Genomic DNA, 144,179 nt, shown 5'->3' on the forward strand with positions numbered 1-144,179 from the left:
AGGAAACTGAGACTAAAAAAGGTTCAGTGATGTGCCGTATGTCACTAGTTAGCAAGCAAGTAGCAGAGTAGGGGCTGGAAGCCAGGCAGCTTGACTCTGAGTTCTGTTATGGAGCAGCTGAGGAAATGCATGGAGACAGTCATTTCTCTATGGAGTAGAGAATAGTTGGAAAGAAGTGCCATCCAGTCTGGGATCCTCAGAAACAGGAATTATTTATTTCAGAAAAATGGCATCAGAGGGGATACAAGTTGACTCATCATTCGGTCCCAGCTGGAGCCTCAGAGCCAAGGAATGCATCAACCCCAGGGGAAAGTGGGCAGGGGTGTGGAGCACTCTCCCACTGGTACCCCAGGGAGGGGTGAGCTCCAAGCTCGGGATACAACCATGGCAGAGAACTCAGAGTACATGGAGGGCTGAAGGACTTTTGGGGAAGCTGGGAATGACAGCCAGAACCCCAAAGGCGGGAACTTGGTAAGATTCCCTGAGGCCTGAGGTTTCCCCGCATTTGCCGGTTCTTTCCCCTCCCGCCTCCCTGAGCTGACCCTGTGAAACCTTGGCACGGAAAGGACACGTGCACTTATGTGAGTGATGCGCAGACTGGGTAAAACAAGCCAACCTGTGTCTCCAGCCTTGGAGTGGAGAAGTGAAGCCAGAGATAGAATGGGTAGCGTTGCCTTGAAAGAGGGAAGGGCCCTCAGCAGCCCGAGGCCTGTAGTAGAGAAAAAGGAGAACCAAGGAGACCTACCTCAGCCTCAGCCACAGGCATGGCCCCTGGGGCTTAACCACTGAACACTCAGTGCTCCCTGCACAGACAGGTGGAGGGAAAGTGAGGGGAGCCGACTTAAAAGTGAAGAGCAGCTGGTACCATGCAACTTACCAGTGCATGACCTCCTTGTTTTACTCCCCAACCCCCCATATTATGATGGCCATGTTTGCTGACAGTCGGTGGCCTTTTCTGGTACTATGTATGTAGGTGTGCCTTACAGGGATTTTAAAATAAATCTAGTCTCAAGTGATTCATTATTCTATTACATTAGTTAGCTGTTGGCAGATCTGTCACACCGTATACAAAAGCTGAGCTATTTTGGTGCTTGTACTTATGAGTCATCTCGCCAACTTTCTGTATATATTTTCTACCACTGTTCTATAATCACATTTTTTCATTCTGGGAATACAGGTGTTAATTATGTTTTTACTTTCTCCTACATTCTTTTTATTCTGAGACCAAAATAGCAACAACAAACAAAAATATCTTTATTTCTTTAATATCCCATGGAGATTTCTAAAACTGACTTTGACACCCGTGCTGCAACTTAGATCTGAAGTTACAAATAAGCTACTGTAAATGTTCTTCTGAGATTTGCAATCAGCAGAAGTGTATATCAAGATAGCCTTGCATTTGTAGAGCCTGTCATAGCGTGTGCTCATCTTACCAAATGACTAAGTCTTCAAAAATTCTTTTTTGTGTTCACTAGATCTGCCTTGTCCATCATTGCTATTGAACTTTAAAAAGTTCATCTTAAACCCTCAATATGTGTTTACACCAAGAGGGCTGAAGGAGAGAGGGAAAAATATACAGTGACTCAAGAAAAGATGGATTTGGGGGCGCCTGGGTGGCTCAGTCGGTTGGGCGTCCGACTTCGGCTCAGGTCATGATCTCACTGTCCATGAGTTCGAGCCCCGCGTCGGGCTCTGTGCTGACAGCTTGGAGCCTGGAGCCTGCTTCGGATTCTGTGTCTCCCTCTCTCTCTGACCCTCCCCCGTTCATGCTCTGTCTCTCTCTGTCTCAAAAATAAATAAATGTTAAAAAAAAAATTAAAAAAAAAAAGAAAAGATGGATTTGTATGGCAGAGAAGACTACAAAACATGTGTTTCATTTACTACACTATTTCTGGAAGGTCTCCCTTTGGCAACTTTAAAAACATTTTTTTTTCATGTTTATTTTTGAGAGAGAGAGAGAGAGAGAGAGAGAGGCTGTGCATGTGCACGTGTGCAGGGGAGGGGCACAGAGAGAGAAATAAAGAGAATCCCAAGCAGGCTCCCTACTGTCAGCACAAAGCCCAACGTGGGACTCAATCCCACCAACTGCAAGATCACGACCTGAGCCGAAATCAAGAGTCAGTCACTTAACCAACTGAGCCACCAAGGCGCCCCACCTTGGCAACTTTTAAGTGTTGTTATATCATCATTTCTTGGAGGCTTCTCTAGCTGTTCAAATGTGGTGAAAAGATGAGAGAATTGTAATATGAAGGTAAGGGAGGGTCTGGCTTCTCCGATTGAAAAACGTTTTTCCATTTTCCCCTTTTATGTCACCTCAAAACCCTGTCGAGTTGACTCAGTCACACTGGCTGGAGCTGAGTTGCATATACTTGAAGGGACACACACTTCCCCATTCGTATGACCACACTGGGAAGTTAGAAGCATAATTTTGACTCAACAGGAATTTTTCTGTCCACATACTTTCCATATCCAAGCTGTCGGGCCTCAGATGAAGGTCTTTAAATTGTGCCAAAGTTTATTCTCATGGGCATCAAACCCAATTGCTCAACAGATAGCTTGTTGTTGCTGCTGCTGTTGTTATTGTTATTTGTTGTTTTTTAAGTAAACTCTACACTCAACATGAGGCTTGAACTCCCCACCCTGAGATCAAGAGTCACATGCTCTACCAACTGAGCCAGCCAAGCACCTCTCAACAGATAGTTTTGAGAGAAACTTGGACCTCAGAGAGCTTCCCATAGTCATTTGTCCAGACCGATGCCCTAAAATTACTGATGTCCACAAGTCAACTTGTGGACTTAAGGGATGACACTTAAGGAATGACACTCCTCAACAGCTGAAAATATGAGATGTTCTTGATTTTTTAAAATATTTCATAGATGCTGCAGGTGATAATTTTGTTCTGCAACCATAACAACAGGGGCCTGGACCACTCTTTTTGTGGTAACTATTGTCAATATATTTTCGGCTCAGTTTCACCTTATTTTGAAGTGAAAATACACATATTCTAGAGAACCGAAGGTAGTGCAGGGTGGCTGGATCATTGTTGGTATTAATTAATAACAATCAGTCTTTTTGTTGAAATCAACAGAAAATCCAATTCACACTGATTTAACAAAAGAAATTCATTGTCTCACCTAAAAGGCAAGAGGTTGTTCAGGCCAGAGATGATTCAGGCCATAGAGATAAGTCTTGATGGTGTCAAGGGCCTCATTTCTTTTCCTCTCTCTGTTCTGGCTTCTACTATGGAAGCTGTACCCCCAGGCAGACTTCCTTCATGGCTGCAAGATGAATGTCAATAGTTCTGAGGCCATATGATTCCTTGTTCATGTCAGAAGGACAGAGAACATCTTTTTCTTCAATTATCAAATAAACTCCTGGGTTTCATTCCAGGAATGAGACCATTTACTGGATCCAGGAATATGGGGTAGCATGCTGGGCAAAAGTAAGCTCATCCCTGGAGCAGAGGGAGAATTAATCACATGTAAACTGTTTTGCTGAGAATGGGGTAGAAATGGTTATGCAAAAGAAAATGGGGGCAATGTTTTACCAAAAGAGGAGTATATGGATACAAGGAGGGAAAAATAACCAATATCCTGTATGGAGTGTTGGGAGGAAAATTGCAAACTATCCAGAAAAGTAGTCATAGTGAAGGGGTTTGTTAAGGAGTCTGAACTCGACATCCTTTGAAGGGTTAGATTCAGCAATTATCACCCAACATCTACAGAAAGCTCTCCAGAGCCATTTAATAAGGCTTTTTTTGTGTGGTTGTAAGAGTTTGATGTCTGGTTAGTGAGTAGATGGATGCCTTTTCGTCTTTGTACTCTTTTGTTATGTTTAGAATATTTTACAATTAAAAAGTGAAAGTAATGTAAAGTCATAGTATACATTATATCATTTTTTCTCCTTGCCACATACCCAAGAAACTATATTTCCTTGTTTACCTTGTGCTGTCCTATAGGCTGTAGGCAGCCTATATGATATCTGTCCCTTCTGGGCTGAGGTAGAGAAAGGTCCCGTGTAAACTTTTAGTTCTGCCTTCTCCTTTAGGATGATAATGATGGCCAGATGTTGAGATGATGGAGGCACAAGAGCAAAGCAGCTTCCTTGGAAAGTAAGTAGTCACATACTCTTGTTATCAATTTCTGTGTGTCAAATAACTCTAAAACTTACTGGCTTAAAGCAATAATTTTGTATTACCTCCCATAGTTCTGTGTGTGCTGAGTGGGCTCGGCTTGACCATTCTCCCTAGGGGTCTCTCATACTGTTGCAGAAAGTTGTTGGCTAAATCTGCAGTCTTTTGACCACTCACCTGAGTTGGTAGTCCAAAATGGTTAGAATCGATGCTATCAACTGGGTGCTCTGGAGCTATCAACCACAGCACCTGTATGTCTTGGGCTTCTTACTGCATGGGTCCTAGGTTCTGAGAGGAAGCAGCCCAAGAGTGTGTGTCCCAAGAGACCCAGGAGGAATTAAAAGTTTTCTTATGACCTATCCTCAGATGTCACACACCATCATTGCTGCCATATTCTATTGATCAAGGCAAGTCACCAAAACCAATCCAGATTCAAAGCAAGGGAAATTGGACTCCTACATTTGATATAGGGAGTAGCATATGGTACAGGAAGGGTAAATATTGATAGTGGCCATCTTTTATTATCTGCTATATCTGACCTACAGTGGACTTGGGATGAGCAAAAAATAAATTTTATGTGTGAAGCCATAGAAATTTGGGGGGTTGTCTGTTACCTTAGCATAAGACTCACTTAAGCTATCAAACAGAATGGGAATGATAGAAAATATGAAAAAGTCCAAAGAAAAAGAATGACCATGATTAACCTTTCATATTTCCTTCTTACCTTTTATGCATATTTTAATATAGTGATCATGCCATGTGGATAAGTTTATAGTGTTTTTTTCCCCACTTAGAATTTTAATATAAATATAGCCCTTTCTTATACAGAAGTCTTAGTAAAGACTTTAAATTATTATTATTTTTTGAAGATTTTATTTTTAAGTAATCTCTACATTCAACATGGGGTTCGAACTTACAACCCCAAGATCAAGAGTCACATGCTGTACAGACTGATGCAGCCAGGTGCCTCAAAGACTTTAAATTATTGAATAATATTTCACTGATAAAGCACTCAACTGCTTCGAAATACACATTTAGTGTTTTCCCCCTTTACTTAATGTCATAAATAATGCTGCCATAAATATCTTTGTGCATAAAGCATTATTTCTTTTTGATAAATTATATTCATTCATCTTTAGATCCTTGATTTTATAAGGTTTTATCCTAATAAATTTCTTGACATCATCCCTAACTGTATTTCCTGTGGACGGTGCCCCAGTTTATAGTTCTAGTCCTGATCTCTCCACTTACTCTAGACTTGACATCACTAGTTGTGATCACTAATAGGCATTTCAAACCAAATATGTCAAATTATTCTTGATTCTCCTTCCATTTCTCAAACCAGTTCCTTTCCTAGGCATCCTTATCCCAGTTGATGAGGCCATGATCTGCTCAACTGCTTACACCTAAACCTGGCAGTTACTCTGCATTCCTCCCATTCCCTTGCCTTCTTGCAGTCAGTTAGCAAGTCCTACCTGTTTTATCTCCAAGGTATACCTCATTTGTCCATTTCTCCTTCCAAAGCTGCCCACAAGGCCATGCTATCATCATCTTCCCCTGAGCTACTGTGATGTTTTGCTGAGAGGTCTTCCTGTTTCCATTTTTGTTTTCAATTCTGAGTTAAATCTGTTAAAACTGTAAATCAAATAGCGTCACTCTCCTGCTTATAGCCAGGCCCCTCTGGTTCAGCCCAGAACGCTTCTGGCTTCTACCTACCTCACTTAGCTCTTAACACCAGCTCCTCCTCTGCCACACTGATCTCTCTACTCTGAGTTCACTATAAACTCTTTCTGCCTCAGGGCCTTTGCATTCCTTCCTGTCCTTGAACACTTTTCTCTACCTCTTCCTGGAGTTGCCTCTTTCTCATCTTTCAATTCGATTGTCTAGTGGTCTTCTCAGAGAAGCTGTATGGACTATTCTATTTAAAATAGCCAGTCACTTTCCATTAAGTACTCTGTGATGGCTCCAGAACTTTTATTGAAGAATAGTTTAGGGACAATAAATAATCTGGTTGAGAATGTGGGATAGTGGGAAGGGCTATGACACGTGTCTTGAAGATTCATTTACATAGCAATTTACATTAGACTGAGAGACTATCAGTAGTCTTCTCAAAGACCAGTAATAGTGGTGGTAGGGTTGATGAATATTATGGGGATAAAACACCTCCCACCCTAAACACTCCTGGGTGATGTCATTGTACTTACCGTGTCTGTTTCCTTTACTGCACCTATCACTGTCTGTAATTATCTTATTTTCTGTGCTTTCTCCCCTTGCTAGAATCTAGGCTCCTTAAAAACATAGTTCTTGTCTGATTTCCCTCCATACCCCATGCTACCCCCAACTCTAAGAACAATATCTAACTCATAGCAGTCAATAGATATTTTTATAAGTTAATGAATTGCTTTATAAATAGGACTAATTTACTCTATTTTATATTTCCACCCCAACCTTATCACCAAGTAGATGTCCATGGATTATTTTGGTTTTCAAATCCACGATGTGCATATTTGTGTTTCTATACATATACATGACACTCCATTTCTGGGAAAGTAGAATGTGTGTCAAGATTCCTCACACAGGAAGGCGGAAGCTAGGAGAAAATAAGGTAAAGATATGCTGGAGATGATATGGAAAAAAAAAAAGACAGTAAAAGGGTTCAGTACTTGGAGAATATGGAAAGAAGGTGCTGTATGGCAGAAGAGACCATTCATACCTTTGCATTATCATTAAAAAGCTATTCAGTGTTTTCCAGATCAAAATGTTCTTTCTAACCTTTAGGAGTTTTGACCCCAGCTTTAGAAATAGTACTCTGCACCACGTCCTATGGTCTCTGGCTGTAAGCCTGTCTCTTGACTGTGTTCCCTGTTTCTTGGCTGGTTTCCTGCCTTGCCACTCAGTTTCATTTCCAAATTCGGGTTTCCTTATGTGTGAGTCATAGTTCAATAAACAGTGATTGTATGTGCTGAGGCTCAAATGAGGCAGAGCAGGGCTACTACTCTGCAAAGACTTTGGACATTTTCTCCAGAGTACTCTTGGTCCAGGCACCTCACCCCTCTTCTAGAACCAGGGGCCCTGTTGTATTTGGCCATGCCTGCCTGTTCTGGCACCCACCGGGCCTGGTGGCTGAACTTGGGCTAAGAAGTGAAGAAACATATTGGTGGGTTTGGATAGAAGTCAGGGACTGAGATGGGTGCTGGGGGCTGCTCCATACAGAGCCAGAGGGAGACTAGGTAAGGAGTGCAGTTGGGTGGTTACAACTGAATGATGGCTTGTTTTCATAGGATTTGTTCTGCTTGTGAACATTCTTCATTTGTTGTCAATCTAGAGTGTATGAAGAGTCACTAAAGAGGCACAGATATGAAGGAAGGACCTTTGCAAGAACTGGCCAGAGATCTATAAATCAGGCATGTCAAGGTTTAATATACTATTTCCTGCCTTGTCACATAAGTGATAAAATTTATATTTTATTAATAATTTCAACAGCAACAACATTTAGTACTATAACATTACCACCACATCCACTGTTTATTTAAGACCCTCTATTTTCCAGGCATCTACTATTTGCTATGTGCTTTGCTTATATTAGCCCCAATCTTTATAATCCTAGGGCATAGGGGATTATTTTCCCATTTTTACTAACAAGAAAATTGAACAGAACAGTTAAGCCATTTACACAAGGTTATAAGCTAATAAGTTGTAGAATCAGAATTTGAACCCAGGTCTATCTGGCTTCAAACTATGAAAGTTTTTATTTTTATATGAAAATGAATTTTTAATGAAATCATGCTTAAATGTCTTCCCTTTCCATAAAAGTATGAACGACCTATTTATACTACTACTCCAGAAAAGTATATTGCTTTTTAAAATAGATTCTTTCAATAATATTTGGATTTAAAGTTTCTGTTGAATTTTATTTAATCTGGCACCAACTTTTAAAAACATAATACAGTATTCTCATTTTGCAGTTTCCATACTTATTTTAAGCTAGTTTATAGAAAGTAAACTTTTTCAATAACTGCTTGTGGAGGTCAACGTTTTGTCATTTACAAGAGTTAATGTTGAGAAATAAGGCATTTGTTGTATAATTCCACTCAACTGGCAGGGAAGGTAATGTGCAAATAATTTAGGAATTTTCTACAGAAGAAAGCAGACATTGTGCCTTTTTGTGTATAGAGTACTTGAATATGATTTTTACTTCATTGAAAAACTTACCCATGATTATGCCTTGTGTTTTTCTTTAATAAAACAATACATACTTATTATAGAATATTGGTAAAACACATAAGAAAAAGAATCATGTATAATTCTACCAAAGATAAAAAAAATTAATGTAGTTGTATATTTTACATGTCCCTTTTATACAAAAGTTTCCATATTTTACATGTAATTTACTATCCTACCTGGAATTTATTTCAGGATGGGGTGTTGAGCCTTATGTTTCTAGAAAAACAGAGATGAGCATGGAACTAGTTCCTTAGTTTCCAATATGACGTGATGTCCCTGTTGGAAATATATAAACTCAATTTGAAGTGAGACAAATCCCTGATCAATTTATATCCACTATTGGAAAAATTCACAGGATTCTTGATGTATACTAGATGCATATGTTAAAACTCCCAAGATCAAGATTAAAAAATTTTTTTAAGTTTATTTATTTATTTTGAGAGAGAGAGAGAGAAAGCACACGCAGAGGAGGGGCAGAGAGAGAGGGAAACAGAGAATCCCAAGCAGGTTCCATGCAGGGCAGAGTCCAACGTGGGGCTCAATCCCAGAACCCTGGAATCAGGAGCTGAGCTGAAATCAAGAGTCAGATGCTCAACTGACTGAGCCATCCAGGTGTCCCAACATCAAATTTCTGCCAAGAAAATTTATTTTTTTTATATTAATAAGGTTCTGTGTTCAAATTTAAATGTCATTTTTGAAGGGCATCTTGGTGGCTCACAGTTGATTTTGGCTCAGGTCATGATCCCAGAGTTATAGGATCAAGCTCTGTGTTGGGCTCTGCCCTGAGTGTGGAGCCTGCTGAAGAGTCTCTCTCTCTCTCCCTCTGCCCCTCTCTCCTGCTCACGCTCTCTCTCTAAAATAAAAAATAATAATAATAAAAATGTCATTTTTTGATTCTGAGGTAAGATAGCTTGACGGATTGTTAAAAGCGCAGTAGTTGAGAAATACAATTTACAATAAATCTTTCAAGAAATGAATTAAAATTCCTTCCAAAAAGCTTCTCAACTCCCCAGCCTTAAATTCTAACCTTTCCAAGAGACATATGCAATATTTTTTTCCCTTTGCATGGATTTTATTTTTTAGAGCAGTTTTAGGTTCACAGCAAAATTGGGTGGAAAGTACAGAGTTCCATAAATCTCCTGCCCTTACACAAGCAAGCCTCCACCAGAGTGGTGCATTTGTTACAGTCAATGCACCTACACTGACGTGTCCTTATCACGCAAAGTCCATAGTTTATATTAAGTTCCCTCCTGCTATAAATTTCGACAAATTATATGGTGACATGTATCCACCATTACAGTATCATATAGAAGTTTCACTGCCCTAAAAATCCTATGTATCCCTCCCTTCTCCCTAATGTCTGGCAACCACTGATCGTTTTACTGTCTTGCAATATTTTTGAGAGAATTTTCTTTGTCATTTAATCGGAAAACATTTCTAAATGATCTTCTAGGACATGACTATAAGGCTCTAATAAAATAGCATAGAACTACATTTCCACGAATCACGAGGCCTTCTTACTTTAAAGCAAAAAGTAGACAATGATGCAATTGGAGGATGTGGTTATAACTTGGATTATTCTCTTCACATAATGAAGTTTTATAAGGATATAGTATCTGTTCCTACTTCCTGCAGCCCAGGATGTGATTGTGCCAAACTAGTTTGTACGACATAGTGGCGAGCAAAGCCACAAACATCCCATATTTAAATGTTTAGAAAGACCCACTGTGTATGATAGATTATAGCCAGGGAGCATCTTGTCTTCTGCAAGAAGAAAAAATTCACTTTTTGTTCACTGAGGAATTAGAAAACATAAAGTACACTGTTTTTTAATCATGTTGCTGTCAGTCTGGACCTATTTTGAGACTGGATATTTAAGACAGCTATCCTAGTTTGTTTTGAATTATTTAGTATTGTTTCTTTAGTGCTTTATTATATATATATTTTTAAATGGGTTTTTTTTGTTTTTTTGGGTTTTTTTTTGGGGGGGGATAATTTCAAACTCACAGTTTGCACAAACAGAAATTATAGCAAGAATATCCATAAACTCTTTACCCAGATTCATCTACTAACATTTTACTCCATTTGCTTTATCAGTTATGTAAGTGACTTCTTTCTTTTAGAAGTAATATTTACATTATATGTTATGTATGAAATATTTTCTGAATCATTTGAGGGTATATTATATACCTCATGGTCTTTTACCCCTAAATAGTGTGTATATCCTAAAATAGGGACTTTCTTTTATATGACCAAGACAGTACATTTAATATAATACCTTTGTCTACTTTTCTGTTCATATTCTGAGTTTTTCAATTGGCCCAGTAATGTCCTTTGTAGCGTTCTCCCCTTCCGCTAGAGGACCTAGTCTAGGGTCAGGTATTATATTTAGTTGCCATGTCTTTTCACCTCTTTTATTTATTTATTTTTTAAGTTTGTTTATTTATTTATTCTGAGAGAGACAGAGACAGCACAAGCAGAGGGAGGGGTAGAGAGAAAGGGAGAGGGAGAATCCCAAGCAGGCTCCATACGTCAGCACAGAGCCCAAAGTGGGGCTCAAACCCACAAGCTGTGAGATCATGACCTGAGCCAAAACCAAGAGTTGGACGCTTAACAGACTGAGCCACCCAGGAGTCCCTCACCTGTTTTAATCTGGAACATTTCCACTGCCCTTTTTAAGAATACAGCCCCGCCACCCCTTTCAAAAACAGAATATTATGTTTTCAGGTTTGTCTGATATTTTCCCAGAAGTCTATGGAAACAGCCCCCTCTGATCTGAGCTGCCTGTTTGAAGCTGTACTGGAGAATAATGGTTTCTCCTTTTCTTCTGCTTTTCAAATTTCACACATGTGTCTCCATTGGTGGGATTTAACCTGGAAACATTTAAGGAAAAGTCTTCTGGAAAATGGAATTATAAGCTTTCTCCCACAGCGCACAGAGGGGTGGCAATAGTGCTAAGTTGACCATGGAGAAGCTGGGGATAGAACAAAGAAGACCATGAACTCCCTGTCCTCATGGAGTGTACTGTCTCCAAGGAGATCTATAAGTGCCATGAGGGAAACACAGGGCTGTAACCCAGAATAACAGGGGCACTCTCTCGGGGCACAGAGAACTGAAAGATGACAAGGAACCACAGCTATGTGAAGGGTGGGGTGCGATGGGCTTGACTTTCTAGGTAGAGAAGTGGCCAGGACAGCGGGTCCCCTAGCAGAAAAGAGCTTGGTATATTTTTAAAACAACAGGAGATCAATATGACTGGAATTTGGTGGAGCTTGGCATTATTTTATGGTGGAGAGGATGGCAGAGGTTGTATTGTGCTGGGGTTTATAGGACCTAGTGATCAACTGGCATTTTGTTCAAAGTGAAATAGAAATGTTCCTACCCCATGTGGCACCTTTGGGCAAATTAGAAAAGAGCATCCACTTCTCAAAGCATTTCCATCTTGTTGGGAAACTGTTGTAAAATACTTTTAGTAGAACAAGGCACTTCACTGAAATCTGCCAGAGAATACTTGTAATAAATACAAAATTTGGGGGCGCCTGGGTGGCTCAGTCAGTTGAGCGTCCGACTGTGGCTCAAGTCATGATCTCGCGGTTCGTGAGTTCGAGCCCCACATTGGGCTCTGTGCTGACAGCTCAGAGCCTGGAGCCTGTTTCAGATTCTGTGTCTCCTTCTCTCTCTGACCCTCCCCCATTCATGCTCTGTCTCTCTCTGTCTCAAAAATAAATAAACGTTAAAAAAATTTTTTTAAAAATACAAAATTTACAGTGTTCCAATGTGAAAGGCAGTCTTCCAAAGGGTGGGTTGTTCTACTACAACCTGTACAACTGCATATTGCAGCCTCCATGGGGAGTCATAGAAGGCTTTCTGTGGGGAAGCTGAACAATCCTGTGTTGTCCCTGTGCAGAGGGGACACAAGGAGAGGAGAGGATTTCAGATGAAGTGTTTTGCAGGCAGATCCTACAATATTTTAGAAGCAAAGAGACTGGATGAAGGAGATAGGAAAGAGGATGAGATGGTGATGACTCATCAGGTTTGAGGGTAGCAGTGCCATTTTGCTGAGATGGGCACAACTGGGAGAAGACTGGGGCCTATGGATGGGGAGAACAAAGAAATCAAGGAGTAATTAAAATCCAGGTGTTTGCCATCTCCCCTTGAATGCTCTTTACAACTAAAAGTTTACCAAATTCTTAACTTTTTAAAAAATAAATATCCTTGAAAAACTTATCCATTAGAATCAATGACAATAATAAACCTTTCAGGTTTATCAAATTGGGTAAAACTCAAATTTTACCAATATTTTCAAGTTCCTCTATGTTTTAAGTATTCTGCCAGAGACTTTACATACCTTATCTCATTTCCTCTGCTCAGCAGTCCATGAGGTAGTTCCCATTTTTATTTCCATTTTATAGAGGAGATGTGAGGCTCAGAGAAAGATCTTATCACTGGATTTGAACAAGGTGCCATGGTTACAGGTCCTAGTCACAAGTTGATCCTACTGCCTTAGTCCCTTGTTTCTTTCAGCTTTATCAGTGCTATCCAAGAGTACATTCTGCAACGATGGAAATATTTTATATCTGCACTGTCCAGTAGTCATGTGGCTATTAAGTACTTGAAATGTGGTCAGTGTGACTGAGGAACTGAATTTTTAATAACTACATGTGGTTAGTGGCTACCATATTTGTCAGTATAGCTCTAAATCAGTGAGGTCCAAAGAGGGTTGTGCTACAACCCAGGGAAGGTACAGAACACGCAGAGTGCAGAAAGAAAACACAAACAATGTTTTACATAATTACTTCTGATTTTTTTGTGTGTATGTTTTATAATGTACCTAATATAGGTATACTAGGTATATAATAATAGATGTATATCTGCATACCATATATTATATACATTATTACATATGCAATTCATATACATCCTATACAATAATTTTTATCTAGCACTTACATAGCACTTACCATGTACCAGGCACTATGCTTTACAAACATTAACTCATTTAATCTTCATAATGAGACTATGACGTAGATACTTTCATTACAGTTCTTTTAGTTTCTAACTCCATGCATTGTAGGTTAAGCTAAATAAGTACGCTGGGAATGGAGAGAGGGCAAATATGTTCACTGATGGCTGAGTGACCAAAAATGTTTGGTGACTAGACATAGCAATTCCTAATCTCAAAATTTAAAGAGATTTTGGAGATGATCAAGCCCATCTGTTTCCCCACTGAAATGTGCTTTGCACGTAGAGGGATGAGGCTGAATGAAGGTGGGATAGGGTGATGGTTGAGACAAGTGTCCTGGAGACATTTGTACTTGTCTACAGAGACAACCACAGCTAACATGTGAAGATTTGTGTAATGATCCTAAAAGTTTCCCCATTAAAAAAAGTTCATCCTTGGGGCGGGCACCTGGGTGGCTCAGTAGGTTGAGCTCCAACTTTGGCTCAGGTCATGATCTAGTGATTTGTGAGTTCGAACCCCAGATTGGGGCTCTGCGCTGACAGCTCAGAGGCTGGAGACTGCTTCAGATTCTGTGCCCTCCTCTCTCTCTGCCCCTCCCCACTAGCTGTCTCTCTCTCTCTCTCAAAAATAAAAAATAAAAACATTAAAAATTTTTTAAAGTTCACCCTTGCTAGTTTTGTTCTAGCTACTAATTAAAAAAAAAATTTTTTTTTTTTTTTGTTTCTGAGATGTTGAAATAGAAGAGGATAGGAGCCGAAGACCTAAAGATGATAGAAACCCACATCAAAAGAAAGCGGATCAGGATCAAGGCCTGCTCACGTTCCCTTGGTGGGTGCTCAGTTATGTGCAGCTCGGATGCTGGCGGCTCTAATTCAAGAACTGTCAAACAAAGGTTAAATATTCTTAAATAATACCCAAATCTAATTTACACCTACACACTTTTTGTGTTGAGTATGCCGCAGTCCCCTTCCCCCATTCCTTGTCCATTCTCAGACATCTTTGATATCTCTCCACGTACCCATCAGCGCGCTTAGCAAACAGTTGCTGCGGTATGAGGAAGGGCGGGTTAACCTTATCACTGTTTCCAAGCCTGTTGAAGTAGGTAGATGAGGTTTTGCAGCGTCAGAGAAAAGTTCTGGGAAGACGAGAGTTCTAAGGCAGGCAATAAAGGCATGCCCTTAAAGTGCTGTGCAAAGTACATGGGGTAGGTGTTGTAACCGCAGTTCTTTCGGTTTCAAGAGGTATGGGCTTTAGGGAGAGCAAATGAAACATGTGATGGGCAGGAACGCCGTGCTAAGCGGAACTAGCAAACAGACGTACGCCCGGACGCCTTTGCGCATCTACATTTACAAAGCCTTTCTTTCCCGCCTGCAGAAAGTTCTTAAGTTCCCTGGGGAGGCCCGTTCGTGGTAGGGGAAAGGGAACCCAGCCTTCCTTCCCTTCTTCCCAAGAACCTCGTAAAGAGATGAACAATCCTTTCCAAAGGAGTGCCAGAGCCACGCAAACCAGGTAAGCCTTCCCACGTGCACCCGAGGGCTCCGGAGAGCCTTGACCGTACACAGAGCGGAGGAACGAACCCTCCGCCTCGGACTGCCTAGGTGGGTGTGTCCACTGCAGAGGCCCCGCCCCCTCGAGCACGTCGCGCGGGCCGCACGGGCGGGGCGAGGGAACAAGCAAGAAAGGGCGGGGGAGTGAGTGGTGTGGGTGTGCTCGTGCCCGAGCGCTCGCGCCTGGCGTGTGGGCGGCGGCGCGCCCGTGTACGCGCAGGGGAGAGGCCAGCCCCGGCGGCGGTTGTGGGGTTCGACTGGAGGGGCGGGGGAGTCACCTGCGAGCGGCTGTGCCGGTCGTCCGCCCGCCCGCCGCGTCCGGATCGCGCCGACTGCGCGGGGCCGCTGGCTGCACACACCCTGGGAAACTGGGGTGGAGGAACGGGCAGAGTCCGCGCCCGGCGCCCGGGACGACGAGGAGTCGGACCTTCGCTGCCGTCGCCGCCGCCCGCGCCCGGCCGGGTAGGTGAAGCCCGAGGTTGGTTGTGCGCCCGTCCCTGGCGGGCCGGGAGAGGAGAAGCGAAACTTTCCGGCGCTTGCCTCCGCGGTCTCCGGGCCGTCTGCGGCGCGGGGAGGTGTCGTCGTCGCGGGCGGCGGCCGACGCCATGTTGGGGTCTGTGAGAAACGGGGCGCTCCCGGGCCGCTCCCCGGCCGCTCCCCGCGCGCTGGCGTTGGCCCGCGGGCGCCGGCAGCGAGCCTCGCCCGCCCGTAGAACACCGCCGCCTGCGCCCGCGGGCTCGGGGGCCGTCCGGAGGGTCCGCGCTGGTGCCTGCCGGGGCCGCGGGGCCGCGGGACCGCGGGCGGGGGGCGGGCCGAGGCGCCAGCGGGGCCCCGAGGTCCGGCGAGAAGAGAAGTTGCGGGGCGTGAGGACTGGGGTCCGGTTCGCGGCCGGTGGCGTCCTGGGGCCCCAACGTTTTTCTTTCCGAAAAGTTTGCAGTGTCTGGGCATCAGGGACGTTGTAAGTTGAACAGCATATTTTTATGTGACTTGGCAAAATACGGCACCGCAGGATTTGCTCGGATAGAAGCGTTGGCTCCAACGCATTGTTTATTTCGAGTCTTTTAAAGTTGTATGGTCTTCTGCCGAATTTATTTTTTCTTTTTAAAATGTTACGGAGGCCCAACAGCTTGCTGCTCATGTTGCTTGAATTCCCTTGTGTGTTCTTTCATCATAGCAATCACTTGTGAGTGTGCGATGGCAATGGTAGTATTAAGGTTACAGATAACTAAGCCCTTTTGTAAGACTCACAAAGTATGTAAGTTGTTAAATAGCTTCTTTGTTGTGTTTTATAGTTACGTTACAGAGGAGACTAAAGAAAGACTTACGAACTTTGAGAGACTTACAGGCATGTGTCGTAAGGTGAAGTGATCTTGCCTTTACGAAGTTTTTTTTCTCCTTTTCATTTTTTAAAGGTGCATGCCTGCCATGTTTTGAGCATTTACCTTTTTTTCTGTATTCTCGTGGCTCACGGGGTCCTCAGGTTAATTCAGTATTAACGAAGGCTTCTATTTTTAATCTATTTGGGTCCTGACGGCGCTGGAGGTGAATGGTATTAAGTTTCTGTCCTTAATTGGAAAGCACATGCTATCGCCTCAAAAAATAAAACTGGTGTACTCACTAGGGCATCAGAGATTCAGCTTGAATTACCCCAGTAAATGAATGTAAATTGATATTTTTAAACAGAGGCATCTTAGCTTTAAAATTCTGTTAAATGAACTGAGGGGACTCTTAACCACAAGTAAGATAAACCCTAAATCATGTCTTGGAGAATTTCTTTTCTTAATCTAGAGGTAAAGATAGTTTCTGCTCAGATTTGGTTGCTAATTTCCTTAGTTCTTAAAAAAAAAAATCCTTTTTGTTTTGCTTCACTGTCAAGTAAACACCATTATACACATTTGTTTTTCTGGATGAAGAATTAACCTAGAAATGAGGTGACTTAACTAACGTCACAGGTCTAGCAACCAAACTGGTATTTAACTGAGGTCTTTAGGATTCTGAAGCCTTCTTGTTTTTCCTATAGCATAACTTTGTAGAATACATAACTCACAGTTGTGGAGCAATCTCTGTCCACCTTGTCTCCTCTGTCTTTGCTGCTCTTCTTGATTTTAGGTCTTCAGTATACTTATTTCCTAGAGAGCTGACTGACAGGGGTTCTTGTGGTGAAATTTTCACTTGAGCCTATCTTTTTGAAACCTTTCCTATGCTGTTCTCTTTACCACACCCCCCCTTTTCTCCCCAAGAATAAATCACTTATCGCATTGCATTCCAATAAATATTACATTGATTTGTCTTGGCACCTCCTTGACCACAGACACCGCACGGAATCTGATTTACGTCTTCATCCCCAGTGTGCCGAGAACACAGCAGATGCTCACTCAGTAAAGGTTTGAATGGATGAAGACACATATGTCCCATATAAATGTACTTCATGAATTTCTTATTAAATTGCCCTTTCCATGGGCATAGAAGTTAAATCTTCTCTAATGCCTCTTTCTTTCTTTTTTTCTTTCTTTCGGAATTTGTTAACTCAAATTTTGGCCTAGGGATACAGAACTTGAATGTTTATGAAATTTCCATGTAGATAATGGGCTGAAGTATAATCAACAAAGAAGAAGCAGTGTGTCAGCAAAAGAATAATCATTTTAAAGTGTAAAATAGAGATAATGCCTGATAAATTTGAAGGTCATGTTTATACATTGAAGCTCTTTGGTAGAGCAACTCTCATTTCTCTGTCAATTTTTCAGAATTGTCTTAAAATTTTGGTTTAGAATGCCTTACTCAATGCAAAGCATTTAAAAATTGCTTTTCTATTGATAAGCTTATCTTTGAGAACTGGCTTTGTATGCCAGCTGCATGCTTAATAGCAATGTTCTTGTTGGCTTAACTGAATAAAGTATATATGTAGATACACTTTCAGAGTGCTGTTTCAAGTTGCAGATTTCTCTAGGTGAAGGTGTTTAGTAATTCTATAATGAAATTACTGTAGAATTTGGGGTCAGTTTTCTGCCCCCATCCAAAGTAACTTTCTCTCCAATTGATCCATAAACCACAAACTGGTATGCTCAATTTGGGAGGCATTCAAGTAGTTGCTGTGAGTGCTAGAGAAAGCAGGTTGCTTATATGATAGACTTGAACAAATAACCAACAAATTTGAATTCTAGCTCTTCTCCTTACTAGCTTGTGACTCCTGAACAAGTTGCTTCATTTCTCTAAACTACACTGGACTCATTTTTGAAATGGACACAAATATTGCCTCAAAGAGTTGTGAGGATCTACTAAAATATGTTTGTGAAAGTGCCTGGTGCATGATAGTAAGTTATATTAGCAAATGAACAAAGTGGCTGTCATTTACATAGAATCATAGAATTTTAAAAGGAAGCAACCTTTAGAAATAGGCAGTTTAGTTCTCAGCCTTGCCGGCACATTAGGATTCCCTGAGGAGCTTCTTAAAAATACTGATGCCTGAACTCCACCCTAGAACAAATCAGAATTACTGGGTTTGGGGTCAGGCATAGGTAGTTTTGTCTGTTTTTGTTTGTTTGTTTTGTTTTTTTTAAACCACCTGTGATTTTAATGTTCAGAGTTTGAGAATCATTGATTTAATTCATTATCCCATCTCCTTATTCTCTTCATTTTGTGGTTGAATAAAATGCAGAGAGAAGTTAAGTGCCATCCAGATTCCTATCTCTCAGGCTGAAAAGGATGTATCTGAGTCAAAGGAAAGTAAAGGATTACAGAGGTTAAAGTAACAGTTATAGTCATTTCAGACCATAAAGGTGGGCCACATTTGTAACTACAGTTCACTAACTCCAGTGACCTTCACCTCTACTCTACATCAGTAACCTACATGGATGACTGAGTTACTTAACCTTGTCATCATCCTTAACTACCTCAAGTCTTAAAATCACCAGAGGTGATGATGATTCAAGAGCCCGTGTTTCTGTTTTCCATCATACCTGATGAACCAGCTTTGTGTCCTCATTGTCACCTCCCAGGCTGTTATTTTTCTTCCTTCTTTCCAGTGCTGAACCTTGTAGTTCATATTCTGTGAACTCACTAGCACCTCATATTCTTCTCCTTGACCTTTGCTGTGTATAACTGGTCAATTTTCAACCTGTAAATACCACCATTTCCTTTTTCTGCCTAGCACTCCTGATAAAAGTCACAGCTTTGGTAACTGTTAAATATTTCTTTTCCAGCTGCCTGTGTACTAGTTGCTTTCTAATCCTTTTCTCATCCCAAAGTTGACTCATTTTCTCTGTTGTGTTTTTATTTTAACTCAGGTTGCTAACCCCAATCTTGAAATTGTTGACTCTTAGAGATGAACATGCTTCCTTCTAATATGATTAAGATTTTGTGATGTGAATTTTCTATTTTCCTCTTTGTATCAACTTTTTCATCTTTTTTCTTTACATTTTTTGTAAGTGGAGCTATCCTTTTTTTTTTTTAATTTTTTAAAAAAATATTTTTATCTATTTTTGAGACAGAGACAGAACCTGAGCAGGGGAGGGGCAGAGAGAGAGGGAGACACAGAATCCGAAGCAAGCTCCAGGCTCTGAGCTGTCAGCACAGAGCCCAACGTGGGGCTCAAACTCACAGACTGTGAGATCGTGACCTGAGCCGAAGTCGGACGCTTAACCGACTGAGCCACCCAGGTGCCCCTATCCTTAATTCTTTATACTTGTCTAATTTAACAGTAGTTTAATTTAACAGTTTATCAGTTGTACCTATAACTTTGCATTTTTTTTTACACCTGATTTTTTCTACATGTTCTTTGCGTTTTGTTACTTAAGAAGGTTTATTCTTTTTTTTTTTTTAAATCAGAGAATATGTGTTCATTATAAAAATAATTAGGCAGTACAGGAGTGCCTGGGGGATCTCAGTGGATTAAGCGTCCGACTTTGGCTCAGGTCATGATATCACGGTTCATGAGTTTGAGCCCCCCGCATTGGGCTCCACACTGACAGCTCTGAGCCTGGAGCCTGCTTTGGACTCTCTCCCTCTCTCTCTGCCCCTCCCTCACTCGCACTTTGTCTCTCTCTCAAAATAAATAAAAACATTAAAAAAATAACAATTGGGCAATATAAGCATATTTTACCCTAGTGCTCAGAGACAACCTATACAAAATTTTTGATGTGTATTTTCTAGACTTAAAAAGAAAAAAAGTTTATATGTGCTGTTTAGAAACCTTTATTTAATCAACTGTCTTATTTAACAACTTTCCACATTAAATATTAATCTCTGTTGTGTCAAAAAAATCCGTTATATAGATAATGCCGTTATTTACTTAACCAGTCTCCTATTGTTGAATGTTTAGGTTATTTCTGACTTCTCAACATTACTAAGACAAAGCCACAGTACGTGAATAACTTTGTACAATGATTTAAATTTTTTTGCATATATACTTGGAAATAGATTTTTTGTGTAAACTTTCTAAAGTGCTTCTGTTGCCAAAAATGGCATTCAGAAAAGTTGTTCCAGTGTGTTTTGTCAAGAATATGAGTGCCCATTTTCCCCATATCATGGAGAGGTGAATAATACATCATTTCCCTTTTTATTTCTTTGATTAGCACTGAGAACCAACATTTTTCTATTTACTGGTCATTTTTATTTGTTTTGGAAATTGCCATTTGTATCTTACCCATTTTTCTTTGGGGATATTTTACTTTTTTCTTATTGATTTAATTACATGGGCCCTTTGTATCTTAAAAATGTTGACCCTTTGTCATAGGTTACAGATATTTTTCTTAACATTAATGCTTTTTCCTTTCAATGTTGAAGTTTTAAAATTTTATGTGGTAAATGTTTTCTTTTAAGATATTTGGCTTTTCATGTTACATTTAACCATTCCTGTCTATGGCTAGGAATTTAGATTCCATTTTCACTATTAGAGTTAATGCCAGAGGGAAAATTTTTTATGCACAGATGTGTGCCCCTCCCCCTGCCCTCCTCAAGAGTTTCTTTCTCAGGATAAATTTCTGTGATTAAAAATTCCAGTGTCAAAGGGCATTGCTTTCTGAAGTATTTTATTATTATGCATTACCATTAGTCCTCGATTTGTCCACATGTTTCACTGCTTATTGTGGCCTTTTGGCACAATAAGGTTGTTTAGTCTGTGAGGCTTGTGAGACATGTGCAATTATGTTGAAAAGGTGCTTTGTGCTCTCTTTTCTCCCCTTCTCTTGCTTCTCTCTAGGTGTTCCTGAGAGGTCAGTCCTTTGCACTCTTCTTTCTTCCGGAGTATCAGTCAATATCTCTACATGAATGACTACTCCATCTTTTTAGTCCTGGAGCTCCCTGCTCATCCTAGCATTTCTGTTTGTCTGACAGATGTCTGTCTTGTGGATGTGCTGAAGGTACTTCAAGATAAATATGTCCCAAACTGATTTCTTGCCCCTCCTAAAGCAAAACCAGCACCTGCCAGTGGCTTATGCTTAGACCTTTGAAGTCATCTTTCACTCACTTTTCATCCACATATTCAGTTGGTCTCTAAATCCTGTCCTCTATACCTCACTAATTCTCTCTTCCCCTTCTGCTGTTAATTATTGTGACTCAGGCTTTTGTTACTTTTCTGGGTTTTTGGGTTTTTTTGTTTGCCTTCAGCCTAGTTTCAGGAGTCTCTCCAGTCCATCCTGTGTACTGCTTTTGTATATGGATTGATATTTTCCTATTTGAAGGCCTTAATCTTCCTGTTGCCTGTATAATAAAGTCTAAACTGTTCAATTTGATACTTCCTTTTCTTTGCTGTTTGCTTTTCCCTATCTTACCAGATTTCTATTCAACCACTGTACTTTCTCCTGGCCCTACCCCCTCTATTATGGACTCAACTGTTTCTTCTCTGGGGAAAATGTTTGTACATCATCGTCCCCCTTGTCTTCCTCTCTCCCTCTCCCCCAAATAGTTTGACCTACTATTGCTTTAAGGCCCAGCTTGAATTTCTAGTCATTAGCTTGAATTTCTAGTCATTTCTAGAGTTGTTTCTAGATGTTCCCCCTGTCTACAGTTATCTCCCAACTAAACTTTTTGGCCCTGGGCTTCATCACTCTTAATTTTTTAAAAATATTTTTAGTTTGTTCTCCTCTGCTCCTTTATTATTTTTTTTTTTTATAATGTTTAGTATTTATTTTTGAGAGAGAGAGAGACAGCATGAGCGGGGAAGGGCCACAGAGAGGGGGAGACACAGAATCTGAAGCAGACTCCCAGGCTCTGAACTGTCAGCACAGAGCCCAATGCAGGGCTTATACTCACAAGCCGTGAGATCATGACCTGAGCCAAAGCCAGACATTTAACCGACCGAGCCACCCAGGCGCCCCTAGTTTTGAGTGCTTCTTTTATCACTACTTTGTACAAAGTAAGGGTCAATAAATGTTTGATACTACTTCATGTTTATTGAAAGTTAATACTAGTTTTACCAGCTTCCTCGCTGCTTAGACCAAAAATCTGTGGAGTTAGTTTCAGCTTTATTCTTCCATATGTAGTCAGTCATAGCAATCCTGGACCTGATCTCTATTCTTTCTTTTTCTGTTGCAAACTTCACTCTTATCAATTCTTATCAGACCACTCCTTCCAAAAGCTTCAGAAAAAACTGTCAGGAACAAAAACTCATCGTAGTGTTATTTTTTTCTCTCCCCATTTTTCTACTAAATGTCTCTGTCTAGCCTCTGCTGCAGATGTACATGTGAATTTCTGTCTTATTTTATTTATAATGTTTATTTTTAAGAGAGAGACAGAGTGGAGCGGGGGAAGGGCAGAAAGAGGGGAAGATACAGAATCTGAAGCAGGCTCCAGGCTCCAAGCTGTCCACACAGAGCCCAAAGTGGGGCTCATACTCATGAACCGTGAGATCATGACCTGAGCTGAAGACAGACGCTCAACAAACTGAGCCACTCAGGCACCGCACATGTGACTTTTTTTTTGAAACAGATATTCTCCTGTAGAGCTTTGTGCCTTTACCATTGTTTTACCTTCTGAGGTTCCACATACTGTTCACACCTATTTCAAGTGTTCAAATGCTACATTCTTTAAGCCATATCTTCACTCTTCCTTTTTTGCTTCCTTACCACTTCATTATTTTTATCACAGTATTTATCTTATTGTGCTTTTCATTAAAATTTTGTGGTAACGTGTCTTGATTCCCAGCATCTCATTCATTCTTTCCCTCTGACACAAAGCATAAAGCCTTGAATGTGGTGAGCAGATTATAACTGCTTTGAAAAATACTAAAGAAAATTTTATTAGGGATGTGATGGAATAATCAACTCCACAGTAGTATTTTAGTTGAGCTTTACTAGCTTTGTTTTTCAATATTATACGGTGGGTTTTTTGTTGTTGTTGTTGTTTTCAGCAGTCAGCACTGTACAGCTGCCCCTGTACAAATACTTTTTGAAATGATGCACTTTTTTATCTGGATTTTGTTGATGGTAAAAATATGCACACATCATCATTTTTTGTTTGCTAACTAAACAGCTGTGCTTCTTGGCAAGAGAAGAAATAATTTTTATATATTATCATGAGATTGAGATTTTTTTAAAACAGGATCTGCCATGCTCAATACTTAGAATTTATAATTAGATGCTAGCTGAATGGACCTGAACATTTGCTTGTAAATTTAAAATCTGTGGGTCTAGTGAAGCAGTTGATGTATAGGGTGTGGTTCCTGTTTTCTGTGAATATTAGTACAGATGTCAAAAATGAAGTCTTTGATTTTCGTCAAACTCTAGGTTGAGAAGCTTCTGCCACTTTTAACTGCTGGTTATACTCACCTCAGTACAGATTGATGGCATATATATGCAAGCATTTTTGTAAGTGTTTTGGGGAATACAAAATTGTAAGAAATAATATTCTTGCTTCTAGGAACCTCCAAATATTTTAGGGAAAAGTAGGTATATAAATCTTTATGAAACCTGATAGAACATAAAGTGCCATGAAGTGGTACAGATAAAATGATAGGAGAATTTAAAGATGAAACAGTATCTCTGGGTGTGAAGCTACCGAGCTGACTACATCTTGAAGAATTGGTAAGATTTCAGAATGGCAGGGGAGAGGGGCACATATTGGGCTCAGAGGTAGGTGAGGAAGCCAGAGTATATTCTGGGAACAGGTGGTAATCTGGTTTGATTATAATAGAACATATAGAAAGAGGTAAAACTAGAAAAATAGACTGGGGACAAGCTTAGGCATGACTGATGGGCTTTGAATGCCAGGTTAAAGATTTTAGATTTGATTTGGTTGGCCAGGGAACCTTTGGTTTTTGAATAAGGAGTTAACCTGATTATAGTATAGTTAAAGAATATTAATCTTGCCTTGGGTTATATGGCTTAAATGCTAAAGTCTGGAGGTCTTGTTTAAAACTTGAGGTCCATATTCTTCCCTCTATCTCCAACTTTTCTAAAGATCTTTTGTAACTCCCAGTGTCTTTATTCTGTTTTTCCAATTTTTAAAAAATTCTCAACTATGACTTAGTTCTTACACACCATGGTGAATTTCTCTACCAAGCCTAACCTGTTTGAAATTGCCTTTACTGACACCCTAAAGTAGTCACAGCTTTTACTTTTTACTCCCTTATAGTATTTGAATGATTACTTTTAGCATTTTAATACTTATTACCATATTTCGGTTCTTTTCCTCAGGTGCTTTCCCCAAATACATAATAAGGTTCACATAAATTAAATATTTCTATAATGTTTATTTCTGAAGGTAACAATGTATATTAGAAAAAAATTGCATTTTTATAAAAACTAGCTGTGAGACCATGGGAAAATTGTTTATACATGACTCTATTTTTTTGTAAAACGTATATAATTACCACTTAACAAAATTTAGATCATTAAAACAGTAAAATGTGGAAATGCCTAACACATGTGTTGAGTACATGTTAACTTTTCTTTTTTCCTTTTCTGGCTAAGCCTGTAGAATAATGCATTTGAGTCTGCTCTTCAGTAATGGGCAGATTTGGTGCCTAGAGGAGACTTCTTAAAAAATTACTGTGGCTTCTCTCTATATGTGGTTTAAAATTTTGGTTTCAGTTCCTTTCAACTCAGCTTTTTATGAGTTTAAAATTAAAATACAAAAGCTTGTCCCTCTTTTTCTTATCTAAGAAATGTACTTTTAAAAAAATCATTACTAATTTCTGTAATATGTTGTGGAAGAGTTTTCAAGATGCTGCTATAGGAACTCCCTCCTCCAATGGACACATCAAATCTACAGCTACCTATGGAACAGTTTCCTCTAAATAAAACTTGAAAACTAGCCAAACAACTCCTTCGCAACAAACTGTTAAAAGGACCACACTGAGACAGGTAGAAAAGACAGAGATACAATCTTGCCAAAAACTCCACCCTCATTGCGGGAACCCTCAGTTGGGATGGATCTCACAAATGGAGCTTCTCCCTGAGGAGCCAGGGGGGTTCTGCCCTGATAAAGTAATGGTCATAAAGATGCTCACTGAACTTGGGAGAAGAATGAACCCAGTGAAGACTTCAGATCTAAAGAAGAAAGTACTAAACAAGTCACAGAACTGAAGAATACAATAAGTGGACTGAAAAAATACTCTAGAGCTGTTCAGCAGCAGACTAGATGAAGCAGAAGAAGAGATCAGTAGTCTAGAAGTCAGGGGAGTGTATAACTCACCCCCACACAGCAGCAAAAAGAAAAAAGAATTCTAAAAAATGAAGATAGTTTAAAGGACCTATTGGATAATATCAGGCAGAATAGCATTTGCATTATCAGGGTCCCAAGAAGGAGAAGAAAAGAGAGAAAACTTATTTGAAGACCTAATGGCTGAAAACTTTCCTAACCTGGGAATGAAACAGACATTCAGATCAGGCAAGCCCAGAGAGTTCCAAATGAGATGAACCCCAAAAGATCCACACCAAGACATATTGTAATTAAAATGTTCGGGGTACCTGGGTGGCTCAGTTAAACATCTGACTTCAGCTCAGGTCATGATCTCACTGTTCATTAGTTCAAGCCCCACATCAGGCTCTCTGCTGTCAGCGTAGAGCCTGCCTCAAATCCTCTTCCCCTTTCTCTCTCTGCCCTTACCCCACTCAAGTGCACTGTCTCTCTCTCTCTCAAAAATAAGTATAAATTAATAAATAAGTAAAATGTAAAAAATTAGAGCACCTTAAAAGCAGCAAGAGAAAAAACAACTGGTAACAAAAGAAGGCACTGTCAGCGTATTTTTCAGTAGAAGCTTTGCACACCAGAGGGGAGTGTGTGTGGCACAGTGTATTCCAAATGCCGAAAGGTAGTGGTAACTTTCAACGAAGAATGCTCTACTGGCAAGGTTATCATTCAGAATTGAAGGAGAGAGTTTTTCCAGATAAGCAAAAGCCTGGAACCTGCTTCAGATTCTGTATCTCCCTCTCTCTCTCTGACCCTCCCCCATTAGTAGTCTCTCTCAAAAATAAATAAAAACATTAAAAAAAAATTTTTAATGAAAAGAACATCCTATCAAAGAATGAATGGGTTAACGAGGAAATTAAAAAGTACATGGAAGCCAATGAAAATGATAACATGACAGCCCAAAACTTGTGGGATGCAGCAAAAGCAGTCATAAGGGGGAAATATATGGCAATCCAGCCCTTCCTAAAGAAGAAAAAAGGTCTCAGATATACAGTCTAACCTTACACCTCAAAGAGTTGGAAAAATAACAGCAAATAATACTCCAAACCAGCAGAAGACAGGAAATAATAAAGATTAGAGCAGAAATCAATGCTATCAAAATTTTTAAAAACCAGTGGAACAGATCGGTGAAACCAGAAGCTGGTTCTTTGAAACAATTCACAAAATTGATAAACCACTGGCCAGTTTGGTCGAAAAGAAAAAGGAAAGGACCCAAATAAAATCAAGAACGAAAGAGGAGAGATCACAACCAACACTGCAGAAATACAATAATAAGAGAATATTGTGAGCAAGTATATGCCAATAAAATGGGCAATCTGGAAGAAATGGACAAATTCCTAGAAACATACAAACTACCAAAACTGAAACAGAAAGAAATAGAAAATTTGAACAGACCCATAACCAGTAAAGAAATTGAATCCATAATCAAAAATCTCCCAACAAACAAGAATCCAGGACTGGTTGGCTTCCCAGGGAAATTCAAACATTTAAGGAAGAGTTAACACCTATTCTCTTGAAGGTGTTCCAAAAGATAGAAATGGAAGGAAAACTTCCAAACTTGTTCTTTGAGGCCAACATTACCTTGATTCCAAAACCAGATAAAAACTCCACTAAAAAGGAGAACTATAGACCAATTTCCCTGATGAACATGGATGCAGAAATTCTCAACAAGATACTAGCCAACCAGATCCAATAATACTTTAAAAGAATTATTCACGATGATCAAGTGGGACTTACACTTGGGATTTAGGGCTGGTTCAGTATCCACAAATCAATCAATATGATACATCACATTAATAAAAGAAAGGACAAGAACCACATGATCCTCTCAATAGAACAGAGAAAACATTTGACAAAATACAGCATCCTTTCATAATAAAAACCATCAAGAAAGTAGGGATAGAAGATCATACCTCAAGGGGGCACCTGGGTGGCTCAGTTGGTTGAGCGTCCAACTTCGGCTCAGGTCATGATCTCGCAGTTTGTGAGTTTGAGCCCCACGTCGGGCTCTGTGCTGACAGCTCAGAGCCTGGAGCCTGCTTCAGATTCTGTGTCTCCCTCTCTCTCTGCCCCTTCCCTGCTCACACTCTGTCTCTCCTTCAAAAATAAATAAACATTCAAAAAAAAATTTAAGATCATACCTCAAGATCATAAAAGCCATATGTGAAAGATCCATCACTAATATCATTCTCAGTGGGGAAAAACAGCTTCCCCCCTAAGGTCAGGAACACGACAGGATGTCCACTCTCAACACTGTTATTCAACATAATATTGGAAGTCCTAGCCTCAGTAGTCAGACAACACAAAGAAATAAAAGGCATCCCAGTTGGCAAGGAGGAAGTCAAACTTTCACTGTTCACAGACAACATGATACTCTATATGGAAAATCCAAAAGATTCCACCGAAAAACTGCTAGAACTGATCCATGAATTCAGCAAAGTCGCAGGATATAAAATCAATGCACAAACATCGGTTACATTTCTATACACCAATAATGAAGCAGCAGAAAGAGAAATCAAAGAATTGATCCCATTTACATTTGCACCAAAACCCATAAAATAACTAGGAATAAACCTAGCCAAAGAGATGAAAAAGCTACACATTGAAAACTATAGCAAGCTAGTTGAAAGAAGTTGAAGAAGACACCAAAAAATGAAAAAAACATTCCATGCTCATGGATTAGAAGAGAAAATATTGTTAAAATGTTAATACTCCTCAAAGCAATCTACATATTCAATGCAGTTTCTATCAAAATAACACCGGAATTCTTCACAGAGTTAGAACAAACAGTCCTAAAATTTGTATGGAACTAGAAAAGACCCCAAATACCCAAAGCGATCCTGAAAACGAAAGCTGGAAGCATCACAATTCTGGACTTCAAGTTGTATTACAAAGCTGTAATCATCAAGGCAGAATGGTACTGGCACAAAAACAGACACTTAGATCAGTGAAACAAAATAGATAACCCAGAAATTGACCCACAAACATATGGCCAACTAATCTTTGACAAAACAGGAAAGAATATCCAGTGGCATAAAGACAGTTTCTTCAGCAAATTGTGTTGGGAAAACTGGACAGCAACATCAGAAGGATGAACCTGGACCACTTTCTTATACCATACGCAAAAATAAACTCAAAATGGAGGAAAGACCTAAATGTAAGACAGGAAGCCATCAGAATCCTAGAGGAGAAATTAGGCAAAAACCTCTTTAACCTTGGCCACAGCAACTTCTTACTCAGAATGTCTCTGGAGGCAAGGGAAACAAAAGCAAAAATGAACTATTGGGACCTCATCAAGATAAAAAGCTTCTGTACGGTGAAGGAAACAATCAGCAAAAGTAAAAGGGATCCGACAGAATGGGAGAAGTTATTTGCAAATGACATATCGGACAAAGGGTTAGTATCCAAAAACTAAAGAACTTATCAAAGTCAACGCCTAAAAAACAATAATCCAGTGAAGAAATGGGCAAAAGACATGAATAGACACTTTTCCAAAGAAAACATCCAGATGACAGACAACATGAAAAATGCTCAACATCATTCATCATCAGGGAAATACAAATCAAAACCAAAATGAGGGGGTGCCTGGGTGGCTCAGTCAGTTAAGCGTCTCACTTAGGCTCAGGTCGTGATCTCATGGTTCATGGGTTCAAGCCCTGCATTGGGCTCTGCTGACAGCTCAAAGCCTGGAGCCTGCTTTGGATTTGGTGTCTCCCCCTCTCTCTGCCCCTCCCCTGCTCATGCTCTGTCTCTCTCTCAAACATAAATAAACATTAAAAGAATAATAAAAAACCACAATGAGATACCACATCACACCAGTCAGAATGACTAAAATCAACAAACTCAGGCAATGACGGATATTGACAAGGATGCAGAGAAAGAGGAACCTTTTTGCACCATTGGTGGAAATGCAAACTGGTACAGCCACTCTGGAAAACCATATGGAGGTTCCTCAAAAAATTAAAAATAGAACTACCTTACAAACCAGCAATCGCATTACTAGGTATTTGTCCAAAAGATACAGGTGTGCTGTTTCAAAGGGGCATATGCATCCCAATGTTTATAGCGCCACTATTGGCAATAGCCCAAGTATGGAAAGATCCTAAATGTCCATCGACAGATGAATGGATAGAGAAGATGTGGTGTGTGTGTGTGTGTGTGTGTGTGTGTATTTATTTATATATATATACACACATACAATGGAGTATTATTCGGCAATCAAAAAGAATGAAATCTTGCCATTTGCAACAACGTGGATGGAACTAGAGTGTATTACGCTAAGCGAAATAAGTCAGAAAGACAAATATATGACTTCACTCACATGTGGAATTTAAACAGATGTGGAATTAAACATGTGGATACAAAAATGAATATATGGAAGGAAAGCAAAAATAATATAAAAACAGGGAGGAGGACTAAACATAAGAGACTTAAATATAGAGAACAAACTGAGGATTGCTGGAGGGGTTGTGGTGGGGATGGGCTAAATGGGCAAGGGGCATTAGGAAAGACACTTGCTGGGATGAGCACTGGGTGTTATACATAGGGGATGAATCACTGGATTCTATTCCTGAAATCATTATTGCACTATCTGCTAACTTGGATATAAATTTAAAATGTGTGTGTGTGTAAAATGGTGTATGCCCCCACCCTAAGCAGTTAGGTAATTTTTATGAAATCTCTCATTTTAGTGCCTGAGCTGAGATTAGAATCCAGGTCTTTTGGTTCATAGTTTATTAGTTTTTCCAACTATAATGCACAGTTGAATATTGAAGTTCACTGGTATCAGATGTCATGGGTATGTGTAGGAAATTAATTAGATGACTTTTTGTTTTAAACTTAACTGCAAAGATGAGATAATAAGTTTTGATTTTCATTGAGAACTGGGCCATAGTATTGTGACTGTTGGGCTCTGTTCTCCATTGTAAGTAGTGTTCTCTTTTTTTTAGAAGAAATTTTGCCTCTTCTAGTGTTACATTTTTAACAGGTGGTAGACCTCCACTGAAGAGCATATTCAGAAACAAGATGTAACCAAAGACTAAGGTGGAGTTTGAACAATTGAAATGTAGTTCTTGTCTGCAGTTGTGAAGGAGATAACTTGAAGCTTTGGATTGTTTAATTTTTTTAATTGGTATGTAAATCTGGCTTTATGAAAGTTAAAAGGTTTTTTTTTTTGTTTTTATAATTTTTTCGTGTTTTTTGTTTTTTATTCTTTTGCCTTAGTTCTTTCCTTTGTAACTATGAAATAGCGCTGCCAGACGCTGTTTGCTAAAAAAGAAGACAAAGGGGAAGTCATTTGGAAAACTGGGAATTTATAAATTTCTGTGAAATGGCTGGGCATTGGGGAGAAAAAGAGAAATATCAGTGGTTTTCTTATCAATAGTAATAATAACAAATTAGAAAATACAATGGGGAAAAGATTAGATTCAAAATAGCAACAAAAAGCATGAAATACCTGGGAACCTACTAAAGAAATGTCTCTTGTTTGAAGAAACCTACAAAATTATTGGGCTACCAAGGAAGATTTGAAACCTTAGGAAAAGAGATTATCAACCTGGCTAGGAACAATAAAAATTTAGGATGTTGGGGTGTCTGGCTGGCTTGCTCAGTGGAACATGTGACTCTTGATTTTGGGGTTGTGAATTTGAGCCCCATGTTGGGTGTAGAGATTGCTTAAAAATAAAATCTTAAAAAAGAAAAAGGAAGATGGGAACTTACTCTAAATTAACATATGGTTGTAGCATGAAGTCCATAAAAATTTTAGTGGATTTTGTTCTTTAGTTTTTGTAATTGAAAAATGGTCCTAAACCTTGGCTGCACATTAGAATTACCTGCGGGAGGGGCGCCTGGGTGGCTCAGTTGATTAAGCAGTCTGACTTCTGACGTCTGACTTCAGCTCAGGTCGTGATCTCACGGTTGGTGGTTTGAGCCCCGCATCCCCAGGCTGTGTGCTGACAGCTCAGAGCCTGAAGCCTGCTTTAGATTCTGTGATTCCCTCTCTCTCTCTGCCCCTCTACCACTTGTGTTCTCTCTCTCAAAAACAAATAAGCAGTAAAAAAAATTTTTTTAATAAAAATAAAAAATAAAGAGTTACCCAGGGAGCTTTTTAAAGTATTCCAGTGTCCAGCCATACCTTTCATACCCCAGACCAATAAAATTAGAATATTTTATTTTGGGGGAGGGACCTAGGAATCAGTATTTCTGTAACCCTTTGTATTTATCATTAGTCCATTGGCTTCCATTTTGGTTTTGGAATTTCTATTTTAAGCAGTTCAATTATCATAGTAATTGATGTTTTGTAACCTTTATTTTTTAGAGATCTGCAAAACAAAAAAGAAAATTACTTAATAAAAAAGTAGAATAAGGGGTGCCTGGGTGGCTCAATTGTTGAGCATCTGACTCTTGATTTCATCTCAGGGCATGGTCCCAGGATCCTGGTTCAAGCCCCATGATGGGCTCCACATGCAGCCTGAAGCCTGCTTGTGATTCTTTTTCTCTATACGGGATCTTAATGATCTTGCTTTTCTGCATTTTGAAGCATTTAACTATTTTGGTGTCCTGTCATACCTTTCAGTTTTATAATGGCCTTGCCGAAAGTACTGCATCATCTTTCAAAAAGATACAAAAACAGTGTGCAGATATTCATCCTTCTTATTCTTTTGTTTGTTTTAAGCCTACATTTAACATACTTGAGAATTTAGATTTTTTAATTTTTAATTTTCCATCTTTAACTGCAAAGAAAAAAATCAGAAGAGGTAGGCGTTTCAGAACTAGTCAGAAGATGAGTGTAAAGAAACAGCAATACTTAAACTAATAATATTGGCAAATCATTATAGTGAAATCTCTTGAGTGTTCAGATGATTTTCTAGATGAGGTTTTTCCAACTCAGAATTAATAAATAAATAAATAAATGAATATATTACAGGGGCACCTGGGTGGCTCAGTCAGTTAAGCCAACAACCTTGGGTCAGGTCATGATCTCAAGGTTCCTGGATTTGAGCCCTGCCTCAAGCTCTGTGCTGATAGCTCAGAGCCTAGAGCCTGCTTTGGATTCTGTCTCCCTCTCTCTCTGACCCTTTCCAGCTCACACTCTGTCGCTCTGTTTCTTTCTCTCTCTCTCTCTCTCCCTCCCTCCCTCCCTCCCTCCCTCCCTCCCCCCTCTTCCCCCTCCCCCTCTCCTTCTCCCTCTCCCAAAAATAGTTTTTTTAATTTTTTACAAAAGAAATGAATATATTATTGACTCAGGTGTTGTAACTTATGAGCAATTAGTTGCTTTTTTGGGTATATATACCTTCAATAACAAATGTGGGATAAGAAATTTGCTGTTTAAAGTCTTATAAAGATTGTTCTTAAAATCTTTTTTTTTTATTCCTTTATTCTTATTTCTATAACTTAGGCATAAAATGGCTTAAAATATAATAAGAGGGGTATTTTGAACTTAGTAGATTGAGATGGTTGGTTTTTTCCAGTATATTGAAAGTCAATGCTTTCCTGTGGTTCCAGTGTGCAGCTAAGGTTGGGAAGTACTCTCCTAGTAGATTTCACCTGGACAGATAAACAGAGGAGATTAGGTAAGACGTTTTTAAAAGGTTAAGTAATGAGGATAGCCTAGACTAGTCCTACCAGATGCATGGTAATCACATAAGACTTAGAAAACAGGATAATGGATTAGACCAAACAGCCCAGAAGCAGATGTTAGAATATATAAAAGTTCACTATAAAGAGGGTGTTGTAAATCAGTAGCTTAGATTAATACCATTAATAATTGTTGCCACTTTTTGACTACTTGCTGAACATTTTATATGCATTATCATTTAATCCTCTTCCTGACAAAGCTGTTGCTACTATTATTCCCATTTACAAGTGAGGAAGCCTGAGGTCACTTAGTATTTGGCCATTCTAAAGCAGTTGGCTAGCTCTTTTAGAATGCAAATGTTCAAAAAGAAAAAAGGAACTTTTACCTATGTCAGAATAAATTTCAGATGGATAACAGAATTAAATGTAAAGTTCATATCATAAACATAGATAATAAATACAGGTATCCCCCACTTTTTGAACTTTATGAAAGACCTACATTAGTACTTCTGTTCACTGGCTGAAAGAAACCCAAGGTGGATTTTTATTTTTACAAAAAAAGGTGAAACAAGTGAAAATAGTGTTTGTTTTGTGGCACCTGGCTGGCTCAGTCAGTAGAGCATGCATCTCTCTCTCTCTCTCTCTCTCTCTCTCTCTCTCTCTTTTTAACTAGGCTCCATACCCAATGTGAGGCTTAAATTCATGAACCCAGGATCAAGAGTTGCATGCTCTACCGACTGAGCCAGCCAGGCACCCCAAGCATGCAACCGTTGATCTCCAGGTTGTGAGGTTGAGCCCCACATTGGGTGTAAAGATACCTTAAAAATTAAAATAAATAAATAAATAAATAAATAAATAAATAAATAAATAAATAAATAAATAAAGGCACCTGGGTGGCTGAGTTGGTTAAGTGGCTTAGGCCGTGATCTCACGGTTTGTGGGTTCAAGCCCTGCATTGGGCTCTCTGCTGTCATTGCAGAGCCCACTTTGTATCCTCTGTCCCCCTTTTTCTCTATACCTCCCCCGTCTCAAAAATAAACATTTAAAATAGAGAAAGAGAAGAGAAAATAAATGAGAAAAGAAAGAAAATAGTATTTGTTTTGCAGTGAGCCATCGTAGAGTTAGTACATACCCCGAGCAGTGACAGTGGCACCACCAAGCTCCTCTCCTGGAGTTCAGCATCTCTGCATCAAGCCACCATAGTTTTGAACTGTGTCTTAGGTAATGCATCTGTGTTTTATCTTGATTTATTTTTGTGTATCCATTAGCAAGATTTGTCCTAAGGTATCAGAAAAGCCTAAAAGTGGGGGATTTTTTTTTGGTCTGGGAACACCCAAAAATGTTTCCATATAAATTAATGGGAATTGCTTTTTTGCTTTTAGCCTTTTCAGTTTACAAAAGGTTTCCTGGGAAGGCTCTACTTTCTAATAGCAGATGAAACCTGTAGGTGCACCTGATATCTGGATAAGGAGAGCTTAGGAGTAATGTAATTTCACAAAGGGAAATGTCTAAGTTTAAGAAATAAAACTGCCTCTGTGTCAACCACCATAAAATACAGTTTAATATACTAGGAAAAGCAAAGAAATAAATGGGTTAATAGTCTTTATGTGTGAAACACACTCATACAAATGAATAATTCCTAAATATACAAGCTTAGAAATATGGGTGGTTAATAAACACTTTAGAAAGTGGTTGGCTTCACTAGGTAGCTCTGAAATAAAACACTGAATTAAATTAAAAGTAAAAGTAAAAGATGGGATTTGAGGAGGGCATTTGTTGGGATGAGCACTGGGTGTTGTATGTAAGCGATAAATCACGGGAATCTACCCCCAAAATCAAGAGCACACTGTATACACTGTATGTTAGGCAACTTGACAGTAAATTATACTAAAAAAAAAAGTAGTATATTATTTTTTGTCTCAAGACCTTTGCCCGTAGTATTAAGTCCTTTGCATGGCTGACCTCCCTATCCTTTAAGACTCAGTGTGTTGCACCATCTCAGTGAACCCTTTTTGAATTACTTAGTAAATGAGTTTTTCCCTGTATCTTGACACCCTGCTGATTTCCTTCATTGCACTTCACCTTTCAGAATCGTTTACTGCCTTTCTCCTTCAGTAGACTCTGCTCTGAGAGGAGAATAAGAATGCCATCTAAAAAGTGTTCAATAAATGTTAAATAAAAAAAGTAAATGAAAGTAATAGAGTGACATGCCATTTTTGGTATCTAGTTTGCTGACATTTTTGAGGAAAAATATGTGAGACAAGATTAGGTATGTACAGTCATTGTGCTGCTTGGTAAATCAGTGTTACCTCTCAGAATGGAAATTTTGTAAAAGGTAACAGCCTTAAATATTCATGCCTTTTGACCAAGTAATTTTATTTCTTGGAAACTGTTCTAAAGAAATCATCTCTGCCAGAGGATGGGGAAGCTTTCTTCCTAACTCTTCCTATAGTCAGTGGTATTCCTTCCTAAGAAAAGTAGATAAAAATTTAATTAGGCCACGTCTTAGAGTTGTCTTCTTTTTCTGTGCCCCTCATTGAGTAAGTTATGCAAAGGACTCTTTCCTTGGCTGGCTGAGTAATCTTACATTCTATATTCTCACAAAAGTCTTTAAGAGTTCTTACTGCTTGAGGCACCTCATTGTGCTCTTGGTAAATTTGAATTTGGCCTTTGGGGGAGGCAGAGGCCCTGTTTAGGCCCTGAGTGAAAGGGTAGTACCCTAATCCAGTTTACCAAAGAACCTTGCTTTGGGGTACCTAGCAGTAATCCAGCTAAAAGTGGTACTTTGATTTTGCTTTTGGTGACTTCCCCCTATTCTCCCATCCCTCTATGTGCTGTCCCTGCTGGATACCCAACTACTTCTGTATTGTGTGTGTGCTTGTGCACACAGGGCATTTGTGTATTCCTGGGTTTTTTAGCTTAGTGCTTCCCTTCTTCATGTCCTTCTTCATGTCCATACAGAAATATTTTAGGACCAACAGGGATAATGGAGAGGTCTTTATGTTCATTGTTGTTCAGATATAGGTCACAATCCATTAGTGAACTCAATCAAGTGGGCCTGCAACTATCATTAAAATAAATGAAGATAACAGAATACATTATTTATAGTTGGAAGAATTATGAGTATGTATTTGTAATCCTGCAGTATGAAATGTATTTTTTATGTGGGTCACTGTCAAACTTTGAAAGCTATTTGTTCTAGCCAAATATCAATTAATGATGCCCAAACATCTCTTTTGTTTCTTCATTCTTAAATGGGGCAAGATTTATGAACAGAGATTCAGGCTTAAAATTGTAAAATTTGAAGAATGATCCATTCAGGAGACTGGCTAAATAAAGTATGATGACTTGTCCTTTCAGGTTATTTTTTCTCCAGTTGGTATTCTTTTCTTTCTTTTTTTTAGGGTTTGCAGTGAAGGTCCAAAGGTTAGCAATAGCTTTCTTAATTCTTGTAGAATCAATGGAGCCTTAAGGAATAATTAGTGTACCATAATATACTGGTAACAGCACAGAGGAAACATAATGGAGCCCCAGTTCTGTGACAGCCTTGGACAGCGTTCTTAACTCCTTTATATCTGTTTACCCATCTATAAAATGGAGCTAATAGTGCATTTCTATTGTAAGGTTGCCCTGAGTAGGATATACAGTAATGCATGCAATGCTCAGCTGGGTGCTTGGACTCCCAATGAGTAGAATAACTTCCAGGCTGTTTTGCCTTGGACATTATTGAATGTCTGTCTTTGTGCCTTAGTTTCTCCTTCAGCTCACATTTCAGCAAATATTATTAGATGCTTCTTTGGAAGATGTAAAAACTTGTTTAATTACTTCACAGGAATTTGAGACCATTAAAGTGAGAAAATAATGAATGTAAAAAGTATTGCACAAATTTGGATGGTATTAATTCCAGTAGTAGCAATAATAGGAAACCTGTTTGCACTGCATTTGAGCTGATTAATATCTGTATGTCCAAAGAAGTAAAATCTGCAGTTGATTTAGATGGGAATAAATAGATACTTTCAGTTCTCTAAAAGCACCAATCTCTTCTGCCTTAGGACCTTCAGTTACTTCTTTTGCTTGAAATATACTTCTCTATCTCCACGCCTCATGTCTGTGTATCTAGTTCCTCCTTATCAGCTGAAAGAATCCCACTTTAGAAAGGCCTTCCCTGACCATCTAGTCTGAGTAGCTTCTTAGTTGTTTTTTCAAAAATCACTTTAAGGGGTTCCTGGGTGGCTCAGCCGGTTAAGCATCCGACTTCAGCTCAGGTCATGATCTCATGGTTGGTGAGTTCAAGCCCTGCGTTGGGCTGTCTGCTGACAGCACGGAGACTGGAGCCTACTTTGTCTCCCTCTCTCTTTTACCCTTCCCTGCTCACGCCGTCTTTGTCTTTCTCAAAAATAAACATTTTTTTAAAAATCACTTTAAAAAATCAGTACATTAATTTACAACTTGGTTCTCGATTTTGTTTTCTGTTTCCCTTCTCACCAGCTAGGATGTAAGCCTTGAGCAAGGACATTGCATGTGTTGTGTATTATTTTTTCTCCTGCACCTAGATCAGTGATTAACAAAATAAATACTTGTTGAATGTTTGAAGATAGTGTAAAGAATGAAAATTATCTATAATTGTACTTCTTAGAGATAAGTAACCATTGTTGACACTATATAGTTTTCTAGTTTTATTTTCTATGTGTGTGCTTACATATTTATAAGTGCCTATGATTATATGTTAAACCATATTTCACTGTGTGTAAAGATGAACATGTTTTACTGATGTCTCAATTTGGGGTGTCATATAATCAGGGCTATGCCATGATGTAATTGTCAGCATTTTCATTTTCAGTGGCACATAAAATGAGGATGTGTCTTATAGTATCTTAGATTTGATGAAACACAGTATATATTTGAAACAAATGAGATTATGACATTCAACTCTTTCCCCACCTAAATATCTTGAGCATTTTCCCATATCACTATGTTTAGACCTATCTCATTATTAACATATACTTAGCATATTATTATGGGTGTATCATAAATTGTTCAGCCAGTTTCTCTTGTGGACATTTGGAGCTTCTCCAACTTTTTTGTGTGTGTTACAAACAGTGCTATGTTGGATATACTTGCACATATGTTTATGCACTCGACTGGAATTTCTTTTGATAAAATACTTAGATCAGTGAGTATACATATTTTCTGTAGTGTACAAGAATGCCTGTTTCCCTGTATCCTCAGTAGTACTTCATCTTAGGAAATTTAAAAAATTTGTGTTAATCAGATTAGTAAAAAATATCCTAATGTTGTATATCATTGAATTATGAATGAGATTGAGACTCTTTTAGTGTTAATGAGGTGTTTTTATTTTCTCTCCTGTGACGCACTGTGCATAGAACAGTAGACCTTTAATTGGTTGGCACATTTGCTGCAATTAGAAAAAGAAGTCATCACAGTTTGGAGCCATGCATTATCATATAAATTCTTTGGAACAACTTTAAGGGCAGAGCCTACCCTTGTGGAGGGCAAGAGAGCTTTATAAGGACTGAAAATTGGAGGAGAGACAAATTCAGGAATAATCAGAATCTTTGTAATGGAGACCAAAAAGGGGTACAGTATCATCAATTTATGAACTGAATACTGGAATTTAGACTGTGTTCTTAATCTTTAAACTTTAAATGCTCCTCTTTAATATGACTTTGGTATGGTAGTATTAGGTTAGTAAGTTTGAAATAGGGCACAACTCAAGGACTTGAATGAAGTCAGTATTGGATCTAGAGATTAAATCTATGGTCATTTAAGATTAGATTAATATGAAATACCAAAATGTTCTTGTCAACATTTTTGAGCACCTTTGCTGTGCTGGAGGGTGTCATTTTCGGAGATAAAGATCAGATAGCCTCTGTCTTTTAGGTTCCATTGCAGCCTTTGAAGGAGACAGATTTCATCCTTTGGTAAGAATGAAACCAAAAGGTACATGGAATGTAAAGAGCATAGAGGAATGTATTTAGTCTAATAGAGTTTAAGGGAGACTTCTGAATTAGATATAACCTAAACTGAGTCTTGAAGGATCAGTAAGAGTTAGTTAGCTGTGAGCAGTAAGTCTTAAAGGATATACGACAGCATAAGAGAAGGTACATGTGATGAAATGGACTGTAAATAGTAGGATATTCTTAGAACAAGTTTGAGGTGAAGAGTGACTTCTGATGAGTCTAAGAGGGTAAGCAAGAACAAGATAATGAACAGCCTTATATGCTATGCTAAAAATTCTGCATTTTGTAGATCAAAGGGAGTTCTTTTGAATAATGACATGGTGAGATTTGCATTTGAGAAATCACTGCCTGAAGATTGATTTATGGGGCAAGACCAAAGGCAAGGAGACACATCAGGAGACAGTCTGGTAATCCAGATGAGAGGAATAAGGCCTTAGCTCAATGGTAATAGCTTAATTAATTTCTCTTAGTTTTTACAGAATTTGGTCCTCTTCTTCAGAACCCCTCTGAGATTAAATTTCATGGGACTGGATTATTATTTTGCAGAGAGGACTTCTATTTATCATCCAGTTGCTTATTCCTTTATGTCTGTAAGAAGTTTATGCTTTTTATAAGTACCTAAGTCAGTAGTATTGTGCTATATTGAGATGGTTAACCTTTTTTGTATGCTTTGTGATTTTCTTAGAGGGAAACAATTTTGTTGGAGTATTTTGCCTATAAGTAAAAGTATGGATTTGTTAAATTTAGGTTATATAATCTTTAACTTACATGAATTTCCAATTTCTGTGTGCTCATTTCTTCTTCTTTTTTTTCTTTTCCCCCCAAAGGCTACTAGCAGAAGATGGTGGATCGCTTGGCAAACAGTGAAGCAAATACTAGACGTATAAATATAGTAGAAAACTGTTTTGGAGCAGCTGGTCAACCCTTAACTATACCAGGAAGGGTTCTTATTGGAGAAGGAGTATTGACTAAGTTGTGCAGAAAAAAGCCCAAAGCAAGGCAATTTTTCTTATTTAATGATATTCTTGTATATGGCAATATTGTCATCCAGAAGAAAAAATATAACAAACAACATATTATTCCCCTGGAAAATGTCACTATTGATTCCATCAAAGATGAGGGAGACTTAAGGAATGGATGGCTTATCAAGACACCAACTAAATCATTTGCAGTTTATGCTGCCACTGCCACTGAGAAATCAGAATGGATGAATCACATAAATAAATGTGTTACTGACTTACTCTCCAAAAGTGGGAAGACACCCAGTAATGAACATGCTGCTGTCTGGGTTCCTGACTCTGAGGCAACTGTATGTATGCGTTGTCAGAAAGCAAAATTCACACCTGTTAATCGTCGTCACCATTGCCGCAAATGTGGTTTTGTTGTCTGTGGGCCCTGCTCTGAAAAGAGATTTCTTCTTCCAAGCCAGTCCTCTAAGCCTGTGCGGATTTGTGACTTCTGCTATGACCTGCTTTCCACCGGGGACATGGCCACGTGCCAGCCTACTAGATCAGACTCTTACAGTCAATCATTGAAGTCTCCTTTAAATGATGTATCTGATGATGATGATGATGATGATAGCAGTGACTAAGGACCTATTTTGAAATATTTAATTGGGTGTGACTACCTGAGAAATCAGCTCTGGGAGAACATAGAATTCTGAGCTTTCTCTCAGTTTTGCTCTAGCCGTGAATTTGCCTGAGAATCTTTTAACCTATGTGCCTCGATATATTCTATAGAAAATAGGTCCTGTCATTTTGTCCCCCCACCCCCACCCTCACCCAACTCCCCGCTCTTCTACAGGGATAGACTTTTGCAAATCTACCAGATAAATTTTTGGTTTCTTATTCTTGTTTAATTTTAGATTATTTTGTTGGAAGGTTGAGAAAAGATTTTTTTTTAACAGATCATGTATTACATTGATGTTTACTATATGTTCTGTTATATGGAAATACTAAAAGCAAAAAATGATGGAAAAAGTTGTATAACGCAGTTAGCTAATATTATTAGCTTTTTTCCTAACCATTCTATGTAATGGTTAAGACACCAGTAACAAAAAAACATGATTTGAAAATACTTTGTTCGGCTTTTTCGTATACCAAGTGGTGCCTTATCATAATAGCACTGTTAAATGAAATAAGCCCCTACCTTCTCACTTTTAGTTTGTTTTGAAAATACACTGGTGCTCTTTGAGGTGATAAAATGAGCATTTATGAATGGGTATAATTAGAAAATACTTCTCATCTGCAAGCTACAAATAACTAAATTTAGAGCTTCTTCATTCTATATGAATATTTTTCCATAAAATAGTTGTGATTATATTTTTATGTTTTATAGGTACCAAATTGTCAAATATATATTTTAAATTAATAGGTTGTCATTCTTAGGGATTTGATTTGAAATTTATCAAATACAGAATTGTCACACTGCATTAGTTTCTACTTTTAGTAAAGCGTATTTGTAGGTATAAATTCATCTGCTTTAACATTATTTCTAGAATGAAAAATCTTACAGAACTTTTGAAATTAAACAATCTCTTTAAAAAAAAATCCCACGATAGAGCATAGATCTACTTGGGTTGAAGACTTGGAAGAAATAATGTGTAAGAATGATGAAGACGGACCAGTTAAGTTTGACTAGACTTATATTGGTGGAAGTATTGTCTATTTCAGTGTGAAACTATCTTGAATTTGCAAATATAGTGTTATATTTTATAAAGTTTTGTAAAGTCCCAAATGATACTTCTATTTTTGTAAAACAATTATATGTTAATCTGTTTCTGAAATCATTTTGCAGTCTATAGAAATAGAGTAGCAGTTGATCTTTCTAAATTGTAAACTTCATTGAGTCAGCCTAGATTGCTTTTGAGAATTAGTAATTTTTCACTTTTTGCTTTTGAGGCAGCCATTTAGGTTGAAAGTATATTTATCATATAAAACTTGATGCATTTTGCACTATTCTCTCCATTTGTATGCTGCAAATAACTACAGTCTTTCAAATATGAAGAAATCAGCCTAAAGTTTATTTTAAATTCCAAACTTCTGTGTTTTTAAATATTTAAATCTGGATATATTGCAGATGTCATGACTGTTTGATTCAGTAATGTGATGGAGAATTTTTGGGTTTGGTTAAGGCACTAACTTTACTGTTAGATTGTGAAAGCATCTGAGATACATAGATTTCCCTGTAGGAAATGTGAAACAAAGCCACAACAGTTTTTTTTGTTTGTTTTAATATCATATGGACATTTGTTTCCAAGCAATATATACAGTATAATTGCAGTATAATTAATCAACATATCTCAAAAAGACCATGAAGCCTGAGAAGTGCTAATGGAGACTTTCTGGTACATAGGAACCCAGCAAATTCAAGAACCAAGGGGAAATCTGGGATGACATTTGCATTGTCAACCTTTGTTGACTCTGTTTTTACAATAAAAAATATTTTACAACTTAACTCTCTGTTTCTTGCATACTGTGACTTGAAGATTTTTCTCCCTTTCTAAGGTAATGATATTCTGCATATTTTACCTCTTTCAGTAGCTGTGGGGTACCTTTTATGTGCCAGGCATTGTTCTAAGCACTAGGGACAGAGCAGTAAACAGAATTTCCTCCTTTTAATAGAGTTTACATGCAAAATGGAATCCAAGATGTATTTCCTTCCAGAATTTGTTCTGTAATGTTTAAAGCTTCTGTAAATCTTTGGTGCCTATTTCTCATGCCATTCCTCTTGAATAAAATTTACTTGGACTGTACCTGCAGTACATTAACCAAATTGGTAACTTTTGATGTAAAGGAAGCAAGATTCCATAGATGCCAACCAAAAATATTAAATTGAATACACCTTATTACAGTACATAAAATGTCCATAGTTAAAGTCATTTTGTTTCTATATCTTTATTAGCTTCATGCTGAAATTCTTATATTGAATTGTAATATTCAATTATAAGTATTCAATTGTATACCTAATGATTCTTGAAAGGTTCTAGTACTTTAGCCACACTCTTTTCTCTCAGATAGGCTAATTTTGTTCTCAAATACTTGTTGTATCTTTAAAGCGTATAATAGCAATGATTTGCACATCCACACGTATTAGATTGCTATACATTTTACAAGATAAATAAAACTTAAGAGTGAAGTCTAGGATTAAAATGCATGAAATTTATTGATGGTAATTTTAAGGCTTTATTTATTTTTTTTTTTAATTCTTATTTTTAGATTGTGTGCCAGCAGGGGAGAGGAGCAGAGGAAGAGCGGGAGTGAGAGAATCTCAGGCAGGCCCCACACTCAGCCCGACAAAGTGCTCGAACCCTGGAACCATGAGATCATAACCTGGGCCAAAAATCAAGGGCCACTCGGGTACCCCTAAAATAACTTAGTTTTGAAAGAAAGCCTTGGGGCACCTGGGTGGCCCAGTTGGTTGAGCGTCTGACTCTGATTTGGGCCCAGATCATGATCTCACACACAATTTATAGGATTCTGTGTGGCTGCAGGCTGACAGGGTGGAGCCTGCTTGGGATTCTCTCTCTCCCACTCTCTGCCTTTCCCTCGCTTGTACGTGTGCTTGCTCTCTCAAATAAAAAATATAACTTTATTTTAGATCATTTATTAATTATCTGTTCTGTCAGGCTCCATAGATTTAATGTTGGGTATTCTAAACTTTAAAGGTACATTTTTGTAAAGGTTATTATCAGTGGCATTCTCTTAACTATCAAGTCAAATTTCTTAAAAATTACGTTATACTTGGCATCTGCACTAATTGAAAATTTTTACAACAGTATACTCATATATACAATTGGTTGGCATGATAACCCTGTCATTTTAATTTATCAAGAATTGAAGACTAGAGGAAGTTGGTTGAAAATATTGCTAACATTTGATTTGAAATTTATCAAATACAGAATTGTCACACTGCATTAGTTTCTACTTTTAGTAAAGCATATTTGTAGGTATAAATACAGCATCCAAACTGTTATTGTTACATTATTTATACTAGTTAAAATGATTGCAGTATTCTCTAGTAGTTTTTTCAAGAACAAAGTAGCAGTAAGTACCACTTTAATGAGACTTTGTATACTCCTGTTATCTTAGTGTTTAAAGAAAATACATACTTTACTATTCTTTATTTTTAGCAGCTTTGAGATATAATTCACATACCACACAATTAACTGATTTAAAGTATAAATGTCAGTGGCTTTTGGTATATTCTCTAAAACCATGCCACTATTTCCAGAACATTTTCATCACCATAAAAAAGAAATGCTGCACCGTTAGCAGTCTCTCCTTGTTCCTTCCCCAATCCCCTGGCCCTAAGCAGCCACTAATCCACTTTCTATCTCTGTAGATGTGCCTTATCTAGACATTTCACAAATGAAATCATACATTATTTGGTCTTTGGTGACTGGTTTCTTTCACATTTTATGTTTTTAAGTTTCCTTCATGTATCAAGCATGAGTACTTCTTCCTTTGTATTGCCGGATAATATTCTATGATGTGGATGTCCTGTATTTATTCATCAGTTGACATTTGGGTTGTTTCCACTTTGGGGCTATTATGAATAATGTTGCTGTGAACATTTTGTGTTCAGGTTTTTATGTTGACCTGTGTTCCTTTCTCTTGAGTATATACCTCAAAATGGAACTGCTGGGTTATATGTTACCTCTATGTTTAACTTTTTGAGGCATCGCCAAACTTTTCCAAAGTGGTTGCACCATTTTACTTTCCCATTAGCAGTACAGGAGGGTTCCTCTTTCCCAACACCTGCTGTCTCTGATTACAGCATGTGAAGTCTCTCTGGTTTTCATTTACATTTTCCTAAGGGTTAATGACGGTGTGGATCTTTTCATGTGCTTATTGGCTATTTGCATGTCTTCTTAGAAGTGTCTATTACATCCTTTGTTCTAGGTTGTTATCAGTGAGTTGTAGGAGTTATTTATGTAATCTGAATACGATACTCTCATCAAAAGCACCATTTACAAATGTTTTCTCCCATTCTGTAAGTTGTCTTTTCACTTTCTTGATGGTATTGTTTGAAGCACAAGAGTTTAATGAAGTCCAGTTTATCAATTTTTTTCTTTTATTGATTGTGCTTCTGGTGTCATTGCCTAACATAAGATCATGAAGATTTACTCCAGTGTTTTAACTCTGAGTCTGATTAGGACTCTTGGTTATTGATACCCAGAACATATCCTTAATATTACCTCCAAAATTAGAGTTGGAAATGATTTCCTAGTAAATTAAATCATTCATTAGCAAATTTCCAGGCAAGTGAAACAGCAGTGCGTTTCTATCAGCCTTCTGTTTCAAGCCAGTAGGGTAAAGCCTTTTGGATGTATTGCGGGCAGACTCAGAAAAATATTCCATATGCTGATGACATGGTTTATTGTTATTTGGAGCTGCCTTAAAATATATTTGGCTTTGTACTCCAATTACTATCAGAATGTCTCAAGATAAACTAAGTTTTTTTGTTTTTTGTTTTTTTGGCTTTTGTGTGTGTGTGTGTGTGTGTGTGTGTGTGTGTGTGTGTGTGTGTGTGTGGTTTTTTTAAGAGCGAGAGAGCATGAGCCAGCAGGGCAGAGACAGGAAAAGAGAATCCCTAGCAGGCTCTTCCCTGCCAGCACAGAGCCTGACTGGGGGCTTGAACTCATGAACTGTGAGATTGTGACCTGAGCCAAAACCAAGAGCTGGAGGCTTAACCAACTGAGCCACCCAAGCACCCCAAGATAAACTATTATGACTTAAGATAAACTATTGTGAAAGTAATAGGGTAAAACTGTTAAGTTTAAATTTTTTATATATTTTATAGGAATATTTTGATGACTTGAAGAAACCAAAATTCCAGAGCTACTTAAGGCAAACTTTGTACCTCATAAACATTTATTGAGCACTTTTAATGTGTCTACTATGGAAAAGAATGAGTTGTTTAAACTCACGATTCTCATGATTTTCATGACCTTGATATTTCTAAAGATGATGCACCAGTGATCTTTAGGATGACCCTCAGTGGAAGTTTGTCTGATAATTCCTTATTATTAAATTCAGTTACGCATCTGTGTAGCAGGAGTATCACAGAAGCTGTGTTTCCTCATCATGTCAGGTGTGCTCAATTTCAATTTGTCCCATTACTTATGTCCACTTTGATCACTTCATTGGGTGGTATATGCTAGACTTTTTCATTATAAAGTCACTTTTTCTGATAAGTATTTTGTGAAGTTATACTTTGGAGACTGTAGAAATTATATTCCTCATCAAACTTTCATTTTGTTCATTTCTTAGTTCATGGTTTCTTAGTTCAGTGGTTCTCAAACTTGAGTGTATGAGAATGCCTTGGAGGGCTTGTGAAAACATAGACTGCTAGACTCTCATCTCCAGAGTTCCTAATTTTGTAGGTCAGAGTAGGACCTGAAAATTTGCATTTTAGACCAGTTTCCAGGTGCTGCTGTTGCTGCTGGCCTAGGAACCATACTTCATTACCCTTTATTATCAGAATTTATTTTGATGCTCCTATTGTCCCTAAATTTGGTCAGTGGCAAGTTGGCTCCTGTGGTCTACTGACAAATCATTATTTGAGTCCTTTACATTTTTGCTACAATAGTATGTTCTAGACTCATCTTGAATTTTCCCTGCCCCAACCCAGGAATTGGCCATTTCTCCAAAGAGCTGTTGTGTCTTTTAGTGGAGAGTGCTTTAAAGCCAAGGTCTGGGCAGTAGGTGTGCCTGTTGCTTTGGGAAGAGTACCACCCCCAGGCCCGTTTAGGAGACAAACCTAGGGAACGTGTGTGTGTGCGTAGATCGAAATCTAGATGTGTGTGTGTGTGTGTGTGTGTGTGTAGGTAGAAATCTAGATTTCTACCTGTCTCTATTGAAATTATGACTTCATACTGATACTCCAAATATAACAACACTATAGGGTTTCTCTCTTCTCTGAGAGTAAAAGACTGGTTCTCATTAGCTTTAGTATATTTAAATTATTTGATCAGTCTCCCTGTATGTAACCTATCTCTCATCACCACTGCTACCTCTCATATGGATACCTCTAACCCCATTCAGGTTCTGATGCTTCATACCAGGCTTTTCCTATCATGGATGCCCCCCTTATCCCACTTAGGCTCTAATACCCCATGCTGGGCCTCCCCCATTTCCACCCTTCTGTGGATGTCTTCATCCTGATTGTTCTCTAACACCTCATTCTAGGCTGCCCTCACATAAGGATACCCTCCACACTTGGGTTCCAGTCCTCATTAGTGGACCCCTTTTCTGTGGGGATACTCTCATCACCCTGCCTATCTCTGACATCCCACTCTGAGCCATCCGCACACAAGGACACTTCACCCTGTGAGGTCTCTGACTTCCTCATACCTGAGCACCCTCCTCACCCTGCTTGAGCTTTGACACCAGGCCCCCAGCCTTCCTCCTGTGTGAATGACCTTTTCACCATGCTTGGGATAGAGAACTATGCTGCTCCCATGGAAGGATACCCTCTCATTCTGCTCAGGTTCCAACCACCAGGCCAAGCTGCTCCCCCCATGTGGACACATTGCTGTCTTTGGGCTCTGACTCCTTGCACCAGGCTATCTGCCCTCCCCCACCCATCACACCCCCTCCACACACCCTCCTCTAGTCTCTGACACCCCACACCAGCTGCTCCTTTGCACAGACCCCTGCTTTGTTCTGGCCCACCTAACGTCTGTAGGACTGAATTGTGCTGATGGAGAAGGGAAGGACTGCACATTATGTAACTCCTAACAAAGAAAGGGAGGTGGAGGAGAGAAAAAAGAGCAAGCAGGCAAAATGAACTCACTGGTAGCGTATACAAATAAGATGAGAGGTCCGGAGGCAGGGTTGGAAACCAGGAACCAGGCCCGCCCCTCACTCATCCTAACTTCACCCTAAGACCCCAGGGGATTTGGAAACCATTGTCAGTTGACATTTGTCAGAACACCCAAGTGTTAGGTTTCCCAAGATAACTTGGTTCCCACTTGTTCTTATTTAATGATGATTAAAAAGTAAAGGCATAAAGTTATTTTCAGAGCTTTAGTTTAACTTACAAGTAAATCTGGGGCGCCTGGGTGGCTCAGTCGGTTGAGCTTCCGACTTTGGCTCAGGGCATGATCTCACACTATGAGTTCAAGCCCCACGTCGGGCTCTGCGCTGACAGCGCAGAGCCTGGAGCCTGCTTCAGATTCTGTGTTTCCCTCTGTCTCTGCCCCTCCCCTGCTCATGTTTTGTCTCTCTCTGTCTCAAAAATAAATAAAACATTAAAAAAATAATAACTTACAAGTAAATCGCAAATCAACTTGCTTTAACAGTGGTAGGACCCTGACATAGAGTAAACTTGAGATAGGAGACTTAGACCTCAGTCTGGATGAGGACTTCATGAATGAAATTTATTAAATTGTGAGAGAGTTTTAGTGAAAGGGCTTGAAGTGGATTTGAAGCACTCAGTTCTCTAGAAATTACTTTAAAATGTATTTCTGTGTTAGGAAAAATAAGTGGCCACTGTTACCTACAATCCTACGTTTGCGCATTTGAGCCAATATGATACACGATGGTGTGTTTCAGAAAAATAAAATATGTAAATAGAAACTTTGGTATTCGCATGTACAAACGGAATGTTGCGAAATAAATGAACGTAATTATACAGAGCAGTGTGTCAAGAAATAGAAGAAGGAGAGCAAACTGCTATAGCAAGGGCAGTGAGGTTAAAAGATTATATTTTTGAGTAGCTGGCTTTTCTTGAAACCAGTTTATTTTTAACTTGGTATAATAAAGCATATTTTGGAGTGTAATGACTCTCAATTTTATAGGCTTCTATCTTTTAAAAGCAGTTCTCAGGGCTATTTTATCTAAATCTGCCAGTAGAGAAACTAAAAGCTGTGCTAATAAAAGTCAGGTTTTTCCTTGTTGCTTTGCATGAATAAAGGAGTGAAAAAGCATATCTGATGTATAAACAAATGACTTATAAAATTGTTAATGATTTCCTAAGATTTAGATTCCATTATAGAGAAGCATCAGTGTAACATCAAGTTTACAGTGATAGTTTGACGTTTTACATCTAATGGTTTAGAAATACCTCTTGTGACTTAGAATATTTTGTAGTAGCTTTTAAGGTATTAAAACCAGAAAGAATCGATGGCAAATATTAAAAGCAGTTTTCACTTGGCCAGTTGCTGAAATGCCAAATTATCTTAATTCCAACCAAAGCAAGTTGTAGAGTCTAGACTAGAAGGTGTAAATTAATATATGGTTGACCCTTGAACAACAAACACAGAGGATGGGGTGCCGATCCCCACGTGGTGGGACATCTTTGTATAACTTTTTACTCCCCCAAAACTTTACTAACAGCCTACTGTTGACCAAAAGACTCATGGATAAAATAAAGTCAAGTAACAAATATTTTGTATAAGTATTTTATACTCTATTCTTACAACAAGGGAAGCTAGAGGAAAGGAAATTATTAAGAAAGGCATAAGGAAGAGAAAATCCATGTGCAGTACTGTACCATATTTATCAATACCATAAGTTTATATTTTCTGTTTACAAGATGAATCATCTGTCATTACCTATGTCAATATTGTTTCATATGATACAAAACACTGTAGCTATTATTATTGTTAACACTGGGCATCAAAAATGAAAAGATAATATGAAAAAGAAATTCTTATTTACAAACACAATTCATGCATTGATAGTGAAGAAGCAGCAATATGATTGCTCTATGGTATCCCACTGTAATCAGTAGGATTGCTTCACAGTAGCCTAGTTTATATACTAATGAACGGTTACAAACGTTTTACGGCATACATTACCATCATATTTATAATACAGTATTAGAAGCATTGTTACATTTTTAAAAAACCACTTGCCTGTGATAACAGGCTGATGTGTAGTTTCTCCAATTATGAGAGAGGCACACTGTATGGCAATGTAATTCTCTGAAAGCAAGGTTATAAAACAGTAAGATAACTAACATATTATTTATTTTCTATTAACTATCACTCACTTCATGCCTATGTGAGGATAAGCTATCTACTTCCATACAAGTCTGGCACACGATGTTCTCCACAATGAATACTTAGGCGTGATGATGATGATGGCACCAAAATGTCTCATACAGTTCTTGCTGGACAGTTATCGGGTTTTCACACAAAGACACACACATACACAACAGATAGGTTTTTAAGCTATACAGCATGATGATTATTTACTATTCAGTAAGTGGAAGTGGATCATCATCATGGTCTTCCTCCTCCTCGTCTTCACATAGGCTGAGGAGGAATAGGGGTTGGTCTTGCTCTCCCAGGGGTGGCAGAGACACAGGCGTGGCAGACGTGGAAGTAGAGGCAGGTGAGGCAGGCACACTGAGTGGAACTTTATGGAAATACATCATAGTTCCTGACTTTCTCACTTTTCTTATTTCTCTAAAAATATTTCTATATGGTACCAATCCTTCTTCCACCATTTGCTTTTGTTTCAGTGCCCATGTCTCAGAAGGGTCCGTGTCATAACAGAAGTCAAGAGCAGTCTTGAATAACCAGAACCCTTCCACAAGTTTGTCTAATGTCAGTTTGTTTTCTGGCATTGCTTCTTGTACGTCTTCTTCCTCATCATCTGGCCCTGGTTTGGACTAACTCATCTCCATTGGGTGTTCTTCTGTTAGTTCCTCTGGTGTGGTGTCTGTTAGCTCTTGAATTTCTCCAAGATCCATATCTTGAAACCTTTCACTTTCCACCTTTTTTTTTTTTTTTTTTTTTTTTTTTTTTTTTTGCTATATCCACAATCTCTTTCATGATTTCCATGATTGGTTCTGCTGTAAATCCTGTGAAGTCATGCTTAACATCTAGACACAGTTTTCTGCAGCAGGAATTTATTGTTTCAGGCTAGATGGCTTACATAGCTTTTTCTGTAACAACAGTATCTTCAGTGGTGTAACTCTTCCAAACTTTCATGCTGTTCTGTCTGTTGGGGTTCTCCTCTGTAGTGTTGACAATCTTTTCCACAGAGTACCATGTGTAATAAGCTTTAAAGGTCCTCACGACTCCCTGATCTAAAGGCTGAATTAGAAACGTTATATTTGGGGACAAGTAAACACCTTCACTTTTGAACTCATGGAGTTCTAGGCAGTCAGAGTATTTGTCCAATATCAAAACAACTTTTAGAAGGCAGTCCCTTATTGACAGGGTACTTCCTGACTTCAGGGACAAAGCATTGATGGAATAAATACAGAAAAGTGTTTCTCGTTGTCCATGCCTTCTTGTTGTACAACCAAATACCTGATAGCTTGTGTTTTATCTCTTTCCTTCAAGGCTTAGGGGTTAGCAACTTTATAAATAAGGGCAGTCCTGATCATAAACCCATAAACTACATTTGCATTTGCCTATCCCTTCCTGCCTTAAATCCTGGTGCTCGCTTCTCTTCTTTACTAATAAATGTCCTTTGTGGCATTTTCCCCCCCAGAATAGGGTACTTTGACCTGCATTAAAATTTTTTCAGGTAGATATCCTGATTCTCCTCAGTGATTTTCTTTTCTTTTCTTTTCTTTTTCTTTCTTTCTTTTTTGTTTTGTTTATTTTATTTTATTTTACATAGAGAGCAGGGAGGGGTGGGGTGTATGGGTAGAGGGGCAGAGGGAGAGAGAGGATCCCAAGCAGGCTCCACACTCAGCATGGAGCCTGATGCAGGGCTCCATCCCACAACCCTGGGATCATGACCTGAGCTGAAGTAAAGAGTCAGGTGCTCAACTGACTGAGCCACCCAGGCGCCCTTTTCTTTTCTTTTCTTTTCTTTTCTTTTCTTTTCTTTTCTTTTCTTTTCTTTTCTTTTCTTTTTAAGTTTATATATTTTTCCTTTTTAAATATTTACTCATTTTAAGAGAAAGAGAGAGCACAAGCATGAGTGGGGGAAGGACAGAAAGAGAGGGGCTGTCGGTACAGAGCCCAACTCAGGGCTCAAACTCACAAACCATGAGATCGTGACCTGAGCTGAAGTCAGATGCTTAACTGACTGAGCCACCCAGGCGCCCTTGTTTCTGCTTTTTTAAATGTTTGTTTGGTTTTTAGATTCTACCTGTAAGTGAAATCATATGGTATTTAAGATATTTCACTTAGCATAATACTCTCTAGGTCCATCCATGTTCTCAAAATGGCAAGATCTCTTTCTTTTCTATAACCAAGTTATACTCTATTTTATATATGTATTTATTTATATATAAATATATATTTACATATAAATATATATAATATATATAAATAAATTTATATGTATAAATATAAATATATGTTATATATATATAATATGCCACATCTCCTTATCCATTCACTATCAGTAAACATTTAGGTTGCTTCCATATCTTGGCTATTGTAAATAATGCTGCAATAAACACAGAGGTGCATTATCTTTTTGAGTTAGTGTTTTCATTTTCTTTGGGTAAATACCAGTAGTGGAATTACTGGATCATATGGTATTTCTATTTTTATTTTCTTTTTAGGAATTTCCCTACTGTTGTCCACAGCGGCTGCCCCAATTTACATTCCCAACAGTGCACAAGTGTTCCTTCTCCACATTCTCGCCAACATTTGTTATTTCTTGTCTTTTTGATATTAGACATTCCAACAGGTGTAAGGTAATAGTGATTTTAATTTACATTTCCCTGATGATTAGTTATATTGAGCATCTTTTCATGTGTCTTTTGTCCTCAACAGTTTTCTTATTGGTGTCTGGGATGTCATCTGTTGCCTCTCGGTCATCAGAAACTGCTTCTCCTGTTATCTTGACATTTCTTAAGCCAAACCTCTTTCTAAAATTATCAAACCATCCTTTACTTTGCTAAATTCTCCAACTTTAGATCTTCCACCTTTCTTTTGCTTTAAGTTGTCGTATAATGACTTTGCTTTTTCTCGAATCCTGTTAGAGTCCATAGGTGTGCCTTTCTTCTAGCAATCCTGCACCCACATGAAAGCTGCATTTTCAATATATAAAATAAAACAGTATTTTGCGAAGAGTGCAAGGTTTTTGCACCTGCTGGCATAGCTGCAGCAACAACTTCATGAATTTCCTTCTCTTTTTTTACAACGATCCTGATGCTGGATTCATTTATCTTGAGATGGTGGGCAACTGCAGGGTGCAGACCTTAGTCTATGGTACGTACCTTGCAATTCAACTTCCTCTTGTAATGTCACAACTTTTCTCTGCTTCTTGGGAGCACTTGCAGCATCACTAGTGGCACTTCACATGGGTCTCAGGATGTTATTCCAGGTTTATGGTACTGTCCTCACATGATGAAAAATATGTGGGAACCATGAGAGATCAGTGTTTACAGTGATACAGTCACTGGTAAGAAACTTCTTCAGCATCACATGACTTTTTAAACGGGTACTCACACTGGAGCTCAGTGCAACAGCAGCAACTGGAGGTGGCTATGAAATTATTGCAGTAGCACAGTAATTTTATGCAATTATGATTTAATACCACATCTTTACGTTTGTTTATATTTTCTCAACTGCGAATAGCAACATGTACAATCGGTGTTTGTGTGCATAAATTTTCATAAGTTTTAACTTATTTTTATAAGACATTTGTGTATATTTTATGGTAGTGATAAAACAGCCTAGAATCTATACATATTTTATACAATCATGACATACTTAATTTTCTTCGATATTTCTAGGCTACACAGTTTGTAACTTTCTCTAAATTTTCACAAATCTTCAAAAACATTTCCCATATATTTATTGAAAAAAATTTACATATAAGTGGACCCATGCATTCAAACCCATGTTGTTCAAGGATCAGTTGTATTTTGGATATTATTTCTACACATAAGGATGGATGTAGGAGAGTTTTTTACTTTAAAAGACCTTATGAGCCTAATAAAAGGTGTTTGACCAAGCTTGGGGTCTAGCCTGGAGATGATTAGTACAGAATCAAACTATGTCAAAGAAAATTAAAATAGACCTACCCTATGACCCAGCAGTAGCACTGCTAGGAATTTACCCAAGGGATACAGGAGTACTGATGCATAGGGGCACTTGGACCCCAATGTTTATAGCAGCACTCTCAACAATAGCCAAATTATGGAAAGACCCTAAATGTCCATCAACTGACGAATGGATAAAGAAGTTGTGGTTTATATACACAATGGAGTACTATGTGGCAATGAGAAAGAATGAAATATGGCCCTTTGTAGCAACGTAGATGGAACTGGAGAGTGTGATGCTAAGTGAAATAAGCCATACAGAGAAAGACAGATACCATATGTTTTCACTCTTATGTGGATCCTGAGAAACTTAACAGAAACCCATGGGGGAGGGGAAGGAAAAAAAAAAAAAAAAGAGGTGAGAGTGGGAAAGAGCCAAAGCATAAGAGACTCTTAAAAACTGAGACCAAACTGAGGGTTGATGGGGGGTGGGAGGGAGGGAGGGTGGGTGATGGGTATTGAGGAGGGCACCTGTTGGGATGAGCACTGGATGTTGTACGGAAACCAATTTGACAATAAGTTTCATATACTGAAAAAAAAACTATGTCAAAGAGGAATTTGAGGTTAACCACATGCTAGATAATTCCATTTAGACACAGTAGAAGACACACAGGTGTGATTCAAAACTCTTGGGTGCAATGTGACGTTGGGAACACTGGTCTAGATGTAAGTGAGAAAGTATAAGCATGAAAGATAAACAAGACCAGTTGTTTACAGCTAACATACAGTTAGGCAAATTGCTCAAGAGCATGACAAAATTAGAAGGAGGTGGGCAGAGTCAGGCTTGACTGAAGGGCATATGAAAGAAAGGGGAAGAGGAACAAATGAGTTATTTTCATTTGTCCGAAAGAATGAAGGGAAGAATTTCAGGAAGGGGGGGTACGTAAGAGAATGGGGAGTTTTCCTGGAAAAGCTTCCAGGAGAAAACATAGAAGATAGATCTCAGCTTGGTGTGGGTGTTGGGAGGATGGGACAGATGACTTTCATGACAGTAAGCAATAAACAAGAGCAGCAGCAAGAAATAGTAAGTGGGAGAAGATTGCTCTTAAGAGGAAACGAGAGGACCGTGATTCAAGTTTGTCTCAAGCCAGCAGAGGAGGAAAAGGAGGGAGAGTAGACCACCCAGGGGAATTAACAAGGGAAAGGTGAGATGGGATAAGAATAAGAGGTTCACTGTAGAAATGTCAAGTCTCCCAGGAAAGAGATGTTGAAGCATAGAACCAGAGAAACCAGTAGAACAGGAGATAAAGGCAGAGCAGGAGAAGAAGGATATTAACATCATAACACTTGAGTATCGGGTACAACCATGCTACTTAAGTAGGCGAGGAATGAGAAATTCTAGAGATGGGGCCTCTAGATGGAAAACTCCAATGTGATACAGAGAGGGCTGCTTCCTGTGCAGGAGGTTCTCCCCCACCACAATGGGTTATTTGGGAAAGGGGGGGCCCGGTGGGTAGACTCGTGTGTGATCTGAAATACCTAACAAGAGCTTCCCACACCAATCAGAAGGTGACACCTGTTGAGGCACAAGGTCCTGGAGCCCTCACACTGTGCCCGGGACACAGGAGGTAGGGGAAGACATCCCAGAGGAAGGGCTGGGAAGAGCCCATCGTCGGGGGGACCAGGGAGGCAGATATTTGCCCAACCAGTAGGAAAGTACAGTAAACTGCACAATAGTATAATAAGTGGCGGCCAGTATTTAAACACAAAACACAGTCCTCACTATTGTGAAGTTAATTAAGAATAGTATTTTTCAGGGGTGCCTGGGTGGCTGAGTTGGTTGAGTGTCCCACTTCGGCTCAGGTCATGATCTCATGGTTTGTGAGTGCAAGCTCCACGTCGGGCTCTGTGCTTCAGATTCTGTGTCTCCCTCTCTCTCTGCCCCTCCCTGCTCGTATTCTCTCTCTCACACACACAAAAATAAAATAAAACATTAAAAAAAAGAAGAAGAAGAAGAATAGTATTTTTCAGGGCACCTAGGTGGCTCAGTCAGTTAAGCGTCTGACTCTTGGTTTCAGCTCAGGTCATGATCTCACGGTTTGTGGGTTCGAGCCCTGCATCCAGTTCTGTGCTGACAGTATGAAGCCTGCTTGGGATTCTCTCTCCCTCTCTCTTTGCCCCTCCCCTGCTTTCTCTCTCCCTCTCAAAAGCAAATCAATAAACTTTAAAAAAGAAGAAGAATATTTTTCAAAATATTTTCACAAAAAGCACACACGATAGAGAAGCTTATTCTGAGCCCAGCTGACCCCACACTGAACTCAACAAGCACAAATGATCCCCAGGCTGTGAGCTGACTAACCTTGCCCCACCCCCAAGATAGGAACTACCACCAGCTTGGAAGACAGGTGCCCATTGCCGGTTGTGCCACATCCCACTTTTCCCATGGAAGGGTACCACCGGGGTTTGAGGGAGCAAGTGGGGCACGGCCATGCTGGAACTTTCTGAGAACGACCGCTTCCATCCAGGAAAAAAGCACTAAAGCTCTGAGGTTTAAGAGGATGGTTGGAGATATAAATTGTAGAGGGAAAAATTCTGTTATCAAATATGAAAAGTAAGAATATTGACAACTCCCCCTTCCTTTCTCTCCTAAATAGTTGATAACCTATGTACATTTCTTCTAAATAAAGTGGCACCGGAAGGGAATTTCAGAGGGATCTTTAGGAAGGTAGTTTGGCTGAAAATAACCTTATGCCCGATTTCTGAAGCCAACGCCTTAGGTCACTGTGTGAGTAGTAGAGCCAGAATCTCCAGCGCACTGTGAACAAGGGGAGTTGGCAGAGAGGAGCTACCACTGCAGACCCATCCTGGTGGGTTTACAACGTGTGGGAGACTTACGCGGGGGGGGGGGGGGGGGGGGGTTGTGGGGTGTTGTGGGGGTGGGAACTGAGTGAAGTCGGGGTAGAAAGAAGCAGAACCAGTCAGACAGTGTACAATAGAAGAATATTCAGCTCTTGCACCACTTGGGGGAAGGTAACGACTTTGAACCTTTCACTTCCATTTTCCGGAGGGAATCTAGAAAGAACCTAGCATGGGTGAGGCGTCACATTGGGACGCCATCTAATGTACATGCCTGTCTCCCTCCAGTCCTGGCAGGGCTCTAGGGGTCCAGGATCGGCCAGTCTGCAGCAGAGGTGAGAGAGTGATCACAGCGGGTAGAGGCCGTCAAGCCAGGTGGGCGCCCTGGACTCCAGGGCTCCTGCAGCAGGGAGGACCGCAGGGGGCGCTGCGCGTGGCAAGTGCAGGCACCTGCGATAAGACCCCGCGTGCGGACGAGATACTCCGCCCTGCGGCGGGAGGGAGGGAGGGACGGCTGGTGAGCGTTGGCCTTCGGCCTTCGTCTCCTAACGCCCCGGGGCGAGGCTGGACTTTCCACAGTTAGCTGGACGAGGGGAGTCTTGAGAAATGGCGTTTTGTTGTAATCGGGTGTGTGCCACTCCCCGGCCCTGAACCGAATGTGCAAGAAAGATTGGAGGTTGTGAAATCCAAATCGGAAGACGCTGCCTCACTGCGGATACTGTGGTAAGAGTGGAAATGGGGGCCTCAAAGGCCGGGGCGGGGTTGGTCAGCGTTACCCAGCACTTGGCGACTGTGTGTTACAAAGAGATGCAAAGTAAAATAAAAGGACAAGGGAAGGATATTTGGATCTGTTTTTAAGGAAGTACAGAATGGTAGGCAATGTTTTTTAAATGTTTTAAAAACACTTGGGGAGCCTGGGTGGCTGAGTCAGTTGAGCGTCCGATTTCGGCTCCGGTCATGATCTCGCAGCCTGTGAGTTCAAGCCCCGTGTCAGGCTCTGGGCTGACGGCTCAGAGCCTGGAGCCTGCTTGGATTCTGTGCCTCCCTCTCTCTCTGCCCCTTCCCTGCTCATGCTGTCTCTCTCTCTGTCAAAAATAAATAAAACATTTTTTAAAAAGTTTTAAAATAAAAACACTTAAGGTGAAAGCCAACGAAAGGTTTTAAACAGCAAGCAGTCATATGGCTGCACAGAAGTTTAAATGAAAGGCATAGGTCAAGGACACAAAGGCTGAGAAATGATACAGCAGCCAGAAAAGTGCAATTGTCATAGCCAAATGATAGAATGAAGAAAAGGTCTAGGGGAAATATAAAAGGGAACAGAGTGTCTTACAACAAGAAAGAAAAAAAAAAAGTACCAAGTATCAGATATGGGGATGAAGCATCTGGATAGCAGAAATATGGACTCCTACAAATGTGTAAGAAGCAGCCAGAAACAGGAAAAAACAATGTAGAAAGGAGAAAGGGGAAGGTGTAAGCATGAAATTTGGCCCCTGGTAACCCCCCAAAACGACCATCTGTTCACCCAGAAGATAGCACACCCCTCCCTCAGGCGATGGTCGTGACCACCTTACAGCCATGGACTTCCTGTGGCTGGACATTAGGGTGTATTGACCTGATTGCAGTGAGGAAGGGCGCTCCAGAGGACCACAGGAAGGAGGGAAGCATCTTTCCTCAGGATTCTGAGGAGAGTGTAAGAGAAGGGGCCACTTCCAGATTGACTGCTGGTTCTCAGGCAGCATTAGGAGAAGCTGAGATTAACTGAGAATTGAATGTTGTTTGTGGCTGAGCAGTGGGCTATCCACGGTGATAAAGGTAAATAGCAAGGTAGGTCTGGGGGCGTCATTGATACGAATCAATTAGCACTCAGAAAGGGTTATTGAGGCATTTTACAGCCTTGACAGAAAAATATTTTCTGTTTATTTTGCAGCCGGCCTTATCTGTCTGTCCTCCCAGCATGGTTAAAGGTAGGGCTGCTTTTTTTCTTTTTCGATTTGAGCTGGTTTTTACTGTTAAGTATCAGTCAGGTGTTTCTCTTTCAGTCCCATTTTGGCTGAGAGCAGACAATGTCAGTCCATAAGACAGTATTCTGTGAAATCCAGATCTTCCCCATAATCTGGGTTGATCTAAAGGCAGTTCAGAGAACATAACCTATAGTCAGATGAAAGGAAGCTTCTCATTCCTTCTGTTGCCCAATCAACTGTTGCTCATGTGATAGGGCAATGGCTATGCACTAGCTTCTGATCTCTGGAGGTCACACATTTGAATACTGCAACACAGACAGGTAGTAGTAGAATAGATTATGATCAGGGTGTGTTATCCATTTCTAAACCAAGAGCTAATTTACTCAAAATTATGCCAAGAAAACAGGTTCCAGCCCCAATCTGCAGAGCCTGTAGAGCCAGATACAGGGGTATTAGCTAAATTACCTAATCTCTTGATTTCCATGTTTGTCCCTCAAATCTTTTTAATAATGTTGAAGATTCTAAAGAGGTCTATAGGAATGCAGGTACAATACTCTTCAAAGATGACCTGTGTTCTACCTTGAGAGGCCTGTATGGCATCTAGAGGGTTCCATTCCCAACCACTGCCTGTCTGATTTTATGAACCTTCTGGATGAAGCTTTCCATCACCTTAGTGACAGTGTCTAGTTCTCTTGCTATTCTCTGAGTCAGGGCTCATAGGATTTTTCTCATTCTTCAGGTCTTTTGTAAAGTATGGAATGAAAAGGCATGTGAAAAGATAGCCCCAGATTCCTTTTGAGTGGTGAAAGTTTTTGAACTCAGATCAAAATCTAAAGTTTTTCTCATTCTTAGAATCACACAATCTAAGGGAATTTTATGGGTTAAGTGGACCCTGGATGATCCTGAAGGCAGGCATTAGTTTACCAAAATAGCAGATCTCTGTCCAATTTTCATGTGACAGCTAATAGGCTTTTGTGCTGCAAATCTGATCCCAGTTACTAGGGGCCATCAGAAATCTGTCTTTGGCCAAAATGCTACTATGGAGTTGTCAGATGGTATTGTAATTTGTCAAGTGTGATTCAGGACCAAGCAGTGCAGTTTTTAGTGTAGAGATCAAGTAGATCTAAACCAGAATTACTTGGACCTGAGCCTATATACTATATTTAAAATAAGATCTGTAGGGGCGCCTGGGTGGCTCAGTTGGTTAAGTGTCCAATTTTGGCTCAGGTCATGATTTCACGGTTTGTGGGTTCGATGCGGGCATCGGGTTCTGTGCTGACAGCTCAGAGCCTGGAGCCTGCTTTGGATTCTGTGTCTCCCTCTCTCTCTCTCTCTGCACCTCCCCTGCTTATGCTGTGTCTCTCTCTGTCTCAAAAATAAATAAAAGATTTAAAAAATTAAAAAAAAAATAAGATCTGTAAAAGGAAAACAGCCTCTAAATATATTCCCTCTGTTCCCCAGTACTCTCTCAAATTCTATTTCTGTGGAAGTTTGGTTATAAAAGCTCACTCCCACGATAGGCACCCAAGTGCATTTACAAGAATTGGTTTCTCTGCCCCCATCGGTCAGTGAATTAATCATAATGTATTCTATTCTTTTGAGAAAAGGTCCGCAGCAGGGTTTGGGGGGTTTAGGGGAATGTGTGTGCCTGTGTGTTTGCCTAAGTGTGGGGAAATGGGTTCTACTTACATAAATGGATACATAAATGGATCAGAAAAAAAGCTTAGAGTGGAAAGCCACCACCACAGGGGAAAGTGCCCAAGGTTAGGTAGTGAGATATTGTAATGGAATCACAAGTAACTTGTAATATCACCTGCAGGAAATTACTTTCCATCTGACACCAATATACTATTGTACTTTGATTACAAATCCACTTGCCCCCCCCCCCCAGACCCTTTGCTTCTTACGCATACAAGTTATGATTACTGTCGGATTGTTTTCTCCACATTCATCATGTGTGTAAGATCTTGTTTTCTTCACATTCACCATGTGTGTAAGATCTTGTTTTCTTTCGTTCACCATGTGGGTAATATCTTGTGAGCTCAATAAATACAGAGACAAAACACCTGTTCGGGGCTCTTGTCTCCTCCCAGACATTAGCCTTTCTCGTATTCAGTTCTGTGTCTGCTCTCTTGCTGGACAAGGGAGAACTCCAGACTGATAGTCTGTGACACCCAAGTGCTGGTTACATCACATCCATCTGACTTTCTCCTCAGGTCACTTGTTGGATGTGTGACTTTAAGCAAATCGCCTCATCTTTCCTTATGTGCATAATGAGTACCTATCGGTCCTTCACTCAATGAATATGTACTGAGAACCTACGTGTACCAGGCACTGTGCTAAGTCCTGGGGATACTAAGTGCAAAAGTGGACTCTGTGCCCCCGGAGCTTATGCTCTACAACAATTAACTGATTACTAATAATTAATCAGATTATCAAAATAGTTGCAATTGGGACACACCAAGGTACAAGGGAAGATGTGTGCTGCCCCAGGTCTGGGAAGATCACCCAGGCGAGGTGATGCTCCCTGCAAAGGATGGGACAGGAAGGAAATGCCTACCAGGCAGAGGGAAGGCACAGGAAGGGGTGGGAAGGGCCTGGTGAGTCAGATGGCCTGGCCGCTGCCTCCCCTCTCTGATCCTCCAGCTAGTTCCTTCAGTGTGCTGAATCTGGGAAGGTCATGAAAAGGGACCCATGTCTTAAAAGTAATTAGCCTCACAGGAAGTCCTCTCCTGTCCATTCCTGGGAGATGAAGACGCTAATAGGCTCCGTGGCAGCAGGGGAGGTGCCTGCCTCAGGGGAACCGGTCCCAGCAGAAACCCTCATAGCTCCCTGCTGCTCAGAGAGCCCCCCACGCACCTATGGCTCCTGCCTCCACTTCTCGTTCTCTCCACTGGGTCCTTCTGCCTGCCTGACTGCTTATTCTGACCTCTTCTGCGCCTCACCAGTTTGTTTTATGAGTGGCCATTGTGGTCTCCTTTAGTAGCTCTCGGCTTCCTCCCCCCACCCCACCGGCTCCCCCTGCTAAGGGAGATGGGCTTGCTCAGTGGCCCACTGTCTGAAGTTCATCTCCCTGGGTCAGGCATGCACCTGACACAGGCTCCAAGGTGCTTAACCTGGTTGTATGGGGTGGAAGTAGGAAGGTGAAATACACAGGAAGACCACTGCCCCTGGGCTCCTTGGGAAAGGCAGGCACTTCTCAAGAGCTTTACAACCCAGAGTAACTCCCCCTGAGAAAGTTCCCCACAGCTGAGGTGGATGCGCCTCCTGGCATAGTGCTTGCCAGTCTCTGTTGTACCTGCTGCCCTGCTTCCTCCCCGGATGTTAGCCCTCTCTGTCGGTTGGCTAGGGCAGCCATAACAAAGCACCACAGACCGGTTTCAGAGTCAGTAGCTTAAACCACGCTGTGGAAAGGTGTGAGCATGACCAGCGTGAAGGGATGCAGAGAATAGCACGGTCAGTATAAGATGTTTATTTTGTTGAGCTGTAGGAAATGAAGTTGAAGGTCAGGCCCATTTCTGGAAGCCCTGAGTGCCCAACTGAGGCATCTGGAAATTACCCTGCAACCAACATAGCTGCCCTGAGAAGTCTTGAGCAGAGGAAGAACTTGAGGCAAATGGCATTTTAATGTTAGTGAAAAATCTGGCATTAGGCAGCTTCTGCCTAAAGATATGCAACTTTTATTAAGAATTTGAGAAAATTGTGAATTATGCAGGGGAGGGAGGGGGAACCTGCTTCTTTCTGGTCAAAGGTTGATCTTTCTCATGATGTAACATTAGGTAACAGTATCACTGAGGCCTCATTTGAAAATCAAATCCTTTAGGGGCACCTGGGTGGCTCAGTCGGTTAGGCGTCCGACTTTGGCTCAGGTCATGATCTCAAAGTTTGTGGGTTCGAGCCCCATGTTGGGCTCTGTGCAGACAGCTCAGAACCTGAAGCCTGCCTCAGATTCTGTGTTTCCCTCTCTCTCTCTTTGCCCCTCCCCTGCTCATGTTGTCTTTCTGTCTCTCTCTCTCTCAAAAATAAACATTAAAAAAAATTTTTAATAAAATAAAATGGACTTCTTTAAAGGTACCTGGGTGGCTTAGTCAGTTGAGCGTCCAACTCCTGATTTTGGCTCAGGTCATGATCCCAGGGTCGTGGGATTGAACCCAGTGTTGGGCTCCATGCTGAGCCCCTGAGCATGGAGCCTGCTTGGGATTCTCTCTCTCTCTCTGTCCTTCCCCCACTTACATGCACACTCATTTTCTCTCTCTCTCAAATAAAATCAGCAGCTCCTTTTATGACATGACAAGGTCATTTTCTAGGAGGTGTCAATCACTACCCTTGCTTAAAACTTTTAAAGAGTTGAAGTCTTTTTTTTTTTTTTAACGTTTATTTATTTTTGAGACAGAGAGAGACAGAGCATGAACAGGGGAGGGGCGGAGAGAGAGGGAAACACAGAATCCGAAACAGGCTCCAGACTCTGAGCTGTCAGCACAGAGCCCGACGCGGGGCTCGAACTCACGGACCGTGAGATCATGACCTGAGCCGAAGTCGGATGCTTAACCGACCGAGCCACCCAGGCACCCCAAGAGTTGAAGTCTTTCTACTGCCTTCCAGGAGACCCCAGCAAGTGGCTGTCTTCTTTTATTGTTTTGATTTCACGTGGTTACCTTGCCCTGCTCACGCTATCACTGATTGTTTGTCAGAGATTCTCTTATGGTAATTGATTAAAAACAAAAACAAAAGACTAAAGCTACCAGTTAAAACCAAACGCTTTCTAAGCCCAAGTAACTAGAGAGGTAGGGATGCAGCTGGCCTCAGTCATGCTTGGAACCAAGAACTCCAGTCCTTCAAATCTCTCTTATGTTGGCTTCATTCTTTCAGGCTGGCTGGCTGCACAAGACCCACAACCTGAATGGCTACATCCTTAATTTCGTCCAAAGAAGACAGAAGACCCTTCCTTACCAGAACCAATTAGAAAATTCTAGGGAAACACTGGTTCATTTACCCACCCCTGCCCCAAGAGATGCTTATGATTGACCTAGGAAGGAGAAAATCCCTCCTCAAAAGAAGGGGGTGCTAATCTAGGCTGATAATAAAGGTCTCTTTGGGAGCCTCAAAGAAATTAGTTTTATTTTCAAGCATTTTGAGGCTGTTTGGCCCTGGTGACCCCATAGCCTGAATTTTCCTGGACAGTTCCAATTTCATTAAATGTAAGTTTTCCTCAATAAAGATGATTTTTAAGTAGATAACAATATGATTTTTGTACACTTTTGTACAAATTTCGTATGAATGAATGAACAAATCTGAAAATGATGTGTCAAATCTTATGTCCTTGGTTTAGAAAACCTGATGTATTATTGCTCTACTATAGAGCATACTAGAGAAATTAGCAGAAATCTCTGGATCTTCCTTCTGTCATATGAGTTCTTTCATTTGTCTGTTGACCCACTTGAATGGAATCCTTTTGACCTTGAATTCTGCTTGATGATCAACCAGGTCTGGGGTATTATGGACGTATCAACAATTGGTGAAGGATGTATTGAGAAATAATGTTTTACACATTAGACTCTTTGAGGTGTGGAGCCCTTTTTGTTGGTTGCCTGATAAACATCATTCCAGGTTCCATTGAACGAGACTCCTTTGAGATTGTCAGGCACCTTGCAATGCCTACATCACGATTCCCCCTCTTTTGGCTTCAGACTAAACCTGAGGCTCTTGATCTAATGGCACTCTCTAATGGCCAAGGGTAATGAGATGGCTGGAAGGATGACACTAAGGACAGGAGCTCGTGAGAAAGTAAAGGCACACAGGACAGAAAGAACCCACACCTGGGATTGGAAGATCACTATAAGAGTGAAAAGGAAGAGATGAGTCTGAGGGACACTGTGAAGGAAGAATCCATGGAACCTGCTGACTAAATGTATATACAGAGAGAAGAGTGGGGAGTTGAAGATGGCTCAATAGTCTGGCTCTAGTCTGTGATAGCAGCAGAGGAAGTACTCAACCATTAATAGAAATGGGGAATTTGGACGGGGTGCCTGGGTGGCTGAGTCATTAAGCATCTGACTTTGGCTCAGGTCACAATCTCACAGTTTGTGAGTTCGAGTCCCACATTGAGTGAGCACTAGCCCCACTTTGGGTGAGCCCCACTTTCTCTCTCTCCCCCCGCCTTTCTCTTTCTCAGCTCCTCCTGGGATTCATTCTCTCTCTCTCTCTCTCTCTCTCTCTCTCTCTCTCTCTCTGCCCCTAGCTCACTTGCACTCTCTCTCTCTCAAAAAACAAAACAAAACAAAACAAAAAAAAAACAGGTCAAAGATCAACCCAGTTAGGGGTCAGAGGGCACCAGAAAAGTCACACAAGTCAGTAACAAAAATCTTCTCAGGTTATCTTCACATACTTGTATGTAGCCCTGGCAATGTTTGAGACTAATTAGCTGGAACATAGCCTTTTCTTCCTTTTTTCTTTCTATTTTTTAACTTCTTATTATAGAGAACTTAAAAAATAAGCAAAAGTAGAAAGAACATAATGAGCACCCGTGTTCCCATCACCCAGCCTTGACAATGATGACATCATGGTCCATCTCGTTTTCTCCCAACCTGCACCCACTTCTCCCTGCACTGGTTTTGAAGCAAATTCCAGACATCATATCTTTCGTAATAAATATTTCAGTATGAATTTCAAAAGATAAGGACTCTTTTTTAAGAAACATAAGCACAATACCATTATTATGCCTTACCAATTGAGTAATATATTATTAATATCAAGTCAGGTTCAAATTTCCATTAAAAAAAAAAACAGTTTATTTGAATCAGAATTCATTTTAGACCGTAGATTGCGATTGTTTGATAGGCTTTTAAGTCTCTTTTACTATGTGGATTCTCTCCCCCGCCCCCCATCTTCTCCCTTTATTTTTGAAGAAATGGAATTCTTTGCCCATAGAGTTTTCCATGCTCTTGGTGTGCTTTAACATGTTCCTCTGTCTCCTGTATGACCTAGAAATTGGAAGCCCTGATCAGATTCAGACCCATTTTTTATTTTAAATGTTACACAAAAGATGCCCAGAGAAGGTGTTAGAGAGAGCCATGGCTGTGGATGGAATCAGCAAGAAGGAGTGTAAGGAGAGTGTTCCGAGAAAGGGCAACATGGAAGGGGCGGGCAGAGAAAGAGACTCTCCTGGGCAGGAGAGGTGACAGAGCAGGTAGAGCAAGGCTGAAGTGGGATGGCCAGCTCACACCTGGGGGCTCTTCTGGGACCACGCTGGTGTCTGCACCTCGGAGCTGCCCACGGGAGCAGGGGCATTGCTCACCCCTCCTCGCCTTCCATAGAAAGCAGCCGGCTGGTTTCTCCTCTAGGGCCCCCACCTCTCTCCTCTTAGGGGCTCTGGCAGTCTGGGAGGAGGAAACAGGGTTGTCCTCTAGAAGTACAGAAACACAGCCTGGGGTGCGTGTGCAAGACCATGCTTTTCCTCACTACTTGGGACTGGGCTCTTCTTCCGAGTGCCTCCTACCCACTGTCCTCACTGCCGTGTACCGCTTTCTTGCTGCCTGTGAAGGTTATTTGTAGTCACCCTTGTTCTGGGGCCTTCCATGGTAGAACCTGTGGACACCCCATCCTGCAGCACAGGCCACTACTGGGCAGACACGCCTGGTCTCAGGCTGGTGGATCAAGACAGCGTGGTCACCTGTGTCCCGGTAATGCCCATTTGGCTGTTTTGCTCTGCCTTGCTGCAGAGCCAGGAGCATCAAATTCTTTGTCTTGGAAAGTTCTGGCAAGAGGTTGGGCCCATCACAAAGGTCTCTCTTTAAAAGGAAATGCTGGTCAGGGCTTCTGAGCCCTACTAGTAGAAACCTGTGAGCTGAGAAGCACAGTCCACTGAGCTCCCCTTTTCCAACTGCCCAGACACTTCCAAAATCTCAGCATCAATCACAGCTTTATTTGGCATCGAAGGCCTCTGGCACAAGGTTAACTCAGTACTAACAGATACACAATGGCTCTCAAAATGTACTATAAAATAAAGATTACTATAAAGGATACCGTGGCTTCAACATGAAAATTAAGCTGTTTAGGGAGTGGGACAAAGGATAGTTCAGTTCTGATGAGGGTTGAGAGGGTTCTAGCAGGGGGAGCAGCCCTGGGCAGGTCCAGGTGGGGCTGCAAAGTTGGGGCAGCCCAGCAGGAAGGCCCTGGGTCTTAGCAAATGGCCAGGATGGGGAAGGCAGGACATATGCAAGGAAAGGAAACTATCATTTTATTGAGGGTTGAGAAGGCGTTGTGCCGGTGCAGAGATTCATACAAAGATTAACTTCTGGGGAAGAGGGGTTAAATATTGCTGAGGTGGAAACCGGGATCTTTTGTTACTCCTTTCCCTTGAAGATAAAACCAGTCTGTGCTGAATGAAAGAAGACTTGAAAGAAGCGGATGTGAGGAGCAAGAAAACCCCTCGTGACTGGCACCAAACTCACTGCCAATATAGCTCATTCCTCAGCCTCAAACAAGGCCCGGGCGTAAGGCTGGCATTAGTCACAGCTGGCTCTGAGGTGCCTCTGGGCTTTGCTGGAGTGAAGCCCAGGGACCAGGAAGGACTTTAGCCCACTTCCCTTAAGATTCCCACAGGCCACCCAGTCACCACCTCTGAAAGTAGGAGGGATACCTCTCCACCAACCATCCAAACTCATTCCTGGCAGGAATTCTGCCAGGAACTACTTACAGCCAAATGGAGCCAGGCTGGCTATTTTTAGGACGGGAGCCATTTTCCCTGTGCCCACTGAACAGGATGCAGGACTCTTGAAGCTCTCGTGGAGAAGCTGCAAAGGCCGTTGGGTCCGCCTTGGTGAATGGCCAACCTCTTGAATTCCCCTGCAGGCCCAGAGCCCCCAGGACAACCTGTGGTGGTGTGCATGGGAGACTGTGATGCTGGCTGACTAATGGGGGCTCTGTGCTGGTGAAGTCTGCCTTAGGCTTTCAAATGACCGTAGGGTGCTAACAGACGCAAAGCAAGTTGGTTTTACTGACCACAGAGTGTAGATTTCACTTCTTTTTTTTTTAATTTTTTAAAAAATGTTTTTATTTATTTTTGAGACAGAGAGAGACAGAGCATGAGCAGGGGAGGGGCAGAAAGAGAGGGAGACCCAGAATCGGAAGCAGGCTCCAGGCTCTGAGCTGTCAGCACAGAGCCCGACGCGGGGCTCGAACTCACACACTGCAAGATCATGACCTGAGCCAAGTCGGACACTTAACCTCCTGAGCCACCCAGGCGCCCCTGTAGATTTCACTTCTAAGGGATCTGGATTATCACCAGTTTTGTTTCCCTGTAATAGAAATTGCTTTTTACTGCTTGTTGCTTTGTTATTTTCTCCCTCTGATTTAGACAAATAATATAGGGAGAGTGATTAGAGGGGGAAAAAGTCATGGGAAACATGCTTCCAAATCATAGACCTGAGAAAAGGAGAAGAGTGGGAGAGGCTTTTTCTGCTTTTAATTGCAGGTGAATTACACAGCAAAGTGCTATAGAAGCAAATTATGACACCAGAAATTCTCTGCCCAGCTCTGATTGTTGATACATTTTAATCCTTATGTGCGACATTAACAGTTTTAGTGTATCTTAATTACCTGCCATCTGGCCTATTTATTTTAAATATAGCTTTTGAATTCATGGATTTTTATGTGGTTTTTTTTGTTTATATATAGATATGTGTATATATGTCTATATGTGTACATGTATGTATATCTTTTTTTCATAATCTAAAGTAGAAACTCAGCACTTATTTTTAGAAGCTCATTCTTTGAAGTTGAAAGAGACAAAAATGTATCTCCTCTCTTAAAATTATTTGTTTGATAACCTGAAATCATTTAGGCATCCAAGATATAAAAGTCCAAGATTCAAACCTTAATGTCTGTAAGATACCAACAGATAAAATATAGCGACCCAGTTTTCTCTCAAAGTGAGATAGGTATGTATATGGATAGATTAAAATGGCCAGCATGCATGTAGCACTTACTAAGTGCCAGTGTTAACTCATTTAATCTTCACAACAGTTCTAGGAAGTAGGCACTGTCATTACCCCATTTTATGGATGAAAACATTGAGGCACAGAGAGGTTAAATAACTTGCTGGGGGTCAAACACTAGGACGTGAAGGAGCCAGCGCATAAATTCAAGCTGCCTGGTTTTAGAGCCACGTTCTTGTTCTATATTAAGTGTCTCTCAAAAAAAAAAAAAAAGAAAAAAAAGGCCCTCCCCTCCTTAGGATACAGAGGACCCTCAAGACACCTGCCTTGAACTGAGTCATTGTGTGGGTATGAGGTTCACGAGTTAAGGAGCTTCTGGGACAAGAATAAACAAGGTGCAGAGAAGTGAAGTCTGCCCCAGACACTGTGGCTGGTATGTGGCTGTGGCTGGACAGGTTTCAAAGTCATTGTGTAACATCAAGCACACACTAAACCGCTTTGAAGTATTTGTAAATAAAGTTCTTAGAAAAAAATATTTAATAATTCAAAGGAGTTTTAAAATCACCAGCTATGTGAAAGCACATCTTTAAAGCAAACCATAGTATAAATAAATATAAGGTGGTAGCATTGGTCTTACGGAAATAACACAATTCTTACCCTCAGTAATTTTAGAATCTAATAAGTCATTGTGGTGATGCACACAAAAGTTTACAGGTTTGATTAATATTGTTGAAATGGCATCTGGCTCCATAACTAAGTCCGTGACAAGTCCATGACTTGTTGCTCTTTGTTACACTCTGTATCTTCCTCTAGATTATAAGTTCCCTGAGAATGGCCACCTTACCTTGTTCCCTGCTCTAGAACAGTGGCTGCTACTCAGCAGGTGCCCAATAAATGAACACTGAAGAAAGGAATGAGTGAGTGAGTGAGTGAGTGAGTGAGTGAGTGAGTGAATTTGCCAGTCTTGTTGAGGCCATGGACTTGGGTAAGCAATTTGAGGATGAGACTGCCATTGAAAGGATGGGGCCGAAGGAGGAGACGGATAGCAAGCAGCAGGATAACGGTGACCCCAGAAAGTAGAGGTCCGTGAGAGCCAAGACTACGGGTACAGTTCAGGAAGTGGTGAGCAGCGTTAGGAAGCGCCGCAGAAAGATTTAAAAGGGTGAGAATTGGGAAGACACTGTGGCTTTTGGTTTGGGGGCTGAAAAGAAAGGGTAGCTGCAGGAGAGAAATTGCAGTGGAATCCCATTTGCACGGGACTTAAGGAGTAATTGGGACACTAGACAGGAAATTTGGCAGCGAATGGAAGGAAAAAGAGATGACAGCACTGGACATTTTCTTGTAAATGCAAGGACATTGTTAATTCACTAGAAAAGTGTCATGTTGTCACTTTGTTGCTGTCTCAAGTGGAGGCTCCCTCTCACTTGTCCTTTGTCCTAAGAGAACAAAAGGGGCCTTGAATTTCACAAGTGCCCTAGTGATGCATCTGAGAGCCTGGGCTTTGGAATCAGAATGCCCTAGTTCAAATCTCCATTCTTCCTATTTACTAGCCAGCCTTGAAACCTCGGAGAGATTATTTAATTCCTTAAATTTTCTCATAGGTAAAGTGGCGATTCAGTCACTGAATGTTATGAAGCTCCTACCGTATGCCAGACACTATTCTGGCGGGGGAGGTTAGCATACCATGGGAAATAGATCTCTGGACAATTCCAAAAACATGAAGCCAACTAATATTTTTAAATTATGTCTTGGCTTCCACTTCCAGGAAGATGGAGTTAGATGTGCTGTTTCCTAATGCTCCCACTAAGTACAACTAAAAACCTTGGACATTATTTATAAGACATAAGACTCCGAGGGTGCCTGGGTGGCTCAGTCGTTAAGCATCTGACTTTGACTCAGGTCATGATCTCACAGTTCAGTTCGTGAGTTCAAGTCCCACATTGGGTGAGCCCCATTTCTCTCTCTCTCTCTCTCTCTCTCTCTCTCAATATCTCTCCCCCTGCCACACCACCCTCTCCCTCTCTCTCTGCCCCTCACTTGCACCATCTCTCTCTATCTCCCTCTCTCAAAAAAAAGAGAAGACTCTGAAAGGTGGAGAGAAGACAACCAGACCAGAGACTGTGGGATCCAAGGCACAACCTGGCAATGAGTCCTCCGAGTTTTCTTTTAGCTTCATATACACAGACTTCTAGCTTTAAGAAGCTGGCAACCTAGAAGTGCCAACAGGAGCAAACAAAAACTCCCCAACACAGGCCTATTCTTTCTAAGCAGAAGTCCAGGAAAGGGGCAGCCTAACAAGACAAAAACCTTTTAGACAGTAACTACTTACTCCAGCTAAAAACCACAGGAAGAACAGTGGCCCCACTCTCACCCACAGCAGCCAAAGGGGGATCAGGAGCCTAGACTTCCTGCTTCACCAAGCTATATCAAAGGGCTCCAACTGCAACACACACACACACACACACACACACACACACACACTCTCACACTCACACATACACACACACACACACACACACACGCTGAGGTGCTATCAGAGAAGGCCATAGACAGCTGGGACTTTTATCCTCACATGACAGTAACAAGGCCCTTGCCACCACAGTGTCAGTGGAGACCACATGGGGAATCTGAACTCCACCCACAGACAGCAGTAACAAGGGACTCCTCCCCCTCCCTGCTGGAGTGGTGTCAAAGGAGGCCTAGTGGAGAGTTAGGACTTTCGCCACTGCCCAGGGATAATTAGGCCACCTTCCTGTGGTGTCAGCGGTAACAAGGCACTTCTGCCCCTCCCAGCCAGGGTGGTATGTATGAGTGGATGCCCAGTGGGATCTAGAACTCCCATCGCTGCCCAGAAGTAACTAGGAGCCCCTAACAGTGTGAACTCAGATCAAGTGGTGAATGTGGACTCCTCTCTGACCTTGGCAGTAACAAGGCAGTGCTCCTCTCTTCCTCTGCCAGATTGGCATCAGAAAAGCCAGTTAAGGGGTGCCTGGGTGGCTCGGTTGGTTGGGCGCCCGACTTTGGCTCAGGTCATGATCTCACAGTCTGTGGGTTCGAGCCCCGCGGCAGGCTGTGTGCTGACAGCTCAGAGCCTGGAGATGCTTCGGATTCTATGTCTCCCTTTCTCTGTTCCCCTGCTCTGCTCATGCTCTCTTTCTCTCTCTCAAAAATAAATAAACATTAAAAAAAAATTTTTTTAAGCCAGTTAAAACACAGGTTTAAGTAGGATCCAGACTCTCATAATATCCAAAATGCCCAACTTTTCAATTGAAAACCACTCATATACCAAATATTAGAAAACTCTCAGAAGAAAAAAAATCAATATATGCCAACACTAAAATGACAGAGATGTTAGAATTACCTGACAAAGGTTCTAAAAAAGCCATCTTAAAAAGCCAATTACAGACATGCTTGGAATGTGAAAAAATTGAAAGTCTGAGTAAGGAAATATAGTCTCAGTACAGAAATAAGAAGCTATAAAGAAGAACCAAATGGAAACTTAAGGACTAAAAAATACAGTAACTAAAGTTAACTCAGTGGTCGGGCTCAATAGCAGGATTCAGGGACCAGAGAAAAATAAAATCTATGAACTGGAATATACAGCAATAGAAATTGCCCAATATGAATAAGAAAGAAAACAGACTGGAAAGAAAAAAAAAAAGAGAGAAGAAAGGAAGGAAGAAAGGAAGAGAAGAAAGAAAAGAAGGAAAGAAAAGAAAAAAAACAACAACGGAGGCTCAGGGACCTGTGGGCCCATAACAAAAAAGTCTAATATTTGTGTCATCCAAATCCCAGTAGGAGAGGAAAAAGAGAGCAAAGCTGAAAAAATACTTGTAGAAATAATGGCTGAAAACTTTCCAAATTTGGCAAAAGACAGAAACCTACAGATTCAAGATGTAAGCAAATCAGAAACAGGATAAACCAAAGAAATCCATACCACGTCAAATTTCTCAAAACTGAATATAGTGTTTGTACTTCTATTTGTTTCAATATAATTTTATGCCTGCTGAGTATAATTAAATTTAGAGCTGATTTTTTAAAAAAACTAAGACAAAAGAATCTTGAAAGCAGTCAGAAGCAATACCTTATACAAAACAAAAACAATTTGGAGGATAGCAGATTTCCCATCAGAAACCATGGAGGCCAGAAGGAAATGGTACAGTTTGCAAGTGCTGAAGTGAAAAAACTGACAACCCAGAATTCTATGTCCAGTGAAAATATCATTCAAGAATGCAGGGAGGGGTGCTTAAGTGACTCAGTTGGTTAAGTATCTGTCTCTTGATCTCAGCTCACGTCTTGATCTCAGGGTTGTGAGTTCAAGTCCTGCATTGAGCTCCACACTGGGCATGGAACCTACTTAAAAAGAAAGGAAAGGGAAGAGAAGGGAAGGGAAGGAGGAAAGGGAAGGAGGAAAGGGAGAAAGGGAGGAAAGAAAGAAAAGAAAAGAAAGAAAGAAAGAAAGAGAAAGAAAGAAAGAAAGAAAGAAAGAAAGAAAGAAAGAAAGAAAGAAAGAAAATGGGAAAATCAAGACATTATCAGCTGAAGAAAAACTAAATGAATTTGTCATCAGCAGACTTATCTTAAGAGAATGGCTAAAGGAAGTTCTCCAAACAAAAAGGAAATGAAAAAGGAAGGAGTCTCAGAATATCACAAAGAGAGAAAGAACAACAGAAAGTAAAAGTTATGAGTAAATACATTTCCTTCTCCTCTTAAGCTTCTGAATTATGTTTAATGGTTAAAGCAAAAATTATAACACTGTCTCTTGTGCCTCTAAATGTATATAGAGGAAATATTTAAAAGCATTTATAAGCAGGGGAAGGCAAAAAGATGTAAAAGGATTTAAGCTATGGAGATTCCTCAAAAAATTAAAAATATAATACCCTATGATCTAGTAATTTTCCTAGTAGGTATTTACCTGAAGAAAACAAAAACACTAATTCAAAAAGACATATGAACTCCAGTGTTTATGGCAGCATTATTTACAATAGCCAAGATATGGAAGCAACCCAAGTATTTATCACTAGATGAATGGATAAGAAGATGTGGTATATACATACAATGGAGAACTAGCCATAAAAAGGATGAGATCTTGCCAGTTGCAACAACATGGATACACCTGGATGGTATTATGCTAAATCAAATAAGACAGGACAAAGACAAATACCATACAGTTTCACTTCTGTGTGGAATCTAAAAAACAAAACAAACAGAAACAGAATCATAAATACAGAGAACAAACTGGTAGTTTCCAGAGGGGAAGGAGTTGGAGCCAGGGGGCAAAATAGGTGAAGGGGATTAAAGGTACAAACTTCCAATTATAAAATAAATAAGTCACAGGGACGAAAGCTACAGCATAGAGAATATAGGCAATAATATTGTAATAACATTGTATGGTGACAGATGGTAACTACATTTATCCTGGTGAGCATAGCATAATGTATAGAATTATCAAATCACTATGCTGTACACCTGAAACTAATATAACATTGTATATCAACTATACTTCAATAAATAAATAAAAATAATTCAAAAATGTAAATAATCTAAATCCATCAATTGAAAGAGATTGGCAGAATGGATTAGAAAATATGACCCAACTGAATGCTGTCTACAAGAAACTCACTTAAATATAACAATATAGGTGGGTTGAAAGTAAAAAGATAGAAAAAAAAAAACATATGCAAACATTAATCAAAAGAAAACAGGAGTGGCTATTATAATATCAATAAAGTACACTTCAGAGTGAAGAAATTTACCAGTGATAGGCATATTATGTAGTGACAAAAGGATTAAATCCACCAAGGAGATATAGCAATCTTAAATATGATGGAGGCACCAAACAGCTACAAAATATATAAAGCGAAAGGTAATAGAATGAAAAGGAGAAGTAGACAAATCCACAGTTATAGGTGGAGAATCCAACATGCCTCTCTCTACAGCTGACGGAACAGCTAGACAGGATCAGCAAGGTTATAAAACATCATCAAGTAACAGGATTTAATTGACGTTTGTGGAACACTTCACCCAACAACAGCAAAATACATAGTCTTTTCAGTTGCCCATGGAATACATGCCAAGATAGGGTCATGACCAAAGCTCACAATTTTAAAAAGTCCATTAATCAGACCTATTGGCCCTTTAAATATTTAGATATACACATTGTGTTTATATTGGAGTTAGTTCATCAAAAGCAAAGATTTAAAATAAAATTTATTTCATTTTCATTATGAATTGATACTGACTGAATCTTATCTGCCACAACTGATAACTCCTTTCTTCCTCTCCCAAATAGGGGGCAGCAACCCAAGACAGGGGAGGCACTCTAAGAAAACCAAAATGATGAAAATCTGGATTTCCAAAGATGTTTCCACATTCACAGATGTTTTAAAAAATGATTGGCCAAAATGTTGCTCTACTGGAAGCTCCCCTATTTAGCCCAACTTCTCTTTCCTAATACTAGGTACATTCAACATCTATAGGCAATTTCCTACCTTAACTAAAGTGCATGTACAGTGGCTATGATGAAAGTTTGTCATTTATCTCTGTGCGTGCAAACAGACTCATAAGCACACACTTGGTCCCCACTGTCATATAGCAGCAAGATGATGGTTGTGCCTCTTAACTCAGCAAAGGATATGGCACACATATCTCATTCCTTCAGGCTCTCAGCCCCTCAGTTGGCCAGGCTATTGTGGTTATGAGTGACAGAAATTCAACTCTCAAACTTGCATAAGCAAAAGGGAAGAATTTTCTGGAAGGCTCATAAAACCAAACTGTTGGCATGACAAGGGGTGCTGTGGCACCATAGATATCCTTGCTTCCCCAGCCCCTAACAGAGCATCCAGTTTGCTGAGTGACTAACAAATCTTTTTTTTTTTTTAAAACTCCCTGGGCAACTCATTCCAGGTGTAGACAATGAGGAGTTGGAACCACTGGATGTACTCAGTGATGTGCATGAAGAAATTGCTGATGTTCACAATCAGAATTAAGAGGTCTATCCCTAAGATAGGGTCACACTTAACATTTAACCACATTCTCTTCTCCCTAGTGTGGTTTCCTTGGTTCAGGGAAGATAAAACTCCCACCAGGAAGTGCCATGTCAACGTAAATAGTGATTTAAGTTGCTACCACATATCTAATGAGTTATATCCCAGAAATGTCACTGGGGAAAACAAACAAACAAACAAAAAAACCTCCCATCTGGGGAGTTTGCACCAAGATTGAAAAATTTAAAAATCAAGACAAGGACGCTTCTCCTTTCTCCCTTGAACAAAGAGGGAAAAAGATGGAGGAAGAACCAGACGCTTTTTTTTTTTTTCCATTTAATTACGGGAGAAAATTTACCAGTGACAAGAAAGTGCCCTTTGCCCCAGAAAACAACCTCTCCATGCGCTGGGCATTCTGGACAACTGCAGAACCAGGCCCAGGCCTCTCAGTGGACTGCTCCGTGGTCAGGACAAGAGAGCAGCCTTTCCGGGAAGCAGTCATCCCTCAGATCCATGCCTGCCTCAATTTCCTCTTCCTTCTTGCCTCTCCATCCTCCTAGGTGTATTTTCTAGGAACATCCCATGAGCCAGGACCACTGTAGCTGCACTGGCGATTAGTTGCAATAGTAAGTCTTCCTCTGGCGGGAGCAAAATAAGTGTCTTTCACCTCCAGTTCTCACCAGGACCCAGCTGGGTTTTTCCTTCAGAGCCCACACATTGTAGGAACTTACTGGTGTAATTTTGCCTCTGACATTCAGGCAACACAAGTGTCATCTATTGCTCACCATCCCCGCACCCCCCCCCCCCCCGCCACCACACACACACAGAGGCCCGCTCATGAAAAAGCTGGAGAGAATAAGAACTCGTGCCCCCAGAACTAGTTTAAAAGGTGAGCTGAACAACTGGGCGGGGTCTCCATCTATATGAGACACTAAACATCACAGAAATAACAGATCCCACAAGCATCTCCTCACATAACCAGTAATGGAAACTGGTCCCACTCCCACAGAAGGAGACAATGCCTTGAGTGGGGAAAATGGTCCTCATGGGCACCAGCTCCATCCACACTAAATGAATCATGAAATTTTACTTAAGTGAACATTCGTTTGGATAGAGCTAAATTATTGTTAATCTGTCTCACATTCCTTGGTCAAGCCCGGCACCCAGCATGCCACTTCTCTTACAATGGCTCACCACTGAGCTAACTCGTCAGGAAACAAAATGAAAATCCTGTTTTACTTTGTACCTGTCCAAAACCACAAGAAAAAAAGAAAATAGTCAAGGAGATTTAGAACTGTGTAATGTGTTGAGAGTGACTGCCCAATTCTCAAAGCATCTTTTATTTTTAACAAAGTTAGAACATTCCTTTAAAAAGTGACCTCCTCAGGGCGCCTGGGTGGCGCAGTCGGATAAGCGTCCGACTTCAGCCAGGTCATGATCTCGCGATCCGTGAGTTCGAGCCCCGCGTCGGGCTCTGGGCTGATGGCTCAGAGCCTGGAGCCTGTTTCCGATTCTGTGTCTCCCTCTCTCTCTGCCCCTCCCCGGTTCATGCTCTGTCTCTCTCTGTCCCCAAAATAAATAAATGTTAAAAAAATAAAAAAAAAATAAAAAGTGACCTCCTCTAAATTATTTAAATTACCCTTCAGATTCAACTTGGATATTGAGTATATGCTTAGCATGGCTGATGGCATTGGTTCAATCGGGCAACTGTCTGTAGATCCACATTTCACATCTTGCCTCAAATTCATTTCATGTGGCTTAAAATGTGAAAATATCAAAACACAAAAATATTAAAAGAAATTGTTTTAAAAATACAGAAAGAAATTGAAAGGCAAATGAAACTGTATGGAGAAGTGATAGAAGTATAGAAATCCTGTGTTCCATTCTAGCCTGGAAATCTTACAAATATTGACAAAGTTTACTATGCTGGCTTTTCAAGGAACATCCCATGGGATGTCCTATACCACTTTATTTGGTTATTAAAGGAAAGGTTGAAGGGCACCTAGGTGTCTCAGTTGGGTGAGCATCCAACTCTTCTTTTTTTTTTTTTTTAAGTTTATTTATTTTGAAAGAGAGAGAGCATAAGCGGGGTAGGGGCAGAGAGAAAGGGAGACAGAGAATCCCAAGCAGGTTCTGCACTCACAGTGCCCATGCAGGGCTCGAACTCATGAACCACCAAAATCAAGAGTTGGACGCTCAACTGATTGAGCCACCCAGGTGCCCCAGAATGTCCAACTCTTGATTTAGGCTCAGGTCATGATCCCAGGGTTGTGGGATCCGAGCCCTTCATCGGGCTCCATGCTGTGTGGAGCTTGCTTAACATCCTCTCTCTCTCACTCTGTCTCTCTCTCTCTCCCCTGCTCACTCTCTCTTTCTAAAATAAAAATTTAAAGGGCACCTGGGTGGCTCAGTCAGTTGAGCATCCGACTTCAGCTCAGGTCATGATCTTGCGGCTCATGGGTTTGAGCCCCACATCAGGCTTGCTGCTGTCATCCTGTCACTCTGTCTCCCTCTCTCTGCCCCTCCCCCACTGGTGCTCTCTCAAAAAATAAATATTTAAAAAAATAAAAAGATAAAAATGTTAAAAAGAAAGCTTTTTTAAAAAAGGGAAGGTTGACCTCAGGAGGCTGAGGGCCCTAGGTGCAACTTAGATTATCATTGCAAAATAAGAAAGAAAACATACTCCCACTAATGTTCTGTAGAATAAAAATTAAGAATGTTTTTCTAATATCTTTTTACACTATATTACTTTACATTGTATTACTAAACTAAAATGCAGACTAAAAACAACACACAGAAGATACCAATTTTGTATATTTTGTATGCCAAGGAAGAAGTTGGAAGAACATAGACCAAAATGTTAATGGTAGTCATCTCTTACCTGGTAAAATTATAGTTGAATTTAAAAATATTTTTCCTTTATATTTTTGTATTTATTTTTTTCCCAATATTTCTGCAGGGAACACACGTACATTACTTGTGTAAAATAACAAACACATTAGTTATCAAAAAAAAAAAAAAATCTCGGGGAAAAAAATCTGTCTCAGGAAAGAGTACATTATACATTCTTCCAAACCAGGACTGAAACAGATTTCTAACAGCCATATGGAGGAGCTCACAAGGAATGGAGGAAGTGTCTTTATGTTCATTCATTGAAATGAGAACTTTCTCAACTCGTTTGTCAACCTACACGATTAATATAGGATAAAACCACTGCAGCAAGGAATTAATATAAGAGGGTGAAATAGCTCCTCAAATCGTTAACGTCGACTTCCTAAAAAATCTTTGTAGCACCCGTAAAAGAGATCCTGTGGTTCTAACTTGCTGTCTGAGAAATTCGACCTGTAGGCCTGTGTTTTAAACACACGGGATATTATTATATAACTAAGCAGCTGGGAAGATTAATTGTGATTAAAAATAAAAAGGGAAAGTGCACAGTACACCAAACAGGACTGTTTAATGAGAAAAGGGTGACTCAGAGGAAAACAGTATTTGTACAGGTAATCAAAGGTCCCCTCAGACTTATCAACTAAGAATAAAGACACTGTATCTCATATTTGACTCAAAGGTACTCCTTATCCAAGAAATGATTACACCAGTAATACTGCATTAATATCCGTGTGCATATACACAAAATACATGTATTATGGACCATTTGCGAATACCATTTGTATTTATTTTCAAATTTCGTGCCCGTTCTTAAAATCCAGACACCTGAGTGTGTCTGTGATTTCTTTATCTTTCCTTCCTCACTCACACCCTGCTTTGCACGGTGCCCAACAGCCTTGTTTCTTGAACGCCATTGTGTACCACGCAGCACCCACACCCTTGACACGCACCCCCAGTTCGGCCTGCACATACGAGCCCCATCGTGTTCACATCCCCTCAGTGCCCATCACCCCTATGCCACAGCATGTTCATTCAGATACAGAGGTGCATGGAGTGGCTCTAGGGTTTATGGGAGGTTCTGGGGACACAGAGATGAATAAAACATTGTCTTGCACTCAGAGAACTTTGAGCGAGGGACAGATGCACCAACAACAGTTACCATATGGTTGGGGGAGAAAGTGGGCCTGCTTGTGAAGCCAGCCTCAGATTGGCGTTCCCTTGTTATTAATCCACCACCCACAAATTCTCCGGCAAGCACGACTGCTTAGAGAGCAGGCAAGTAACACCGACACAGGAGTAGGGCTGGGTGGGAGACCCCTGTCCTGGGGCCTGAGGCCGGATGCAGAGTACACATTCAGCCCAAAGGCATTCAGTGTCTTGTTCTTTTTCAGAGGCCCTACCTGCTGGCCTCATTTGGTTCAGGTGTGACTTCTGTGTATTACGGACACATCATTTAATGTTTATTTAGAACATCTAAGTCATTGTTCCAGGCACTTTACGTGTATTAATTCATTCACTCCTCATAACAACTGTTGAGATAGATATAATTTTGCCCATTTTATAAATGGAGCAACTGAAACACTGGAGTTCATGTAACTCGCTGCAGTTACACAGCTATCAGGGTGGTGGACCTGGGTTTTGAACCCAGGCAGTCCACACTCTTATAAGAAGCCCACACTCTTATAAGAAGTGCTTGAAAACACCATACTACTCTGTATCTAAACTTTTAAAATGTCTTTACTCGGCTTATACTACAGATGAGTTACATATTTAATGTGCCAAATATCCCTTTTACTGAACAAACCCCTTTACCTGGTATATACCGATTTGATGGAAAAATTCACATCCATCTATCCATTGTTCCATAAGTGTAATGACATTCCCTGCTTATCACCCTCTTTCTGATCTGAAGGGTCTGAATTTTTTAGAAATACCTTTTTAGGTAGCCAAGAAATATGTTTCTCAGAGGAGAAAGCAGGCCTTGTTGAAGTGCCAGTTACTTAATGGATTCTTCCCTCACTCCCCAGCTCCTCCCCGCTCCTTCCAACCCACTGCCATTACCCTTCTCAGTTCTGGGTGTTAGTGGTTTCTTGCTCAGTCCTCCTTACAGGTACAAACGGGATAATGTTTTGTTTTCAATAGCTGTCTGCATAATGTTTACAACTTTGTGGATCTTTCTGGACAAGGTTATTAGGCCAGTGTCTTCAGAGAAATCCTATTTATAAGAGCTAAAACAGATCCAAGGGCACGTAGGGATTTGGTGAAACAGGCAAAATATAAACTCACAACTCTTTGATCTTCATTCAGAATGTCTCACTGGACCAGAGGATGTGGCCACATTTTATTCACAGACTTTCCTGAGAACTCTGGACATTACATTCTGTTCTTTTTTACTTAAGTTAAAGCCAAAATATTGGGTCTTCACACAGGCTATCCATTTTGCCTCCTGGCCTTTGTTCCCACTGCCGCCTCAGCCAGGACCTCCCTACAGCTACACCCCTCCCCAAACTCTGGGTCCTACCCAACCTTCCTGACACTGTCACATGCTACCTTCTCTGGAAGACCTTTTTGACCTCCAAAGTGGCAATGTGTCTCTCCTGTATAGACCCCATGGCCAGCACTTAGTATCTATTCCAGTTGCCTATTTATTTCTCTCACCTAATTTGTAGTTGGAATTTATGTAACCGTACTTTTTAACCTAATCTGTACCTAAAATACATACAATAATACTCCTTTTTGAAAAAGTCGTGCCCTGGAGCTTTTAAACTTGGCCGTTTATTTTACAGTCTCAAGAATGGTAAAAATACATGGGTTGTGGGCTTTGGCAATGAACTAATGTGGGTTTGACATCCAGCTCTAGTTATAATGGCTATGTGACCTCGAACTGAACATCTCTGAGGCAGTTTTATCCTTTGGAAAATAAATACAGAGAAGTAACTCTGTAAAGATTAATGCATAATGGTACAGAGCTTTCGTCTGTCCAAATTCGGGCTCCACTGAGTGTTAGCTGCTGTTACGTTTCTCAAGAGTAATTTAATTTTGTCAAAAGGAGACATTTAATCAAAAAGAGAGGAAGAGTCCTGCCAGTTGAGTGGGAACTACTCAGAACGTATTTTATGACGATGTGCAACTTTACCTACATTGAAATTAATCTGTAATTTATACTTAACATTGGTCATCTGTTGCTCTCCACCTGTTCAATACCAAAATACATCTTACATGGTTTGAAAACGTATCGGACTCCTTTACAATGCTCTAATAAAAAACAATCCCAGAAATTTGAAAAGTGAAAAACAATGTTGGCACCATCTAAGGGAGTGTCTTTTCTGCCATGAAGTTAATAGTACGGTAAATGTCACTGAGTAAGACCCCACTTTAATCTCCAGGAGACTGCAAACTTGAGTTCATCCAAATTTCTAAGCATCAAATTTAAAATGGCTTAGAGAGTATTTTGAAATTATTTACCTAATAGTAAATTGGTTTCTGAGCCAATAAGGAATCCAGTAATCCACTTGCGTGTTTAAACCCTTCTTTTTAAGACCCTTAGACAGGAACCAAGATGCTTAGTAGACGATTGCTGCCAGATTTGACCTGGGAAGACCCACAGGCAATGCTTCCTAACAAAGAATGGCTCTGATGAACTCTTCAGCTCTGGGCCATTCCGAATCCCAAGAGGAACGTGTCCCATTTCCTTGTACTAGCCGCTTGTAGATAAGCTAAAAGGCTCTAAAGTCACAGAATCAAACTATAAGGATATTCCTTCAGCATCACTGTCAAGAGTATACTCAGACATACAACCACCTTGCATGTTCACACAGACACACACTTGTTATTCTCTACGTACTCTATATCAGAAGCCATTCTGGGTGCTGTGGGACCCCACGATGAATAAAACAATGTAGTCTTGCCCTCAAGCAGCTCTCGGTTTGAGTTTTTTTTGCAAAAATGTAGTATTTTAAGCCATCACTGATTCACAATGGAAGTAGGCACTAATTCCAACCGAAGGTTTAGAGATGAGATGGAGGGACGGAACACCAGAGGTGTGAGTGGGCAGGAGACAGGACCACTGAAAGGGTGGGAAAAGGAAACTGTGGCATAACCCTGGCCTTGCAGTCAGAGACTCAGAGTCCAGATCTTCCAATGACCAGCAAGTGCACACAACTACATTTTTTGTAGTTAGTATATATTTTATGATTAATATTTTTTAATTACCCCCCAAAAATCCTTAGTTCTCTTTTTCAAAATCAAATGAGAACATGGATGAAAGTATACAGCCAGAGCTTATACTAGTAGCTTAGCTAGTATACTAGTTTTTAAAAACGTAGTATCCCCTTTATGAATGCTCAATACAATTTTGGTATTATACTTTACATTAATACACATTTTGTTAATGAAGTTTTGGTCATAACGCTGAGGGACAGATTGTAAAGCAGCGGGGTTAAAAAAAACAGTGAAACTTTCAAGTCAGCTTTTTAAAGTCAAATTAGGGTTCTAGCTCTTGACAGCCAGCTAGCTTACCTTAAAGAAGTTCTTTTATCATGGTAAATTTTCAGAGTCGTAAAGACGAAATGTTAGGGAGATAAAGCCCTCACGATAGTGATTGACACTCCTCGAATATTAACTTCGCTCTTCATGACCCCCAGCTGTACTGGCCCCTCGAGTTGTGGCTGCTCCACACGCAAGCTGGGTGCTCCTTGAGCCCCTGTGCTCTTCTCCAGCGGTGAGGCAGGGAGGAGACGTTAACTCTCCTGCCCCCTGGTGGCTGAACACGGCCTGCAGCATCAGTACAGCTCAAACCACACTCCCTCCTGGGGGCTCCGACCTGAGAGCACAGCAGACACCGACACTGTCTGGGCTGCTGGTGACAGCCCTGGTGCCTGTGGCAGAGCCTGGGCAGTGTTGTGGCACTCTGGTCCCCCAGCAACATCTCATCAAGCCTGTGAGCTGCACACACCCATCCTAAAAATTCTTAAGTAAACATCTCCTGTTATTTGTAAACAAGAACCGTAACTAGTATACTTCTATAAAACTAATAAAAGTAAAGATCAATGCCATAAAATTATTTTAATATCTTTTTCTCCATGACTGAACATACAAAGATAATGGTAGTAGTGTATTCTTCTGCTGTAAAGATGGGTGGAATATGTCAAAATCCACCTGTTGAATTTTCTTTAAATAGTCCTCCAGGGCAACCTGGAAAAGGAGAATAATGGTCATTAGATCATAGAATAATTAAGTTTTTAAAAGAAAATGGGGCACCTGGGTGGCTCTGATGCTCATCGGTTAAGCATCAGACTTCAGCTCAGTCATGACCTCATGCTCTGTGAGTTGAAGCCCCGTGTCAGGTTCTGTGCTGACAGCTCGGAGTCTGAAGCCTGCTTCGGGTTCTGTGTCTCCCTCTCTCTCTGTTCCTCCCTGGCTCACACTCTGTCTCTCGCTCTCAAAAGTAAATAAAGATTAAAAAAAATTAAAAGAAAAAAAAAAAGATCATGACCTGAGCTGAAACCCAAGAGTCAGATGCTTAACCAAGTGAGCCACCCAGATGCCCCAAAGGCATCTTCTAAGAAGTTTCTATTAGGCCAGTAAAACAGGATCAAAGAGCTAGTACTAGAAATACCAAGCCAATTCTGATCATAATTTATATGGTTATGGCAGAAATGTGTAAAAGATTAGAGAAATTACTGTTTGTCAGGTCTTATTACTAGATTCTGTAGAAAACAAAAGGGGTGTTTCAGTCAAGGACAGTGAATGCCATCACTCCACCCCACTCCCACAGAAATGAGGAGCTCAAGTTGTTCATTTATAAACTTATTTTGTGGAAAAATTTAATGGTTCTCCATGTTCTTGCTAGAAAACAATTTGCAACCTGGGAGAACCATCACAGGTCCCTATAAATATCACCCCATGCCTCCCCTGTCACATAAAACTCGATACAGCTTTCATGAGGATTGAGGAACAGGATGGAACACAGTGCTCTTTATTTTATGGTTTTCAGTTATTTTTATTAATCTGTACCTTTTAATCTTATTTCAATAAAATTTATTTTATTAAATATTTATTTATTTAACAGAGAATCCACTTGGTTTTGCACAAACTCCTAAGAGGCACCTCTTGCCCTCTAGGTCCACATGCACAACTCCCCCTAATGTCTGCAGTACACCCTGCGTGATCCAACAGAGATCCTGCTGTGGATTCTCTGGACTATGAGCCAAAAGACAACAAGAAGGATTGTATTTTCTCCCAGACTTTTTTTCTATACACTTAAAGACAGATGAGGATACGTACAAACTCAGCATCTACTTTTTAAACCCTAAACTTGTATATAACAGGAGATATGTGCATGAATGTGCACAGCTGCTTTGTGTTATATTAGCAAAAAACCTGGAAACAATCTAGAAGGTCTCTGACCAAAAAAAAAAAAAAAAGGTATACTATTCACAAAATTAAATATACTGCAGTGAAATGAGTGTACTATAGCTAGATGAAGTAATATGGATGAGTGTGTGAGTGTGTGTGTGTGTGTGTGCGCGCGTGTGTGACCTAGAAGACATAAACAGGTATGATCCATTTTTATAAAGCTCAAAAATAAAACTAAACAATGTATTGTTTAGGAATATATAAAATGGGGAAAATCCTTGGTGGAATAGAAGAAAAAGGTTAATAAATTCAAAATTCAGGATAGCTACTTGGAGGAGGCAGGCAGAGGCAGGGGGATGAGATGGGGGAAAACACATGAGTGGGATTTAATGGTGACATTCTAGCTCCTGGGTTGAGTGGTGAGTTCATGGGTATTTGTGATGTTAGGCTTTATAACACATGCATACATATATAGATATATCAGATTCATTTGTAGCATTAAAATTTTTAAAAGAGGGATGCCTGGGTGGTTCAGTCAGTTGAGCATCTGACCGGCTCAGGTCATGATCTCACGGTTCATGAGTTCAAGCCCCACATCAGGCTCACTGCTATCAGCTCCTCTGTCTCCCCCTTTTTGTGCCCCTTCCTGCTCATGCGCGCTCTCTCTCTCTCTCTCTCTCAAAAAAAAAAAAAAAAAAAAAAGATAAAAGAAAAAAATGAAAAAAAATTTTAAAGAGAAGGAAAGAAAAAAACTTCGAAGATATTTTGATGTACCTTCACATGCTGTCTTTTTTTTTTTAGAAAAAGGAGCTCACATTATTCATAATGTTCTGTAACATTAAGTCATAGTTAATATTTTATGATCAACTTTCCATCTCTAAGAATTCTATGTTCATTTTTAATAGTTTATAATATCCAATTTAAGGAATAGTTAATGAAGTCAAGGTACAAACATATGATAGAATATTATATAGCCATTAAATATTGTAGTTACAAATATATTTAATGATGTGGCTAGACGCTTGATAAGTAAGACAATGACATGTAAAGTGTGATTTCAACTATGTACAGAAATTCATTAAAAAAAAAAAGAACAGAATAAATAGTGGTTATGTCTGGGTCCCAGAATGATAGGTGATTGTTATTTTCTTTTATTATTTTTATATTGTCTAAGTCTCCATTCTGAGAATTTAGTTTTTACAACTAGGAGAAGATTCCATTAAATACAGGTGAAACGTGACCTCATAATTAGAGCTCAACTGGACATTCACAAATTAGGATTTGGTTCAAAGGGAAAGTCTGGCTAGTGGTGTGTGTGTGTGTGTGTGTGTGTGTGTGTGTGTGTGTGTGTGTGTGCGCGCGCGCGCGCACACACACCTGTATAGACCTACGGAGTCTGACGACTCCACTCACCCGCCTCTGCGAACTACAGGCATGACCGTAATCAAAAACTGAACGTAACTCACAAAACCCACCATTAAGGGAGGGAAGCAAACACAAAGACTCCAAACTAAAGAACTTCATTGGGAACTTTATAAAACAGAAAAAGAGATCGTACACATCTGCTTCAGTAATTAACCAGCCTTCTCTGTTAATCCACTTACCGTCTGAAGAAAAGCAGGAAATGCTTTCACAGGAACACTTTTGTGGAAGGACCTAGCCTACAAAGGAAGACAAAAGGAAACCGGTTTCAAACATAAATATTTCTGGAGATAAACACTCTCCCTCTGAAAGTGAACACAAAGCAATACCAGAAGTTTAACAACACAGCTAGGGCTTCTCTGAAAGGTCAGAAAATAGCTCTCCTGCCAATTAAAATTAATCTCCTAAGCCTAAAAGACTCTGGAAAAGGTACTTTAATAAGAATCTCATTCTTTCTTACGGATTGGCTTTGGCCTTTTCCAGCTGCCTAATAACACCCACAACTTTGGCCCTCCAGCTCTGTGGTGAGGGGTGAGTGAGGAAATACTTGCATTAAGAAGTCCCTGCACCTCCCTAGCTTCGATCGTCAGTATCTCCTGGTTACACGAGTGTAAGAGCCTCCTAACTGATCTTCCTGCCTGGTTCTCGACCTTTAATTCAGTTTATACAGGCTGCCAAATGAATTATTTTACTTTCTGTTTAACATTTTTTAAAATTTATTTTAATTTTTACTTTCTTTAACTTAACCCCTTGATACACCAAGTCTTATCTCTTCATTTTGGAATCCCAGGGCTTCTACATCTTGGCTCCAACCTCTTCTATCCCGCCTGACTCCCTACTACCCTGGACCACGAAGCCCTGATCCACTCACGCTGATGCCCATCATCCTGCGCTCACCAAGCCCACTCTTGTCTGCGGGTCTTCGTTTACATGGTCAGATACTGCCTCTACCTCCTGACATCTTAACCCCCTGCACTCTGGTCTTACCCTCAACCATCTACTAAAATTGCTCTTTTCAAGATCACCCAAAATTTACTAACTGCCATACCCATCTTTTCAACCTCTCTGTAGCATGCAAAACTTTAATATTCCCCTTTCTTAGAATTTTCTCCTCCTTTGGTTTCCAAGACACTGACTCTCAGTGCATGTACTTCTTTGGCCATTAGCTCCTTTCCCTTCTTCTTAGTAACTGGCCCTTTTTTCCCTTCTACCTGAGAAGTGGAGGTGGGCCTTGGGTCCTGCCCTTGGTCCTCATGTCTAGATGTACTTTCTCCTCGGGCAACACCACCCACACTTAGAACTTTAACCAGAGGCTTTCTATGTGGATGACTCCCCAATCTTTATCTCCAGTTCTGACCTCCCTTCAAAGTCCCAATCCTGCAGTCTTCAATAGCCCATCTCCCTAGGTGGCCTCAAATCCCCTTAAATTCAGAGATGTCCAACAGCTGGCCCAGAGGCTCCTGGTTAGCACCAGCACACCGCTGCTTTTCACAGTAGTCTCTGAACGGCACCATCATCACCTAAACCTGAACTCTGTGCAGCCTTCCCTCTTCCCGATCCTGCTACCACCCAATCTGTCAAGTCTAGTTGATTCCTCCTCTGTTGTGTGTGTGTATAAATCTATATAAACATATCTAAACATTTACCCTAAGTCAGACCTTCTTTCTCTCTCTCCTAAATAAGCCTCCTAAATGATCTCCCACCCCCCAAATTTGTCTCAAACACTGCTGGCCAGGTTCTCTAATGTGCAACACTACTGTCACTGCTCTACTTGATGGTGGCGATGATGAAGGGAGCCCACTCACATGTCACTTATCATATGCCAGGCATGGTTATAAAGTCTTACACACATTAACTCATTTATCCAAATCACAGCTCTTTGAGTTCAGCCCTAATATGACCCTCTTTCCAAGAGGAGGAAAGTGAGGGGCAGAGGTGAAGATCATGTGATCAGGAAATGGCAGAGCTAGGACTGAAAGTCAGATTCTGGTTCCAGAGTCTGCACTGTCATCCACTGTGCTCCAGTGCCTCTCAAATCTTCCCGAACTCTATTATCTTCCTTCGGTCCACCCTTCCAAGCCTGTTTTCCAGGATCCTATTTCACATAACCTACAAACCAGTAGTTTTCAAACCTGGTGTTTAAAATCATTTGGAAATTTTAATTCCTGGCCCCATCCCAGGTTTACTGTATCACCAGGGGGTAAGGCCTGGGAATCTGTATTTTTCAGATGCCTTAAGTGTCCATCAACTGGGACTAGTCAGGTTCCAACTCAGGGCATTCCTGCATTTATGATTCCGTTGTATTCTCAGACCTTATCTAAAACTCTGCTAGTTTTAAGTGATTTCTCATCTACAGTTCCATGTATTTTACCTATACCTCCATTGTGGTAGAGAACTATGCTTCAGAAAATTCAGAAAAAGATTAATATAGAATCTTGGCCCTCAAAAAGCTTACAATCTGATTACCTATTTAATATTTCACAAAAATTTACTGAGTGCCTGTAATGTACCACGCACTTTAGATGTTGAAGAATGCAGCATAGAACCAAAGTCACTTACATTCTGTGTCAGGCAGTGAGAAGTGCGAGGCCAGGTAAAGGGACTGAGGGGATGGAAAAAGGAGGCTGTTATTTTAGATAAGGTAGCCAGGAAGAATCTTTCTGATAAGGTGATATTTGATGCTGCCTATGAGGTTGGGAGTGGAGGAGTTGGGGGTGAAGAACATCTTCCAAGCAGAAAAACAGCAAGTACAAGGGACCTGAGGTTTGCAGGTAAATGACAAGGTCTTTAGGATCCACTGAGGCTCAGAAAACAAACAAACAAACGGAAAAGAAAAAGGTTCACAAGAAGAACCAGGGAGAAAGAGCATCATGAGAATCAGGGAGATAAAAAGTTTCCACCAAGTTTTCAGGAGACACTAAAATGAAGAAATGGTTCTAGGAGAATCAGGAAGGAATAGCATGATTCAGATGAAGGACATAGTTTCAAGAAAGGGGAGAAGGGGGCACCTGGCTGTCTCAGTTATTGGAGCCTGAGACTTGATGTCAGGGTTGTGAGTTCAAGCCCCACATCAGGTGTAGAGGTTACTTAAAAATAAAATCTTAAAGGGTTGCCTGGGTGGCTCAGTCAGTTAAGTGGCTGACTCTTGATTTTGACTCAGGTCTGATCTCACAGTTCATGAGTTCAAGCCCCGCATTGGGCTCTGTGCTGAGAATGCAGAGCCTGTTTGGGATTTTCTCTCTCCCTCTCTCTCTGCCCCTCCCCTCTCTCAAAATAAATAAACTTAAAAAAAAATTAAAAATAAATAAATAAAATCTTTTAAAAAAAGAAACGTGGGGGAGTCAACAGAAGACAAGGTACAGATTGAGAAAAGATGAAGAACTAACTGTTAGGAAAACACCTAAAGTGACATGCAGGAGAAATCAGGAACCAGTTTAGAGGCTAAGTCAGAGAACCAAGGGAAGAAGATAGTAGAAGGTTTCAAGGTAGTGTTATATAACACCAGGGGATGAATCACCTGATTCTCCTCCTGAAATCATTATTGCACTACATGCTAACTAACTTGGATGTAGTGGCGCCTGGGTGGCTCAGTCAGTTGAGCGTCCGACCTCGGCTCAGGTCATGATCTCACAGTCCGTGAGTTTGAGCCCTGCATCGGGCCTGTGCTGACAGCTCAGAGCCTGGAGACTGTTTCGGATTCTGTGTCTCCCTCTCTCTCTGACCCTCCCCCGTTCATGCTCTGTCTCTCTCTGTCTCAAAAATAAATAAACATTAAAAAAAAAAACTAACTTGGATGTAAATTAAAAAAAAAGAAAAGAAAGTTTCAAGGAGCAAAAACGTCTATGATGTCAATAGCAGAAAGAGTTAGCATGAATGAGAGTTTAAAGTGCCCCCTAATGTGGCAATAAGGAGATTATTTGGTGATGCCTATTATTAGAATAGGCAGGATGGAAGTGAAATGATAGCACAACGAACGGTGCCATGGTCCTGCTGGCCTTGAGGTAACAATGAATGTAGCCACTTACTCACTAAAGTTTAACTGGGAGGGGGGAAATGTGCCACAGAATATCCGAAGGCTGCCTAGAAAAGGGGTGAGTTATCAGGCCAGCTGCGGACACTGAGGACATGAGCTCCTGGGAGAGGAGCCATCAGCCCTGGCAGGGCAGAAACAGCCTGTCCCCTGAGAGTGAGAACTGGTGGGTGCACAGAGCACAAAGGAGCTCACCGAGGAAGCCGAGGCTGGGCTTGCTCGGTAAAGGATGTGTTCATCTGCTGAGAGGGAGACAGGGGGACGATAAAAAACTGGAGAAAGTTTTCAAGAGTGCCTGAGATAAATCTACTGGGATTTCAATGAGAAATGGAGTAAAGACCAGGAACCCTAACTATGCTCGAGGAACAGCCACATCTAGAAATAGTAGTTTCCTAAATAATTTGGCAGAGAGCCTACTTACATGCTTTAGGTGCAAGTGTGCCTGGCTGGCAATGTCATATATCACATCTCTCACATTTTTAGCTTGGTTCTGCCGTAGAAAATCCTCTTGTGAAACGCCATGCTGTGTGGGAAAATACACATTACATTAGGAATCTAAAAGCACACTTTACCTTAGTTCAAGAACAACAGGTGACAGAATAGAATCTACAGTACAATGTTTATTTTGTTTTTGAAAATACATGTACACACACTTGTGTCTGCACCTACAGACACACATACACACACACTCCTAGAAGAATATGCGACAAGATGTTAATTAACAACAGTTGCGGGTAGAACAAAATTATACAAGCAAGGAAACATATGGACCCACCACTGATCTCAGGTGCCCGACTGATAAAATTCTGATGTGATAACTGGGGCAAAAAAGCAATTAGCATTCACTTCAAAGCAGTTACTTGAACAGATGAAGCAAAGAACCAAGAGATAATGTCCCTCCCCATGTTCCTGAAGTAAATTATTAGAGGAAACAAGTAACAGCCTTACCAGCATACAAATTTCCATGGGAAGGAACACTCTTCTTCTGCTACCATGATAGGGCGTTGCTCTCAAGCAAGTGACAATGCCCTGCGCTTTTCCAATGTGACTCGCGGCATGATCTGCATGAAGATCCTTTACACCTAGGATTTTAGAAATGAAGCAACATGGCTTACATGCACAACAAATCAATAGAGGCAGCTTGGAGAAATCACCTAAACATGTAAAAGTAGGTGTTTATCTTGTGTGTTATATCTGAAAAACAAGACTTATGTGAGCAAAACTGGGCACAAAGACAAGCTGACTGTTTACCACTGAACAGGTTTCTGAACCTCAACTTTTAAATGAAAGTGTTTTCCTCAGACTACAGAACACTGAGAACACATTTGGAATTTTAATCAGCTATCTTGGAAGAACATTACAAGTCTTCCATTTCTTCTCCTCAATGCAATTTCCATATGACCTCATTTTAAGCATACGCTTGACAAACCGTCTGCTCTTTGCTCCCTCCTTTCATTGTGTTGGCAAACATGTCACCGGGCATACAGGCGGAATGAGCTTGGGAATCTCAATAGGGACTTGTGTTACTCCTTTAGGGTGACATAAAGATATATTACCTTCTTCAAAAGAGAGGGTATTGTCCTTGATCCAAACAATCTCCTCATTACAATAAGACCTCACCAACTTAAAACAAAGTAGATGAGGAAAAGGATCATCTAAATTTGTTTGTTTTATTTATTTTTAAGAGGACAGAGAAAGAAAAGTCTTGCAAGAACTTTGAGAAACGCAGTTTTATATTTTCTACTTTTTATTTTTTCTTACACGGGGAAGTTTTATTGACAGGTAAGGAAGAGTCAGGCCCCAGGTCTTCCAAATTGTAGGAGACACTTGAAAAAGAAAAATCACCTGTAATTACCAGATTATTGATTACAGCATTCCCATGAGGTAGCTAAAGTACTTTTATGAGAGCCTGAGTATTTTGATTAGTCTGCACTCCAAAGAAAGATATATATATTCCCCTTTTTGCTAAAGAAAACAAACAAAAAACCATTCCTTTACAGATGGTGTGAAGAAAACCTTCGTGTTAAACCAATTAGACTGTCAGATTATGAAAGAGTGAAGTCTGAGAGGTATTTTCTTTGAAAACAGAATTATAAAACCGGAAAAAAAGACTTACCCAATATTTCTAGTGTTAAATAAAGAAGAGAGCTCTGAGTGTTTTCAGCATAGTTTTCCAGTTCCTGGATATTACGATATGGTTTGTCATCCAAATTTTTTTCCTATAGTCAAACAAAATGCAAATAAAGTTTGATGAATTATCAATATTTTATAAAGAAAAGCACCATTTTTTGCCCTAAAGAATTAATAAAGAATAAAAATAATTAGTATATATTGTTTAGTACACAATAAGGTTAAAATAAAATTAAAATATTAAAGTCCTACACATTCAGTAATTACAAATCACCCCTCAAAAGAATACCTTGGGAATAATCTCAATGCACAAATCACCCCAGACATGGGGTTAGCTTAATTTTTAATTCCTTCAAAAGCCCAAGGAATCATGAGACACTGACTTAACTGAGCTCTGACTTAAGCACTTTAGACATTATCTTTTTAATCCTGGAAACCTCCCCCCTCCCCCCAAATAAAGAATTAATGCTTTTTCCATGTTGCAGATGAGGAAATGGAGCCACAGGTCACATAGCTAGTAAATGGTGAGGATAGGATTCAAATCTATACATTTTAACTGTTAAGCCCATGTTTTTAATAAAGAAAAGGTGTGTAGAAAAGGAAAGATCATAACCAGGCCCCACCCCAAAGAAACCAAGCTCCATAAAGTAACGGGGGTGATTACTTTACCTGATCACATTATATTCCAGAAACCAAAAAATGTAAATCTCAGGCTAAGAACATCTAGCCACTTTTATAATAATACATCCACAAAGACCCTACTGCCAAGGAAATATACCCCTTCCTCTTTATTTTTTAATCAGAAGAAAATGGCACTAGCAATGATCCCAGGTGAAAAAAATTATGTCCAATCTTTACATTTTTTAAAAATTGAGTCATAATTCACATACTGTAAAATGTACCCTTTTAAAATGTACAATTCAGTGGTTTTCAGTATATTCACCAAGTTGTACAACCATCACCACTATCTAATCTCACACTGTTTTCCCGCCTCAAAGAGAAACCCTGTATCCATTAAGCAGTCACTTCCCACTTCTCCCTTCTCTCATCTCCCAACCAACCACTCACCTACTTTCTGTCTCCATGGATTTGTTTGCTCAGGACATTATAAAAATGCAGTGATAGAATATGTAGTTTTTTGTATCTGGCTTCTTTCAGTTAGCACATTTTTAAGGGTCATCCATGTTGGAGCACATATCAGTACCTGATTCTTTTTAACTGGAGAAAGTATTAATAATATTCCATTGTATGGATATACCACACTATGTTTTTATTCACTCATTGGTAGACTATGGGTTGTTCCCACTTTTGGACTACTATGAATAATGCTGCTGTGAACATTTGTTACAGATTTTGTGCAGACACATGTTTTCATTTCTTGGGTATAAATATAGGAGTGATACTGCTGGGTCTTTGGTAACTCTATGTTTAACTTTCTGAAGAACTGCCAAATTTTTTTCAAAGCAGCTATACCATTTCACATTCCCATCAGCAACGTATGAAAGTTTCTAATTTATCTATATCCTCACCAACACTCATTATTGTTCATATTTTTATTATAGCCATCCTGATGAGTGTAAAGGAGTAATTTATTCTGGTTTTGATTCACATTTCCATAATGAAAAGATGTTGAGCATCCTTTTAGGTGCTTACTGGTCATAGGTAGATCTCCCTTGCAGAAATGTTTACTCAAATCCTTTGCCCATTTTTAAATTGGGTGATTTGTCTTTTTATTGTTGAGTTTTAAGAGTTTTTTTTACATATTCTAGGTACTTATTCCTTATCAAATATATATATACATATATATGTATGTATGTATGTATGTGTGTGTGTGTGTGTATATATATATATATATATATATATATATATATACATATATATATATATATATATATATATATATATATATACATATATATCTTGCAAATACTTTCTCCAATTCCATGGACTGCTTTCTCCCTTTCTTGAAATTTTTAATTTTGTTTAAGTTCAATTACCTGCTTTTTCTTTTATTGCTTATCCTTTTGATATCGTATCTAAGAAATCACTGCCTAACCTGAAGTCACAAAGATTTATATCTATGTTTTCTCCTAAGTGTTTTACAGTTTTAACTCTTACATTTAGGTGTTTGACCTATTTTGAGTTAGTTTTTGCATATGGTATTAGATAGGTGTTAGATAGGAATCCAAATTCATTCTTTGCATGCAGATATCTAGTCGTCCTGATGTTATTTGTTGAAAAGGCTATTCTTTACCCATTGGATTATCTTCACACCCCTATCAAAAAAATCAACTATAAATTTATGGGTTTATTTCTGGACTTTCAATTCTGTTCCATTGATCTATATGCCGATGCTGTGCCAATAATCCACAGTTTGATTACTATAACTTTGGAGCTTTCTTCTTTAGCAGGATTGCTTTAGCGATTCTGGGCCTCTGGTGTTTCCATATGGATTTCAGGATCAGCTTGTTAATTTCTGCAACAAGGCAGCTGGAGTTTTTATAGGAATTGCACTAAATCTAAAGATCAATGTGGGAGACTTGAGCCTAGTCTTTTACTCTTAAATATCCCTCCCTACAAATGCCAAATGTTATTTTCCATTAAACCAAAAAGTTATCTCTGTCTTGAATTTTCTAATTGTCTTTACCTCATAAAAACAGAAAACACCTGAAAAATAGATCTTCTTAGTGCTAGTTAACTCTGTAGGCCAACAACTATTTCTTTTATTTATTTATTTTTAAAGGCTTTATCTATTTTTGAGAGAGAGACAGAGTACGAGCAGGGGAGGGGCAGAGAGAGAGAGGGAGACAGAATCCACAAAGCAGGCTCCAGGCTCTGAGCTGTCAGCACAGAGCCTGATATGGGGCTTGAACCTGTGAACCACGAGATTATGACCTGAGCCGCAGTCGGACGCTTAACTGACTGAGCCACCCAGGTGCCCCAACAACTATTTCTTTTAAATGCTCAAGTCGTTATCTCCTGTTTTGGTTTGTAATTACTATAGCCTATGATTATTAATAGGCTGTATCCAAATAAACTAAGTGAACTCACATTTTCATGACAACAGTATGTGATAAATATCAGGCCAATGAGGACACTGAGCCAACCATGTGTCAGAAAGATTACATAAATTAGCCCAGGCCAGAGAGTAATTTGTATGCTTGGTTGGAAGTAGAACTCAGGTCTTAGAACATAGTATAGCATTCCATTCACTAGAATAGAACCATCAGACTTTCCTATTCCCTCAACTATCTGGACAGAGATCCAAATATTGCGTGTACATAAAGGTATGTGTATGAGTACTCAAGTTTTGATGATATTAAGGAATTATCTGTAATTTTTTTAAGGTATGATCATTTATTGTGGGTATGTTTTCTAAAAGCATTTTTAAAAATCTTTTCAAGATACAATATATATTTGCAAGCTAATAATATGCTGGTTTATTTTAAAATAATCCAGTGGCAAAAAAATAATAATAAAATAAAATAATCCAGGGGCGCCTGGGTGGCGCAGTCGGTTAAGCGTCCGACTTCAGCCAGGTCACGATCTCGCGGTCCGTGAGTTCGAGCCCCGCGTCAGGCTCTGGGCTGATGGCTCAGAGCCTGGAGCCTGTTTCCGATCCTGTGTCTCCCTCTCTCTCTGCCCCTCCCCTGTTCATGCTCTGTCTCTCTCTGTCCCAAAAATAAATAAACGTTGAAAAAAAAATAAAATAAAATAAAATAAAATAATCCAGTGGCATTTAATGAGAAGAGTCGGTAGAATATAGATGAAACAAGATTGGATATGTATTTATAACTAATTAAAGCTGGGTAACAAATACATGAAAGTATATTACACTATTCTCTCTACTTTTGTATAAGTCCAAACATTTCCATTTAAAAACCAAACAAAATAGTAGAGTGGGGGTAGGGTGCGCATACCCGTCTCTGCCTAGGTGCCTGTGTTTGCCTGTCTGACTCAGGGTGCAGGGGCAGGGGGCTGAAATGAGCGCATGTAATGATAGAGAATGGATACAATGACAGTTCTCTAAAATCTCCTTCCTCCAGAATGTAATACACATATTAAAACATTTCCTCCCTGAGGAATTAGCTTACAGATAAAAAGGAAGAAAACACTTACGACTTGAGCAATTTCAACTTACTCTTTCATCAATGATTTTCATAAGCCATCTTTTAGTCAGATTATGTCTTTTGACAGCCTGAAAAAAACAAGAGTGTTGTAAATTTTTAGAAAGTACTAGAAATGACTTCAGCAGACCTGAAAATGAACAAACCAAATACAAAACTAGGTAAGGAAACTTGTAATAACTATCACCAGATAGCTATGTTAAAGTATCAGGGGAAAAGAAAATGTCCCTAGAAAACATTTCAAAACATTTCCAAGTATAGATAATACGTCCAAAACATTTCCACTAGACTTTTTTTCTTATGCTATTAGTAATTTAACTAATAATTTAAAAATAAAAACACACTTTAAAAATAAAAACAAAACAAGAATTAAATAACAAGCTTCTGTTATGTGATTCATCTTGACTTCTATGCTTATTTATTACACACAAACTTTTTTCCATAGGACAAAAATTTTACTTAGTGAAAATAACCACTTCTCCACACGAAAAGAGTAACTAAAAGTCTGAAGAAAATAATCTGTAGGGTACAGTTTTATCTTAGCAAATAGAGATTCCAGTAGGAAAAAGCACACCTAGTGCCCAGATCTTGGTCTCCAGTTCCACTCCCCCCAAAGGAAACGGGGCTCTGGAGAAACAGAGGCAGGGGAGATTCAAGGTGATCCTAGAATATTTTACTGTGCCAGAAAATACAAAGTGTCCCAAAAAGTGATGAGGATGCATGTCATAAGGACATAGGACCCAGTTTGATAAGACTCCCACTATCCAAGTCTGGGACAACTTGAACATCAAAATAATCATATATAGTAATGAATTATAAAATACTGGAAAAAAACAGGAATTCATGAGTTCATAGCAATAATCAATAAACAAATACAAGAGATTAAGAGCTCTTCCTTATATTAGAATGCCAAGTGCCAACCAGGAATGTTGACCGAGTGCTAGAGTCTGGAAATTACCTTTTTGCAATCATAACAAATAAAGACTGAATCAGACAAGAACCATCAATGAATGCTAAGTTTAGGAAGAAACTGACATGGAGCAGGATATGTGCATAGTCAAAGTTGACTAATTTATGAGAGGAATTATAATTACAGACTGGGAACCCAAGCAACATCTTGACCAGGTGATGAAAACAGTGCCAACAAAGAACAGATGGACAAAGTGTGCCAACAGATGTGATACCCTAAGAAGAACATATCACCTTTGCAGTATTCTGGCCAAACATGTATAAACTGAATTAGTCATGAGAAAACATCAGACAATTCCCAAATGAGGAAAGTTCTAAAAAAGCAGGGGAAGGAGGCTATACTCTTCAAAACTGTCAATGACAGGGCACCTGGGTGGCTCAATTGGTTAAATGTCCTATTCTTTTTTTTTTTTTTTTTTGATAATTAAAAAAAAATTTTTTTTAATGTTTATTCTTGAGAGAGAGAGAGGCAGACAGAGCATGATCGGGGGAGGGTAGACAGAGAGGGAGACACAGAATCCAAAGTAGGCTCCAGGCTCTGAGCTGTCAGCACAGAGCCTGATGCGGGGCTCAAACTCACGAATGGTGAGATCATGACCTGAGGTGAAGTCGGACACTTAATTGACTGAGCCACCCAGACGCTCCAAGTGTCTGACTCTTGATTTTGGCTCAGGTTATAATCTCACAGTTCATGAGTTCCAGCACTGCATCACGCTTTGCACTGAAAGCGTGGAGCCTGGTTGGGATTCTGTCTCCTTCTCTCTCTCTGTCCCTCCCCCGCTTGCTCTCTGTATCTTTCTCAAAATAAATAAAAATGAACTTTAAAAAAAAAAAATCAATCAATGTCATAGAAGATAGAAGCTACAGAAATGTTCCAGATTAAAGCAGGAGAAAGAGACGTGACAACTAATACATGATCCTAGACTGGATCCTATACTCGAGGGGAAAATACTATTGTGGACATTACTGGGGAAACTGACAAAAGTGAAAAATAAATGGAAAATTATATAAAAATGTTACATCAAAGTTAAATTTACAAAAGTTAGTAGCTATTCAGATAACATCAGAGAATATCCCTATTTTTAGGAAATACTTAAAGTATTTAGGGATGAAGGGCCATGAAGTATAGAACTTATACTCAAGTGATTCAGATAAAAATTATAAGTGTGAAAATGCACACACACACAGAGCACACATGAACTTGTATGTGGGCACTGCACAAATCATTAACAGGATAAAAATGTTAACAACAGGTGAATCTGGATGTAGATTATGCAAGTGTTCTTTGTACCGTTTTAAATTTTGTAACCTTTCTGAAAGTTTGAAATTATTTCCAAATAAGTTTTAAAAACATTGTTTTCTTGCCAAGTCAACAATAAGTAAGATATATTTTCATAAAAAATAAATATGGCAGGGGCACCTGGATGGCTCAGTCAGTTAAGTGCCCAACTCTTGATTTCAGCTCAGATCATGATCTCACAGTTCAGGAGTTTGAGCCAGCCTGAGGCTCCACACGCTTGGGATTCTCTCTCCCTCTCTCTCTGCCCCTCCCCTGCCCTCTTTCTCTCTCTCTCTCTCTCAAAATACATAAATCTTTTTAAAAGGGAAGAAAAAATAAATATGGTAGTGAAACAAAGTCTCAGGAATATCCTATACTCCATCTAAGACTCTAAGACATCATTGATACTAATGACTAATGATACTAACTGGAAGCACAGAGAACAGGGCCCATTCTGCCTTCCAGGAACTAACAGAAGCTAAAGGAGCTGCACGGTGTTGCTTGCAAAGCTCTCAGCACTGCTGCTATTACATGGCAGGACTCCCTGCAGGCCTCTCCCCAGTCCCAGGAATCAGCTTGGGATTCCTCAGTCATTACAGAGTCCTGATCTTGTTCTATTTTGTACATGTCTGAGTGGGGCAAGGCATGTTTGATCTTTGTAACCACCATCAAGTACCATTCCTGGCACATAAAAGTACTAAATACATATTTAACCACAGAAAGTCAGATTTTTGTTTACTCAAGGCTGAAACCATAACAGCTATAGTTCCTTGACCATAAAATATAATTCTTCTGTCTGATTCTGAAGGAAATCAGAGATCAAGGTAAAAAAAAACAAGGATTTGGGGCGCCTGGGTGGCACAGTCAGTTGAGCGTCCGACTTCAGCCAGGTCACGATCTCGCGGTCCATGAGTTCGAGCCCCACGTCGGGCTCTGGGCTGATGGCTCAGAGCCTGGAGCCTGTTTCCGATTCTGTGTCTCCCTCTCTCTCTGCCCCTCCCCCGTTCATGCTCTGTCTCTCTCTGTCCGAAAAAAAAGAAAGGTTGAAAAAAAAATTTTTTTGAATTTAAAAAACAAAACAAAACAAAAAAAAACCAAGGATTTAATAAGCAGCTGAAAATCTGCTGAATAAAGTATCAACAATTTTTAAAACAGAAGCCAAACAGAATAAAAACCTTGGCTATAAACATAAGTTCAAGCTTGCAACTAACATTAATACACAGAGAAATGGGGAAAACCATATGAAATACACATGTAATTATAGATATGCAATTATCTTGCATCCTAAAAGCACTAATGAATCACTGTGGCAGAAGAGTTCTCCCTACACAATACACTGTCACTCTTTCCCCACTTAATCTTCTAAAAGAACCTGATGCTCTCTAAAGAACCAATGAAAAGTTTTACTGGACAGTGTGCAAAAAGCATGTGCTCCAGCAGAGTGTGGAAGGGTAAACATGCAATCAAGAGATCTGCTATGACCACCACCTGCTTCTTTCAAATATTCATATTAACCTTCAACACTGGTCATATCAGAAAGCTGGTCAACAGCAATCATCAACATTTAAAGAGCTATTAAAATCGGATCAATTGGCACATGTGTAAACATTCTACAATTCAGATGGGTCTTCTGTTTGTTTTTTTTTTTGAGAGAGGCCAAGACAAGATAAATTTGTCTTGAAGGAATCTCTAAGGATGCAAGCCTTAGCATAAACCCCCACTGCGGGGATGTCTGAGTGTAAAAGAATAGTTTTTCTAGATTTTAGAGAAAATTTTTCTCTAAATGGAGTCCCCAAGGTTGAGGTTCTTAAAGTGAGGTAAACAGAGATAAACAACTAATCTAATACTCACAGCTTCCCATCCACTTTTTCTTCTCAGTCCCAGACTTGGGAGGGCCTGGCTTTTTCCATCCTTACTGGGGCTCTGGAAGTCAGTCAGGGGCCCAGGAACGGGGCCTGCCTCTGCTGGTGTGCAGACCTGAGAAGAGGGGCACCCCTGTCAGGCCTGTCCATGGCTCCGTTACAGAACCTGTCTTTTAGCACTCATCACACTACAGTGGGGACACAGATCAGTGACAAAAAGCACCTAATTCCCTTCCACCAGTCATGGTGCAGCACATTTCAGAACTCTGCGTGGCTGTTTATGAATGAGGGATCCATATAACTGCTTTAATGTGAAACTATTCACTGTATACATCTAGCTGTCCGAATAATTCTCCAGCCCATAAGTTTCCATTCTCTAATACTTAAAATTCATCAATGAATATGCAACAAGACAGTTTTACATTTGTGTCTGGACAATGGTGATCGCAAGTCTCCCTTCACAAAAGATCAGTATGCGTTTTTCTACAGCCCACGGAATGGATTGGAGCACTAGAATAAGGAGCTGCTGGGCAGATAGAACAATTAACCTGCCACTGCTTCAAAATGTATGGGGTTTGGGGTGCCTGGGTGGATCAGTAGTTGAGCGTCTAACTTCAGCTCTGGTCATGATCTCACAGTTCATGGGTTTGAGCCCCACATCAGGCTCTGTCCTGACAGCTCAGAGCCTGCCTTGGATCTTCTGCCCCCCAACCCCCATCCCTTCCCCATTCGTGCTCTCTCTCTTAAAAATAAATAAAACATTTTCTAAAATGTATGGTGTTTAATTTCTACAACCAAATATGTGGAAAACAAATAAGTAGTTGGTAACACAAAGGGACCAGATTCTTTTTTTTTTTCCTTTAATAAATTCAGTAAAGATCTGTGCAGGTTATTAGCAGATGATTTAAAATTCCTATCAAAACTAACAGCTTTGAACATTACATGAGCCTAAGATTTTTTCAGGATAGATTCCCCATAGCCACTAGCCAAATTGTATGCATCAAAAAGTATGCTCAAGGGGTGCCTGGGTGGCTCAGTCGGTTAAGCGTCTGACTTCGGCTCAGGTCATGATCTCACTGCTCATGAGTTCAAGCCCCACGTTGGGCTCTGTGCTGACAGCTTGCAGCTAAGACCCTGGAGCCTGCTTCAGATTCTGTCTCATCTCTCTGCCCCTTCCCCAAACGTGTTCTGTCTCTCTCTCAAATATAAATAAACATTAAAAAAAAATTGTTTTTAAGTATGCGCAAATAACACTTACAAATTAAAGGTAGCATTTTGTGGGGCTCCTGGGTGGCTCAGTTGGTTAAGTGTCTGACTTCGTCTCAGGTCATGATCTCATGGTCCATGAGTTCGAGCCCCACACCGGGTTCTGTGCTGACAGCACAGAGCCTGGAGCCTGCTTCAGATTTTGTGTCTCCCTCTCTCTCTCTGCCCCTCCCACACTCACACTCTGTCTCTGTCTCTCAAAAAATGAATATACGTTAAAAAAAAAATTTTTTTTAAAGTAGCATTTTGCTTTTACCTTCCACAGCTCGATGGCCACAGGCTGCTGGGGTGGGTTGTCACTGTATATGTCGTCCACGGTTTTTCTCCAAAACTCCATTCGCATCAGTCCAATTGTTTTCTCAGAGACTGAGTCCTTAACCTGTAAACAGCATTCAAAAACCTTAATAAATGCACTCTTCCTTCACAGTCTCAAAATCAGTATTTTTGACTGCATAACCACATGATTCGGCCAAAAACGAAGTTTAACTCTGTATATTTGTTTTAATTTTTCCTTGAAGTTATATATCAATCAAATTCTTGTCATTAAGAGGTTCCTAAATAAAACTGCAAACTACTTCCAATATTTTCAAGGTCTGCATTCAAAAATAGGAGATCATCTTCTAGAAATAAATTGCCAAGAAAAAGAGTGGGGGGCGGACAATTAGATTAAAAGAAATTTGATAGATGAACCAGTTGCAGTATGTGGACTTTATCTGAATCCTGATTTGAAGAGAAAGAGACAACTAGGAAAAATCTGAACACTAGATGTTTAATGATACTAAGGAATTACTAAATTTTTAATGTTGGACAATGGTTTTGTAGTTATTTTTTAAATGAGTTATCTTTTAGAGATACATATGGCAATATTTACAGATGGAAAAATTTATCTGAGACTTACTTCAAAATAACTTGGAGGTGAGGATGGGGTAGGTGGGGAGAGAGATGAAAAATCAAGATTGGCCATGAGCTAGTAACAGGTGGAGCTGGGTGATGGGTTTATGGAAGTTTACTATACTACATTCTCCAATTCTATATATATTCAAAAATTTTCCATAATAAAAACGTTTTTAAAAGTAAGCATAAGAGAAGAAAAACAATCTTCATTAGATTAGTGATGGTAAAATTATGTGTAAGTCTGGAGATGAACCTAGGAAATAGGGCCAGGGGCTTTCTAGAGGAAGCAGTGAAGGAAGTAACATTTACCAAATGTCTATGAGTGCCAGGCCCTTTGCTAGGTACTGTCCCAGAGATTATCTGATCTCAGTCCTCACTACATACCCACAGGGTCATTACCAATATACCCATTTACAAATAGAGAAATTATGGCTCAAAAAAGTGGTAGTTTAGGGGCGCCTGGCTGGCTCAGTCAGCTGAGCGTCTGATTCTTGATTTTGGCTCAGGTCATGATCCCAGGATCAAGCCCCACATTGGGCTCCATGCTGAGCGTGGAGCCTGCTTATGTATTCTCTCTTTCTCTCCCTCTCTCTCTCCCTCTACACCCCTCCCTCATCTGATCCCTCTCCCTCACTCGCAACCTCTAAAAAAGAAAAAAAAGTAGTGTATCTTATGCTGTGCACACTCAGAACTCATAACGGAACCAGAAGGACTTGCAAAAGATTATGGGGGAGGGGAGAGGTTGACTACGAAGGGGCACATGAGGGAATTTTTTGGGTTGATGGAATTGTTCTTTTTTCATGACCACAATGGTGAATGCATGACTCTACGCATGTTTCAAAACCTATAGAACTGTACACCACAAAAAGTGACTTTTACTGTATGTCCATTTAAATAAATTCATTCATTCACAAAGTAATTTTTAAAAAGAAAATTATTATACCATCTCCCCACTACTGATTAAGAATGGCCTTGTTAGATTCAGGCAGGAGTAACCAATGCATGCTAAATCTAGGAGGTAAGGTTTTTTTCAAGACAGAATTGACATATACTAGTTTCAGGTGTACAACATAACTTGATATATGAATTGTGGATGATCACCACAGTAAGTCTCCATTACCATATGCAGTTACTAATCCTTTTCTTCTTGTGATGAGACCTTTTAAGATCTACTCTCTTAGCAACTTTCAAATATATAATATAGTCACCATGCTATATATTACAGCCTCATGACTTACTTATAACTGGAAGTTTATACTTTTTGATCACCTTCACCCATTTCTCTTACACCCATGCCCTATCTCTGCAACCACCAGTCTAATCTATCTATGAATTTTGGGGATTTTTTTGTTTTTTAGATTCCACATATGAGTAAGATCATATATTTGTCTGACTTATTTAGCATAATGCCCTCAAAGTCCATCCAACTTGTCACAGATGGCAAGATTTCCTTCTTTTTTATGGCTGAAAAATGTTCTATTGTATATTTACACATTTTCTTTATCCATTCACCTATCAACGGATACTTAGGTTGCTTCTGTATCTTGGCTACTGTAAATAATGCTGCAGCGAACAAGGGGGTGCAGATATCTTTTCAAGTCAGTGTTTTCATTTTCTTCAGATAAATATCCAGAAGTGGAATTGCTGGGTCATAGGGTAGTTCTATTTTTAATTTTTTGAAGAATCTCCTTACTATTTTCCATGGTGACTGCACCAGCTCACATTCTTACCAACAGTGTACAAGGGTCCCCTTTTCTCCACATCCTTGCCAACGCTTGTTATTTCTTGTGTTTTTGATTCCAGTCATTCTAACATGTGTGAGGTGATATCTTGCTGTGGTTTTGATTTACATTTCCCTGATGTTAGTTGTACTGAGCAACTTTTCATGTACCTGTTGACTATCTAGGAGGTAAATTCTGATGAGGACCATGGTCTTAAAATGTCTACTCACATTTAACAAGGAAAAAATATTTTGACTGTGACCAAAACTAGTATCACCAATAAGAGACAGATGGACATTTCATACCTCCTTATGATTTGCTGAAAAGGACATACATCACTTAGTAGTATTAGACTAGGAATGCATAATATGACAAAAAACAAAACAACTCCAAATGAGAAACATTCTAATTTTTAATAGTATTTTAAAAATAAAAAAATAAAAGGAAAAGTATTATTTTAAAAATGTCAATGTCATAAAAGACAAAGGTTGTGAAAATGTTCCAAATTAAAGGAGGTTAGAGATATGAAAATTAATGCAATACATGATCCTAGATTGGCTCCTGTACAGAAGGGGAAAAAATGCCATAAAAGGACATTATTGGATCATTTGACAAAATTGGAAACCAGACAGATTAAACATTGTATCAACACCAAATTTACTCAAATTTATTACTGTGGTTACATAAGAGAATATTCTCACTTGTGAAATACATGCTCAAGATTAAAGGGATAAGGGCCATGGGTAGTGAAGATACTCTAAAATGATTCATAGAATGAAATATATAGACAAAACGACAAAGCATGTGTGGCAGAATACTAACGAAAGGGTCTATGGGTATTTTTTGTACTATTCTTACCTTTATGTGTGTGCAATTATTTCCACATGGTCTTGGTGGTGGGTGGGTCTCTTAGTAATGTTTAGTATTCAGATCCTGGTGGTATATGGTCTATTCTCAATAAATATCAAGAGTAATCTTTTAAAAATGTGACCAAGCTTTGATGTCCTTTTCTGCTCAGAACCTTCCAATGGTTTCCCATCTCCGAGTAAAAGCCAAAGTGACTGCACTGGTCTCCAAGACCTTGCCTTTTGGGCCCAGATACCTCTAACCTAACCTCCCATGCCCTTCCTCCCTCATCTGCTATATGACACTGGCCTTTTATCAGGTACATTTGCACCTCAGAGCCTTTGTACTTCCTGTTCCTTCTGTGTAGAATAGTCTTTGCTCACATACCTTACTCCCTTGCCTCCTTCAAATTTTTGCTCGAATGCTACCTTCTCAAGTTTTTCCTGACCACTGTAAAATCAGAGCCCCTGCAACACCAAGCCTTCCCCATCCCCCTTAATTTTTTTTTCCATAGTACTTGCTTCTATCTGATACATTACACAGTACTTGTTTTGTTCCTTGAGTACATGGGCTTTATATGTTTTATTCAGTGTTATACTCCAGGATCTAAAACAGTACCTAGCATATCTGAGATAATCAAATACTTATTGAATGAATGAATGAATGAATGAATGAACGAACGGACGAACAAGACTGTGTGTGTAAAGCAGCAGCAAAACACTCCTACAAGGTGACAGACAATTCAGGGAGAACCTTAATGGTTTGTTCATTAAAAATGGAATTTTAATCACTGTAAAGCGATAATGGAAGATCACAATGGGGACTCTTTACTGCTACACTGTGCTGAAGATGCAGATGTTCAGTTTATGCCTGAAAAAGGATGAGGTAAAAAAAAAATGGACTCATGACATCTAGAAGACACCAACAAAAATACAGCCAGAATCTATCAGACTGTCTGCAGATTCAGTGTCTCACCTCAGTTGTGCCTCAGTGCTCTACTCACATCCTTTCATTCCTTCCTAGCTCACTTCCTATCCTATCCACTGGAGAAGCCCTGCCAAAATTTGCACTTTCTTTGAGATTTCAAACCCTCCCCTGCTCCCTCACTCTTAATGTCTGAGCCCTCCATCTAATTTACTGAGAAGACCAAAGCCATACCACTTCAACTCCCACATTTCCATCCTCCAATTCATGTTACGTCAGCCCATGATCTTTCATTCTAAGAAAAAGGAGGCTCTTTCCTTCCTTTGTAATTTTTTAGACAAAAGCGAGTTAGTATGATCTAAGACCTGGGTTTGCTATAATTACTTCTATTGCCTACTTCACGTTAAAGCTAAAACGTCATTTAAAAAGTGCTTTGAAAACTGCTATAAACAGTGAGACTGTGATTAACCTACTCAACTAACAGACAAACATAAATGTTAGTTGCATAGTTTTATAATAACCTTAGATAAAAGAAATTAAAATTCCAGAATGGTAGTTCCAGAATCGTTAAGTTTGTTAGCTAGTTTATTTTTGGAATTTAATTGATAAGCCTAACTAGAAGAAGGACAAAGAAATCACCAGCGGAGAACTTAAACACATCCAGCATATAAATTATAACTATATTTCTTTATTGTTCAGCATTAAATATTTTCACCATTTTTGCAAATAATTTTTGAAGGTATTTAATACCAGCCTGAGCCAGTTCCACATTGAAGGCCCTCAGTGCAAAGGCAGAGCTTCTGGAGTCTGCAGGGAGCAGCAGGGAGCACAAATAGCCTTCGTAGTCTCGTTTCCTATAACAAATAGGCAAAAAAAAAGACCCTTACTTTTAACGTTCTAAACTGTACACACAAAAAAAACGCTGACCAGAATTAGTCCGGCTTCGGCTCAGGTCACGATCTCACAGTTTGTGACTTTGAGCCCCACGTCGGGCTCTATGCTGACCGCTCCGACCCTGGAGCCTGTTTCAGATTGTGTGTCTCCCTCTCTCTCTGACCCTCACCCGTTCATGCTCTGTCTCTCTCTGTCTCAAAAATAAATAAAAACGTTAAAAAAATTAAAAAAAAAAATAGGCCTGAAATTTCTTACTTATTTCTTTATAATTGCAAAAATGTATCTGCCCCCAATCCCAGACCAGTTAAAAAGAAATAATCTCTATTATTTTTACTTATGTAGTACTTATAATTTTTTTTAAATTTTAATGTGTTATTTATTTTTGAAAGAGAGTGAGAGAGACGAGTGGGAGAGGAGCAGAGAGAGAAGGAGACACATAATCTGAAACAGGCTCCAGGCTCTGAGCTGTCAGCACAGAGACTGACACGGGGCTCAAACTCACAAACTGGGAGATCATGACCTGAGCTGAAGCCAGATGCCCCACCAACTGAGCTACCCAGGTGCCCCTATAGTACTTATAATTTTAATTGTCTCCAAGTCACTTTGGTTTTGGTAAGAATTCAAATGAGCTACTGAGGTGGACTACTCAAGAAAGTAATCCCAGCAAGTAATGGTATGAACTCACAGTTTGTTTGTTTGTTTGTTTTAAGTTTATTTATTTATTTTGAGAGAAAGAGTGCACACATGCAGGGGAGGGGCAGAGAGAGAGGGAGAGAGAGAATACCATGCAGGCTCCACATGGGCAGGACAGAGCCCAAAAAGGGGCTCAGTTTCACAAACCATGAGATCATTACCTGAGCCAAAATCAAGAGTCAGACACTTAACCAACTGAACGACCCAGGCACCTCTTTAATACACAGATAAAGACACAGATAAGACACAAAAACAGAAAATAATATAGGAGTGTGGGTGTGTGTGTATATTTATGTTTCCTAGCAGCATCTGCTGAGAGAACGTGGAAGCAATGATATCTCCTAAGCCCCCAGTATCAGTGAACACACCTAACACCTAGACCTTTGGTTTCTAAATACCGTTCTCTACTGAAAGAAACGAGGGCTCATTGGAGGAATGACTAAGTCCAGGGCTAGGGCAGGAAAAATACCAGATAGGCTAGAGACATCTTCTTGAGCAGAAAGTAATGAAACATTCAGAGTAGAGGGACTTGTCAAAACAACAAAGAAACTGGCCTGACAGGGGTACCTGTGTGGCTCAGTCGGTTGAGCGTCCAAATGTTGATTTTGGCTCATGTTATAATCCCAGGATCACAGGATCAAGCCCTGCATCCATCCGGCTCTGCAGTAAACATGGGGCCTGCTTGAGATTCTCTGTCTCCCTTTGCCCCTCTCCCCCACCCCGCTCATGGTCTCTCTCTCTCTCAAAAATAAAAAAAAATTTAATTAATTGATTTTAAAAATAATTAGAAAGAAAAAGAAACTGGCCTGACAAAGTTCCCATTTGCCAAGTCTGAGTCAATCTGAGCATCAAAAAAATAATGATAGTAACATTGTAATAGAACACCATAAGCCCATACCAATATAAATAAATGTATGAATGAATAGGAAGGGAAGGGAAAAACCTGACAACCATACAATGCCAACTGATAAGTCTAGAAGACATGATGAAATATTTTTTAAGTCATCATTTGACAACAAAGTAATTGAGTCAGACAAAAATCATCAATAAAGGTCTTAAAATGTTAAATGGGTAAAAGTTTGATAGAATATTTACATATGCTGTGAAGTATCTCCTCACAAAACACGTATTACCAATTAACATTCTTTCTTTTCCTTTGTGTACACATTTAGTTGTATTGTAACAAAGCAACTTGTACACTTTTACCTTTTAAAACTGAGCATCATCATTCCTTTCCAATGAAACAAAAAGAAATTTAAAAATAAACAGGAACAAAATGACAATAGAGAATGTCAATTCCAAATACGATCCTACAGGTTCTGCTGATTCCCATCGAGTGGCAGGGCTCAAGACATCATTAGGAGAGAATTTTATTTTAAAAGTGTCTTCAGGGGCGCCTGGGTGGCTCAGTCGTTTAAGCATCCGACTTTGGCTCAGGTCATGATCTCACAGTCTATGAGTTTGAGCCCCGCGTCAGCTCTGTGCTTACAGCTCAGAGCCTGGAGCCTGCTCTGACTTCTGTGTCTCCCTCTCTCTCTGCCCCTCTCCCATCTGTGCTCTGTCTCTCTCTGTCTCTCAAAAAGAAATAAATCTTAAAAAGAAAATAAAAAATAAAAATAAAAGTGTCTTCAACTGCAAGGATGTCTGTTAAACATCATAGTTAAACATGCCAAAGGAGAAGCCATGTTAACAAAATGCCCACTTAAACCCACCCAAAATCTCAAACCCACCCTTTGCTGACCTTCTATAACCCCATTTTTAAAGTTTTTTTTCTTTCTTTCTTTATTTTTTTTTTAATGTTTATTGATTTTTTGAGAGACAGAGTACGAGCGGGGGAGGAGCAGACAGAGAGGGAGACACAGGATCCGAAGCAGGCTCCAGGCTCTGAGCTGTCAGCACAGAGCCCAATGCGGGGCTCCAACCCATGAACCACAAGATCATGACCTGAGCTGAAGTCCAACGCTTCACCGACTGAGCCACCCAGTTGCCCCTTTTTTTTCCTTGTTTTTAAACAAGAGAAAGTAGACAGATACATGTAGGTAAATGCTAACTATCCATATTCACATAGAGACACAGTGTAATCTCCGAGCCCAATATACACTAATATTCTCATTAACTAAATTTACAAGGGAGAAACCCAGAAGATACCCTCTCAACCAAGTAATAAAAGGTTCACACCACAGAAATAAGGTAATCAACATCATGTGCTTCCTGAAATGATAGTGAGAAAAGCACAGCATATTCCTGTAATATTCCTGCCAAAAAGGTATAAATCATAAGGAAACATTAAATAAACCCAAACTGAGAGAGATTCTACACAGTAACTGGCCTGCTCTCTTCAAAAAAATGTCACACTCATGAAAAATAAGGAAAGACTGAGAAATTGTTTCAGCCTAGAAAAGAGTAAAGAGATTTGACAACTAAATGTAGCATATGATCCTAGATACATGAAAGACATAATTGAATAATCAGCAAAATTTGAATGGAGTCTGTGGATTTGACAGTAAATTGGATCAATTTTTAATATCCTGATTTTGTTGATTGTACTATAATTATATGGGAGAGGAACCCTGGGTTAAGAAATACTCACTAGGGGCACCTGTGTGACTCAGTCGGTTAAGCATCTGGTTAAGCATTTTATGGGCTCAGGTCATGATCCCACAGTTCGTCAGTTTGAGCCCCACGTCAAGCTCTGTGCTAACAGAGCAGAACCAGCTTGGGATTCTCTCCCTCTCTCTCTCTGCCCCTCCCCCATTCATGCTCTGGCTCTCTCTCTCTCTCAAAATAAATAAGAAAGAAAGAAAAAGAAAGGAAGGGAGGGAGGAAAGAAGGAAGGAAGGAAGGAAGGAAGGAGGGAAGGAGGGAGGGAGGGAGGGAGGGAAGGAAGGAAGGAAGGAAGGAAGGAAGGAAGGAAGGAAGGAAGGAAGGAAGGAAGGGAGACACACCAAAATATTAAGGGGAGGTAATGGGACATCATGTCCACACCTTATTCTGAAATGTTCAGAATGTTAACAATGAGGTAATTTGGATGAACAGTATACTGGATCTCTGTGTACTATTTCTGTAATTTCTATGTCAATTTGAAATTACTTCCGGGGCGCCTGGGTGGCTCCCATCAGTTGAGTGTCTGACTCTTTTGATTTCAGCTCAGGTCACGCTCTCACCTTCATGGGATCAAGCTCAGAGAGGGATGGTGCTCTGCCCTGACAGCACAGGACTTGCTTGGGATTCTCTCTCTTCCTCTCTCTGCCCCTCCCCCACTCTCTCTCCCTCTTTCTCAAAATAAATAAATTTTTTTAAAAAGTAATGAAATTACTTCAAAATAAAAAGTTTAAAACAGCATAGTCCTTATTATATATACATCATAGGATGACTGCCTATTGACAAGGCTACTTTCACTATAATACATTGGAACTTTATTATAACATTATTTCCTATAAAACAGTAAACTAAATAAAGTTAGGTCCAACTTGATTCCATGGAGTTTAGGTGCTGAAATTTAGACTACTCCCAGATTTCAACTGGTTCACTTTTTGTTATCTTCCTAACAGAATTTAAACCTCTTCTAGCCACACCCTTCACAATTTCCTCCAACTTCCACGTAAACAAAAGGAAGGGATCACAACAAGTGACCCTGCTATCACAAAACAGCTCTACTAAAAAATCTCACCATGAGTGGTTTCAGCTACAAAATGGACAGTGTGGGCAAAACAGCTCTCTAATTTATACTTTAATTTTTTTTTAATGTTTTATTTATTTTTGAAAGAGAGGGCACAAGTGGGGTAGGGACAGAGAGAGGTGGGGACAGAAGATCCAAAGCAGGCTAAGCACTGAAAGTAGCAAGCCTGATGCGGAGCTTGAACTCACACACTGCAAGATCATGACCTGAGCTGAAGTCGGACACTCGACTGACTGAGCCACCCAGGTGCCCCTAATTTATACTTTTAAATACATATAGATATGTTTTAAAATTAAATTTTATTTTTTTTATTTTTTTTTTAAATTTTTTTTTAACGTTTATTTATTTTTGAGACAGAGAGAGACAGAGCATGAATGGGGGAGGGTCAGAGAGAGGGAGACACAGAATCTGAAACAGGCTCCAGGCTCTAGGCTCTGAGCTGTCAGCACAGAGCCCGACGCGGGGCTCGAACCCACGGACCGTGAGATCATGACCTGAGCCGAAGTCGGACGCTTAACCGACCAAGCCACCCAGGAGCCCCTAAAATTAAATTTTAATATTAAAAGTCTCTGAACGTCAAAAGTGTTTAAAACACTCGGAAATTAATATGAAACAGAGAGAAAACACTGAATAGCAATCAAGACTACAATCTTAATTTCTATCCAATTAGCTGACAGAAGTGATATCTGCCACATCTATTTCCTAATTTCCAAAATGAGGCTTGATAACCTACCTGTTTCATATCTCCTAAAAATAACCAATATGTGAAGTACATCAGGTTTCTTACAGGGAAATGAAAAATGAAGATATACTAGTATGGTAACAACCTTTGGGAAATAAGATACTCTACACAAATAAGGGTTTCTCTGTAAAGTTGTTGTGTTCTGTGTTGTGTGTGTGTGTTTAATTTTGGTTGGAAATTTTTCTAACAATATTACCAACTTCTTTATATTGAGCAAGATATACTGATTACTTAACCATTTTTTCATCACTCAGGATCAGTGTTATAAATACTGATTACTGGTATACAAGGATATCTTAAGTAGCCAACCAAGGTCTAATTATTGAACTCTTTCAGATAGAAATGCCACACTATGACAGTTTTATACAGCAATAGGGCGTTTCATTCATTCACTAATTGCAACATTTATTCAGGGCCCGCTATGCGCCAGCACTGTCTAGACACTGAAGATAGGTATAGACCTCAGTCTGGTAGGGAGAGACAAACATATGATAAATAAGCATATCTGCTGTCAGGACTGCTGTGCTATTTCCATGGACCTGTGCCACTGAAGCACAAAAAAGTGGTTCTCCAATGAGGTGGAGGGAGGATGGAAAACAGGTGCACTGTCAGACATCTTCACTAACATCTCCTTACCCCTTTATAGCACTAATTCCAAAGTCTGAGGCAGCCTTGGGGTTCCTCAGAAACAAGCCCCAAGATGCCTATGTAAATTAGGTTTGAGATATTCCCAGGAACCTAGATTCCTAGCAGAGCTCTGGATGGCTAACCCGAATTTCTGGCCTGGCATCTTTTCCAATATTTGGAAGCCTTGCATAAGATACATGTCCAAAACAACCTCGCATGAATAATTTCAGAGGCCAAATTTTTCAAAGATTAATGGACAATCTGAAGCCAGAAAGTGCAGTCTTCCTTTCAAGTTTCATTTTGTTTTTGAATGAAACTACTATTGTGCGTTTGTTATGTGCAGCATTTTTACATACGTCATCGCATTTAACCCTCATAACCAGGCTATAACGTAGGAGTAGAAATTTACAAAAGAGCAAATAGCTGAATTTTAATGCAACTTTCCCAAATGATGAACCTAGGATTAATAAATGCAGATGAAGTATGCCTGTGAAATCCAGGCTTTTTAATAAATCACCAGTCAGAAGGCTCCATTCCACCCAAATATCTACATAGACAGACTAAGTATCTGCCCATTTGTGAATACATGTTTGAGAAAACTGTCATGTGATACCCATAAAACTATTACTAAAAGAATAGTATAATAACTATGCATACATATACTATAACATAGTGATGAGACTATTACTTCTATATAGTAATACATAAGAAATTAGGAAGAGTGATTATTCACCTCTGGATAGAGAAGTTAGGACGCTCCTGGTGTCAAAAATTACCCTGAACAAGTAAGTGGATATGGGCGGTATACATTTTGATAACTTGTGTTTCTTATCAAAAAATTATACTTTAAAATATATAAAAATGTGTGTAACTTTTTAGGAATTTTGGCTTATTGCTCTGATTTCCACTATTGTTATCTTGTTTCCCCTGTAAGTAATCCACAAATAGGGCAGAAACATTATTTTAAAAAGTGATTAAAAACAAAACAAAATGCTGAAATGCATGAGAATTCTGTTGTTATGCTACATTTTGCTAAAATTGAATATAAAAAATTTGGATTTACTAGTCCAGTCAAATCCAAGGTAGCTTAATTATTCTAGCATTTCCCAGAAGTTCTTCAGACCAGGTACTTTTTTGAGCCTTTCGCCAAGGTTATAAGTCAAAGGCAGCAGAAGGGCACCAGAGGCTAAGCCATTGATCTTTGCAGTCAGGCATAATTCCAAAACTGGCCCCTGCCCAGACTCACTAGGTCACCTGGTGACCTGATTCTTCTAATGATTCCGCGCATGATTAACAGCGACTGCCATGCGCCAAGTCCTTCCGGTGTTATCAAGGCTGAACAAAATTGTCATTAGGCCCTAACTTTATGAGACTATTCTACTCAACCTCTGGTAAATTCCCTTATCTCTCTAAACCTTCGTATCTTCATCCATTAAATAAGATAATAATGGCTTATACTGTACTAACTGTGCCCTTGCTTTGTGCCAGGCACTGTTCTAAATGCGTTAATCCTCATAACCCTAAACGGTAGGTCTACATTTGTGCATCACAATCTGTAAAGAAGATTAAGTAAACTACTTGTACTTTGCATAGTGCCTGACACAGAAGAACTCACTTAGGTAAAAATTACTAGTCGTCCATCAAACTTTTACAAAGCTGTGCATGCAGTAGGTTTAGGTAAAAATTAAGGTTCAGTCAAGGTGACAGACGAGAAGTTTTGCCACGATTTCGTGGCCTGCGCGAAATTTCCGATGGCCTCAGTCCCCGCCAACCGGCTCGCCCCGGCCAGCCCCGAGTCCCGCCGCGCGCACCCGGGTCCCTCCGGGCCACTCCCGGACCACCTGCCAGCGCAGGCCCGGCTCGCTCACCGCAGCAGCTCCATGCAATAGCGGTCGGTGCCCGAAGCGCCCGATCCGCTGGCCGCGGCCACGCTCCGCCCAGACCCCGCGAGCCCCGGGAGCCGCCGCGCACGAGCCCACAGGCCCCGGGGCGGCCGGCGGCGGCACAGGCCGGTAACGCCGAGCCGCAGCGGGCCGCAGGTAGAACCCAGCACGGAGGCCGCCATGACACCGACGCCGCGTGCCCTCCGACCCCGCCACGCCTCCTCAGGTCCACCCGCCCACTTCTCAGCGGCGGGCCGACGGCCTGGGGACGCCGCTCGGAAGGGAGCCAGGTGTCGCTGTGCTCCTCTGCATCTGGGTCGTCGCCGCCGCGCTCTTCTGCTTTGTGGGTTCCAGAAAAGCCCCGCCGAAATCGGCGGACCCCACGCTGTCTCTCCTCCTTTCTTCCGGGTCCTTCTGAAGATGTATTTATCAAGGTAGGAGGATAGAGAATATTTTATTTGACAGTTTACTAGCTTAATGTATAACTTTTCAGTATTCACATAGTATGTGAGCCTCCTTTGGTACTCTTACCCGCAGTCTCTCAAATATTAAAGCTGGGTCTAGTTGCCATGACCTGACCTGGTCCAAGCCATCCATCTCCGCCTACATCTGGATCCCAGTGATACCTCCCGCCTGCCAGATTTTCCCGGTCTATTCATGCAGTAGCCAGGCTGGTTCTTTCTAAAGTGTACATCCGGGGGTGCCTGGGTGACTCAGTCGGTTGAGCGTCCGACTTCGGCTCAGATCATGATCTCACCGTCCTGAGTTCGAGCCCCAACGTTGGGCTCTGTGCTGACAGCTAAGAGTCTGGAGCCTGCTTCGGATTTTTGTCTCCCTCTCTCTGCCCCTCCCCTGCTCTCACTCTATCTCGCTCTCTCAAAAATAAATAAACATAACATAAAAAAAAAAAAGTACATCCGATCATGATCCTTGCTTGCTTGACAGCCTTTACTACTCATTGGATAAAGCCCTTCCATGATATATGCCCTCTATTTACTTTTCAGCCTCAATCCTATTTGCATTTGTGACTCCAGTTTAATGTTTCTCCTTAAAACCAAAGGGGTGTACCCTGTTGCATGGTCCTACCAACTGTCTCCAATTAACCCTGCTTTGGTTTTACTGCCAAGACTGCCTCTGCAGCCTATGCAGGACCTCAGTCCCTCCTTCATAATGTTCTCTTCTCTCTCTTTAGCTCTGACAGACACACACTATTAGTGTTTTTGATACCGCAATTTAAGCCTGATATGTAAAAGAAAAAAAAAATCATGCATCTACATTTCTAGTTCTGATCTGCCCAGCTGGAATTTTCCATTTGGACATCTTGCCATGACTTCAAAGTCCACTAACTCCCCTTTTTAGTCTCTTTATTTAACTGGACAGTAATTCCCTTCTCACAACCAGGGAAAGTACTGTGGAGTCATCCTTCTGTCTTCCCTCTTCTATATCTAATGTAATGTGACTGATCAGGTCCATCAATTTCTTTTCCTTTACATACTCACATACTTGGTTTTGTAGCTGATACAAAACCTGGATTCAGATCCTGGTCCCACTTCCTACTATCTCTGTGACCTTTGGTGACAGATTTACCTTTTCTTGTGCCTCAGATACTTGCCCTAGGAAATGGAAATAATAATAAAACCTACTTCATAAGGTTCTTGTACAAATTAAATAAGCTGATGTATTTAAGGCACCTAGGCAGTTTCTCGCCCGTAAATAGCACTCAACACAAGTCAGCTATGTACGGAAAACATTAAGAAAGACTTTTTAGGGGCACCTGGGTGACTCAGCTGGTTGAATGGCCAATTCTTGATTTCAGCTCAGGTCATGATCCCAGGGTCGTGGGATCGAACCCTGCATCAGACTCCACGCTGAGCTTGGAGCCTGCTTGGGATTCTCTCTCCCTCTGCCCCTTTCCCCAGCTCCCACACTCTCTCTCTCTAAAATATAATTTAAAAATTAAAAAACAAAAGAGTTTAAAAAGAGCAAAACGATTGTGTCTCAGTGGTAAGCTATACATTATTCAGGTTATGTGAGTCTAAGAGTTCTTGGTGCCTTTCATCATCTTTGAGCTATTTTACATTTCTCTAAGTTACAGAATATTGACAACAGTGCACATTATTCTTGTCCATAAACATACAAATTATGTTCGTAGGAGTTTCAGTTGATTATTATTCTATGGATATTGACCAGTTTCGTATGTGTTAAGCAGATTTACTTAAACATTCCTGACTGCCCATATAGTCTGGTACTTTGATTATTTCTTTGAATTGATTGCAACGTCTTACTGATTCCCACACTAACTAATGAGTTAAATGAAAAATTTTTTTAATATTTTATTTGTTAAGTAATCTCTACACCCAACATAGGGCTCAAACTTACAACCCCAAGATCAAGAGTCACATGCTCTACTGACTGAGCCAGCCAGGCACTCTTTAAATGAAATTTTTGACATGTCTTCATTTTACAGCTATATGAGAGTCATGTTTCTACAGTTTTGTTAAAAACTATTCTTTAACAGCTACCATTAGCTATTATTAACTTATCTTCTATTTTATTTCCATTACCCAGTTTCATATCTGTCTGATGGACATATTTAGTTTTCTCACCTCCAGGCCAATCAATCTGTATTGAAAAATACCATTTCTAGTAATCACAAATTAATGCAAATCAAAGTCATGCATACTAAGTGTTATGAGCCTATAGATACATAAACTTTTAAGGCAGAATTCCAATTAATGGAAGTAGAGGAAAAATTAAGGACTTTTAAAATTATGCTGTGGATAACACACTGTCACCAACTAACATTTATAAGAACATCTATTATTTGCTAATCTTGAAATTAATGTTTTTTTTAAGTTTATTTCTTTTGAGAGAGAGAGAGAGAGAGAGAGAGCAAGCAGGGGAGGGGCAGAGAGAGAGGGAGACAGAAAATCTCAAGCAGGCTCTGCGCTGTCAGAGCAGAGCCCAACGGAGGGTTCAAACCCACAAACCCATGAGATCATGACCTAAGCCAAAACCAAGAGTCAGACGCTCAACCAACTGAGCCACCCAGGTGCCCATTGAAATTAATTTTTTAGAGTTATGAGCACATAAAATATTTCCTTAGTCTAATTACTTGATATCAAAACGAATATATTTGAAATAGGCATACACTTTCATTCAGTCAAGGTTGCAATCAAGGCAAAAGCTCAGTGCTTAACTCCAAAATTGACTTTTATAAGTAAATAACCACAGAGGCACAATTTGTTAACTTGGCCTTTAGCTGTGACAGTTGCTCACTATATCCTTTCTGAATATATGACTCTCCATGGTGAGATGTTCCATCTGTGTAATTATGGATGAAATATAATAACATTTCTTTCCAAGCTTTAGCTCAATAAAGATTGTCCTGTGGTTGATTGCTATATTTTTAAAGAGCTATGCCTTATTGTCCCATAATATTTCTCCCCCTCTCATTTTTTTCATGGCCTCTGCCAAGAAGTGAGTTTCATTCCTTCTGTTAAAAGTCAGTCTGGTATTTTGGCTTTTACATGACACCTTGAGCATCTAAATGGTCTGGGAAGGTCTACACCAGACCACAGCTGGTTAAATCTCCCAGGATAAAAATACTCCACACACTTTCTCCTCCTTCTCCAAGGCCCTCAGGGATCAACTGACTTCTTGGTCCATTTTGTTTTGTTACATGTTTTTCATTATATATATATAATATATATATAATATATATATAATATATATATAATATATATATAATTATGTATATATATAATATATATAGCATATATATTATATATATAATATATATATAATTATGTATATATATAATATATATAGCATATATATTATATATATACATACATACACACATTTGCCTATATGTTTTAGACTTCTTTTAATTATATATATGTATATACTTTATATTCTTTAATTATACATACACACATATTCTTTAATGCTATACATATATATGATTAAAGGAAATATGGAAAATATAGGCAAATGTAGGGGGAAAAATCATGCTAAAACCAGTAATTCAAACAGTTACTGTTTACATTTTGGTATTAGATCTAACCTTTTCTCTGTTAATAGGCTTTTTGCTTGTTTTTATATATTGCCTCTATAATATTATTTGAATAGCCAAACATGGTCATAAACATTTATTATGCTATTATTTCATTCATTCTAAAGCATTTATTGAAAGTCTATTACGTTCCTACACCGTACCAGGAACCAGGATTCTAGGGTAAGCAAATAGACATGTTCCATGTCCTCAAAGAGCTTTATTCTTTTTTTTTTTTTAATTTTTTTTTAATGTTTATTTATTTTTGAGACAGAGAGAGACAGAGCATGAACGGGGGAGGGTCAGAGAGAGAGGGAGGCACAGGATCTGAAACAGTCTCCAGGCTCTGAGCAGTCAGCACAGAGCCCGACGCGGGGCTCGAACTCATGGACCGCGAGATCATGACCTGAGCTGAAGCCGGACGCCCAACCGACTGAGCCACCCAGGCGCCCTGAGCTTTATTCTTTAGTAGTAAAGACAGTTACACAAAAAGTCATCACAAATAAATATATAATTACAAAATGTGATAACTGCTATTGTTTTAATGAGGTTATGAGTTCAGCTGCTCAAATTAAGACACAAAATAACAGTGCTGCAGACAAAGTAGACATTGAGTCCTCTGGCAGTTTGGGTGCAAGCAGTCTCAGGTTGCCTGGAGATTCCAAGATCGCTGAGGCCCAGGCTCTTGCAGTCTGCTCATTCTACCATCTGAGGAGTGGAGCCTTCACCTGTACGTCCAGGATGGCCCACTGCTAGTTCCACATGGCAGCCAGCAGCAAGAGTGAAAGCAGAAGGGGCAAGATGCCCTTCTCTTTAAGAGAGTAGTCATTTGGTTTGGCGGTGGGGGGGTGGGGGGTGGGGTGGCTCAGTTGGTTGAGCATCTGACTCTTGATTTCAGCTCAGGTTGTGGGGTCGAACCCCATGTCAGGCCCCGTGCTGAGTGTGGAACCTGCCTAAGATTCTCTCTCTCTCTTTCCCTCTCCCTCTGAGAGGGAGCGTTCGCTGTCTCTCTCTCTCAAATTAAATAAATTAAATAAATAAGTCATTTCTGGGGCGCCCGGGTGGCTCAGTTGGTTAGGTGACTGACTTTGGCTCAGGTCACGATCTCACAGATCGTGAGTTCAAGCCCTGCGTCGGGCTCTGTGCTGACAGCTCAGAGCCTGGAGCCTACTTTAGATTCTGTGTCTCCCCCCTGTCTCTACCCCTTCCCTGCTCACTCTCTCTGTCTCTCAATAATAAATAAGTGCTAAAAAAAATTTTTTTAAAGAAGTCATTTCTATGCCATGGCATATAGCAATGCATGTGCTTCATTAAGCATTAACTAATAAGACTTGCAGTGAGTCTAATTTCAAATTTCATAGTGGTGATGAACATGATATATTAGATATTTACAAAACTATTATGTGATATGAAAACATCTGTTATTTCATTTGGTGACAAGATCATAGTTACTGCTAATACTTTTATGCTTTGTTGCCTGTATTCCTAATTGAAGCAAATGCTAAATTTCCATTAGCCATTCATGAAAATACAGATGTAATTTTTTTCCCATTCCAGTTTACAGACTCCATGAATTCTGTGCACAACTTCCTTGGGTTAAGAATCTCCTGCTTTAAGGGTACAAGCCAGAATTTGCATGTATCACATCTGCTCATATCGCATTAGTCAGAATTTAGTTTTCTACAAGGGAAGCTGGGAAGAAGTAGTTTTTATTCCAGGCAGCCATGTGCCCAGTTAGAAATCACGGGTCCTATTATTACTGAAAATGAGGAGAATGGATATTGGGGTACCACTAACAAAAAAAAAATGAACTTTATACTATGAAAAAATTTAATAGCGAGTCCTAATCCAGATTATGGAGTCAGGAAAAGTATCTCTGAGAAAGTGCAGTTAAACAGAGATCTGAAATATGATAAATAATAATAATAATAGCGCCAAACCTATTACTTATTGGGTGCTTACCACATGCTGGGCATTCTTCTAGTGTGCTGCCCATATTAATTCTGTCTCACAACAACCATGCTCAGTTCAGGGGGACTGTTCAGGTTTTAGCCCTGAAAGTCCTGTATCCCGGGAAACCCCTCAGTCTAGGGAAGACTGGATGGCTGCCACTGTGTTGGTGCTATTGTTGTCATCCCCATTTTATGGAAAAGGAAACCAAAACATTAAAATGTTAAGTAAGTTGCCCAAAATTACACAGCTAGTATTTGGCAGAGTCAGTATTTACATCTGGGAAGGTTGCTCCAGTCTACCTGCTTACCTGCTGTGTTAGTTTGCTAGGGCAGCTGCAATGAAGTACCATAGACCAGGTGGCTTAAACAACAGAAATTTATTTTCTTACAATTCTAGAGGCTAGATGTCCAAGATCAAAGTATCAGCAGGGTTGATTTCTTCTGAGGCTTCTCTCCTTGACTTGTAGATGGTCACTTTCTCCCTGTGTTTTCACATGCTCTTTCCTCTATATCTGTGTCCTCATATTATCTTTTATAAGGACACCAGTCATTGGATTAGGGCCCACCCTAATGACCTTATTTTACTTTAATTGTGTCTTTGAAAACTTTATCTCTAAATAACAGTTACATTCTGAGGTACTGGAGGTTCGTTAGGACTTCAACATATGAATTTGGGGGAAACACAATTCGAGCCCATAACAACTACTGCATTCTGCTACCAGGCGAAGAGTGTGTGTGTGCATGGAGGTGGGGGTAGTGTTCCACAAAAGAAAACTGCATGTGCACAAGCCCCGAATCAGTAAAGGGTCCGGCGCGTTCAAAGAGTGAAAGCCTTGTAGCTGGCATTTACCGAATGTGCAGGAGGGTGGACCACGTGAAAATGGAGAGGTAAGCAGGAACCTTGGTGCTGTGATCTTTTGTAGGCCAAGTTGAGAATTGAGGATTTTAAGTGCACAAGGAAAGCCCTGGAGGGATTAAAGCAGGGGTTTGGCCTAATCCAAAAACTCAGATTTTAGAAGACAGCTCTGGTGCGTATTTGGAGAATAGACTGGAAGCAGGAGGACTGGTTAGGAGCTTCTGCTTGGAGCCTGGGCCAGTGTTGTTGGGGATGTGGACAGGTGTGGCAGTGGAGATGGAGAAAAGTGGGTGAATATCACGTGGTGAAGGTAGCACCAGTGGAACTTGCTGATGCACAGAAGGCGTCAGAGAAAGGATGCTTCCTGCTTCCTCTACCTGGCAGAACCCTTTTTGTACATGTATTCCCCTTCCTCCCTTAGAAGAGCCAGGTACCATCCTCAGCCCACAGACATACATCTTACAAAAGAACCTAAGCATGGTATTTCCACTCCCATCACCAGTGATTGGTCCAGGCCAGTGCATGTTTCCCTGCTCTGGTCAATGACACTTAAGAAAAAGTCTACTGTGGGGCTTCTGAGAAATTTGCCTCAGTAATAAAGGTACAATATACAATTTCACTTATGAAATATTATTGCCAAAAAGGTTTAACAGAAATCATATTAAGCTTCTAAATATAATTTTGAAGTTCACAAGAAATATAAAGATAAGAGGAACAAGATAAATGGCATCATGAGGAAATATATCAGAATAATTCAAAAGAAAAACACAATGTCATGAGAAATGAATTGGGGGAATGTTCTGAATTTAAAAAGACCAAAGAAATATCACGGCACCTGGGCAGCTCAGTCAGTTAAGTGTCCGACTTCAGCTCAGGCCATGATCTCACTGTTCGTGGGTTTGAGCCCCGTGTCAGTCTCTGTGCTGACAGCTCAGAGCCTGGAGCCTGCTTCAGATTCTGTGTCTCCCCCTCTCTCTGCCCCTCACCTGCTTGCACTCTGTCTCTCTCTTCTCTCTCAAAAATAAATAAACTTAAAAAAAAAAAAAAGACCAAAGAAATATAAAACCAAATGCACTGTATGCAACTTGATTGGATTCTGGTTTGAAAAAGATAAGCTATAAAATACATTTTAGGGACTAATGAGGAAATTTGAACATAGACTGTATATTAAGTGATATTAGGGAGTTACTGTTAATTTGTCTTAAGTATGCTGTTGTTGTGGATCTTTAGGAGACATATATATTCTTAGGAAATACAGGCTGAATCATGTAGGTGTGCAATGTCATGATGTCTGCAACTTACTGTCAAATGATACAGGAAAAAGAGTGAAGGTGGGAGGTTAAGCAATTGTGCCGTGTGGCAAATGTCATCAGTTGTTGAATCTAGGTAGAGTGTATGTGGGTCGCCATTGTACCACTCCCAACTTTTCTGTACATTTAAAATTTTTCAAAATGAAGAGATGAGGGGTCAGAGAGACACAAGGAAGACACATACCTCTTCTTCCTCTGGATGTTATCAGTTTTGAATGTGATGCTTGTGACTGAAGCAGCCATCATGCAGCCATGAGGGAAACTAGCGTGGAGCATCTAGCTGAAATGCTGACCTGGCCCTGGAGCCCTGCTGACATTAGCAGTAGATGCATTTTCGGCCATTGGAGCTGCCTTCCTCCTAACTTTCTGTTATGTGAAAGAATCCATATTCCTTACTATTTAAGCATTTTGAGTTGAGCCATTATCTCTAGTGGAGACAGGAAAAAATACTAAAAATAGAGTAGTCAGGGAAGCAGCAGGGAAGCCAGGAGACAATGGTGGTAGAGATATAAATCATAAGTTGTATACAGTTTTGCTCTCTGCTTATCACAGTATAACATGAATTTTCCCATATCATTAAGATTTACTTATAAACATTTTTATTCTTTTGGAATAAGTAATATATTCCTGTGTTAAATATGGCCACAGATTTTTTGCAGCTACTTTCATCAGAGGTGGTCTATTCCCCACCCCCTTGAAGCTGAGCTGGTTGGGTTTTGTTTTTGTTTTTAAGCACAGTTAACATACAGTGTTATATTAGTTCAATTCTACAATATAGTGTTTCAACAACTCTGTACATTACTCAGTGCCCAGCACGGTAAGTATAGTCGTCATCTGTCACCATACAACGTTATTACAATATTACTGATTATATTTCCTGTGCTGTACTTTTCATCTCTATATTCATGTATTTTATACAGAAGTTTGTACCTCTTAATCCCCTTTATATATTTCACCCATTACCCCCACCAACCTCTCCTCTGGCAACCACCAGTTTGTTCTCTGTATTGAAGCATCTGTTTAGTTTTGGGGCACCTGGGTGGCTCAGTAGGTTAAGCGTCCGACTTTGGCTCAGGGCATGATCTCGGAGTTTGTGAGTTCAAGCCCAGTGACGGGTTCTGTGCTGACAGTGTGGAGCCTGGAGCCTGTAACCTGCTTCAGATTCTGTGTGTGTGTGTCTCTCTCTCTGCCCCTCCCCCACTCATGCGCGCTGTCTCTCTCTCTCTCAAAAATTAAACATTAAAAAAAGAAAATTAAAAGTGGATGTTCCAGCCCCTTCGGATGAACTGCAACCCTGACAACTTCACTGCAACTGCATGAGAGACCCTGTGCCACAGCTCCCCAGAGCCACCCGGCAAAGCAGCTTCCTGATCCTTGGCCCTCAGAAACCCTGAGGTATTAAATATCAGTTGTTTTAGCCCATTAAGGTTTAGGATAATTCATTATATGGCCATGAATACTAATACAGTGTCATTTCCTTTATTTACATATATATATTCAAATATGAACATAGATTCTACTGTCTCCCCACCTTTTCATATAAAAGATAGTATATTGTTCACATTATGACATTAGCATAATTTCTCTTATAGGTATTTCCATAGAAGGTCATAGTGAGTTTCACCAATTTTTTATAGGTACATACTGGTTAATTTAACCGGTCTTCTAGTGGGAGACACTTGTTTTTTTTCTATTCATTTCCTGTGACAACTGGCACTGAAATTATTAGCTTTGTACATTACTTTTGTATGCTAATGCATAAATAAATTCCCAGAAGTACAATTTCTGGGTCAAAATTGTGTTTTTGATAGATGCTGCTAAGTTCCCTTGATAAGGTTTATGGCATTTTGCACTCCTACTAGATGTGAGAGAACCCAGTTCTCTCGAAAGTTTTGACATTTTTGCCAATTGGATAAGTTAAAAAGTAGTATTTCAGTATAATTTTAATTTACATTTCTATTATTCAAAGGGGATATGAGCATTTTTTCATAGTTTTAGAATTATTCTTATATCATATCCTGTAGACTGTCTTTTCATAAGCTTTGTTCACTTTTCTATAGGTTACAGGCCTTCTGTATTGCTTTGTAGGAGCTCTGTGTACATGAGGGAGATTAGTCCTATGTCTGGGACATAGATCACAACTTTTTTTCCCAGTTTGTTGTGGCTTTGACTTTTCTTGTAAAATCTTCCCATGTAGAAATTTTGTAATGTATTTTTATTTAGTCAGACTTTATCAATATTTACTTTCAATGCTTCTGGATTTTGAATCATCATTATAAAGACCTTCCCATTAAATTTTTTTAAATTATTGTTTGTTTTCTTCTAGTACTTCTATACTTTTAACTTTTAGTTTTTTTCTTTCTTGGATTTTTGTTTGTTTGTTTTGGAGGAAATAAATGTTGCAAAGCATGGATCCAACTTTTTTCTTTCTATCTAGTTCGTCATTTATTCATCAGTCCACCCTTTCCCCCTTTGACTTGAGATGCTTCCTCTTTCATGGAATGAACTAATGTATGTGTTTTCTGTGTATACTGTTCCATTTGTCTATTAGTATTCTAGCACTGTACTCTCTTACCTATTGCAAGTTTAAAATATGTTTTCATATATATCTGGTAATACTGGTTCTTTCTCATTGTTTTTTTTCCCTTGCCAGTATTTTCCTGGCCATTCTTATTTATTTTTCCATTTGAACTTTAGGATCAGTTTTTCTATTAAAAAAATTCTAAAGTTATTTTTTTAATTATGTTAAATTTATATCTAACTTACAAAAATAGGTATTTTTATTATATTGAGCCTTCATAAACATTTTTGATGACAATGTTATTACTTATCTTACTGATAACACCATTGACTTAACTGTGCTCTTGTTATTTGATCCTTATGTTTTCCCCAATTTTTTATTTTATAAATAATTCTTAGATGAACCACTGTAGTTGAATCTGTCCATATCTGTGATTATTACCTTGTGATAAATTCCTAGAAGTAAAATCACTAGTCAAAGGCTGTGAACTTTTGAGATGTCTGACATTGTCACAATTCTTACCAAAGAAATTATGTCTTCCCACAAAATGTGGATGAAAGTGATAGATTTATTAATTCTTTTTAAGAACTTTAAGACAGAGCTGTGAACTTTATTTTATTTAATTTATTTATTTTTATTTATTTTTGAGAGAGAGAGACAGGGGAGGGGCACAGGGGAGAGTGGGGACAGAGGATCCCAAGTGGGGTCTGCACTGACAGCACTTGAGCCAGATGCGGAACTTGAACTCATGAACCATGAGATCGTGATCTGAGTTGAAGTCGGACGCTCAGCCAACTGAGCCACCTAGGTGCCCCAGATTTATTAAATTTTTTAACAGTCTTCCTATGTTAGCATGTCAAAAGTGATATCTCACTTTTCTTTTTCATTTATTTAATCATCAGTGAAATAGGACATTTTTTGTTTACTACGTATTTGTATTTGATTTCTAGTGATTTATTGTCAACATCCTTACTCATTGTTTTTTTTGTTAAAAACCTAGTAGTTTATTTCAGAGTATAATTTTTTTCCTTACCCATTTTAATGCTGATGGTCTTAATGTTTTTCTTTTTGATCTGTATGAGCTTTTATATATTAAGGCTCTCAAATCTATTAAGTCTTATATTTGTGTCAACTACTTTAACACTTTGTTTATTTTTTGTTATTTATAATATGGTTTTTTGTGTCAATTTTTTTTTTTTATTTTAAAACACATACTCACTGAGGGGCGTCTGGGTTGCTCAGTCGGTTGAGCGTCCAGCTTCTGCTCAGGTCATGATCTCGCCATTCATGGGTTTGAGCCCCACGTTGGACTCTGTGCTGACAGCTCAGAGCCTGGAACCTACTTCAGATTCTGTCTCCCTCTCTCCCTGCCCCTTCCTGCTCACACTGTCTCTCTCTCTCTCTCAAAATGAATAAACATTAAAAAAAAAAAGAAGTTTTAAAATACATACTCACTGAATGAATTAAATAATACAGAAATAATATAGTAAGTATAGTAATAAGTGATAATATAGTAAAAAGTAAATTTTTTCTTTGCCCCAACCTTCTCACTTCTGCTAAGGGCTTTGTGTGGTGATGTTTTTTAACATTCAAGATTTTAAGCTTTCTTTGTTGTCAAATATATATAATTCTTACTTTCTTAATTTCTTCCATTAGTTTATGCTCAGAAAGGCGTTCCCGTACTGAAATCAGAGGTGGAGGGGAGCCAAAGTGAGTATAGAAAAACCAGTAGGTGGGATATTGAGGTTGTCTGGGAAAGAGATTATTGTGGCTTGGACTGGGATGATGGTAGAGGACATAAAAAGAAGTGGATAGATCAATATATAATTTGGAGATTGACTTGCTGACAGACTGATGGGGAAACGTAGCGGAGAGAAGAGAAATAAATGATGGTTCCTGTAGTTTTGGCATATGCAACTGTTGGAATGGGGTTATCTTTTTCACATTCCTAAGCTGAAGAATGTGAAGTCTTTATGATACTTTCTCAGTGATATTCATTGACATGTGATCCCCTTTTGCAGGGTCCTTAAATACAGGCCAACATATCCTTGGTCTGGTTATTATTTTTTTTTAACATGCCATATTTTAATGTGCCTGCCTACTTTGTAGGAATGTTCTTTTGTTTACAAAGTGTTTTTGAGTTTGTCTCTTGTTCTCATTGATGACTCTTACCTAGGTACTAGTATGGGCTAAGGTTTTCCATTCCCTAGTCAGTGAGAGCCTCAGAAAGAATGTTTGGAGCACTGGAGGATCGAAAACATGGGCGGGGAGGTATTTCTCAGTGCTCTCTGCTGTTATCAGATTGTTGCAATGAGGGCTCTCAGGCAGTTCCTGAGGGCTGGTGCTGCAAAACTCACCACCTCCTTTTATTTCAACACAGGGGTCATCAAAGGAGAACCTAGTTTATGAGTGTGTGGCCTGGAATAGCTAGTTTGGAACTAATCAGTAAAAACACAGTCAGCAGGTTTGTTGTTGATATCCTTATTGTGCAGAACAGTGCTCAGTGAAGCTTCTAGTCCTCCTTGAACTCCACAAACAGGTTCAGAGGACACTGTCATTTTAGTACATCACAGCAACATCAGAGTCCCTACCATAGGGGAAGAAATAAAGGTGATGGCCTCTGATGCCCCCACCCTATACAATCAGTCTGATGACTGCATATGACCACTCTCCCTTAATGACCCAGAGAAGTCCTCTCTAACTTCCTGCCAGGACACACACCTAGTTGTTTTTCTGAGAGTCACAGTGGCTTCTGTGGAGCTATGCTCTACACATGCTTCCTCCTGATTCTTCTAGCAACCAGTAGCACAGGCCAACAGGGGGAAAGGTTCATTAGAGTTAGAAATGTAGTCTGTGGGCTTAGAACAGCTTTTCTGGGCAAAGTAACTGATCCTTCTAGGGAAATAAGCAGTCTAGGTCTTTGAAAAATTACATTCTAGCTGATCCACAATTCTATTGCATAATCATGGGTCACACCTGCAGCCAAATTAAATATGTTTGTCACTAGGATATTTCCATCTGGCAAACAAAATACTGTGGTATTATACTGCTCCCTCTTCCTGGAATGTCCTTGTGTGCTATATCTTCAAGGAGGCCATTTGGCCATGTTCCCAAATCCCTGGCCTTTGACCAGCCACCTCCTGCCCCTGCAGACTCCCAAGAGAACTATGTGGAGGGACAGTCCTGGCAAATGAACACTGTTTTTTACACTGTTTATACAAGCCTCACTGCTAAGCTTGTCTGGATCACTTCAGTGACAAAAAGAGACATAGACAAACCCAACAAAAATGGTGGGACCCAAAATCTAGGTCAAAGTGATAAAGCTGCAGCCCTGTGCTTTCCTGAGAAAGCAGGGGTGCAGGAAGAGACTCTCAATCTTATCCTTGTCATCAGTGTCCTAATGCTCTTTTCCCACCTCATGAACGTCTACTCATTCTATGAACCCCAATGCAGAAGCCTCTTCCTTTCTGAGTTTTCCTTGACCACAGCCCCATCCAAGAAGAATGAGTGGTTCCTTCATTTGTGATCCTGTTTATGTTTCTCCTTGATCACTGTACTAGGTCTTATTGTGGTGATCTGTTTATTTGGCCCTCTTCCCAGACACCAAAGGTAGACTCTGTCTTACTCCCCCTTTTATTTCCAGTGCCTGGCCAAGTGCCCGGCCTTGGGAGGTGTTTGGTGTAGTGTGCTGAAAGCCATGTCTTTTGGCACTGGAAACAAGGCACCTGGTTGTACAAAGTGTGCAGTGCACAAACATGCTGGGCCAAGGTGGTGAGTGGGGCTGGTGTGGACTGGTTTGGGGCTGTCTCTGTGGAAAGGGAGCCTAGTTTTTCACACAGAGGCACTAACTGGCAGGGCTGTCTGAGCCCAGAAGGGGTACTTCCTAATTTGCACCAAGACACTACATAGGCTTGCAGTCTTCCCGATTGCAGACCCAGGCAAACCAGACCCAGCAGAATGGCAGAATATGAAGAAATTCAAGCTTGAAAGAGTAGTTTCCCTTGTGAAAAGTTTCCACTACTCATTTAATAGGCAAGCCTTACAGTTACCTGATTTTAGAGAACTTATTGTCAATTATGAATAAGAAGAATTTGTATTATGCTTTTCAGTGTAGTGTATTTAGTTCTTTCTCCTCAGTTACAATTTTTAAAATGTATAAAATTATACAATTTTAGGCCTGAAAGTTATCTATTGATTTTTTTTTGAGCTTTTAATACTGTGTCTATGCTCAGTATGGACTAGGCACCAAAAACTGTAATAAAAATTGACCAGTGTCAAATAACTATTTGGTGGCAGGTTTTTCATTTGCTAAAAGGGCATTTACCATACAATTCTATCAGAAACAAGAGGCAAAGTGGTCACTATGTTAATGCAATTGGAATTTTATCCATCTCACTCTTTGGTTTCCACTATGGTCTTATATTGTCAATTTTTCAATGCAGAAGCTGTCATTTCTTTAGTCCATCCCCCTTTTATATGTTCACACCCACCTACTAAAAATAGACTATCAACCATTTGGGGGATATCATTACTAGATTGGGAGAACCTTGAGGAAAGGAAGTAGGTCTCAATCTTATTTGTTTTTATCCCATGGTGTTATAACATAGTATATAGTTGTTCAATAAATCTTTTTATTTTATTTATTTTATTTTTTAAAATGTTTATTTTTGAGAGAGAGAGTGAGAGTGGAAGAGGTGCGGGGGGGTGGACAGAGGATCCAAAGCAGGCTCCACGCTGACAGCAGCAAGCCCGATGTGGGACTTGAACTCACAAACCGTGAGACTATGACCTGACCTATGAGCTGGAGTCAGATGCTCAACCATCTGGGCCACCCAGGCACCCTCAATAAATCTTTTTAAAATGAAAGTAATGAATGACGGCATTAATGAATGAATGAGTAGGAGGTAATGAGAAGTGACAAGAAGGCTTACACTCTATCTGTGATATTTTATTTAACAAATGTCACAATATTAAATTATTTAAAATTTTTTTGACATTTATTCATTTTTGAGAGACAGAGAGAGACAGAGTGTGAGCAGGAGAGGAGCAGAGAGAGAGGGAAACACAGAATGTGAAGCAGGCTCCAGGCTCCGAGCCACCAGCACAGAGCCCAATGCGGGGCTCGAACCCACCGACCGCAAGATCATGACCTGAGCCGAAGTCGGACACCCAGCCAACTGAGCCACCCAGACGCCCCAAAATATTAACATTTTCTAAATCAGGGTGGTGGATATATGGAAAGACATTATCTTTTCTCCATGGTGTTTTTCATATTTCCAAATTTCTAGAAGATTTTTAAAAACCAAGATGAGTAAGGGAGGTGATAGCAGTATGACAAAAGTGCCTTTCTTTAAGGATCTCATTACTTAATTAGGGAGTTGTTCCAAGTATGTATAATTGGACTGTACATTTTTAGGAGTTGACTGGGGAGGGGGAATAAAGCAGCAAATAACTCTGAAACTAGAAAAGCAGGAATTGACACAACTTGTCTAGTTGTCAGGGTATCCCATGAATCAGCAGATAGGCACTCTGGCATATTTTAATACATATCCAGCATCTATGAATTATGAAATATGGTCAAGAAGAACGGGATCAATCTAGGTAGCACAATACCAGCTAAATACCTGGAGGTTGGTAGAAATCCTGTAGAGACTTCTGGCAAAATACCTTTTGACCTTTCCAGTGAGATCTGTTCTTTCTCCTCTCCATCCTGCTCTCTTCCTGGAATGTTGACCCGTATGGGCTACATCAGTGGATGCTCATGACTTCTGCCTTCTACATCTAACAGGGGATGCCCGTTATTTTTGCATGTACAGCTTCCTTTCCCCATTCCTTAGGTTAGAGAACCAGGGACCACCATGTACGCTCTCTCAGGGATTGTACGCTGCAGTGAGTCCCATTCATAGACTCGAACAGGAATAAGAGTTCTGAAGCTGTACAACTTTGTGGCCCTGACATAACTCTTTCTTTTGGTAAATGTACCTCATCTACCTAGATAGTACAATCTGTGTGTCTGCTTCCTTGCCACAGAAGTGGACATGTGATTTAGGCTAGTCAGAGAACTATCTCTAGAAACCACCACTGATTATTGTAGGACAAGGCTCATGACCCAAGGAAGCCAACAGCACTCTTTGAGGGGTTGTTTGAATGGTAGGAGAGAAAGAATCTCTCCTGAGATTTCTAATACTAAGAAGCATGAAAGTCTAGAGCCTCTAGCGGTTCTTTTGCCACATAATAAAAGCCTACCTGCAAATAAAGTCAACACAGAGGAAAGGAGAATTGAAAGAAGTAGAAAAGGAGACAGATTATTGATGAGACAGGTTTTATCCACAGCTCTGCCTAAATTACTCATGAGCTTTTTGGTTATATGAGCTAATAACTTCCCTCCATTGCTTAGGAGAGTTTGAGTTGATTCTGTGTCACTTGCAACCCCAGGAGTCCTGGCTAAAACAGATGCATAAGCGAAACCATAAATCAGGAACTTGGAATTTGTTTTCTCCTTAACAGAAAACTGAATGTGCTGCTTTTGACAACGATGATGGCATTTTTCTGCCCACAGCCCTCTAATGGCTTCTCTTCTTTCCCAGGGAAGAAGACGACTGTCCACACATGGACAGTTGGTCCCTATGTGGTCTGACCTTATCTCTAACCTCCCCCTTTCCTTCCCTTTGCTCACAATGCATCAGGAAACCGGACCTTGGTGGTCCTTACACTTGCCACTCATGTGCTCCCACCAGAGAGTATTTGCACCTGTTCTTCCCTCTGTCTGGTCTATGCTTCTCCCAGTTACCTTCTTGACTGTATTCTGTTCTCTTTTCATATGGAAACTTCCCTCATCACCCCATCTAAAATCTGAATATCCCTGTTGGTATTAGTTTCCTAGGGCAGTCATAACAAAATACAATCTAAAAGTCTTATACAATAGAAATTTATTGTGTCACAGTTCTGGAAGCTAGAAGTCTGAGTTTAAAATGTTGATAGAGTCAGTTTGTTCTTTTTTTTTTAATTTTTTAAAAATGTTTATTTATTTTTTAGAGAGAGAGAGAGAGACAGAGCTTGAACCAGGGAGGGGCAGAGAGAGAGAGAGACACAAAATCCGAAGCAGGCTCCAGGCTCTGAGCTGTCAACACAGAGCCTGACATGGGGCTCAAACTCATGGACTGCAAGATCATGACCTGTGCTAAAGTCAGTCACTTACCTGACTGAGCCACCCAGGTACCCCAGAGTCAGTTTCTTCTGAAGACCATGAGGGAGAACCTATTCCATGTCCCACTCCTAGCTTCTGGTGGTTTGCTGGCAATCTTTGATGTTCCTTGGCACGTAGAAGCATAATCCAGATCTGTGCCTTCATCTTCATGCCGTGTTCCCCCTTTGTACATGTCTCTCTGTGTCAAATTTCCCCTTTCATAAGGATGCTTGTTATTCGATTAGGGCCCACACTAATGGCCTTATCATGACTTGATCATCTGCAAAGATCTGATTTGCAAATAAGGTCACATTCACAGGTACTGGGAGTTCAGCATCTTTTGGGGGGACACAGTTCAACTCATACCACTCTTCTTGTCTTATTCTTCTTTATAGTATGTATCACCATTGACATAAACTTATGTTACCATTTTTTAAGTTTATTTATTGATTTTGAAAGACAGTGAGGGAGGGACAGAGAGAAGGAGAGAAAAAATCCCAAGCAGGCTCTATGCTGTCAGCGCAGAGCCCGACACAGGGCTCAATCCCACGAACCGAACCGTGAGACCATGACCTGAGCTGAGATCAAGAGTCAGACACTTAACCAACTGAGCCACCCAGGTGCCCCTATTTTTATCATTTAATGTCTCTCTCTCACCCAACTAAGATGTAAACTCCATGAACATGTGGATATAATGTTACATCCACACTATTTAAAACAGTGCCTAAGCATATAGAAGGTATGCAATCTAATATTTGGTAAACAAGTGAATACTAAACAAGAAAACAGATTCTCCAATTTAAAAATATTAAAGTCTGAAACTTCTCTTTGCAAAGTCAAGTATTTGAAGACACTAAGGCTTCTCCAGTTTCTTTGATGTGCATATTCAGAGTCTAAGACTCACTGGAGATCTATCCAAAATCTCTATTACAGACTAACAAATACCATTACTTTGAAAATAGAAGACTGGATAGAAACACTTGGAGGAAGAATGGAATTTGGGGGTGGTAGGTTGAGAGAGGACACGTGAGAAGTGGTAGAAGTTGAATGAGGTTAAAAGTGGTCAAGTTCTTGCAAAATCTTAAAGTAGTGATCTTTATGCCTGACTTCATGACAAAAGGATGCCAGTGGCCATCAATGGAGTTACCTTGTGTTCATTACACATTAAAAAGCATTTTTTTAACATGAAAACAAGTTTTGCCTGCTGAAGATATTAGGAGTGCCCCCTGTGGCATTTATTGTGATGAATTATCTGTATATAACTTTATCAAGTGGTCTTATTATTATCCATCTTTCATCTGATGCCCCCTTTGGACTGTGAGCTGAGGGGCAGGAGGCTCTGTCTTTGCTAGCCCATAGACAGTCAAAAGACAAGTGGTAAAAGAAAATATTTGTCGCATACTACACAAAAGAGAGTTAAGAGCCCTTACTTACATAAGGCTTTTATAAATCAGTAAGAAGACGAATGAGCCAGTGGACCAAAGGAAGTGCAGGTGCCATAGAGACGTTACAAGCTGCTCCATCCTGGGGGATCCCGGAGGGCTCATTCGGTTGGACCTCTGATTCTTGATTTCAGCTCAGGTCATGATCTCATGGCTCATGGTTCAAACCCCACATCAGGCTCTGTGCTGGCAGTGCAGAACTTGCCTAGGATTCATTCTCTCTCTCTCTCTCTCTCTCTCTCAATAAATAAATAGACTTTAAAAAAAGTTGCTCACTATTACCAGTAGCCAGGGAAATGCAAATTAAAATAATAACAAAATTGAATTTTTGCCCATCTGCTTGGCAAAAGTTGAAAAGATTGATAACTTCCAGGCTGGTGAGGGTGTAGATAATCAGGAACTTTCATACTTCTGGGTGTGGGGCAGTATATGGAACTGTATGTTCAGATTTGAAATATATTGACCTTCTGTCCTAAAAATCCCATGTTTAAGAATCTATCCTATAAAAGAATCCCTCAAAATGATACATATCAATAAAACTCCCAAATTTCAATATAGGGAAGACACAGGGGTGCCCATTTGGTTTTTAAAAAATCAAGAATATGCTATTTCTTGTACTTTTGAATTTATGGAGTAAAATTCCTGTTCTCTACAGAATTAATTAAATAGCACAATCAACATTTATCAAATGGCATGTAGAGGCAAGGGATGTAGTCAGATTCCTCAAAATGCTGTTTTAGGGGTTTAGTTGTGAATATTTAAGAAAATGATTCTTCAGCTTCTACCACTCCTACCCTAAATCAGTCTCTGGTGTAGGTAAACCATTAAGCCCCAAAGCTGAGAAGGCAAGAAGTCAGAAGGGCGGGAGTGTATCCAGGGCAGTAAACCTGTCAGCTTTTGCTCCCAAATGTCACTCTCTGTTTTTGCCATCCTTAGTTGTTTGTGTTTATAATAAGAAGGAGAGGGGCACCTTGGTGGCTCAGACAGTTAAGTATCCAACTTCAGCTCATGTCATGATCTCGTGGTTTGTGGGTTCAAGCCCCGCATCGGGCTCTGTGCTGACAGCTCAGAGCCTGGAGCCTGCTTCAGATTCTGTGTCTCCCTCTTGCTCTGCCCCTCCCGCCCCCCCGCCTTGTGCTCTGTCTCTTTCTGTCTCTCAAGAATAAATAACTGGTAAAAACAATAATAATAGAAGAAGGACAAAATCCTGGGGTGCTTGGGTGGCTCAGTCAGTTGAGCATCTGACTTTGGCTCAGGTCATGATCTCGCGGTTTGTGAGTTTGAGCCCCACATGGGGCTGTGTGCTGACAGCTCAGAGCCTGGAGCCTGTTTCGGATTCTCTGTCTCCCTCCCTCCCTGCCCCTCCCCTGCCTCTCTCTCAAAAATAAACATTTAAAAAAAATAAAGGAGAAAGTCCTATTTAGAGCAAGAATTTGCCACAACCACTTTCTCATGTTAAGGGAGCAGCTTTATATTTCATATTTATAGCCAGGGGAAAGACCAGGTAGTAGGTAAGCCTCTTTGAATATAAAAGTTGACTCCTCTCACTAGGAAAGAAGAATTATTTTTATCGTACTAACTGCTCTGTGGGAAAAAAAAGTGAGAAGAGTGTCACCTGGGTGGCTAAGTCGGTTGCGCGTCCAACTTCGGGTCAGGTCGTGATCTCATGGTTTGTGGGTTTGAGCCCTGCGTGGGGCTCTGTGCTGACAGCTCGGGAGCCTGCAGCCTGCTTTAGATTCTGTGTGTGTCTCTCTCTCTGCCCTTCTCCCACAAGCTCTTTGTCCCTCGAATAAACATTAAACAAAAATTTTTTAAAAAGTGAGAAGAAACTAGACTTCTAGGGTAAGGGAGAAGATGCCGGTCAGGGAAATGGGCGAGATTTGAGGGGTTTGAGAGTGAGGGGAGGCTCACCCAGCACAGGGCACTGGTATCCCTCTCTACCCCCGCCTCCCCACCAGCTGGGAGCTGCATAGGTTGACTGATAGCCTCCAGCTTATACCTCCTTCAGGATCTGCTGTAGGTTTGTTTTTTTGTTCTTTTGGTGTTTTTGGTTTTTGTTTTTGGAGGGGGGTATGGAGGGGTTCTGCTCTTCCCAGGGAAGTCCCCAGCAATGCCTGAGGCAAGCCCTGTACAAGAGCTGGATCTTTTCGCCAGATAAAGGGCTCTTTACCATGTAAGCTGTGCTTTGAGCATCTCTGATTTTGGCAAAGCCTTTGTCAAGTTGGCCTGGGTTGGAGGGCTCCCCCTGCCCAAGCTGGCTTGCCTCCCCTTTGTCTTCACCTTTTACTCCCCCAGAAGCCTTTTCCACCCCTTCCCCATCTCAGCACCTGCTCCCTGGAGAGCCCACTTGGCACAGCTAAAGACCCTCATTTGCAACTGTAGACGGACTCACACCAGTGGGGGTTTTTAAGACACTTAATGGAACTTTTTCTCATTTTAATTTCAAGTTCAGAATTTAAAACCAAATAATTGCCAATCTGTTCTCTACCACACAATCACTGTGTAACCTTGAATGATGGCTGATTTTGTCTGAGCAAACAGTCGCAGATTCCCTCAGGAACATATTCCTTTTCATTTTTTTGTTGTCAAAGAGAAATGAAAGAAATTCTGGGGGGAAATTACCTACAAATATTGCTACAAAACTTTCTAAATTTTATGAAAGTAGAATCCTAGTTTTAGAATAAGAAAAGATCTTAAAGTGTGTTCCAATTAAAGTCCCTCACTTTACATTGGAGCATTTATCCATAGAGCCCTTGAAAATTATAATCTAGATCTCCAGTTACAAAAGCAGACAACAAACAACACAAAACAACTTTGCAGCCATCTTAGTTAAAACAGTTGATGTTCCAAATAATTATACCTGTGTTTGCATTATTCAGGATTACTGTCATTCTAGGTGGTAACACCCACCTAGAGAAACTAGCATTTATTAAAGGAGAACAAGAAGTTCAATCATTAGGGTCTCTTTTTTCTAATGGATATATTTTCCTTTTCATTGTTTTCAACTTACCAATTGTATCTCCTTTTTTTTTAAGTTTATTTATTTATTTTGAAAGAGAAAGTGTGAGTGGGGGAGGGGCAGAGAAAGAAGGAGAAAGAGAGAATCCCAAGTAGGCTCTGAGCTGTCAGCATAGATAGAGCCTGATATGGGGCTCGAACCCACAAACCCTGAGATCGTGACCTGAACCGAAGCTGGACTCTTAACTGACTGAGCCACCCAGTACCCCCCCCTCAATTGTATTTCTTAAAAAGACAATTCCAGGGGCGCCTGGTGGCTCAGTCAGTTAAGTGTCCTAACTTCAGTTCAGGTCATGATCTCACAGTCTGTGAGTTCGAGTCCCGCATTTGGCTCTCTGCTAACAACTCAGAGCTTAGAGCCTGCTTTGGATTCTGTGTCTCCCTCTCTCACTGCCCCTCCCCTGCTCTCTCTCTCCCCCTCTCTCTCATTCTCTCTCTCTCTCAAAAAGAAATAAACATTAAAAACAAAAACAGGACAATTCTGTTTTCTTTTTCAGAAAAGCAATGCATAAGACCACTTCGCCTTTCTGGTCTATTCTATGTGCTGGGGAATTTGCAGTCATATTAACTCAATACAGTGTGTTTTGTGGGAAGGATCATTCTTTGTTAAGAAGAAAAATTACTTTAAAAATGCATAAAATGTTTTAAAATAACATTAATAAATAGTTATTACTTGTTTAATAAGCTTTTAAATATGTTTAAGGGGAAGTTGACACTCAAAATGATTTTTCTGGGTGTGTAATAGAGAAATAATACATATCAATTCCTTTTATTCTCTAAACGCTCGGTTCTCTGCCCTCTTGTGTGATCTCTGCTGAAATTACATCTCCACTTGGCTCTTTCTCCTTTACAAAAAGGAGAAGCTCAACTTCAGACCCAGGCTGCTTGACCTTCATTTATCCACTTTCTGCCCCAGCTGGCCTGGAGCAGATGAGGTTACAGTGAGATTTCTTAGCCTCTTAGGATGACTCTGGTCCCTAGACCTTTCTCTGCTGCTGCTTTGAGGGTCTCTCCTGCACCACCCACCCTCTCTCTCCCATGCCCCACTGACCCAGTAGTTCCCTGGACAAGATGGCTAAGGATCTAAGTCCAACTATACCTGGTTTCTATAGTTTTCCAACTATACCATGAAACAGCCAACTCATCTACAGGAAAGGGTAATTTCAGCTACAAATTACAGACAGATGGTTGAGTGTCTTTCCTATGCTACTAAAATTGAGACAGAGTGTTTCCAAATTAAAGGCAGTCATTTGAGTGAACAGTATTTACTTATGTGTCCTTGTATGTATGTATTATATGTTGGCTAACAGTGATAGCATCTGTGTTCACAAGCACAGAGTTCAGAATATTTCCACATTTATAATATGTATGTGTAAGTGTTAGTGTAGCCCATATCATAAATGGACAATTGTTTAAATCTTAAACAGTTGAGTGGTGCCTGGGTGGCTCAGTCAGTTAAGTGGCCAACTCTTGATCTCGGCTCAGGTCATGATCTCCCAGTTCATGAGATGGAGCCCTGAGTCAGGCTCTGGGCTGACAGTGCAGAGCCTGCTTGGGATTCTCTCTCTGCCTCCCTCCAGCTCTCTTGCATGTGTGACTGCTCTCTTTCTCTCTCCCAAAATAAATAAAAATAAACTTTAAAAAAAATCTTGAACAGTTTAAATGGGAACTACCCAATAACATTAATTACTGTTTTTAGTAACAGCTCAGGATAAATAGAGTTCCTCGTAAGGAGCTTGTGATCTAAACAAGATTTATCAAACCAATACTATAAAAGTTAGCTAAGAAAAGCCTAAGCTTTGGGTACCTGGGTGGCTCACCCAGTTAAGCATCTGACTTTGGCTCAAGTCCTGATCTCACAGTTTGTGAGTTCAAGGCCCGCATCGGGTGAACATGCGCCCTGCTTCGGGTGAGCCCCACTTCTCTCTCCCTCTCTCTCTCTACCCCTTGTGGGATTCTCTCTCTCTACCCACCTCCCCCACCCCACCTCCCTCACTCACTTGCTCCCCCTCTCTCTCAATAAAAGAAAGAAAGAGAGAGAGAGAGAGAGAGAGAGAGAGAGAGAGAAAGAAAGAAAGAAAGAAAGAAAGAAAGAAAGAAAGAAAGAAAGAAAGAAAGAAAAGCCTAGGCTTCAGCATCTGGGGTAGTCTTAGAATTTGCCCTTTGTTACACTTCCCAAGCTAGGATTATTCAAGGTTTTTCTTTACACAACTGGTAATGGATAAGACCTGATGATCATCATCTTTAATTCGCTATGTATTACTAAATAATAATGTACTTTCCCCATTATTGATTAAATATTCTCAGTTTATGGTGAGGGAAGGGAAGAGGAGAAGAAGCGGGCACAGAGCTGGAAAGCTATCTGGCCCAGTCCTTACATTTATAAAGTGGCTTGCATTTAGGCTTTTGACATTACCTCCAAAAGAGATTACACAAAAATATGCTGATGGGATTGAAATAAGACAACCTCATCCAAATTTAAAATTGAGATCCCTGACTAAACTATATCACCTTTAGTGTACTATAGATTTTAAAAAGTAAATCTTGGGGTGCCTGCATGTCTCAGTCAGTTAAGCATCTGATTCTTGATTTCAGCTCAGGTCATGATCTCATGGTTCATGAGATCAAGCCCTGAATTGGCCTGGACCCTGCTTGGGATTCTCTCTCTCTACTCTCTTAGCCCCTCATGCGCTTGCTCTCTCTCTCTCTCTCAAAAATAAATAAATAAATAAATAAACAAACAAACAAACAAACTTTTAAAAGTAGCTTCTAAAAATTAAATCTTTAAATTTTCTTCTGACTAGCACAACTGTTTTGTATTGTAATTTTTTTTGTATTAAAGGCATTGATTATTAAAAATGTAAACATTCAAAACACAGTAATTTTCAAACCTCATTTAAAAAAATGTACTATACTAGGAACCTCAAAAATAATGGAGGCAACGGATCTTCAGCCTTTGAAAAGTTCTGAAATTATTTGGTTAGAATGCAAATATTTCCATGAGGTAGCAAGAGTATTTTCTTTTTGTTTTTTTTTAAGCAAGAGTATTTGCATATAAACCTAAGAAACTATAGACTAAGAAATCCAGAAAAGGAGGTTACAGGAAAGAATGAATTGTATGCTTCAAATGAAAACTCATTGCAACATTTTTTTGTTGGTTTTTTTTTTTTTTTGCCTCTATATTGGATTTTGTGAATTTTAAGGGGTATTTCAATCTTACTATTTCCACGTTAATACATATTTCAGATATATAATATCTGCACCTTAAAGCATACTTTCTCTGCATGAAGTCACTAACTTGCTTTGGTAAACTTATAGAAATAGCACGTGTGTGAAGCTATGAATATTCAACCAGAGTAGCCTGCATGATGAACCAGTGTTCTTGGACACCTGAGGCTTGGAATGCTGAAATAAAACTTGACAGATAGAGGTGCTTTGAAAGACAGGTCTTACAGAGATGTCTTAAAGGAGAAAGGAGTGACAACTATAATGATAAGAAAGTCAACTGTCATGACTTAGAAGGGAAGGTTAATCCTGGGCAGCAGGTCAACAGAGGTCATTATCTGAATTACAAATATTCTGAAAGGGAACTTCTTGTTTGCCCAATCCCCATAACTGCATTGTCTCCTGGGGAAGCATTTATGGTTCTTTCAGCAAATTCAGTACAGAGTAATAGAAACAACCATTTTGAGACCTCTTAACAGACTAAAATATGAAGGCAGCTGTCCAGTTGGGAAATTATATCTTTGAGACCCATAGCATTGGTTTGACCAAGGGAATTCAGAGAAGAATAGAGGAGAAAAAGATATAAAGGGCACCAAAGGTGAAAGGAAGGTTTGAGTCTGAATTCCATCTCTGCTACAGAGTTAATGTATTCCCACTGGTGTTAACACAAGTACCTAAGGTAAAAGCACAATAAAAGGAGGAAGGCTCATAGCGTCAGCCCCACTCTGAAGAGCCCAGAGTTCTAAGAGCTAAAATGCAAGCTACTGAGGAACAATGGCACAAGCTGTAACTTTCTAGGATTCCACAGTGGGCAGGTTGAGGAAGATTTTAAAATCTGCAGTGGTATTCCAGGAAGGAGCATAACAGCCACAACTAATGGTTTGTTTCATGGTGACCTGAAATATACTTCAAGAGAAACCCTCTGAATGTCCCTGATGTCTTTGGGTCTCTGTGTCACACCTCAAGATGTCTAGCTTGGTGAGGGTCTCACTCAGGGTGGGTGTATGCTCTGAATATATAATCTCAAGTATTCCTCATAGCAGCTCTATGAGTTGGAGAGTTTTACTCCCATTTTACAAAGTAGGAAACTGACCTCAAAAAGAGATGTCAAGTCATTTGCCCGAGGTTGGGTGGGAAAATTGGGCTTTAGATCCATCTGACCCTAAAAATGATTCTATTTCTACAGTATCTTTCTGTGTCATTCTTACTGTTACTTTACTGCTTGTAAGTTGACTTGATTTCCCCTTTCTTTAAGGGAAATCACACAGGCTTAAACCTTTGTTGACCCTTCCAAACAATCATTCCACCACTATTTATTGAGCATGTACTAAGAGCTAGGCATTGGGGTTAAAGAATGAATGAAATACAATTCCTGGCCCCAGAGAGCATGCAGTTCAAACATGGAATCAGTTACTAAACTGTATAGGATTCATTTATCATATACCTCTCCCCATATTTCTCTTCTGAGTATCTGGTACGGGCCCTCACTGCCTGGACAGTAGTCTTTTAACTGGTCTTTCTATGTTATTAGCCAGGTCACGGGAGATCTACTCACAGAGTTGTGGGCAAGGTAAAGAATTCTTTTAAGCAATAGGGAGACATCCAGAAACTAGTAGCAGTGGGAAACTACAACCATGTCTAGGGCCAAAATATTCCAGAGCTGCCTGCCGCTTAGGGGCTACAACCATGGAAGGAAGCAGCTGGGAAACGTCTCTCTTCTTCTGCCATTGTGATCTATTGGAGCCATGCTCTGCTCCAACTCAGAAGCCAGACGGCCAAACAGAATCAGATCTGCAATCTGCAAGGGTCAGCCTCCCTGTACAGAGAAGTAGGGAATGTATTGGGTAAGGGCAAATGAAGAATAAGCAGCTCTCTATCTATTCATTTGCCTAGTAAATACGTACTGAATGTGTGTAGTCCACGACAGGCGCAGTGCCTACAGTAGTGAACAGAACAGGTCTTTTCTTCGTGGAGCTGACAGTTTGGTGAAGGCCACTGAGAATGAGCCTAATTCAAACAGAAGGAAAAGCAGTGAAGAAAAGGAACACAGGTCAATAAGAGAGTATAATAAAGGAAATTGAACCAACTTTGAGAGCCAGGGAAGTTTTCCCAGAGAAAAGGACAGGAGCTGAGAGATCAAGGAGATTAGAAAGAGGAGAGAAATGGCTGGAGAGAGCATTTAAGCACAGAATATGGAAGGGTGAAGTGCCAGTGGTGGGAGGGAGCCAGGCCCCTCCAGAAGCAAAGAGAAGCACAGGAAGGGGAATTGTGGCCTGCATGGAGCGAGGGAGGGCAGCCAGGGCAGATCATGGGAGGCTTCATGGGCCAGGTTAAGGATTTTGGTTTATATCCTAACAGCAAGTGGGAAGCCAACAAAGCATTTTAATTCAGGAAGGGAATGAGGATGGGTGGATACAGTCAGATGCCAGAACTGGTTTGGAAGATCACTCTGGCTACAACATAGAGATTGAATTGGAGGGTGGGTAGAAACCACTTCCAGGCTATTGTGGAAGTCCAGGTGAGAGAGAATGAGAGCACGACCTATCATGGTGGCAATGGAGATGGAGGGCAGTGAAGATGTGAAGAGTGACTTAGGAGCCATAACGGAACTTGGCGGTGCATTGGACGTGGTGGGGCAGGGGGGGAAGGAGAGTGAAGTGCCAGGATGACTCCTAGGTTTCTGACTTGAACAAATGATTAAGGTATTCACTGAGCTAGGAAAACATGGTAGGCCAGGTTTGGGGATTGTTATCTGTTGAACTGTGTCCTCTCAGAAAAGGTATGTTAAAATCTTAACTGCCAGTATCTCAGCATGTGACCTTATTTGGAAATAGGGTCTTTACAGAGGTAACCAAGTTAACATTAGTGTGGGTCCTAATCCAAAATGACTGCTGTCCTTACTAAAAGGAGAATTTGGGGAGCGCCTAGGTGGCTCAGTCAGTTAAGCGTCCAACTCTTGATTTTGGCTCAGGTCACAATCTCATGGTCTTGAGACCAAGCCCCATTTCAGGCTCTACACAGAGCACAGAGCCTGCTTGGGATTCTCTCTGTCTCCCTCTCTTCCTGTTCCTCCCCTGCTCTCTTTCTCTCTCTCTCTCTCAAATAACCTTTTGAAAGGGGGGGGGGGGTGGATTTTGGAAAGAGACAAGCACAGAGAGAAGACCATGTGAGACACAGGGAGAACACCATCTATAGTTCAAGGCATACCTGTGCTACCAGAGGCCAGGAGAGAGGCATGACACAGAATATTCCTCATTGCCCTCAGCAGGAGCCAGCCCTGCCAACACCTAGACCTCAGACTTGTAGCCTGCAAAACTGGGAGACAACAAATCTCTGTTTTTTTAAGCCACCCAGTTGGTGGTACTTTGTGATTGTAGCTCTAGGAAACTAATACAGGAAGGAAAATCAGAACTTTGACCCTGGACAAGCTGAGTTTAAGGGGCTATTTGAGAAACAGCATCACAAGGTAGTTAAGCATGGACTATGAAGCCATCTGCCTGGGTTTGAAGCTAGGCTGTGCTCCTTACCAGCTACGGGAGCACACTCACATTAATGTAAATCTGTTAGCCACAGCCCCCTCACCTGTAACTAGGAATAATATGACCTTTCTCATACGGTTGTCATGAGGAGAAAATGAGCTGAACCTAAAGCACTTAAAATGGTGCCTGGCACATAGTAA

General features: G+C 40.1%; 2 protein-coding genes and 2 long non-coding RNA genes across 15 annotated transcripts; 2 read left to right on the forward strand and 2 right to left on the reverse strand.

Annotated features, from left to right (window-relative positions):
• Window positions 1-1,950: 1,950 nt before the first annotated feature.
• On the reverse strand, window positions 1,951-9,292 carry LOC128312779 (uncharacterized). Its single transcript, XR_008292495.1, has 4 exons — window positions 8,533-9,292; window positions 5,608-6,722; window positions 3,942-4,103; window positions 1,951-3,454 (listed from the first exon to the last, which is right to left on the reverse strand). It is a non-coding gene; the product is annotated as an uncharacterized LOC128312779 (long non-coding RNA).
• Window positions 9,293-14,130: 4,838 nt separating this feature from the next.
• Window positions 14,131-42,504, forward strand: PLEKHF2 (pleckstrin homology and FYVE domain containing 2). Of its 6 annotated transcripts, XM_027064196.2 has the most exons (3): window positions 14,131-14,147; window positions 14,694-14,828; window positions 39,876-42,504. In XM_027064196.2, exon 3 carries the CDS (start codon window positions 39,890-39,892, stop codon window positions 40,637-40,639), a length of 750 nt encoding a protein of 249 aa, XP_026919997.1. In that variant the 5' UTR covers window positions 14,131-14,147; window positions 14,694-14,828; window positions 39,876-39,889; the 3' UTR covers window positions 40,640-42,504. The 6 variants fall into 6 exon arrangements, with proteins under 6 accessions (XP_026919997.1, XP_026919995.1, XP_026919996.1 ...); XM_027064194.2 differs by lacking the exons at window positions 14,131-14,147; window positions 14,694-14,828 and adding an exon at window positions 15,181-15,328; XM_027064195.2 differs by lacking the exons at window positions 14,131-14,147; window positions 14,694-14,828 and adding an exon at window positions 15,206-15,344.
• Window positions 42,505-56,940: 14,436 nt separating this feature from the next.
• LOC106984274 (uncharacterized) lies at window positions 56,941-83,541 on the forward strand. Its single transcript, XR_001431663.3, has 3 exons — window positions 56,941-57,540; window positions 58,745-58,781; window positions 82,128-83,541. It is a non-coding gene; the product is annotated as an uncharacterized LOC106984274 (long non-coding RNA).
• A 96-nt stretch (window positions 83,542-83,637) lies between these two features.
• On the reverse strand, window positions 83,638-115,150 carry NDUFAF6 (NADH:ubiquinone oxidoreductase complex assembly factor 6). Of its 7 annotated transcripts, none has more exons than XM_027064198.2 (10): window positions 114,919-115,150; window positions 107,170-107,269; window positions 102,287-102,409; window positions 100,754-100,879; window positions 96,669-96,725; window positions 92,514-92,616; window positions 91,346-91,479; window positions 90,819-90,920; window positions 86,550-86,606; window positions 83,638-83,781 (listed from the first exon to the last, which is right to left on the reverse strand). In XM_027064198.2, exons 1-10 carry the CDS (start codon window positions 115,113-115,115, stop codon window positions 83,653-83,655), a joined length of 1,128 nt encoding a protein of 375 aa, XP_026919999.1. In that variant the 5' UTR covers window positions 115,116-115,150; the 3' UTR covers window positions 83,638-83,652. The 7 variants fall into 7 exon arrangements, with proteins under 7 accessions (XP_026919999.1, XP_026920001.1, XP_053064564.1 ...); XM_027064200.2 differs by having other exon boundaries at window positions 107,166-107,269; window positions 114,919-115,058; XM_053208589.1 differs by having other exon boundaries at window positions 107,166-107,269; window positions 114,892-115,009.
• Between the last annotated feature and the right edge of the window lie 29,029 nt (window positions 115,151-144,179).

This window comes from Acinonyx jubatus, chromosome F2, assembly GCF_027475565.1.
Source record: "Acinonyx jubatus isolate Ajub_Pintada_27869175 chromosome F2, VMU_Ajub_asm_v1.0, whole genome shotgun sequence".
Classification (NCBI taxonomy): Eukaryota; Metazoa; Chordata; class Mammalia; order Carnivora; family Felidae; genus Acinonyx; species Acinonyx jubatus.

Bases quoted from the DNA above. Each gene is read 5' to 3' on its own strand.
- PLEKHF2 (XM_027064196.2), top strand. From the start codon at position 39,890: ATGGTGGATCGCTTGGCAAACAGTGAAGCAAATACTAGACGTATAAAT.
- NDUFAF6 (XM_027064198.2), bottom strand. From the start codon at position 115,115: ATGGCGGCCTCCGTGCTGGGTTCTACCTGCGGCCCGCTGCGGCTCGGC. The intron at 100,880-102,286 runs GTAAAAGCAAAA...CCCTCTTCTCAG, and splicing joins TGGCCATCGAGCTGTGGAAG to GTCTGCACACCAGCAGAGGC. The intron at 92,617-96,668 runs GTAAGTTGAAAT...GTTTGACTATAG, and splicing joins TGAAAATCATTGATGAAAGA to GAAAAAAATTTGGATGACAA.